Source organism: Pongo pygmaeus, chromosome 8, assembly GCF_028885625.2.
Source record: "Pongo pygmaeus isolate AG05252 chromosome 8, NHGRI_mPonPyg2-v2.0_pri, whole genome shotgun sequence".
Lineage (NCBI taxonomy): Eukaryota > Metazoa > Chordata > Mammalia > Primates > Hominidae > Pongo > Pongo pygmaeus.
Window position 1 is genome coordinate 29,513,308 of NC_072381.2, and position 144,179 is coordinate 29,657,486.

General features: G+C 39.7%; 2 protein-coding genes across 5 annotated transcripts; one reads left to right on the forward strand and one right to left on the reverse strand.

Moving 5' to 3' along the window:
* Positions 1-9,499: 9,499 nt before the first annotated feature.
* Positions 9,500-24,676, reverse strand: LOC129044982 (serine/arginine repetitive matrix protein 1-like). Its single transcript, XM_063669467.1, has 2 exons — positions 23,289-24,676; positions 9,500-15,425 (listed from the first exon to the last, which is right to left on the reverse strand). Exon 1 carries the CDS (start codon positions 24,674-24,676, stop codon positions 23,291-23,293), a length of 1,386 nt encoding a protein of 461 aa, XP_063525537.1. The 3' UTR covers positions 9,500-15,425; positions 23,289-23,290.
* WAC (WW domain containing adaptor with coiled-coil) lies at positions 23,743-111,529 on the forward strand. 4 transcript variants are annotated; one of them, XM_063669700.1, is made up of 14 exons: positions 24,610-24,750; positions 24,855-24,891; positions 26,417-26,612; positions 74,009-74,115; positions 80,355-80,470; positions 81,338-81,450; positions 86,386-86,694; positions 98,887-99,132; positions 101,514-101,636; positions 102,604-102,752; positions 105,114-105,232; positions 106,725-106,914; positions 108,219-108,346; positions 110,074-111,529. In XM_063669700.1, exons 3-14 carry the CDS (start codon positions 26,474-26,476, stop codon positions 110,141-110,143), a joined length of 1,809 nt encoding a protein of 602 aa, XP_063525770.1. In that variant the 5' UTR covers positions 24,610-24,750; positions 24,855-24,891; positions 26,417-26,473; the 3' UTR covers positions 110,144-111,529. The 4 variants fall into 4 exon arrangements, with proteins under 4 accessions (XP_063525773.1, XP_063525770.1, XP_063525772.1 ...); XM_063669702.1 differs by having other exon boundaries at positions 24,638-24,750; positions 101,523-101,636; XM_063669703.1 differs by lacking the exons at positions 24,610-24,750; positions 86,386-86,694 and adding an exon at positions 23,743-23,854 and having other exon boundaries at positions 101,523-101,636; positions 106,728-106,914.
* The last annotated feature ends 32,650 nt before the right edge of the window (positions 111,530-144,179 follow it).

Genomic DNA, 144,179 nt, shown 5'->3' on the forward strand with positions numbered 1-144,179 from the left:
TAGGCTGGAGTGCAGTGACACGATCTCAGCTCATTGCAACCTCCGCCTCCTGGGTTCAAGTGATTCTCGTGCCTCAGCCTCCTGAGTAGCTGAGATTACAGGTGCAAGCCACCATGCCTGGCTAATTTTTGTATTTTTAGTAGAGACAGGGTTTCACCATGTTGGCTAGACTGGTCTCGAACTCCTGACTTCAGGTGATCCTCCCGCCTCGGCCTCCCAAAGTGCTGGGATTACAGACATGAGCCACTGCGCCTGGCCACTACATTTATTTTAAAAGGAAACTTTTTATTTATTTATTTATTTATTTATTTTGAGATGGAGTTTCGCTCTTGTCACCCAGTCTGGAGTGTAGTGGTTCGATCTTGGCTCACTGCAACCTCCGCCTCCCGGGTTCAAGCAATTGTCCTGTCCCAGCCTCCCAAGTAGCTGGGATTACAGGCGCCCGCCACCACGCCCGGCTAATTTTTTGTATTTTTAGTAGAGACGGGGTTTCGCCATGTTGGGAAGGCTGGTCTTGAACTCCTGACCTCAGGCAATCTGCATGTCTTGGCCTCCCAAAGTGCTGGGATTACAGAAGTGAGCCACTGCAGTATTGTAAATGGAAAACCAGAATCAGGTGCCTTTTCAGGCACAACAGATTGTAAACATCAGTCACTCCTTTGTCATCTAGGACATTTCTTACTGTTGATACTAGATAAGCACGTCCCTTTCCCTAACAGAGAACATCTGCTAGCATGCCACAGTGGGGCCATTTAGTAAACAGAGGTGCTATTCAATAGACAGTTTGCACTTGTGCAAAAGTTTGTGCCCAGGAAGTAGAGAACAGCTGATAGTGACATGGTACCATTTCAAATGTTTTTCCTTACCATACTTTGCTCTAGCCTACGGAAGATCCCTTGAGACTTTATTCCTGGGGGAAAAGCCACAGATTCCCAGAGGGTTCCCTCTGTATATGTGAGTGAAGGGGAATAGAAGCCTAACTGGCTCAGCTGTCAGTTGACTGGAGGTAATTGTTTAATTCAGTAGTTCTCAAACTTTGTGGCCTCAAGATCCCTTTGCATCCTTAAAAATTATTGAGGAATACAAAGAGCTTTTGTTTATGTGGATTTTATCTATTTATATTTACCAATTAGAAATTAAAAGTGAGAAATTTAAAACTATAAATTCATTTAAAATAAACTAATTACGTTATAAATATTTTCATGAAAAGTTACATATTTCCAAACAAGAGTGGCTTTGTTTACTTTCTTGTAAATCTCTTTAAGATGAGACTTAACGGAAATCAGCTGAATTCTCGTATCTGCTTCTGCATTTAATCTTTTGCAACATTACACGTCATGAAGCCTCTGGAAAATGACACTGCCACACTCATGAAGGAGTGGAAAAGCCAAATTATGTTTTGCTATCATTATGAAAAGTTTTAACTTCGTAGATCTTCTCTGAAAGTGTCTTGGCCACTCCCAGACCTGCTTTAATTCATTTACAGGTAGCATAGTATGGTGGGTTAGAGGGTAGATCCTAGAGTCCAAATGCTGAGTGCACACCTCAGCTTTGCCACTTTTATTATCTGTTTGACTTTGGCCAAATGATTTAACTACTTTATGTCCTAGTTTCCTCATTTATAGAGTGATGGTAATAATGAGGTGATACACATAAGGGTATGTAACAGTGAAATTAGAAAAATAAAGTAAGACCTTGAAAGAGAGATACATATGGGTGCTCAGTCTAGCCTTACATTGAAAGTTCAATGTTATTTGTATTTCTTACTTTATATACAAGATTAAACATTTATTACTGGCCATCTGTATTTCCTTTCCTGACTCATCTATATGTTAATATATTCTATCTACTTTTTGTTGAGTTGGTATTTTTACTAATTTTGGGAGTTCTTTGTACAGTATATGTATTAACTTCTTGATTCTTTTATGTATTGTAATTATTTTCTCCAAATCCATAACTTATCTTTTAACTTTTTAAAATTTTTCATCATAAAGAAGTTATAAATTTGTATGTGTCAAATCTATCAGTGTTTTTTCTCTGTGGCTTCTGGGTTTCATGTTCTGTTGATACCTAGATTAAAACAATTCTATATATTATTTTAGTGCTTTCATACTTTATTTTTTAACATTTAGGTATTTAATACATTAGGAATTTATTTGGGAGTACAATGTAAAGAAGAGATTTAACCTTTTCTTCAGAATGAGTAGATACATGTTCCAACATTATTTCTTAAATATTCCATCAATTTGCTACTGATTGAAAATGCCTCCTTTATAATTCACTGAATTCTCATGGCCATATGGAGGTATTTTTGAAGTATTTTGATTCATGTAGTATTTGTCTCTTCCAGTAGCTATAACATACATTTAAAATGACTTTAGATTTACAGTACGTTTAAATGTATGGTATTCCCTCATTCTTCTTCTTCCTCATGATTTTAAATTTTTCCATGAGTTAATTTCTCAGGATAAGTTTTAGAATCAACTTATCAAATACTACCCTCATTTCTCCAAAGTTATAATTATGATTGAAATTATTGCATTACATGTATATATTAATAGTGTAAAGAAGTATCTTTACACTATTAAGTTATTCTAACCAGGAAATTAAATGGTTTTTTGACTTAGTCAAATTATTTTATGCCCTTCTGTAAATTCTTTTTTTTTTTTTTTTTTTGAGTTTAGGAGTGGAAAGTTTAATAGACAAAAAAAAAGAGAGAGAGAGAGAAAGCTTCCTCATGCTGAGAAAGTAGGTTGCCCAAGAGCACCCTTCTGTAAATTCTTAAGATGTTCTCAATATAAGTCTTGATATTTCTTTTAAAACATATTTGTGGATATTAAACAGGATATTCTATAAAAATTTGTTTGTGATTATGAACCTCAGGATAAAAACTGTAAGGCTGATACAAGCCTATCATTATGACTTCAACACAATATTTTTGTTTTGGTTCATCTTAAAAATAGAAGTTAAGGTAATGATACTCCAGGTAAACATGGTGAACAAAATGCATCCAGAATGCATTTTTTTTTTTTTTTTTTTTTGAGAAGTAGTGTCACTCTATCACCCAGGCTAGAGTGCAGTTGCACAATCTCGGCTCACTGCAACCTCCGCCTCCTGGGTTCAAGCGATTCTCCTGCCTCAGCCTCCCAAGTAGGTGGGACTGCAGGCACAAACCACCACGCCTAGCTAATTTTTGTATTTTTAGTAGAGATGGGGTCTCACCATATTGGCCAGGCTGTTTTTGAACTCCTGATCGGCTTGCCTCGGCCCCCCAAAGTACTGGGATTACAGGCGTGAGCCACCGTGCCTGGCCCTAAAGATAATTGTATATTGGCTAACATGGGAGAAACGATTATCTGTTAACCCTGTCTGATCCATTAAATTTGTCTCCCTAAGCAAGACAGTGTTTGAATCAACAGCAGACTCTATTCTTTTATGTGAGAAAAGAAAAAGGCAGTAAGAAATAAGCTTCCTGAGTCTAATGCAATATTCTCAAACAATCGCGTGTATTGAAATCAGTTGGCGGGCTTATTAAAACAATTTGCATTTCTAACAAGTTCTCAGGTGAAGCTGCTGCTGTTAGTCCAGCAACTACATATTGAGAACCGTGTTCTAATGTAATAACTTTGGGAGAGAAAGCCCGGTAGCTTTGCTAGGAGATTGATGCAGGAAGTGATGATAGAGAAACGTTATTAGTAAGAGCTCTGATCACAGTAAGAATTATTTTGTTTGGCATTATATTCCTTTAAAGCTATGAATTCTTCTCTGGGCTTAGGTTTGATTCACTTCCCATACATATTAATATGAAGTGTTCCAGTTTTCCAATTTGTATACAACTTGTAATCTCAAATTTGACTTCTGCTATAATCCAGTAATTATTTTGTAGTGTTTTTAAAGAATTGGTAAGTTTTTAAATTCATTTTTATTTATTCTACAAATATCTATGAAGTATCAACTATGAGCCACGTGCTTGGAATATATCACAGAGCAAAAGAAATTCTGATTTTTATCCTTATGAAGCCTCCATTAGGGGGCAGGAGCTAGACAATAAACATAATACATAAATTATACAGCATGCTAGAAGGTGATAAGTATTCTATGTAACACAAAAATAAAAAAGAGAAAGGAAAATCATATGTGCAGATAGAAGGGCTGTAATTTAAAATAATGTGATCAAAGTAGGCCCCACTGAGCAGGTGGGATTTAAGGAAAGACTTAAAGGAGGGGAGGGAGTTAGCTAAGTGAATACATAGCAGAAGAATAGAAAGTAAACAGCTTGTGCAAAAGCCCTAAATTAGTAAACGCCCAGAATAGCACGTGTGGAGAGTTAGAGATGAGGTCCAAGACGCAAGAGGGATCAGTTCATGTAGGCTTTTAGGCCATTGTTATGACTTTGGGTTTCAGTGAGTGTAAAGGGGGGCCGCTGAAGAATCCTGAGCAGATGAGTGACACGATATAATTTGCATTTCAAAAGCATGACTGGCTGCTATTTGAGCACAGGTTACAGGGAACAAGGATGGAAGTAGGAGGCAAGTGAGCAGTAACCCAGGTGAGAGATAATAGCAGCTTGGATCAAGGTGCTGGCAGTAGAGGACTGAGAAGGGGTCAGACTCTGGTTCCATTTCAAAGGTACAGCCAGAAGGATTTCTTGATACTATGAATGTATGGTATTAAACAGGAAAGTCAAGGATGACTCCAAAGTTGTTGGTTTTTGTTTTTTTTTTTTCTGAGACAGAGTCTCACTCTGTCGCCCAGGCTGGAGTGCAGTAGCGTGATCTTGGCGCACCACAAGCTCCGCCTCCTGGGTTCATGCCATTCTCCTGCCTCAGCCTCCCAAGTAGCTGGGACTACAGGCACTCGCCACCACACCTGGCTAATTTTTTTTGTATTTTTAGTAGAGACGGGGTTTCACCGTGTTAGCCAGGTTGGTCTTGATCTTCTGACCTTGTGATCCACCCACCTCGGCCTCCCAAAGTGCTGAGATTACAGGCATGAGCCACCGTGCCCAGCCGACTCCGAAGTTTTTACCATCATTATCGAGAAGGATGAGTTAACATTCACAAAATGAGGCTGACTACTGAACAGGTTTAGGATTAAATATCAGAAATTTGGTTTTAGATTTGGTTTTGAGATGTTTATGTGACATTTACCTGGAGATGTTGGGTAGGTTGTTAGATAAAGGAATCTGGGTTTTAGGCGAGAAGTCAAGGCTACATATAAATTTGGGAGTTGTCAGCAAATAGGTGGTTTTGAAAGTCATGAAACTGGATAAGATCCCTCAAGATGTGTAGATGGAGAAAGACAGGCTGAGCCCTGGGGCACTCCAGTGTGAAGAGATCTGGGAAACGTATCAGAGCAATAAAGGAGACATCAGTGATGTAGGGAGAAAACACAGTGTGGTGTTCGGCAATCAAGTGAAGAAAAGTTTACTAAGGAGGAGGTAGCGAATATACTTGGTCAAATGTTGCTGCTAGGTCAAATAAACTAGGATTGAAAACTGACCACTGGAATTAGCATATGGAAGCTATTAGTGACTGTGATAAGGACAGTGGTCTTTGTGACAGGGTAGAAAGCCTGATTAGAGTAGGTTCAAGTGAGAATTAGAAAGGAGGAATTCAAAACAGCAACTACAGACTATTATTTCAAGGTGCTGTTTGGGCACAGTGGTTCGTGCCTGTAATCCCAGCATTTTGGGTGGCCAAGGCGGGCAGATCACCTGAGGTCAGGAGTTGAAGACCAGCCTGGCCAACATGGTGAAACCCTGTCTCTACCAAAAACAAAAATTAGGTGGGCGTGGTGGTGCATGCCTGTAATCCCAGCTACTCAGCAGGCTGAGACAGGAGAATCACTTGAACCCGGGAGGTGGAGGTTGCAGGGAGCGGAGATTGCACCACTGCACTCCAGCCTGGGCAAGAGAGCAAGACCCTGTCTCAAAATAAAATAAAATAAAATAAGAATAAAAATCAAGGTGCTGTGTTGTGAAGGGGAGCAAAGAAACAGGACAGTATCTAGCAAGAAAAGTAGTATTGAGATTTTTTCGGTTTGTTTAAAGATGGGAGAAATAACAGAATGCTTGAATGCTAGTGGATGTAATCTTGAATGAGGGAAAACATGGTTAATGTAGAAGAGAGAAGGAAGAATTGCTGTGTTACTATCAAGTAGGTGTGAGAGAATGTGATCTAGTACAGGAATCAGTAAAATTTTTTTGGAAAGAGCCAGACAGTAAATATTTTAGGCTTTGTGGATCACACATGGTCTCTGCTGTATATACTTTTTTCTCCCCAACACTTAAAAATGTAAAAAACTAGCCAGGCGCAGTGGCTCACGCCTGCAATCCCAGCACTTTGGGAGGCTGAGGTGGGTGGATCACAAGGTCAGGAGTTCAAGACCAGCCTGGCCAACATAGTGAAACACCATCTCTACTAAAAAATACAAAGATTAGCCAGGAGTGGTGGCGGGCGCCTCTAGTCCCAGCTACTTGGGAGGCTGAGGCAGAAGAATCGCTTGAACCCGGGAGGTGCAGGTTGCAGTGAGCCAAGATTGTGCCACTGCACTCCAGCCTGGGTAACAGAGTAAGACTCCGTCTCAAAAAAAAAAAAAAAAAAAAAAAAAAAAAAGTAAAAACTGTTCTTGGCTTATGGGCTGTACAAAAACAAAATGCAGGATTTGGGCCACAGGCTGCATTTTGTCAACCCTGATCTAGTACACAAGCAGAGGCAGATTTTAGATGAGAGCGTGGACATCATGCATATATATATGTATAGTAACAGGCTGGAAAGAAAACTATGAGTTCAGAAGCGCTAGAAAGATAGATTTAGTGGCAGGGGATCTTTTCTGATTGCTCCAATTTTCTCCAGGAAATAGGAACAAGAGTTATCATCGAGGGTAAGACTGGGAATAGAGTGTTGGATATTTGAAAAGAGAGGAGAATTACACACAATCATTTCAGGAAAAGGGAGTGCTATGCTCTGAATGTTTGTGTCCCTTCAAAATTTGTATGTTGAAATCCTAACCCACAAGGTGATGGTATTGGAAGGCCTAATCACCTTTGGAGGGTGATTAGGTTATGGGGGGTGGTCCTCATGATTGAGATTAGTGTCCTTATAAAAGAGGCTCAAGAAAGGACCCCTCTTTCCTTCCATCATATCTTCTCACAGTGAGAAGTCGCCATCCATGAACCAGAAAGCTGGACTTCAAAAGACACTAAATCTGCTGGTGCCTTGATCATGAATTTCCCAGCCTCCAGAACCACAAGGAAGACAAGTCTGTTGTTTACAAGCTACCTAGTTTATGATATTTTATTGTAGCAGCCCAAGCTGACTACAAGTGAATAAACTTGGAGAAAATATAATTTGATTGACTGGCAGCACTTTGAGGTCACATGAGGTTTGTCTTCAAGAATTTAAAGTGAAACTCTTGCATTTTTCTTCCAGTCATGTTCAGCTACATGGGAGCAAGAATGGCGTAGATAAGTAATGATTAGGGTTACGGTTTTGCCAGTGGGTAAAAGGAATATCCAATCAATGACTGGCTATGGAATTTAAGCCAAGTGAGGAGGAAAATAAGGGTGAGGGGCAGTGAAACAGTGATAGAATCAACAGATCAGAATTACCAACAAAGATAAATAATTATGAGGAGCTAGGGATCTGGAGGGGAAAGCTGGAAAGACAGGATGTGGCAGCCAGAAAGGTGGATGCATGAAGTTGAGATAATTGAGTTTGCAGTTAATGGTAATAAGCAGATCTAACTAGGGAATGACCAAAGGAGTGGCTGAAGTGGAATGAAAGAGGTGTCCAAGAAGCTGGAGGTCAAGATATTGGAAAGCTCATTGATGTGCATATTAAAATCACCAAGAATTAAGGCAGGAGTGTTGGAGAGACTGATAGTAAACCAACAGTTAAAATCATCAAGAAACAAAAACAACCTTTGTTGACTTTAGGTTTTATTGCACTATCTGAAAAGCAGCTCTTAAGGTTTCTACTTTTCAAGATTCACTAAGGTTTTCTAGGTGATCAATCTTATGATTAATATTTGGAAATGTTCCTTGGGCATAATAAGAGAAGAATATAAATTCCCTACCTGTAAGATACAAATTTATATTTATAAATATTTTTATTAGGTTGTTGTCAGTGAATATGGGTGGTTAGTTAAGAGGCCATCGTATAGACAAAACATGGTTGCTTGAATAAGGCTGGTGGTAGCAGATAAAATGAATTGGATGGAGTGAGAGTTATTTAGGAAGTTAAATCAATAGGACCTCATGATCAATTGGATAAAGCATGTAAAGGAGAGAAGTGACAAAGATGACTTCTAGGTCTCTAGAAAAGGGTAGAGGATGGTATAGCAATGGCATTAAGAACACAGGCTCTGAAAAGTCAGGCTGCCTTTGTTGAGGGCTAGCCTTTCCTTAAAAGGTGTGTGATTTCAATGTTATTTTACCTTTCAACTTTCTCACTGCAAATGGAAAATAGTATTATCTGAGGTTCTTGTGAGGATTAAGTGAATTAATGGATTAACACTTTAGTCCTAACATACAGTAAACTCTCAATGACTGGAAGCTATCTTTAGTGAGACAGAAAGCATTCACAGATAATCAAATTTAGGAGAAAAGGTAATGAACTCAGTTTTATATTTCAAAGTTGCATTTGAAGCATATGTGTGGAGGTGGTAGGTAAGTAAACAGTAGGATATTCACATCTGGAACTCAGAAAAAAGATGTGGGTTGGAGATACAAACTGCCTCTAGTGAGGCATCTGTGTATAGATGGTAACTACACACAAAAGCCACGGGAGCGGAAGAGTTCATGGAAAAAAATTAGTGAAGAGAGGGACTGCTATGGATTGTGTCCCCCAAAGTTCTTGTGTTGGAAAATTAATCTTCAATGCAACAGTGTTGGGAGGTAGGGCCTAATTAGAGAATAGGTCATGATGGCTCTGTCCTCATGAATAGCTTGTTATCATGGGAGTGGGTTCATTATAATGGAATGGGCTTGTAACAAAAGCACCTTTTCCTGCTCTCTCTCTCATCATGTGATGCCTTTCACCACGTTACGATGCAGTAAGAAGGCCCTCACTAGATGTGGCCCCTTCATCTAGCACTTCTCAACTGCCGGAACTGTGGGCAATTTAGTTCCTTTTTTTTTTTTTTCAGACAAGAGTCTCTTGCTCTGTCGCCCAGGCTGGAGTGCAATGGCGTGATCGCAGCTCACTGCAACCTCCACCTCCCGGGTTTTAAGCAATTCTCCTGCCTCAGCCTCCCAACTAGCTGGGATTACAGGCATGTGCCACCATGCCCAGCTAGTTTTTGCTATTTTTAGTAGAGACGGGGTTTCACCATGTTGGCTAGGCTGGTTTTGAACTCCTGACCTCGTGATCTGCCCACCTCGGCCTCCCAAAGTGCTGGGATTACAGACGTGAGCCACAGTGCCCGGCCAACGTTTGTTCTTTATGAAGTTTTGGGTATTCTGTTAGAGCAGCACAAAATGGACTAAGAGAGGAGCTACTTTTAAAAAATTATTATTGAGGTATTATTGGGGTAAAATTCACATGACATAAAACTCACCATTTTAACCATTTTACTGTACAATTCAGTGCCTTCCAGTACATTCACAATGTTTGCAAGTATCACCACTACCTAAATCTGAATATTTTCATCACTCAAAAAAGAAATCCATTAAGCAGCAACTCCCCATTTCTACATTTCCCTAACCCCTAGCATCCACCAATGTTTTCTGTCTCTATGGAAGTGCCTCTTCTAGATGTTTCACATAAATACAATCATGTAAGATGTGGCCTTTTCTTTCAGTTAGCAAGGTCTTTCAAGGTTGATCCACATTGCAACATATACTAGTACATAACTTCTTTTTACGGCTGAGTAGTTTTTCATTATATGACTATACCACAATTTGTCCATTCAACTATTGATGAATATTTGGGTTGTTTCTACTTATTGGCTATTATAGTGCTGCTATATACATTCATGCAGAAGTTTTTGTTTGATTATTTGTTTTCTATCCTCTTGAGTATATATTTAGGAGAACTGCTGGGTTATATGTTAATTCCGTTTAAAATTTTGATGAACCATCAAACTATTTTATAGTGAATGCACCATTTTATATTTCTGCCAGCAATTTATGAGCTTTCCAATTTCTCCACATCCTTGCCAATACTTGTCTTTTAATAATAGCACCCTAGTGAGTATAGAAAGTGGTATCTCATCGTGGTTTTGATTTGCATTTCCCTTAAGGTGGAAGGTTATGATGCAAAGCATCTCTTCATGTACTTGGCCATTAGAATATCTCCCTTGGAGAAATGTCTATTCAAGTCCTTTGCCCATTTTTAACTTGGGTTGTCTTTTAATTGACGACTTGTAAGAGTTATTTGAGCTTTACCAGGTATATGACTTGCAAATATTTTCTCTCACTCAGTGGGTTCTCTTTTCTCTTTCTTGATAGTGTCATTTGATATGTAAAGTTTTAAATTTTGATCAAGCCCAATTGTATCTATTTTTCATGTTGCTACTTGAGTTCTTGGTATCATATCTAAGAATCCACTGGCAAATCCCAGGTCATGTAGACTTACCCCAATATTTTTTTTCTAATAGTTGTATAGTTTCATTCTTATATTTAGATATTTGATTTATTTTGACTTAATGTTTGCATGTGGTGTAAGGTAAGGGTCCAAATCCATTCTATTACATGTGGATACCCAGTATCCTCAGCATTTCTTAAAAATACTATTCTATTCCCCAGTGATCTATCTTGACACCTTTGTCAAAAATCAATTGACCACAGATGTATAGGCTTACTTCTGGGCTCTCAATTCTATTTTATTGGCCTATATATCTATCCTTATGTCAGTACCACACTCTTTTGATTACTGTAACTTTGTGGTAAATTTTGAAATCACAAAATGTGGGTCTTCTAACTTTGTTCTTTTCCAAGACTGTTTTGGCATCCTTGCAATTTCTTTTTTTCATTTTCTTTCGAGATGGGAGTCTCGCTCTGTTGCCCAGTCTGGAGTGCAGTGGCGTGATCTCGACTCATTGCAAGCTCTGCCTCCTGGGTTCATGCCATTCTTCTGCCTCAGCCTCCCCAGTAGCTGGGACTACAGGCACCCACCACCTGCCTGGCTAATTTTTTTTATTTTTAGCAGAGATGGGGTTTCACCGTGTTAGCCAGGCTGCTATCTATCTCCTGATCTTGTGATCCGCCTGCCTCAGCCTCCCAAAGTGCTGGAATTACAGACGTTGAGCCATCGCGCCTGGCCACATCCTTGCAATTTCTTATGAATTTTAGGATCAACCTGCCCATTTCTACATTAATGGCAGTTGGAATTTTCATAGGAATTTCACTGATTCTGTTGGTTAATTGGGGGAGTATTGCCATTTTCAAAGTCTTCTAATACATGAACATAAAATGCCTATTTATTTAGGTCTTTTTAAATTTCTTTCAACTATGTTTTGTAGTTCTTACCGTGTAAGTCTTACATCTTGTTTATTAGTATTTTATTCTTTTTGATGCTATTGTAAATGAGTTTTCTTAATTTCACTTTGAAATGTTCATTGCAAGGATACAGAAATATAACTGAACTTTTGTATGCTGACCCTGGGCATCCTGTGATATTGAGGTATTAGCTCTAACAGTTTTTTTTGTGTGTGTGGATACCCTCGTAATGTGCTTCAGGATTCACTTTGGTTGAGGATCTTTGCATCTATATTCATTAGAACTACTGGACTGTAGTTTTATTTTCTTGTGATGTCTTTGTCTGGATTTGGTACTAGGGTAACGCTGGCATCATATGAGTTAAGATATTCCCTCTTCCCCTACTTTAAGTGTTTGAGAAGGACTGGCACTCTTAAAATATTTTATGTCACCAGTAAAGCCACATGGTTTGATCTTTCCTATCTTGGAAGTTTTTTTTTTTTTTTAAACTGGTTTACTTTTTTTTTTTAAACTAGTACTATTATAGGTTTAGTTTTTTCTTGAGTTAGTTTTGGTAGCTTGTGTGCTGCTAGGAATTTGTCCATTTTATCTAGGTTATCTAATTTGTTAGCATATAATTGTTAATAGTATTTCCTTACAATCCTTTTTATTTCTGTAAGATTGGCAGTAATGTCCCCACTTTATTCCTGATTTTAGTAACCTGAATCTTTTTGTCTTGCTCAGTCTTTTCAAGGGTTTGTGAACATTATTATTTCAAACAACCAACTCTTGGTTTTGTGGATTCTATTTTCTACTGTATATTTCATTTATCTCTACTCCAGTCTTTATTATTTCCTTCCTTCTGCTAGCTTTGGGTTTGATTTCCTCTTCTTTTTCTAGTTCCTGAAGGCGGAAGGTTAGGTTGCTGATTCTAGGTATTTTTTAATGTAGGCATGTGCAGCTATAAAATTTGAGCACTGCTTTTGCTGCATTCCATACATTTTAGGGTACTGCATTTTTGTTTTTATTCATCTCAAAGTATTTTCTGATTTCTCTTGTGATTTAATCTTTCTTTGACCCATTGGTTGTTTAAGGGTGTGTTATTTTCAGTTTTATTCCATTGTAGTCAGAGACGGCACTTTGTAATTCAATCTTTTAAAACTGAGACTTGTGGACCAACATGTTTTATTCTGAAGAATGTTCCATGTGAACCTGAGATATCTTGGAATGTCTTTTTCCACTTGCTTTGGTTTGAATGTTTGCCCTCCAAAATTCAGATACTTAAACTTAATGGCCAACATGATGGTATTAAGAGGTGAGACTTTTAAGAGATGGTTGTCTTTTTTTTTTTTGAGACAGAGTCTCGCTCTGTCGCCCAGGCTGGAGTGCAGTGGCGCAATCTCGGTTTACTGCAAGCTCCGCCTCCCAGGTTCACGCCATTCTCCCACCTCAGCCTCCCAAGTAGCTGGAACTACAGGCGCCCGCCAGCACGGCCGGCTAATTTTGTTTTTGTATTTTTAGTAGAGATGGCGTTTCACCGTGTTCACCAGGCTGGTCTCGATCTCCTGACCTTGTGATCCACCCACCTCGGCCTCGCAAAGTGCTGGGATTACAGGCGTGAGCCACTGCGCCCAGCCAGGAAGAGGTGGTTAAGTCTTGAGGGCTCCTTCCCTCATGAATGAGATTAGGTGCCCTTAAGTTAGGGCCTGATGAGGAATTTCATTCCTTTTTGCCCTTTTACCTTCTGCCATGTTGAGGATGTAACATTCCTCCCCTACAGAGGATGCAGCAATAAGGTGTCATCTTGGAAGCAGAAAGCAGCTCTTACCAGACAACCAAACCCGCCAATGTCATAATTTTGAATTTCTCAGATTCCAAAACTGTGAGAAAATAAATTTCTGCTCTATATAAATTACCCAGTCTCAAGTATCCTGTTACGGCAGCACAAGAAAACTAAGGTGCCGGCCGGGCGCGGTGGCTCAGCCTGTAATCCCAGCACTTTGGGAGGCCGAGGCGGGCAGATCACCTGAGGTTGGGAGTTCAAGACCAGCCTGGCCAACATGGAGAAACCCCCATCTCTGCTAAAAAATACAAAATTAGCTGGGCGTGGTGGCACATGCCTGTAATCCCAGCTACTCAGGAGTCTGAGGCAGGAGAATTGCTTGGACCCAGGAGGCAGAGGTTGTGGTGAGCCACGCACGCCATTGCATTCCAGCCTGGGCAAAAAGAGTGAAACTCCATCTCAAAAAAAAAAAAAAAAAAAAAAAAAAGAAAACTAAGGTGACACCCTTTCACTTTCAACATATTTGTGTCTAGTTCTAAAGTGAGTCTTTTGTAAACAGGATATAGTTAGAACATTTTATATGTTCTAACTATAAATGTCCATTCTGCCAATCTCTCCATCTGTTACATGGAGTTTAAGGCATTCACACTTAATGTAATTAGTAATAAGGAAGGACATTACCACTTGCTATTTGTTTTCCCTATGTCTTCCTCAGTTCCTCCCTTATGCCTTTTTTGTATTAGATATTTTCTAGCATACCATTTTTATTCCCTTTTCAAAATTTTTAGTTATTTTCTTAGTAGTTGCTCTAGGGATTACAATTAACACTTTCATTTATAACAATCTATTTCAAATAAATAGCAATTTAGTTTCAATAGTACACAAAATTTTTGCTCCTATACTTCATCCTTTCCTCCTTATCATGAATCACCTTTATACAGTGTGCTTTGACACAGATATAATTATTGCTTTCATTTATATCTACCTACATATTTAAATCTTTTTCAGTGTTTTTTATTTCTTCACGTGGATCTGAATTACTGTCTAGGGTCTTTTCACTTCAGGCTGAAGGATCCCTTTAGTATATCTTGTAGAGCAGGACTAGTGAGATACTCTCTCTGTTTTTGCTTATCTGTGAATGTCTTAATTTCTCCTTCACTTCTGAAGGATAGTTTTGCTGGATACAGAATTCTTGACAGTTTTTTCCTTCAGCACTTCAAATATATCATCCCACTGCCTCCCGGCCTCTGTGGTTTCTAATGAGAAGTCAGCTATTAATCTTATTGACAATCCTTTGTACGTGAGGAATTGCTTCTCTCTTGCTGCTTGCAGGATTGTCATTGACTTTTGACGGTTTAATTATGATGCATCTTGGTGTGGGTCTTTTTGAGTTTACCCTATTTAGGGTTCTTTGAACCTCTTGAATATCTAGATTCATGTATTTCACCAAAGCTGGGACATTTTCTACCATTATTTCTTCAAATATTATGTCCCTTTCTCTCTTTCTTCTTCTGAGACTCCCCTTATGCATATACTGGTATGCTTGATAGAGTCCCAGAGGTCTTTTATGTTCTGTTCATTTTTCTTCATTCTTTTTGCTTTCTGCTCCTCAGACTGCATAATCTTAATTGACCTATCTTGAAGCCTGTTGATTCTTTCTTCTGACTTCTCCAGTCTGCTGCTGAATACCTCTAGTGAATTTTCAGTTTTAGTTATAATACTTTTCAACTCCAGAATTTCTATTTGGTTCTTTTCTACAATTTCAATCTCTTTATTGATATTCTGTATTTGATGAGACATTGCTTTCCTAATTTTTTTGTTCTCTGTCCATGGTTTCCTTCAGCTCTTCTAGCATATCTAAAAGAGTTGATGAAGAGTCTTTGTTTTGTACATCCAAAGTCTGTGCTTCTTCAGGGATAGTTTCTATTAATTTCTTTTTTTACCTGTGTATGGGCCACACTTTTCTGGTTTTTCCTTGTTTGTAATCTTTCATAAAAATGTGACATTTTGAATAGTATTATAATGTGGTAACTCTGGAAATCAGATTCTCCTCTCTCCCCATAGTTCATTGTTGGTACTTGTTATGGTTACCACTGTTTGGTAACTTTTCTGAACTTTATAAAGTCTGTATTCGTTGCTGTGTGTGACCAGTTGAGCTTCTGTTCTGTTAGCTTAATTCGCAGCTAGTGATTCAACAGAGAAACAGATTTCCTTAAATGCCTGAAACCAAAACAAAAAGAAAACACTCTCAGTCTTTACCAGTAGGCTCCGTGTAAGTGTTGGGGCACACCTTCAACATTCAGCTAAGCAACAAATTCACCTTAGTTTTCACTTCCTATTTGAGCAAGCCTAATGGTTAGTCAGAGGTGAGAGTTTAAGGATTTCTCAAGTCTTTTCTGAGTATTTGCTCACCCTGCGTGTACATGTGGCCTTTTGGATTCCCAGGAATATGTGCAAGTTTGAAAAGCCTTTATTCTCCAAAATATCTTACTTTCCAGCTTTTCCTCCCCAGGCTTTTTGGTGTGTCTATTGTTTGCCTTAGCTATTATTCTTTGTCCCCGATGGCAGAGGCTAATAAACTTGCCTTTACAAATTTTTGACAAATGCCTGTAGTCACCTTTCTTCCTCAGGAGATTTCCAAGTTAGGGGAACTAAAATAAGCCTCCATAATTCTTTGAAAACAAGGTCCATGGCCAGGCACAGTGGCTCATGCCTGTAACCCCAGCACTTTGGGAGGCTGAAGTGGGCGGATCACCTGAGGTCAGGAGTTTGAGACCAGCCTAGTCAACATGGCAAAACCCCGTCTCAACTAAAAATACAAAAATCGGTCGGGCATGGTGGCAAGTACCTGTAATCCCAGCTACTCGGGAGGTTGAGGCAGGAGAATCGCTTGAACCCGGGAGGCGGAGGTTGCTATGAGCTGAGATTGCACCACTGCACTCCAACCTGGGCAACACGGGCAAAACTCCATCTCAAGAAAAAAAAAAAGAAAAAAAGAAAACAAGGCCATCCTGCTCCCTTTAGCACCAGGAACAGATATCAGAAATGCAGGTCGTTGTTTTCAAAGCTGGACAGGGAGGTGGCACCAGGATAAGTTTAAATGATAGAAAGCGTTCCTGAGATTCAGGATTCAGACTTTTTTTTTTTTTTGAGACAGAGTCTCACTCTGTCACCCAGGCGGGAGTGAGGTGGCATGATCTTGGCTCACTGCAACCTCCGCCTCCCAGGTTCAAATGATTCTCCTGCCTCAGCCTCCCTGAGGGATTACAGGTGCCCGCATCCACACCCAGCTAATTTTTTTGCTGGTCTCTAACTCCTGACCTCAAATGCTCTGCTCACCTTGGCCTCTCAAAGTGCTGAGATTACAGGCATAAGCCACCACATCCGGCCTCAGCCATGTTTTGAAAAAGATGTTTCCTTGGTTACTATAAACCTTTGACTAATTTCCAGAATTTATATAAAATTGATTCTGACAATTTGTGCCAATGTATTCACTGGTTTTGTGGAGAAATGCGCTCTTGGAGTTTCCTACTCATCATTTTCAATGACATCACCTCCAAAGGACTGATTCTTGAAGAACTTCAACATTTGGTAGTGGAGTAGACAAGGACAACTCTGTGAAAAGCAATGAGAGGAGGAGTCAGAGAAGGAAGAAGAAAATACAAAATGTGTTGCGCCTTAGAAGGCGAGAGAGAAGGGCAATGCAAAGAGAGGCACTATCAATGTCAAATATTCTGAGATCAAGTAAGAAAAACGGTGAAAAAATGTTCATTAAACATAGGTGCGAAGAAGTTGTTTGTGACCTGTGACCTTAACACTATTTCTAAATGAGACAACATTGGTATTTTGAGCAGGACAAGTCTTAAATATAAAGGATTGTCCTATGCATTGCTACATGTTTAGCATCTTTGACTTCTGGTAACTGAATATCTGTAGCACCCTTCACTGCACTGAAAATATAGCAGTGATTAAAAAAAAAAAATACTGCCACACATTTCCAAATGCCCCCTGGAGACTCAGCACTGCCTCTTGAAGAACCACTGCCTTGGGGAAATCTATTTTGCTAGTATTAAGGGGGCAGATGTCAAACAATAGTGACCTAAAATGTAAATACGAGAGTAAAGAACGAAACAAGTGAGGTACCACAAATAAGACTTAGCGCATGTTTGGCTGAAGTGAGCAGTTAAGAGTATAAGGTCAAGAAAGGGTTTTTTAGTGGTAGGATTTAGATATGTTTAAAGATCAGTGGAAATAATCCAGATGAAAGAGAGTCTGAATATACAAAGAAAGGGATAATTGATAATATAAGGTGAACTGAAGGCGGGCGGGTGGCAAGAAAGGACAGATAAAGAAAGTGGTGTTAGATAAGAAGCTTACTTTCTGCTTTGAAACAGTAACCTGAAGCACTTAGGCAATGCTGTAGGATCCTAACTAGTTTCCCTGCTTCTTTCCTTGCAATATAGATATTTTCAACACAGTAGCCATGTCATTTTCTGCTCATAACTCTTCAATGGCTTCCCAATTAACTCAGAATAAAAGCCAATCTTCTTATAATGGCCTATAAGATCCTTCATAGTCTGTTCCTCCACCTCATTTCTTAATATTTTCCCTCTCAGTCACGGCCCTTCAACCTCAGAGCTTTCCTTATTATTTCTGAACACATTAGGCAGTCTTTCCTCAGGACCATTCCTCTTGCCAGAAACATTCCTTTCCAGACACCTGTATAGCTTGCTACCTCATCACCTTCAAATCTTTGCTCAAATGCCACGTGCTCAATAACTACTCTACTTGAAAACATTACTCCTCCATCCAACACTTTATCTTACCCCACTGTTCTCTGTAGCACTTATCACTTTCTAAATTACTATGTCACTTGATTTTGGTGATGATGAGGCTTAAGTGGAATCAGTATATTCTATTATTTTATAATCTTCAGCAGCATGCAACTGCTCAGAGGTGCTCAGAAAATGAATGGTTGGATTAATTCAGGTTGAAGTTTCACTAGACACAGATAAAGGGTTTAGGGTATGCTTCTCAATATTAGCTGAACTTTAGTATCTACTACTTGGAAGAACTTTAAAAAATGGCCAATCTTGAGTCAGTAAGTAATTCTCCCAAGATCTGTTGATTGCATTATTTACATCATCCCTGCCTAGTACCGTATGTTGATATGGTGACATCCTGGAGGTGTTTACTCCCCTTTCCTAGATAGTAATTTTTGTTGCAGTTTCTTATTTTTCCTCACAATTGAATGAAAGCTTCATATTACAAATCTGAGATCCCAAAGTATCTCCTTTTAGTTATGTATTATATTTAAAATACAAACTCCACAAGAGCAAAATCCAAGTGACTTTGCTTAACACTATGTTCCTAAGACTTGATACGCAGAACTTCAATACTATTTTTTAAAAATGAATAACATGTGAAACATGTTATTCATACAGTAGTGAAACATGTATGTGCTAGGTACTGCTAAATTACTTACACAATTTCAATTACTTTTCACAAACAGTACTATACCCTATTAAGCCAAGTTTAGAGACAAAGCAGGATAATCCTCAAGACTAGTAATTTGCCCAAGGTGATGTTGCTAGTCAATAATGTAGCCTGAGCTCTAGGCAATGTCATACTGATTCTAAAACTCATGCTTTTAATCACTATACTAGGCTGAGTTTGTGAGGAAGGCAAGGACAGAGAAAAAAGAGATAGAAATGAAGTATGTGAAAATTTTAGGGAATACATCCTTATTTTATGATGTTTTAGAAATTGCAGCAAAGCTTTTTAAAGTCCCTTTTGGCCAGGCGCGGTGGTTCACGCCTGTAATCCCAGCACTTTGGGAGACTGAGGTGGGCAGGTCACAAGGTCGAGAGATTGAGACCATCCTGGCCAACATGGTGAAACCCCGTGTACTAAAAACACAAAAATTAGCTGGGTGTGGTGGCACGTGCCCGTAGTCCCAGCTACTTGGGAGGCTGAGGCGGGAGAATTGCTTGAACCCGGGAGGAGGAGGTTGTAGGGAGCCGAGATCGCGCCACTGCACCCCAGCCTGGCGACAGAGTCAGACTCTGTCTCAAAAAAAAAAAAAAAAAAAAAAAAATCCCTTTCACAACTAGAGGCTTGAGGATTTCACTTTTTGGTTCTTCCTTCAGTTCTTCCTTCAATAGAATCACATTGAAATCTTGGTCAACCTATACATAACCTATGAGTTGACAGTTTTTCCCCTCTATTGGTTGGTATGCGTTCAATCTACAGGTTGACATATGGGTCTTTTACTCATTTGCAAACTTGGTATTTCTCATTAGATAGCAGTGTAAATAATCTGGTTTAAGATTTGCTATACATGCAAATTCATGTACATTTTTTAATATCTATTTAAATATTTTGCTTGTATTAGGAATAATCTAGTTTTATCCTCCATCTTATTTGTGAGAACAGGACTGGATTTAATTCTTTTATTCTTTCACAAAGCAAACAGAAATAGAACCTATGCTTTTTCCTCTTGAGAATTCAATTTTGCTATTTTCATTGTATATGTTTCTACAGGCAAATATCCTTTAATTCAACAAATATTTAGGTATGTCACATGAAGCATTCATTCTAGTGGGAAACAACCAATAAACAAAATATATGGCAAATGGTTTAAGAAAAATAGATCAGGGTTAAGGGAGCAACATGGTGGTAGGGTGCCATCATGAAGAGTTCTCAATTAAACAAGACAAGACTTAAGCAGAGACCTGAAGAAGTGAGGGTGTGAGCCAAGCAAGTACTAAGGGGGAAGAGGATTCCAGGCATAAGGACAGCAGTGCAAAGGTCCTGAGGCAGAGGCATGCTTGGTATACTGGAGAAAACAGGGAGGGTAGAATGGTGGGAAAAGAATGAGAAAGCAGGGCTGAGTGCAGTGGCTCACGCCTGTAATCCCAGCACTTTGGGAGGCTGAGGTGGGTGGATCACGAGGTCAAGAGATGGAGACCATCCTGGCCAACATGGTGAAACCCTGTCTCTACTAAAAATACAAAAATTAGCTGGGTGTGGTGGCATGTGCCTGTAGTCCCAGCTACTCAGGAGGCTGAGGCAGGAGCATTGCTTGAACCTGGGAGGCAGAGGTTGAGCCAAGATCACGCCACTGCACTCCAGCCTGCCGACAGAGTGAGAATCAGTTTCAGACAAAAACAAAAACAAAAACAAAAACAAAAAAAGAGCAAGTAAAGAAGTCAGTGGATAAGAAGCCAGAGGTAACAGGCAGTTTACATATGGCCTAGTGGATCATGGCTATAACTTTGGCTTTTATTCAAGATTAGAATATCATCTGACTTTTCAAGGGATTACTGCACTGTATGAGACAGCAAACAATGTGGAAGCAGGCACAGAAGGGCAAGATCAGTTAGAATGCCTTTGCCACGGTCCAGGTGTAATGATGGTGGCTTGGACCAGAGTGAACCTGCTGGAGGTGGGTTACAGAGATCAGATTGTGGATACATTTTGAAGGTAATGCTGGCAAAATTTGTTAATGGAGTCAATGTGAGATATAAAAGAATCAAAGATGACTCCAAAGTTTTTAGCCTCCACTGGAAGAATGGAGTTGTCATTTCAAGAGATTGGGAAGATCTCAGCAGGACTTGTTTGGGGTGGGGGGAGATTAAGAGTTTGGTTTTGAATACATTGTTTGTGATGCCTGTTAGAAACTCAACCAGTGCTATACAGTAGGCAGTTAAGTGTGAGTCTTGTGTTCAGAGGAAAGGTGTGGACTGGAAATTCAAATGTGGGTTTCATTCAGCCAGAGATCTGAATGAGATTGCCTAGGGAGAGAGAACAGAGGAGTGCGGGTTGTTAAGATTTGAATCTTGGGCCACTCCAGCATTTAGAGGCTGGAAAAGAAGGAGAAACCAGTAAGGAGTCTAAGGAACAGCCATTTGGGAAGGAAGAGAAGCAAGAAAGAAAATGAAATCCTGGTAGGCAAGATAAGGAACTTTAGGGAGAAGAAAGTTATCAGCTGTGTCAAATGCTGCTGACAAGCAGAGATGAAGACTGAGAAATAAAAATCCGGCTTGAAAACATGGACACTACAGATGATCTTGAACAGGTTCAGGAGTGTGGGAATGAAGTCTGTGGGTTCAAGAGAGAGTAGAAGTAAAGATAAAGTATTTCTGTAAAGGAGAGCAGATCAGACTTTTGATAATGTGGTTTTATTTAGAGACAGAGTCTCACTCTGTCACCCAGACTGGAGCGCAGTGGCAAGATCTTGGCTCACCACCACCTCTGCCTCCCAGGCTCAAGCGATTCTCCTGCCTCAGCCTCCCGAATAACTGGGATTACAGGCGCACACCACCACACCTGGCTAACTTTTATATTTTCAGTAGAGATGGGGTTTCACTATGTTGGCCAGGCTAGTCTCAAACTCCAGACCTCAAAATGATCCACCTGTCTCGGCCTCCCAAGGTGCTGGGATTACAGGCATGACCCACTGCATCCGGCCTATTTATTTTTTGAGACAGGGTCTCCCTCTGTCGTCCAGGCTGGAGTGCACTGGTGTGATCATGACTCACTGCAGTCTCGAACTCCTGGACTAAAGTGATTGTTCAGCCTCAGCCTCTGGAGTAGCTAGGAATACAGGCATGCATCACCATGCCTAGCTACTTTTGAGCAAATGGTTTATACCAATTTCAGCAGACATCTAGTTATCAAACAAATTAGTAGTAATTTTGCTACCAGTTTTCAAAAAGTTTCTATGAAATATTTGTTATTTGTTGTACTCCTCTGATGTTTGTCTTCAATGGATTCACTACAAATATGTCAGAAATTACATGTTAAGACGCTACCGAATTTTTTTGTTTTCATCATTTTAGTCACTGGCAATTTTTTTTTTTAGTTACTGATAGTTTAAGTGAGCATTAAATAGGCTTTTTATTGGTCTGCACATCTCCACAAACAACAATAAGCTTTACATCTGGCAGACGGATGTGACAAATAAGATTATGTAATTAAAATTTTTTTTCCAACCAGTTGTGATTTCAGAGCCTTTCTCCCTACATCATTCCATCTCTTCATTCTATTAGGTCTAGCAATAATGTAACTTCTTGAATACCAAATAAATCAGTTACTTTTTATTTTTTGGAGAGGGTTGTTTCTTCTGACTTGTTTACTATTTGCCTCTTCTGTGTTAATCACATATTTATGTTTACCACAATTCTTTTCATTAAACTAATGTTGCCTTACAAAGAGTTTAGTGTCAAAAAAAAAAAAAAAAAAAGTCAGTCAACCAATCAATCACCCGAATACCACCATTCTCAACTAACGGTTGTTTGGTATACTTCACGTTTCTCCTCTCAATGTACCTGCAGCAGTACATAAAATCAAATTTGTAGCAATTTCACTTAACACACCTGAGGCCTTTATTCACATCCAGAACTTTCACATGAATTTTCCTTCACCAATGGACTTCAGCGAGGAAGAAACAGAGGAGGGAAAAGTCAGAGATTAAGAGAGGGTGGGCAGGGCACCGCTGGATATGGAAAACTTTAGAAAGGGGTGAAAAACCGAGCGCAGTGGCTCACGCCTGTAATCCCAGCACTTCGGAAGGCCGAGGCGGGAGGATCGCTTCAGGCCAGGGATTCGAGACCAGCCTGGGTAACACAGCGAGACCCTATCTACGGAAAAATTTTTTAAAAAATTAGCCAGGTGTGGTGGTGCATGCCCGTGGTCCCAGCTACTCAGAGGGCAGAGGTGGGAGAACCAGTGAGCCCCGGAGGTCGAGGCTGCAGTGAGCCGTGATCGCGTCACTGCACTCGCACTGGACGACAGCGCGAGACGTGTCTCAAAAAAAAATAACAAGGGGTAGGGTGGGGCAGTGAGACGGTTCGGCGTTGTTCCCAAGGAACTCATCTCCCTAAATTTCCAGTCTCAAGCGCCGCTTTCATTCCCTTCCCCGAGCGGCGCTCCCCGCTCCGTGCAGGCATCTCCGCTGAGGGCCGCCCTGACGCACGGCCTTCTGCTTTGGACACCGAACCCCTCAGCCCTTCCTATTAGCCGTTTCCGGCCGGGACAGCACGCGCTCCTTCCCGCCTCGGGGCGCAAGGTGAGACTTACGTCTAAAGGGCGCCCGGCGAGCTCGCAGCAGCCCCTGCCCCGCCGAGAGCCGGTGGCGCGCGCGGCGTCCGGTAAGGGGCAGCGGCCCGGGCTCGGTTCCGGCTTCCAGCAGCGGCCCGAGGGCGCCGGAGCACGCTCCCCGCTCCCCAGAACGCAGCTTCCGCGGCTGCAGCCCAGGCAGCTCTTCGGGAAGCGTCCGCCCGTGGTCTCGCCAGGGGGTTTCCGACCTCCCCGCCCGACAGCGCAGGGGCGGAGGCCGCGGCTGGAGAGCTCGCCCGAGAGCACCCCCTCCCGCGGCGCCTCTGGGCGCACGCGCAGCCGCTGCAGCCTCCCTTATTTAGTCCGCGATGGCTTCCTTCGCGCCCCACCGTCCTCTTCCGGAAGGCGGCTCCCTCCCTGCGCAGCCCGGAGCCCCTGGGATCAGCCTCGAGCAGGCGCCCGAGCGAGACTATCCCTAAACGAGAACGGCGGTGGCCGGACTTGTGAGTGAGGAAAAGAAGGAAAAGGCAGACTGATCGCGAGGAGGAGATCCAGGCCTCAGAGGAGAAAGGCCGGAGCCAGCCGAGGTTTGCCGAGGGCGGTGTTCCGGACCCGCGCGGGGCGGGGAGGAAGGCCGAGGGTGGGAGAGGAGGGGCCCGGCGGAAACTGCCGAGGTTTCCCGAAGGCGGCAGCGTCCGAGTTGCCCGGATGTAGTTGGTGGAGCGGCAGCGGCGGCACCAGCGGCGGCGGCGGCGGCGGCGGGAGGAGGAGGAGGAGGAGGAGGAGAAGGACCAGGCGGCGGCAGCAGCGCCGGCGGCGGGGGGAGGAGGGGAGGAGGCGGCAGAGCAGGAGGAGGAGAAGGCGTAGGAGGCAGTGGCTCTCCGCGGGGCTGAGCCGGACGCGTCGTCTTGCCCCCCCTCCCCCCGGTTCGCGGTGCCGCCGTGTAGTTGGCGCCGCTGCCCCGGCTGAGAGTGAGCGTGGTGTCGACGGAGGGAGATGGCCCGGGAGCGCCGGCGCCAGTAACTGGGAGGTGCTGAGAGTCGCCGAGGGCGCGCCGGGCCCAGGTGCCGGGGCTGCCCGCCGCCCGCCGCCGCCGCCGCCTGCGCGCCCGCCCGCCTCTCGCGGCCGCTCTCCCCCCTCCCCGACACACACTCACAGGCCGGGCATTGATGGTAATGTATGCGAGGAAACAGCAGAGACTCAGTGATGGGTAAATTGTCTTTTCGTTTCGGGCCGGGCGGCGGCGGGGGGCGGCGGCGGGGGGGCTGTTCCTCCTTATCTGAAGCTGGCCGGGCCGCCATTTTTGTTGTTAACCCTGATCCGGATCGGGTTGGGGAGGAGGAGCGGCCGCGCGGGCGGGCGGGCGGGAACGGAGTGTGGCGGGGAGCGGGGGCCCGGCTTCGCGGCATTTCGCCCTCCCCGGCCTTTCCGGAGGCTCCGGGTTTGCGCCGTGTGCGCGCGGGGCTCGGCGCTGGGGCGCTCGGTAGGTCTCCCGCGGGGAGGGGCGGCGGGGGACCCGTTTTCTTCCTCACCGGCCCCCCACCCCCGCCGTGTCTTATGTCGCTGCCTTCTCTTCCTGTTTTTCAGCTGTCACGACCGGAGGGGGGACTCGCAGCCTTACCAGGTACCAGCCGAGGCCGGGGTGGAGGGATTGGAAGGGGCCGGAGGGGGAAGGGAGGGACTGCTACTCGAGCGCAGGCCTCAGAAGTCGATACAGGCCCTTCGGTGCAACACATCCGAAACTAGCACCGCGGATCCCCTTAAAATTCCAGGTTTGGTTCCTTTAGCGCTCTCCAGCAAGGTTTAGTGACTTATTTTGACAGGTGACTGGAGGGAGTTCGCTGATTTAGGAAAAAAGAATCATTTGCAGCCAGAAAGACCTGACTCAATTATTTGCGAGTGAAGGAATCGATGGGATGAGATGATAGGTGACTTCCGAGGCTTATTTATTTATTTATTGTGTTGGGGGAACTGAAAGTTAATGTAAAGGTATTAAAATTAAGTGAAGAACTTGGGTAAATAGCTAAATGACTTACAACTTTCAAGTCGGTTATAAAGTGCTGCCCTTTCCCCTTGTAATATTTTTGGTATACTTAATTGCCTTACAAGTAAAAGATACGTGTGCTTTTGTTTCTGTAAGAATTGAGGTCTTTGGATACTTGGATAATCATTCTGATGTAGGTGGTTCTAGGTAGGTGGGTTCCTTTTTGTTACTGCAGTCGTTGCGTGTAAAGTTCTAAGGATTATGATGAAAGTGGCCCCAGTTTTCAGGAGGGAAACCTCATAATGATTGTTAACCATCAGATGACTGCAGAAACACTTTCTACATCTTAAAGGACCAGAGAGCAGGTTTCTAACCTGATGGTTGTGTTATACAGCTGACTTTGAAAACACTGTCCTCTGATGTGTAAAACATTGGATATGTCAAAAATTAAACCTTACTGAATTTGTCCTCCAAAGCATAGCTGATTACACATTGCAACAGATTAATACATCATGGTTGTCTTAAGATATGTGTTAGAATAAAGCTAAACCATTATTTTTAGCGCATTATGCTTAGTTAGAAATAGACTCACATTAGTTTATTTTGGTTAGTATTTTTATACCTTAAAATTGTTTCCCACACCGGGGAGAGTAAGGAAGTTAGGTCTGAAATGCTTTATTTGAATCAAAGAATTGGAGAAGCTGTTGTGTGGATTTTTTTTTTTTTTTTGTAGGTTTGCAAAAATATGCATGTGCTTATTTATACATGTGTTTGTGTATATCAGCTGTAGAGCAGAAATTGATTATAGTAGTACTGAATTTCTAGTTTTCTTTTGACTATCAAAAAATTATTCTAAATATTCTCAGCCAAATTTTTTTATTTTTTGCAGAATCAGTGTGCAAGGTGGTTTATAAGATAATGGAGTGTTTTTTTTTTCTTTTTTGTGTTTAGTATGATTTGTTATTAGGAGTCTTATTGTAACACTTAAGCATTAGGTTTTTTGTCTGAGAAACTTTGAAGAGTAAAGCAGAATTGAAAGTGGAAATTTTAATTTTATAAGTTCATAAAATTTAATGATAATACACCAAAGTTTATGTTTAAATTAGTTTAGGGAGTTTAAGGTTTCAATTCTTTCTCTTTTTTTGGGGGGGGTGATGTTTTACAGGCACTTAAGTATTCATCGAAGAGTCACCCCAGTAGCGGTGATCACAGACATGAAAAGATGCGAGACGCCGCAGATCCTTCACCACCAAATAAAATGTTGCGGAGATCTGATAGTCCTGAAAACAAATACAGTGACAGCACAGGTCACAGTAAGGCCAAAAATGTGCATACTCACAGAGTTAGAGAGAGGGATGGTGGTGAGTATCTTTCTTGTTGAAACTTTGACATATTATAAAAGGCGGCAGTAGTATTTCTAGCTTGAAGAAGTTACTGTTCAGTTATGTCATTAAAATATTTTAATCCTATCAATTTTTTTTTTTTTTTTTTTTTTTACTCTGAACGAGTTACTGTAGAAATAAGATGCTGATGTGAGCATCTAAAAAGTGGATTCTAAGGCCAGGCGCGGTGGCTCACGCCTGTAATCTCAGCACTTGGGAGGCCGAAGCGGGCAGATCACTTGAGGTCAGGTGTTCAAGACCAGCCTGGCCAACAGGTGAAAACCTGTCTCTACTAAAAATACAAAAGTTAGTTGGGCATGGTGGTGGTGGCAGGCGCCTGTAGTCCCAGCTATTCAGGAGGCTGAGGCAGGAGAATCTCTTGAACCTGGTTGGTGGAGGTTACAGTGAGCCTGAGATGGTGCCACTGCACTCCAGCCTGGGGGATAGAGTGAGACTCCATTAAAAAAAAAAAAAAAGGTGGACTTTAGTATCTAATAATAAGGGAATGCATTTATGAATATAGTTTAAAACATGCTTTCTTAAGGATGGGAAAAATGCAGGATGTTTTTCTAAGAAAGGAACTTTGACCTTTTAAAGATTTCAGTTTGAGATCCTTATTGTTGCTTCAGTTTGTTACTTTTTAAGGTGTTCAAATCTGTTTTCTAATTACAATGATAAACTATGAATTTAAAAACCCAGTATGTTTTTTCAGGATAGTTCCCAGATTTAAAAAATTATTTGTGACTTAGAAAATACATTCTTGCTTTTTGTTGTGAACATTTTCAGTATTCTCCAGTTTTGGTGATGTGATTTTTATACCTGGTTCATTGAAATATTCTTTTTAAAAGTTAGTCTGATTTCTTTTGCACAGTCCTGTACCTTCAATTATAAGTTTGCCTCAAGCTCTTTGTGGTAGGAGTCTGAGAATAAGTAAACAAAACCAATTCTCAGTAACTATTTTCAGACTTAATTTGCCCAAATTACATTTCATGTCAAAAGCATGCATTAAGGAACAAAGCAATTTCAGTAAAGACATCTATATTCTCTCCTATATGTTGCTTTAGTAGATAACGTATCTTAAGCAGATTTACAATATTAAAAGCTTCCGAGGAAACTCAGTAAAGTACCATGTGACTTTTTGCCCCTATTGGCAACTAGTTCTTCAATACTTTGCTTACCTTAAAAAAATACCTTGCATCTTCTGGCCCCTTTTGTCCTCCTAGGATAGAAATCAGCTTTATTCAGTGTGATCATATACTGAGAAACATTGGCTTCCTCTTCTTAATTACTGGTTTGAGAAAATTAATACAGTCAGAAGATTGCACTGGGATTGAATAATTTGGATGAAAAAAAAGTAGTTCTCTATTGAATGTAGTTATAGCTTAGTGCTATTTATGCAGATAAACCACATTTTTGTAACAGTGGTAAGTGTATTTGATTATTAAAGTGTTACAAGTTATTGGGTTGCAAAATTAAGCTTTTAGAGTTACCAGTTTTGTGGGTAAGTTTTCCATAGTGTTATATAAAGCCTGAGATGGTACTCTCTATCAACCACTCTTCTATAGTGGATTTCATTTCTAATGTTAGCTCTTGGAGAGCAGGTACTGGTTGTACTATACTGTACTGTATTTATTTTGAAAAATTTGGTGATTGTAACAAAATAGGATATGGCACCTCATCTTCTTACAAGTAGGCTCTTATTTTAGTGACTATGATCCAGTTTATCCCCAAATGCAAGAAGTCAGTTTTTCAGTTATAAATGCTTTCAATCATTTCCAGCAAACCTTGCTCAGCCAATTCTTTTACAGGTGAAGTAATCCCAAGAACATTCTGTTGCTTATTCATTCAACAAACCTGGGGCATCTACTGTGTGCCAACATTTGTGTGATACTCCTGGGAGTCAAGATGTGATCCTGGCCTTGAAGCTATTCTTAAATGCTTTGACTCTTGAGAGCTAGTGGTGTTTTAGCCACTTAGTTTTTCTGTACCCATTTTTTCTTCACTTTGATTTTTCATTTTTCTACCTGTATGAACTCCAGGTACTTGTTAGCCTTTCATTTTTAAAAATTTGCATCTTTCCTGATGTTTCTTTAGCTTCATTTGCAAGAAACTTGATGTTTTTCTGATCTAATCACTTGCTAAGTTAGGCCCCACTTTCTAATTTTCTTTCTAGCTGCTTGTCGTCTTCTGGAGTCTTCCAGCTAATACTGTAATTCCATTCCTGTCTCTACCATCTCTAACATACCTGGCTGCTATATTCCTTTATATTATATGGAAATAATAATATGAGATATATCTCCATTCTGGAATTGAGAGTACATCTTTGATATTAATACTGTCCTTAAAAAACATAAAATGGTGATTTTTCCTCATTTAATAGTGAGATATTTAGTCATTATAATTTGTTTTCTGGTGTTTTTTATTGCTAATGATGTGTTTGGCACTAAGATGTTAAAAGTGTATATGTGTGATTTTTATTGCAGGCATTATAAACTCCTTTGGATTTTTATCCAAAAATGAATTCAGGCCGGTTCAGTGGCTTACGCCTGTAATCTCAGCACTTTGGGAGGCCGAGGCAGGCAGATCACCTGAGGTCAGGAGTTTGAGACCAGCCTGGCCAACGTGGTGAAACCCTGTCTCTACTACAAATACAAAAATTAGCTGGTCACAGTGGCGAGGGCCTGTAATCCCAACTACTAGGGAGGCTGAGGCAGGAGAATCACTTGAACCCGGGAGGTGGAGGTTGCAGTGAGCTGAGATTGCGCCATTGCACTCCAGCCTGGGAGACGGATTGAGACCCTGTCTCAAAAAAAAAAGAGAATTCAGCCAGGCACAGCTGCTCATCTCTGTAATCCTGGTTGCTTGGAAGGTTGAGATGGGAGGGTCCTTTGAAGCCAGGAGTTTGAGACTAGCCTTGGCAACATAGCAAGACCCTGTGTCTACTAAAAAAAAAAATTTTTTTTAAGTAGCTGGGTGTGGTGGGATGATTGCTTGAGCCCAGGAGTTTGAGGTTAACAGTGAGCTGTGGTTGTGCCACCACACTCCAGCCTGGGTTGATAGAGTGAGACCCGTCTGTTTAAAAAAAAAAAAAAGAAAAAGAAAATTAATGTATATAAATTCAAGACCATTATCAAAAATCAAATGCAAGTGAGTTGGATTATCTAAGCTCTAAACATGTAAGAAAACAAGATTACAGCAGGTTACTTACTATATGCATTGAACTACTGACTTCAGATTTCTCAGTTTTTCATTTTAAGATTTAATGATTTTCTTTACTAATAATAACCTATATGCTATGACTTGTAACTTGCATTTTACAAAGCAAGTTAAACAAATGTGGAACTTGTGTGTTTGTTTACCTTAGGATTAGGCTTTACTGGCATCACAGCATTTTTCAGTAATTACTAGATTTCTTAGCATCTTGGATTTCATTGAAAAATGCTAGTTCAGAAGTAATGTATGAAAGGACTTTCAGATATACTATAAAAAGTGAGAAATCAGGGATTGTGAGGGTTTTTACTCCCAAAAACCTTACTAGTTAAAATAAGACGTGCTGTAACATAGCGTGTATAGTTTAGAGTTAGAGATTTTATCCATTAGGATTTATTAAAGGAAATAATGTCTATTGTAAATTTAAGAGAGGTTATATGAGAGTATAAAAACGAGTTATTTTTATATAGTCTGTGATCTGTCTGTAAACATGCAATCTTTTGTTTAACCAAAAGCAAAAACATTAAGGTACAATCGTTAGGGTTTTTTTGTTTTTTTTTTTTTTTTTGGAGACAGAGTCAACCAGGCTGGAGTGCAGTGGTGTGATCCTGGTTCACTGCAACCTCTGCCTCCTGAGTTCAAGCGATCCTTTTGCCTTAATGTCCCAAGTAGCTGGGATTACAAACATGCGCCATCATGCCCGGCTAATTTTTGTATTTTTAGTAGAAATAGGGTTTCACCATGTTGGCCAGGCTGGTCTCAATCTCCTGACCTCAAGTGATCCACCCGCCTCGGCCTCCCAAAGTGCTGGGATTACAGGCGTGAGTCACTGCGCCTGGCCTGTAGTAGAAGTTTTTATCTTGTCATTTAGCTATATCTTTGGAAAAATTTGGAAATGTATTTTCATCTCCCTAACTTTCAAATAAAAGTTACTATTAACATTTTGAAGGAATCAGTAGGGATTATTTGGTGATAATTTGCCTTTTTTTAATATAATTTAGTAACATTTGAGTCTTTCACATTGAATAATAGACGGGCAGTTGAACAACATGGTCTTATCGTTATTTAGATGACTTTGAAATATGCTTTAAGTAGTAATGTTACAAATTAACATCAGAAATGTTGTACAGAAAGTAAGTATACAAATTAGCAGTCACTTTTGATACTCATGTTGACATTGGAAGACAACAGATAGTATCCTTATTTCCAGTTTTACAAATGAGGGAAAATTTAATAAAATTGAACAGATAGCAACAGAGCTGAGTCTAGAAACTAGTTCTCTAACTTCGGTAACTTGTATGCTGTCAGAGATGAAACACTTGGGTATTGAAAGCTTATTTGGTGGTGGTTACTATGGCATGAATTAGTTTGAAGGCATTTTTGCTTTTATCCTCCTAATATTAATATCTTCACCCTTCTTCCCTCAGTGGTTACAACTTGCCAAATTATAGTACGTTGATAAAATGTATTTGTATAGTTCTAGGCCCAGTTATCACATCAGTGTTTTATTTTCAAAAATAAGTTTTGACATGGTAGCATGACACAGATTTCACTAGGAAAAGTCATTTTCTCTTAATCCCTCATATTTAAAGACTTGTATACGAAGTGGAAATATTGCATAGAATATAATATACTAACGTTTGGATTTTAACGTTTGACTGATGTTAAGTATTGTCTAGTAAAAATAGTGACACATGAGCGTTTTTCATTGATCTATGCTTTGTGATAATACTATGCAGAAATGTTTGCGTTGGATTTCCATTGGTCAATTTAGAAAACACAGGAAACATACTGTGTTTCAAGAGAAGTGGAATAAGATTGAAGGAGTAGCAGTCTTAATGTTTCAACTCCTTAGTGTTGTTTTTTTTTTTAATTTTAGAAAACAGTGTCTGTGATATAAGCATCTGTGCATGTAAATTGTTAAATTTGAACACTAGTACCAAGTTATTTGTCTTATGGCTTCTCATCATCACATTTTAACTTTTTATATTTTTAGAGAGATGGTTATTATGTATTGTTTATGATTTAGTGGTATTTCTATTTTACAATCAATATTTTGGAATGAGTTCACTTAGATCCTTTAAGACAGTCTTAATTGAACTGTTTTCTAGTTGTGCAAGAAGTATTTAAAATTTTTGGTGTAATGTACTTGGGGTTTTGGTCTGTAATTCACAGAAAATTTGTATGTTCTAATTTGTGTCTATTAAGCATCTGTTACCTTATTCTGTTGTGCAGAATTGTTTGAGGGGTAGTGCATCATTTTGTTATGATGCTGGAAAGAGTGAAGATGGAAATAAGCTGGGCATTTGGGATGCTATACCAGGCACTAGATATAACTCACTGTCAACTTGATAATTACAAAACCAGTTTTTGTGGGGTTGTGTGTTTTTTTTTTTTTTTTTTTTTTTTTTTAAGACAGAGTCTCACTCTGTACCTAGGCTGGAGTGCAGTGGCATGATCTCGATCTCACCACTGCAACCTCCACCTCCTGGCAAAACCAGTTATTTGGGGCTTGCAAATATATGAACAGTCCTTTTCAGGATTTGTATGATGCTTTATAATATTCAAAGGGTTTCTATAGTGTTTCTCATCTGACTCCACAGTAGCTCTTTGAAATAGGCTCATCAGTATTATTCCTGTTGTACTGATGAAATTATAAAGTATTTAGCCTACTGTTGTTGAAACTGGAAAGGAAGTCTCTTCACATAAAATTTTATCTCTGCCTTCAAATTATACTCCAAGTATAACTAATTCTCACTACTTTATCATTTTAGTTCTGGCTACCACCTTTTCTTAGCTTGAATTCTGCAAGAGCCTCCTGGTGTTCCCGAGTCCATTTTGCTTTGTATGATTGTTTCCCCACACAGTAGCCAGAGTGATCCAGTTAAAATGCCTCACATCTCTCTCACCTCACATCTCTCTCAAGCTTACGGCCCTCCAGTGACTCCTTGTTTCTTAGCAAGGCTTATAATAGATCCTGTGTAATCTGGTGTCTGGGTATTTTTTCAGCCTCTTCTACTATCTTCCCCTTGTTTGTGCTACTCTCTCCATACTGGCCCTGCAGGCAGAAGTTTGTTCCTGTCTCAGGAGCTCTGCACATTATGTGCCTTTATGTTTCTCCTACTGTGCTCACTCACTTCACTAATGTGTCTGCTTAAATGTCACCCTCTCACAGGGCCTACTCTGCCCTTGCTGAACACTCTGAAACAGTCATTCTCATCGTCTTTCCTTGCCCCTGCTTGTTCCTTCCTTGTATGAAGGTGACCTGTTATGATTTACTTATAGTCATTCTGCCATAACATGACATGGGTATTTCTGAAAGTCACTGTGCTGTGCAAAATTGCACCAGACCAATTTATGGGGAAAATGGGGTTAGGAGTACAGTAACCAAAAACATTGTCAGTGACACATTTTAAAAAGATAGGAACCTAATAAAAATTGTAACTTAGTTTTACACATATAAAATGGTTAAAGAATACTTTAACACCGCAATAAATGGCACTTTACCTTGACCAAAACCTGACTTCTTGTGAAAGTGGCCACTCATTGGAAGGGTTGCAGCTCATGAATTACTGTAAAGTGATGGATGGAAGATACCTGATATGAGACAAAAACTTGTAGCATCAAATGTGGATGGACTTGACACATAATTGACGATGAACAAGATAGCTATTAGATGTTTGAGCTGTGTCTATCTGTGCCTTGTAAATTCCTGTGCAGCTTGATGTAGCTAGTGTTTCTCACAGGTGAAAATACACATAAGTGGGAAATCTGCTGGTTTCTGATACATCAGTTGCCTTCAAACAAATTGGTGTATTTGGAAACAAATGTTATAGCAGAACTGACTGTGTTTTAGTTTTTGTTTGCTTGTTTTTGTGGAATATAAGCTCCACCAGAAGAGGAAGTGAGAGTTTTAATGTTTTTATCCACCTTGTATTCCTGTTACCTTGAATAGTGCCTGAAACTATAGCATTTAACTAAATGGATAGATTAAAAAAATTTGGATTGTTATAATTTAAGGGGAATGAATTTACAGTATTTTGGATTAGCGTTCCTCAAACTTGAATGTGTATACTAAGCACCTGGAGATACTGTAGTCAGTAATTCTGGGGTGGGTCCCAAAGATCTGCCTTTTAACAAGATCTTAGGTGATACCTACGCTTCACTAAAGTAACAAGGTTCTATAGCAGCACCGTCCAGTGGAAATATGTTGGCCACAAATGCAAACCATATATGTACTTTTCTAGTAGCTTTGCTTAGAAAGTAAAAATGAATCAATTTTAGTATATTTTATTTGACCTAATATATCAAAAATATTTCAACTTGTAATTGATACCTTAAAAACTATTAATGACATACTTTACATTCCTTTTTGGTACAAGATCTTTGAAACCTAGTGTCTATTTAACATTTACAGCACATTTCAGTTTGGACAAGCCACATTTCATGTGTTTAATTGCCACATGTGAGTGATAGTTATTGAATCGGACAATGCAGTTCTGAAGAATGTGATCACCCTGTTGGCCTGTCTGGCTTTTACATATATTTTTATTTCTCTAAGGAAAGTATTTTGTGTGCTTGACTTCTGAAATGCCATATTTATGCAAAGCAAGATTGGAGTTAATGGGTCCTTGAACTATATAGTCCTTGTACTAAAATTTTGTTAGTACATGCTCATTGTAGAAAAATTAGGAAATGCAGAGAAAAGGGGAAAAACAGTCGCCTTGTATCTTCTCATTTAAGAGTTAATCACTAGTTTTCATAGAAGACATTCTCATGCCATAAAATAATTAGTATTCTGTAATCTTTCCAGAATTGGTTTCCTTTGTTTTGTTTTTTGTTGTTGTTGTAGTTGTTGTTTGAGGCTGGGCCTTACTCTGTCAACCCAGGCTGGAGTGCAGTGGCGCAATCTTAGCTTACAGCAAGCTCGCCTCCGCAGGTCAAGTGATTTTCCCGCCACCCAAATAGCTGGGATTACAGGTGCGCACTGCCATGCCCAGCTAATTTTTGTATTTTTAGTAGAGACAGGGTTTTGTCATGTTGGCCAGGCTGGTCTTGAACACTTGGCCTCATGTGATCCATTCGCCTCAGCCTCCCAAAGTGCTGGGATTACAGGCATGAGTCACTGAGCCCACTTCTTTCCAGATTTTTTGTAAAATTGTTTGGCATTGTGTTCCCTTTATTCGCTTGTATTAATATTTGCATAGTGGCTTAAACAAGTACTTGGTGTTGACTATCAGTCTTAGAGGACTGACTAGAAGTAGTTTTCATCTGGGGCTCAGGGAATATTGATACCTACTTTATATTTCTAGCTAATTGGGAAAGTAATTTTTTAGTTACGTTGGTGTTTTGGTTCAGGCACTCGCTAGCTAGATGACCTAACATGCTACTTAATTTCTGAGTGTTTGTGTCCATCCCTGTAGGATTGTTGCGGGGTTAAATGAAATTGTGTATATTTGTAAAGCATTTACCTCAGTGCCCAGACTGTGACAGAGTAGATTATTAGGCTTGCTCTTATTCCTATGATTAAATTTAGTGTCAGATTAGCAACCTATAGCTACTTCTAAAGCTGCTGCTGCTTTCTTTGTTTAGAGTTAGGAAGAAACATGCTGGACAGTTTGCCAAATGAGAGCTACATGATGTGGCTTGTGGGAACATTCTAACTTGGAACCTGCCCATCTCCAGGACTTTGTGGTTCAGAGATTTCTGGGGATAGATGTAAGGGTTAAAAAACAGAAAACAGCCAGGCGCGGTGGCTCACGCCTGTAATGCCAGCACTTTGGGAGGCCAAGGTGGGCAGATCACCTGAGCTCAGGAGTTTGAGACCAGCCTGAGCAACATAGTAAAACCCTGTCTCTACTAAAAATACAAAAATTAGCTGGGGCGTGGTGGTGCATACCTGTATTCCCAGCTACTCGAGAGGCTGAGGCAGGAGAATCGCTTGAACCCAGGATTGCACCACTGCACTCCAGCCTGGGTGACAGAGTGAGACTGTCTCAAAAAAAAAGAGGTAGTGCAAGTTTAGAGTAATGGTTCCCAAATTAGGCTGCTTATTAGGCTCCCCTGAGAAGCTTTTAAAGTTACAGCTTCCTTGACTCCCTCCCCATTACCCAGAATCAAAGCAATAGTTGATGGAGCCTAGAAAACTGAATTTTTAGGCCGGGCGCAGTGGATGACGCCTGTAATCCCGGCATTTTGGGAGGCCGAGGAGGGCGGATCACCTAAGTTCGGGAGAGACCAGCCTGACCAACGTGGAGAAACCCCATCTCCACTAAAAATACAAAATTAGGCATGGTGCATGCCTGTAATCCCAGCTACTCGGGAGGCTGAGGCAGGAGAATTGCTTGAACCCATGAGGCGGAGGTTGTGGTGAGCTGAGATCACGCCATTACATTCCACCCTGGGCAACAAGAGCGAAACTCCGTCTAAAAGAAGAAACAGAAAAGAAAACTGAATTTTAAAATAAACACTGGGTTAATTTAAGTATTTATAAACTGCAGATTTAGGGAGAGTACACAGAAGGGAAGAGGAACGCTGAAGTGGACATTAAGGAATGTGAGTTTTATCATTAACAGTCTGATTATTAGAGTGATTATTTGGTGAATTGTGTAATGTGTTCTTGTTTCAAAGAATTCTCTATCACCTTCTACATTCACAGATAGTATTAGGATTTGTAAGTAATTGCTATTAAATAGCTAACTTAATATCCTGTGCAAGGGCATCTAATGCCCAGCAGTAGAGAAGTTTCTAATTGGACAGGCCAGTGAGATACATTGGGTAGTATCTGGAGCCACTGGTGTTACTTTAGATAATATGTACTTAGGTACTACATTTCCACCATAACCCCTCGTCTCTAGCATTAAGCTGTCCTGAGACACTTCAGTGGTAAATTTCATTTAGCTTTTATCTCGGTTTGAAAAATAGCCTTTCTCCAAGTTAGTAGAGTATACTTAGGCTGACCTTAGGTGTTAACAAAAGATTTCTTAAAGTTTACTCTTAGGAGTATTTGCATTTTAAAGGAAATTTAGAATGGGTGTGGTTGATATATTTAGATAGTGCTAGTCTTTCTGTGTAGGCTTTAATTACTTCTGACTTTGTATGACAGTGCCAAAAGAGCGTGGCCTCCTATTGGCATCTTCCGAAAGGTTCTGACCTGTTCTATATTCATAGAACTAATCTTTTCTGGTAGCTAAAAAAGCAATGCTAGTGAATTATGTTACATTGGAATACTTCGGTTAGGATGAAGAGAGGATCATGATAAAATATTTCTGCATTTAATAATTTGTTCTAACTTCATAGAATTGTGTGCCTGTTGATTGTGAAAAGATTCATTGTAATGGAAGAAAGCTGGAGAAGTTGGGGTACAGAGTGACAAGCTGCTAGAAGTACTGTTCTCTGCTGCCTTCAGCCTTTTCTGTGGTTATTGGGTCTGGTTTCTGTTCTGCTGCCTGCTGGCTGCTTGTCAGTCTTCTAAGCATTCATATTTAATATATGCACAGATATCTGAATCCCAGTTATGATACTTTGATTTTTTAAAGAATAATGAGAGTTAAGTCCCAAAGTAGTACTTTCTAAAACTAAAATAATTTTATATTTTTGTGTAATTATGAGAGTTGCTTTTTTATATAGCTGTTAAATAAATGCCAGTGTTAATTATTTTGGAAAAACAGAATAAGTATTTAGACCCTTAAACTCTCCCCTTTGAGTTTGACCAGTTTTATTTATTTAAACGTGTAAATTTTGTAAACTTTGCTGCTTTGTTCATATTGCATAGGTTTTGATGGAAAGTTGAAGAGTTATCTCATTATTTATTCAAGCCTAAATGTAATTTCAGTTTTTATTTGTCTTTTTTTTTTTTTTTTTAAACTCAGATCTATTAAGAAGGGTATTTTAAAAATCTAAATGAATCAGTTTTGTAAATCACTGTTAGGCTGTTAGGCTTTCTTTCTGTTTCTAATTTTCTTGACTTTTTGGAATTAGGATTTTTATTATCTCTGGATACTTTGTCGATATTTTTTGGATATTTGAAAATAATGTATTTTCTGTTGAGTACAAAGATCTCTGTCAATAGATAAGCTTTTTAATTATTTAATGAATAATTATGTAGTATGTCTTTTGTATCTTTGATTTAGCATTTTCTGACAGATGGGATTATTTTATAGCATAGTTCATTTCATTTCTCATTTTTAAAAGCACTTTTTGCTTTGTGTGTTACATATGTTTGCTTAAAGACTTCGGACTTTTGGCCAGGTGCAGTGGCTCACCCCTGTAATCCCAGCGCTTTGGGAGGGCAAGGTGGGTGGATCACCTGAGGTCAGGCGTTAGAGACCAGCCTGGCCAACATGGTGAAACCCTGTCTCTACTAAAAATACAAAAATTAGCTGGGCGTGGTGGCGTGCGCCTGTAATCCCAGCTACTTGGGAGGCTGAGGCAGGAGAATCACTTGAGCCCGGGAGGCAGAAGATGCAGTGAGCCTGGATCATGCCACTGCACTCCAGCCTGGGCAACAAGAGTGAGACTCCATCTCAAAAGGAAAAAAAAAAAAAAAAAAAAGACTTACAACTTTTTTTGTGAATTGTAATCTAAGACTTTGCATATTGGGAAATGTCTTCATTTTGTTTTCATGTCTGGATAAATTATCTTTTGGCTATATTAAAAAATCATTTATCCTTGAATTTTTTTTTTTCCCTGAAGATATTTCTAAAAATCAAACCTGGTTCTTTTTCATAGATAGATACCCATTGGGATGTATGACTCCTAATGTACTCTCCCACCCAGCTTGAAAGTTTGGAGTTTTTCCTTCTTTATCCTTGGATCTAAAACTTCACAAATCTCACTTTGTAAGTGTAGGCCTTTTTTCATTACTTCTAATTAGTGCGTTTTATTTTTTTAATTACATTTCAATTTTCTTTCGCTTTTTCTTTTCTTTTTTTTTTTTTTTTGAGAGAGAGTTTTGCTCTTGTTGCCGAAGCTGGAGTGCAGTGGCGCAATCTTGGCTTATCGCAATCTCCGCCTCCTGGGTTCAGGGGATTCTCCTGCCTCAGCCTCCTGAGTAGCTGGGATTACAGGCGCGTGCCACCATGCCTGGCTAATTTTTTGTATTTTTAGTAGAAACAGGGTTTTACCATGTTAGCCAGGCTGTTCTTGAACTCCTTACCTCAGGTGATCCACCTGCCTCTGCCTCCCAAAGTGCTGGGATTACAGGAGTGAGCCACCACGCCCGGCCAACATTTTAATTTTCTAAAGACCCTGGACAATATCCTGAATGCTTAGTGCCTTTTTGTCTAACCCTATCCGTTAAGAAAGTCATCTTCCACGCTCTTTTTTTTCTTCTCTTTTACTTGTTTCTAACTTTTCTCCTTTTAGAACTCCCGTTAGATGTTTTTTGGTTCTATTCTATTTCCCTTTTGCCTGGTAAATAGTAAGTACAGTAGTTAGATAATTTTTAAGTGTACACTTCACTCTAGGGAGAATCCCTTGGCATCTTCTTTCAACCCCCTGATATTTAAAGCTGTGTTCATTTCATCCACCTATCCCAAGTTTTATTTTGGGTGCTGTGCTTTTTTCATAGCTTTTTGTGATTTTATGACTGATTTACTAGAAATACTCTTTAGAATTTGGGGTTTTTTAAGTTTTTTTCATGTTAAATATATTTTTTTCTGGTTGAGTTTGGTGCATCATACCCATGTTACTGGGTTCCTCAGATGCTTGCTGTTCATAGTTGTCTATTCATATTTGGGAATACAAGACTAGATCAACTCTATCAAATAGAATATGTGGTTGAAAATGTTTGCTGTCTGAGCTGTCCAGTGTGGTAGCCACCAGCTACATGTATATTGAGCATTTGAAATGTGGCTAGTGCAGCTAAGAAACTCAATTTTTGTGGGTTTTTTTGGTTTTGTTTTGTTTTTGAGGCAGAGTCTTGTCCTGTCACCCAGGCTGGAGTGCACTGGTATGGTCATGGCTCACTGCAGCCTCAAAAATCTCCTGGGCTCAAGTGATCCTCTTGCCACAGCCTCCCAAGCAGTTGAGCCTATAGGCACATGCTGCCACTTTTGGCTAATTTTTGCATTTTTTTTATAGAGACAGAGTTTTACCATGTTACCCAGGCTGGTCTTGAACTCCTGGCTTTAAGTAATCCTCCTGCTTCAGCCTCCCAAAGTGCTGGGATTATGGGTGTGAGCCATAATCCAGCCAACTTTTTGATTTTTTATGGTGTTGGCTTTCCTTTCTGTGCTGCTGTTTTAATATCATGCTTGAGCCCTGTGACTCAAAAGTTACTATTTCTGAGGTGTTCTGTCTTTGCTGCTTTCTCAGTTTTCATACCCTACCTGGGTATAGCTGTGGGCATCTCATGCTTCTTTTACTCCTTTGATTTTCAGGCCTACATATCTCTTTGCTTATTGGACAGCCACCACCTAATGTTCTATAGATAATCTTCCTAAGTCTTTTTCTAATTTGACTATTCCCTTTCCTGATTAATGCCTGGAAAGTTGTCCTTGATTTTTTTCTCCTGTGTTTATGGGCAACTTCCAGAACTCATTGCCTTGTTTTAAAATATTGCAATATCTTGTTTACAGACCTGTTGTCTCATTCTTTACCCACAGCTGAGTAAAAATTAACTACAAATTTAAACATATTCCTTTCGTTAACCCTGAAAGCCTGAATTTTATAGGTCTTAATTATGTTGTATTGATGACAGTTGTCCAAATATGAGTTTTTCTCTCCGCTTCCACATATACTTTTTCTTATCTAATGTACATAAGAGGCCACTGAAATGAAAAGAACTGTTATGTCCATGCCCGAAAGTTAGCATGCCAGACTAGGTTTCTGGCTTGTATAAATATAACTTGAAGTTTAAAGAGTTTTAAGTTTTGGCCAGGCGCAGTGGCTCACACCTGTAGTCCCAGCAGTTTGGGGGCCCGAGGCGGGTGAATTCACGAGGTCAGAAGTTCAAGACCAGCCAGGCCAAACATGGTTGAAACCCTATCTCTACTAAAAATACAAAAAGTTAGCTGGGTGTGGTGGCCAGCACCTGTAATCCCAGCTACTTGGGAGGCTGATGAGGCAGGAGAATCGCTTGAACCTGGGAGGTGGAGGTTGCAGTGAGCGGAGATCACGCCACTGCACTCCAGCCTGGGTGATAGTAGTGCAAGACTCAGTCTCAAAAAAAAAAAAAAAAAAAGTTTCAGTTTTATGAGCCACCACTACCCAAAGTTCACATTACTCTTTTCTCAGCCACTCTGTGCCTTCTCTATAATCTAGTCATGTAAAAGCGCTTACCCACTCCTAGGCATCTTTTTTTTTTGTGCTGTTGTCCCATTGTATGTGTTTTCATAGCCAAAACTGTCCTCTCCACTCCTACCTCATCTTTTTTTTTCCTTTGCCAAACCGCTTACTCCTTCAAGGTCCCATTTTATTTTATGAAGCCTTCCTTGAGCCTATCTTTATTATAGCTCTTTTGTAGAGATTTGTAATTATTTACATATGTTGTTTGCCTGCTACACTGTGAGCTCCTAACAGGCAGCGATTTGTATGTGTGTGTGGAGGGGGGTCTGGTGTATATATACGTGCTCAGTAAATGTTAAATGTCTTATATGTCATTTGACATATTCAGGAACAGGTGAGTGGCAGTAACCTTCAGAGAATTGATGTCCCTCAAACTTTTAAGTGCATTTAAGAGTAAAATCGTAAGAATTTACCACTACAGAGTTCCTATAGTGTTTGAATTGAAGTTGCTCTTGTATTATTTGTGGAGGAAGCAAATAGTCTATTCAGGCTTTCAGGAAAATGTGTAAACTATAAGCATGTCAACTTTAAAAAAAATTGTGTACATAACTGATGTGCTAATTCTAAACCATTATCAATCTCTTAAGTAGCCCCGCTGGTTAGACTAGTGTCCGTTGCATTAGTATAATCCTATAGAAAGCTGTATGTGATTTGAATACTGAAGTGACATTTGAAATTTTGCAGTTCAGGCTTTTTACTAATTTTATTGTTCCTTTCCCACATCATTGTTTCTCAAACCCTCTTAAATTCATATCTCACTAGCTAAGGAGATTTTTATGGTTTTCCTTTCTGTAGTAAATTAGGTAGAATAATAGGGGGGATACTTTGGGGTGGTGTTAGTGGTGGTCTGTTTTCCAGATATCCTGTATCTGAATATTCAGTAAGCTTTTTGAAGCTACTTACACATCCCTAAAACTTCTCAGGTGTAGTGTTCTATTTCCTGCATCCTTGAGAATGGCTAATTGTTTTGAACTGGTGATACATTATGTTGTGATTTTATTCCTAAACTGACTATAATGATGTAAAGTGACTTTCATCACTTTGTATCAGGGAAAAAAAAGAATGCAGCTATTACATGGGCATACTTTAGCTCTTGAGCTTGTGCATTTTGACAGTAAAACTATGACTTTTACAAGTAAACCCATTGAAAGCATATAAGCTATTATAATCGAGCAGTGGCTCAGTTGTAAAAAGTCTTTTTGGGGTTGAATTCACATCTTGTGGAAAAGCCAGGGGCCACATAGCAGATCAGTCTTGGTTTCTCTTCAATCCCATCTTATTTTTGATCTGAAACAATATAAACCAGCTTGCCTTTTATTTTATTTACTGTTATTTTCACTGAATTGTTTTTAATAGTTAAACCCATCCCCAATAATTAAAGAATTAGCTTAAGATACTGGAGTGAATGCTATAGGATCTGAAATTGTTTTTCAGAAACAATGTTTTGAGAATTGATGTCATTTTAGACTTAAATGGTTTTATGTTTTGTGTGTGTGTGTGTGTGTGTGTATGTGTGTGTATGTGCCCCAATAATTAAAAAATTAGCTGAAGATACTGGAGTGAATGCTGTAGGATCTGAAATTGTTTTTCAGAAACAATGTTTTGAGAATTGATGTCATTTTAGACTTATATGGTTTTATGTTTCGTGTGTGTTTGTGTGTGTTTTTGTTTTTGTTTTTTCCCTGAGATGGAGTCTCGCTCTGTTGCCCAGGCTGGAGTGCAGTGGCACGATCTCGGCTCACTGCAACCTTTGCCTTCCGAGTTCAAGCGATGCTCCTGCCTCTCAGCCTCCGGAGGAGCTGGGATTACAGGCATGCGCCACGACGCCCGACTAATATTTGTATTTTTAGTAGAGACAAGGTTTCGCTGGTCTCAAACTCCTGACTTCAGGTGATCCACCCGCCTTGGCCTCCCACAGTGCTGGGATTTTAGGCGTGAGCCACCCACCACGCCCAGCCCTTGTATGTGTATTGTAACAATGTTTACTTTTTAAAAATCAATACATTATTTGTTACTTTTCAATTTTTTTTCCTCTTAGTATTTATTCTTAGGTATATGTGTGGTTTTCGAAAAGCCATCTTCTGACTTTAAAAAAGCATTAATTTTGTGGATGCTGCAGTGATGTATCATTATGGTTTTTCTTCTGCCTAGGCTCAGAATTGATCAGAATCAGGTGGTTAAAATCAGGGTTGTTGGTCAGAGTGGTAGTTTATATTTTGGTTTGTTAGCCCTGTTTCTTCCTTATGACATTAGATACTACCCCTCTTTCTATTGTAATTCTTTCAATATCATTAATGTTGCTATCAGTGGAGGAATGCAAGGAAGCGTATAGAGAGCTTGTGTTTTGTGTAGTTTTACTTAAAAGACCCTTAATTGGTTGGCCTTTGGGGTTTTGAGAAAGCATCATGTTAAGGAATTACACTAAATAAAATTTAAAACTGAAAATTTTGAATCATATAGTCAGAACTCTTTGAATATTGACTGGATTCTAATATGTATGAGGAAGTTCCTTTTTGGGTTTGGATATTATGTATCATTTAGGATTGTATGCTGCTAGAGAGTATTGTTAACTCGACAACAAGAATTAAAGTGAGAAAAAAAGTATTAGAACAGTCTTGGGATCTGGATGTTGTCGTTTTTATTTTGGTTTTTAGTGTTTTGACAGTGAGCAAATCTTAAAACCACTTGGCTTTTTTTTTTTTTTTTTTGTCTTCTTGGGTAAAGAACAAGGTTGAATTTGATAATCTCCAAGGTCCTTTTCACAATAAATGATTTGAGACCTGTACAGGAGAGCCTTTTGATTTTTGTACTTTAATTTCTGCTTTCAAATATTTGTTCTGTGTCCTGCCAGCCCATGGTAACTTTCCCTGCCAGAGGTAGTATTTATGACTTCGTTTGTTTGTGTGGAGACGAATGGAATATTTTCTCCCAATGTTCATTTAATATTTTCATCAGTATATAGAGAAGGATAGAACAGGAAAATAGTTATCTCTGGATTTATTAGGTTTAAATTGAGAAACAAGGTTGAAAATTTTCACAACTATTATAAACATCTTTTATAGTTTTTGCTGTATGTGCTGTATGTACTATTTGTTTACAAATAATTTTTGTTTATGTAAAAAGTGATTTACTTTGTAACCTTGTTAATACAGCTTTCAATTTAGTAAATCTTAAGTTGCCTGCCAGATACAGTATTCATTTTCTGCTTAAGTCAGGAAATACTCATTTTGACTCTTGAAATAGTAGATACTAAGCATTTTAAACTTAATCCACTGGGCAAATATAGTTTTTATTTCTGGTGGGTTTAATTTTTTTAATGGAAAATGAATTTCATATTTCAGAAATTCTTGTGTATTTGTATTTTAAATGTATGGCTTTTTCTTTTTTCCTTAAGGCACTCATGGTGTTGAAGAACAAAGGCATTATATGGTTTTATAGTGCCGTTTAAGATTGAGGGAAGGGTTGTTACTGTTTTAAGTTAAAGTTTTAAGGTTGTTAAGGTATATAAGTAGAGTGTAAATATTAATAGAGTCAGCCTTCTATATCCATGGATTCCACATCTGTGATTTCCCCAACCACAGATAGATAATATTTGGGGGATAAAAGGATGGTTGTGTCTTTACTGAACATGTACAGACTTCTTTCTTATTCCCTAAGGAATAGGGTATAAGAAATGTTTACATTGTAATAGGTATCGTAAGTAATCTCTTTTGAGGCAGAGTCTTGCTCTGTTAACCATGCTGGAGTGCAGTGGTGCTATTTTGGCTCACTGCAGCCTCCACCTCCCAGGTTCAGGCGATTCTCCTGCCTCCGTCTCCCAAGTGGCCGGGACTACAGGCACATACCACCACGCCGGGCTAATTTTTGTATTTTTAGTAAGAGATGGGGTTTCACCATGTTGGCCAGGCTGGTCTCGAACTCCTGACCTCAAGTGATCTGCCTGCCTCTGCCTCCCACAGTGCTGGGATTTATAGGCATGAACTGCTGCACCCAGCCTTAGAGGTGATTTTAAGTACAGAGGATGTGCATAGGTTATATGCAAATACTACACTATTTCATATAAGGGAATTGAGCATCTGTGGAATTTGCTATCAGCTGGAGCATCTTAGAACCAGTCTCCCATGGATACTGAGACATGACTGTACCTAAATGTGATGATTTATTTTTTGTGAAAATGGATTTTTTCAAAATGCAGATATCTAGAATCAGTTAATATTTGTAAAGTTGTTTGCTTCTGTTGCTGTGAAATGGAAGGAACTACTGAGGTTTAATAAAACTTAGGAGTTGTATTAACTTAAGTTCATTTTTGTATCTTGGTTTCCCTTACTTTGCTTAGCTCATTGTTCTCCCTTATGCCCAATATCCACAAATAGCTCGTGAATTTGTTCACTTTTTCTAGGTTGGGCCATGATTGTCTCTTGCTCTAAGAGTTATACTACCCCACCATTCCCTCCCAGTTCATTCTCCACATTGCAGTCAGAATCACCTTTTAAGAAAAGCACACTTGCTTGTTCTTTTTGTAAATGTCTTTTATTGCCCTTAAAATAAAGCACAGACATTATAGTGGCCAACTCCTATGTCTTTCTGCTTTTCCACCCCTCCCCTTTGCTCTTTCATTGAAGATGTTCTTTGAGGTAAGAGTTCTGACTTATCTTGGGTACCTCACACATGCTTTTTCTTTCTAGAATACTCTCTTTCCATCAGCTCCTTTTGCCTAGTTAATTCCTTATTTTTCAGGCTTCAACTTAAAAGTTACTTCCTCTATCCTCTCAACCCCTGTCTAGGTTACTAAGCACATCCGTTATCACATGTAGTAGTTTATGATGATAGTATTTTAGTGTCTGAAACGGGATTGTGTGTTTTCCCCTCCCAAACCTGCTTTTCTCAGGTCTTTGGCATTTTGTTAAGTAGAAACTACAGTTTCCCAGTTGCCAGGCCAATAATCTTGAGCCTCCTCCTTAACTGGTCTTTCTGCTTTCCAACCTTCTGCTCTTCAGTATCTTTATGTAGCAATGAGCTCCAGTTACTCTTCTGCTCAAAACCCTCTCAGATGTCCTTGCAAGTGGCTCATGAGGCCCTACACCTTGTTATTCCTGCCTAGCCCCCTTACCTCTCCAACCTTATATCTCTGAGTTACGCTCTTCACATAGGTTTACTCAGTCACATGAACATTGTAGTTCCTTGAGCATTCCAGGCACATTCCTGCCTTCTGTTAGAGAAAATGTTATTCAGTGATACTTGTTTAAAGCACAGTAAGGAAGTTTTTTTTTCTGGGACTATTGCAGTAGATACAAGAACCACTGCAACCAGGTCTTGGAGTTGGTGGGAGTGTTGGGCTCAACTCTGAATGCAGCATGAGCAAGTGGGAATTCATAGCCAAGGAGTAGTGTAGGAGTCAGTGGGTGGAAAATTACTAAGAGGAAACATACAGTGGTGAGGGGGATTTGGCTAAACCAACTGCTATGGTTTGAGTGTTGCCTAAATTTTTATTTGTTGGAAACTTAATTCCCAGATTCATATATTGATCGTATTTGGAGGTTGGGCCTTTGGGAAGTAATTAAGATTAGATAAGTCACCAGTGTAGGGCCCCCATGATGGCATTGGTGGCTTTGTAAGAAGAGGAAAAGAGACCTGAGCTTGTGTGCGCTTGACCTCTCGCCGTGTGGTGACTGGCACCATGCTGTACAACTTTCCAGCTTCCAGAACCACGAACTAAATGAACTTCTATTCTTTATAAATTACACAATCTGGTATTCAGTTATAGCAACAGAAAACTAAGACACCAGCCAAGCAGGATTCCTGCTGAATATTGGCCAGGGTGATTAGACATCACCTGGGAGATGGTGGAGGATGAGAACCCTGATCAGATATCGAGCATATTTCTTTGAGATACTGATTTCCCTTCCTTCGGATATGTATCCAGTTGTAGGTTTACTGGATCATATGGTAGTTCTATTGTTAATTTTTAAAGAAGCCTCTATTCTGGTTTCCATTATTTCCACCAATAGTGTACAAAGGTTCCCTCTTCTGCACCCTCACCAACACTTATCTCTTGTTTTTTCCACAATAGCCATCCTAAGAGGTGTGAGCTAATAGATCATTGCAGTTTGATTTGCATTTCTCTGATGATTAGTGATGCTAAGCACTTTTTAATATACCTGTCAACCATTTGTATGTTTTAAAAATGGTAGATTCAATTTCGTTGCCCATTAAATTTTTTTTTTTTTTTTTTTTTTTTTGGCCATTAAGCTGGTGAGTTCCTTATAGATTTTGGATACTTAACCCCTTATCACATATATGGTTTGCAAATATTTTCTGCTATTTCGTAGGTTGTCTTTTCGTTTTGTTGATTTTTTTCTTTTTTGACGCAAGAAGCTTTTTAGTGTGATATAGTTACACGTATTTTTGCTTTTGTTGCCTGTGCCTTTGGTGTAGTATTCAAAAAATTATTGCCAAGACCAAAGTCAAAGAGCTGTTTTGTCCCGTATGTTTTCTTGTGGGAGTTCTACAGTCTCGGACCTTATATTTTCAGTTGTTACTCATTTTGAGTTACTGATTGTATATGGTGTACAACAAGGATCCAGTTTCATTCTTCTGCATGCAGATATCCAGTTTTCCCAGCAACATTTTTTGAAGAGAATTTCCATTTCTCATTGTGTATTGTTGTCAAAGATTATTTGACAATGGAAGCATGGGTTTATTTTTGGGCATTCTGTTGCATTGGTTTGTGTTTCTGTTTTTATGCCAGAACCATACTTTTTTTTATTGTTACCATAGCTTTGTAAGATAGTTTTAAATCAAGAATTGTGATACCTCCATCTTTGTTCTTTCTCAAAATGCTTAGCTATTTGTGGTCTTCGTACGTTCCCTACAAATTTTGGGAGTTGTTTTTTGTGTTGAAAATTTCATTGGAATTTTGATATGTATAAGTCACAGTTATTTAAGTTGAACAGCCTTTTTCTAATAACAACTGGTAATATGGGTGTTTATATCCTGACTCAGGTTCCTGTGCCAGATTTTTAAAGATAAATTTGAGTGCTTTGTAATATTGACTAATAAACTGTTAGGCATAATTTAATGCATTTTCAGTGCCAATAAAAATCACCTATTGAAGCAATGTAATAATATTATAAAACTGTCAATATTATACAGTGTCATTAGCTGTATAAAGGATATGAGATTTTCTTTTGTATAAACAGTCAAAATTGGAAAATAAAGGAATAGTTGTGGGCTGCGTGTGGTGGATCACAAATCCTAGCTCATGGGGAGGCCAAGGTGGGAGGATCACCTGAAGTCAGGTGTTCAAGACCCACCTGAACATAGTGAGACCTTGTCTCTACAAAAATTTTTAAAAATTAGCTGGGCGTGGTGGTATGCCCCTGTGGTCTCAGCTATTTGAGAGGCTGAGGCAGGAGGATTGCTTGAGCCTAGGAGGTTGAGGCTGCAGTGAGCCATCATTGTTCCACTGCACTCCAGCCTAAGAGACAGAATGAGACATTGTGTCTTTAAAGAGAAAAAGGAATAGCTTTATTAAAATGGTCCTGGAATGTGGAAAAATGTCTTTGGATAGATTTTGATAGATGTTAAGAAAATACTCTTAGGGGTCAGGCTCAGTGGCTCACGCCTGTAATCCCAGTGCTTTCGGAGGCCGAGGTGGGTTGATCATCAGGTCAGGAGATTGAGACTGTCCTGGCTAACATGGTGAAACCCCATCTCTACTAAAAATACAAAAAATTAGCCGGGTGTGGTGGCAGGCGCCTGTAGTCCCAGCTACTCGGGAGGCTGAGGCAAGAGAATCGCTTGAACCCAGTAGGCGGAAGTTGCAGTGAGCCTAGATCGTTCCACTGCATTCCAGCCTGGGTAACAGAGCGAGACTCCGTCTCGGAAAAAAAAGAAAATACTCTTAGAGTCACTTGAAACACTTTGAGAAACTCTTTCTGGGTCATCTTTTGGCCTAGCTCTTTCCTTATAAAATATCTACAAGAAAACTCAATCTTTAGAGAGAAAACTTTGTGAAATTATTTTTCTCCTTTTTTTTCTGTTGCCAGTTTGTTCTCTAATGTTTAAAATTTAAAGATTTTATTGAGGAGAGTGATTTACAGTCAGACCTTAAGCAGTTAGGGAGCTCAGCCTGCGGTGTTTGAGGGGAAAGCTAATATAGGGTAAATGCAGAAGCAGAGCAAAGAAATTATTTGATTTCTTAATGTTTGAGCAGTTGCCTTATTTGGACTGTCTAAGTGGGAAGTTCAAGACATTGTAACTAATACCTATTTGGCCACCTGTGATTGGCTGAGTGTGTTTCATTTTCATTAGGAAGCCGAGTTTGTTTCATTTTAATTTTAATTCTTTTGAGTTATGTGTAGCAATCTATTTGTATAAATATAAATTGTAAAAAAAAAAAATTATGTAAGTGAACCACCTGTGTATGTTCCAGAATTTTCTATTTTTTACGTTGTTCCTCATTGCCTTCATTGTATCAGAGACTAAAATCATGGGTATTAATGAAAGCAAGTAAAATATTAGTGAGTTTGCTTTACAATGAATCAATAAAGTCTGGTGCACTCAAGAAATTCAAGGAATCCAAAGGTGGTGCTGTCCTGTGATAAAGATACATTGCAAAGAGTAGAATATAATTTTTGTGCACTGTGGGCTTTTTACTTAATACAATTGGCTAGCCTTTAGAAGTCAAGTATTGCTTTAGATGTTATTGGAATGTTGGAAAATATCAGAAAATCCTACAGTGATGAATATGTGTAGTTCATTTGGTGCAAATCAACCCAGCTCAATTTGTTAATATAACAAATAGAATGTGTAAAATAAAGCTTTGGAGGTGGGTGTAATATTTTCCATGAGACACTAACATAGTACATAAATATATCAAGCAGCCTAGTGTGTCAAGTACTGTGGGTATGGTAGACAACAGATTAGTTAAATCTCTGCTCTCAAGAAACCTGATTTGTGTGTGTGTGTGTGTGTGTGTAAGTCTGATGTTCTCTTGGGTGTGATAGTATATGAGTTGGTGATAGTGCTGTCTTGTAGAAAAATAAAGCTAGGTAAAGGAGGAAGTAGTAAGATAAAGCTTGGGAAGTAGGAGTTGCTTTTCTATGTAACAATGAGGAAGCTAAGCCTGTGGATATGGGAGTGAGGGAAGTGTATTCTAGGCAGAGAACAGTAAGTGTCCAGGCCTTATGGTGAGAGTGTTTGTTTAAACAAGATCACTACCAGTGTCTTTCTGGTGGGAAAGTAATACAAGATGAGTTCAGGGAATGGGTAACAAGAGTTGACCTAAGAAGGAAACGGAGGCAAAATTAATATAGAGATTTCCTTTGGACCAAGGTTGAGCACTGCAGCCACGAAAACACTGGGAGGTGTTCTGTTTAGCATTTGTGACAAGCAGGTTTGTAAAGACAAGGAAACAAGGAGTGGGCTGATATAAGGATGTTTGATGGCAGTTCCCGTTGATTTACAGAAATAACATTGATTATTATTATCGTTAATGATAAGGGATAAGTTAAGGTGTCCAGCATATCATTGTTAGGTTAATTTACGGCTACTTGGTGTCAGTCTAGAACCCACATAGCAAGAAACTTCAAGAGGTGATTACTTAGCTTGAGCGGGGAGTGAGACATGACTTTGTGTCACATTTCATTGCCTCTCTGGGCCTGATGAAAGGGTTCACATTCCTCAGATAGATGTTTCTTTTCTTTCTCACAAGGGCTAGATCATGTAAGGTCTTGCAGGCTTTTGGAAAGGATTTTGGTTTTTCCTCTGAATAGAATGACTTGGATTAGGGTAATGACAATAGATGTAATGTGATTCTGGATATATTTTGAAAGAATCAACTGATTGATGAACTGGAAGTTAAGAACGAAGAATAAGGCCAGGCGTGGTGGCTCATGCTTGTAATCCCAGCACTTTGGGAGGCTGACATGGGAGGATTGCTTGAGCCCAGGAGATCGACACCAGGCTAGGCAACATAGTGAGACTCTGTCTCTGCAAAAAATAAAATAAAAAATTTAAAAATTAGCCAGGTGTGGTGGTAGGCACCTGTAGTACCAGCTGCTAGGGGGTGGGAGGCACCTGAGGGGGCAATCACAGATAGCTTGAGACTAGGAGGTCTAGCGAGCCGTCCTGATGCCACTGTACTCCAGCCTGGGCAACAAAGCGAGATCCTGTCGGGAGTGGGAGTGTGTGGGGGGCATGATTTTAAGCCGAAGCAGGCATTAGCTGGAATTGCTTATTGAGATGAGGAAGACCATAGAGCAGAATGTTTGTGGTGTGAAGAGAATTGGGAATTTTGTTTTTTTTGTGTGTTTTCTTATGCCTGAGATTCTGGTTTAGACACCAAACAGATGTTGAGTAGGCAAGTAAGTAGATAGAGTCCAGAGTCGAAGGCACAGATTTGGGCTGAGGTTATCTGCATGTAAATGGAATTTAAAACCGTGAAACTAGTATATTCGACCCAGACTCTTAAAGAAATTGAGTAAAGACCAGGAACCTGCAGACTCTGCAAAGGACACATGTAAATATTTTTGGCTTTGCTGCTATAGTCTCTTGCAAACGTAGTATCATTCAAGTCTGCCTATATAGTGTAAAAGCAGCCAAAGGCAAGATGGAAGTGAAGGGATGTTGCCAGCTTTGACCAGTAGGCAGATTTTCCTAATTTGTACACTCCTGCTGTAGACAGAGGAAGTTAAGGCTTTGGGGTGATCCCTGTGTTACTATGTTGTTGAGGAGGCAAGGATATGAGGAGAGACTAGCAAATGAGACCGAGGAGTGGCATGTGAGGTAGGAAGAGAACCTAGAGAATGTCTACTGAATGCCAGATGAAGAGGATGTCTCAAGAATATGTGAGTGTATACTGTGTCTAGGTCTGCCAGTAGATCAGATACTGTAGTAATAACTGAGAATCTGCAACCTAGAGGGCATTGACATTGATGGAGAGCAGTCAGTGGACTTGGGAATATTTCAAAATATTTTAGCTTATGTTCTGTCTTTTAACATGAAATATTGATGGCCAAGTTACACAAACAGTAATACAAGGTGATGATCTGCTACAGCTCTCCAGAACTGGGTACTCGCCACTCAATTACACATAAAGGACGCCCCTGTGTACTACCCGTTCTCAGTCATTTTATTCTCTAACCCTTCTCTTCCCAGAATTGTCCTGATTTTGTTGTTCCCATTAATTTGACTATCTTGTTTCTAGTTTGGATTTATCCAAAATGCAGTTTTACAGATTTTCCTTTGACAAGAATTTAATCCAAAATGAAAAGTTCACTTTTAAATGTTTTGTTTTTTAAAGATGGCATAAACAATTTACATTAGAGCACGTGTGTATTTAATGGAATTTGACCCTGTGGGGAAAAAAGGATTATGGAACTTTTAAGTTTTTTCGCTAGGTGGGATAATGGGTAAAATAATACAGAGTTTTTGAAACCCTGGGGTCTTTAACCCCTGGGCCACAGACCAGTACCTTTCTGTGGCCTGTTAGCAATCAGGCTTCACAGCAGGAGGTGAGCAGCAGTTGAGCAAGCATTGCAGCTGGAGCTCCACCTCCTGTCAGATGAGCCACGGCATTAGATTCTCATAGGAGCATGAGAACCCTATTGTGAACTGTGCATGCGAGGAATCTAGATTATGTACTCCTTATGAGAATCTAACTAATGCCTTGTCTGAGGTGGAATTGTTTCACCCCAAAACCATCAACACCTTCCCAACCATCCTCTACCGCCATTGAATTGGAATTGTTGGGAAGAAGGGTAAGGATGAGAAGCAGATAGGGTGCAGAGACTAGGAGCTGAGTATGATCTGTGATATGCTACAGACAGCTGAGATTAGTTCTGTTTTCTAATAGATTTTCTTTTTGAGATGGAGTCGCGCTCTGTCACCCAGGTTGGAGTGCAGTGGCGCCATCTTGGTTCACTGCAACTTTGCCTCCTGAGTTCAAGTGATTCTCCTGCCTCAACTTCCTGAGTAGCTGGGATTGTAGGTGTGTGCAACCACATCTGGCTAATTTTTGTATTTTTAGTAGAGACGGGGTTTCGCCATGTTAGCCAGGCTGGTCTCGAACTCTGACCTCAAGTAATCCTCCTACCTCAGCCTCCCCAAGTGTTGGGATTACAGGCATCAGCCACCAGGCCCAGCCAGTTTTCTAATAGATTTTCTATGTGTGTTTTTCCAGTTTCTTAAGAGCAGTGACAATATTTGAAAATTTCTTACAAATATAATGATCATTTTACAAGCATGATTTTTGGTCTGATACAGTGATCTGATATTTTACAACATGGTTTTTGGTCTGGTATGTGTTGTCTTTGCACATAGGAGATGCTGAATGATATGGTGATGTAGTAAGTGTTATTAATGTTTCTGAATTTGAATATATTTTCAGAACATATTTTTATGAGATAAGAAAGGTAGTAAACATAAAGCTGACAACATTTAGGCATTTCATTCTGTGCTTATTTGAAGAGGTTAAACTAATTACATTATGGCTATCCTGTAACCAAATATCAGATGTTGTATAAATTGTAGTGCATTAATGACAGTGATAGAATGAAAATAAAAAGTTAGCATTAGGGCAAAAACTCTAGCATGTGGTTGTCTTCCCAGTTTGTGGCTTTGGGCTTTTTTTTTTTTTTTAATGCTGTTTTTCAAACTGTGAAAAATGTATTTTTTGCTACCTTCTGCAAAGATTTTATTGAAAAATAAATGAAACGGTGAAATCTGTAACAATTACTAGTGTGCAGCGGGTGATCAAAAATTTAATTTTCTTTTGTGTTTTATGTTTGAGTAAAACTCTTTGGAGTTAGGTACAAAGAACTATATTACTCTTTCAGCATGACTCTTTTATTCAATTTTATTTTTTGTAGAGATGGAGTTTCACCATGTTGGCCAGGGTGGTGTCGAACTCCTGACCTCAAGTGATCTGCCCGCTTTGGCCTCCCAAAGTGCTGGGATTACAGGTGTGAGTCACCGCATCTGGCCGAGCATTTTAGCATTACTCTTTTCAAGTAATTTGATTCTTTTCCTTCTAGTTGGGAAGTTTAGTAATACTCAGTGTTCCTGTCTTAATTTTCACTTAATGGCCAACCTTAGTGATTATGTTCTAGGAGGTAGAACAAGTGAGGTTTTGGAGGAAAAACAAAAGCGCTAATAGTTCTCTGTTTTAGAAAATATTTGTTAGAATTTTTAAAATGCTATATTTTGTAACAGTAATCAGTTAAGTTTGGGAATTTTTATAATATATTTTGACATAAGGTATCTTTAGTCTTTTTGGTTCTTCAACATGTTTTAGATTTATGGCAGTTTAATGATAGCAACACAAGAGATTTAGTATACAGTGTTTTTTTTTGTTTGTTTGTTTTTTGTTTTTGTTTTTTTGAGACGGAGTTTTGCTCTGTCACCCAGGCTGGAGTGCAGTGGCGTGATCTCCGCTCACTGCAGCCTCCGCCTCCTGGGTTCAAGCAATTCTCCTGCCTCAGCCTCCTGAGTAGCTGGGACTACAAGTGCATGCTGCCTACACCCAGCTTTTTTTATTTTTGTATTTTTAGTAGAGACGGGGTTTCACCATGTTGACCAGGATGGTCTTGATCTCCTGACCTCATGATCTGCTGCCTTAGTCTCCCAAAGTGCTGGGATTACAAGTGTGAGCCACTGTGCCCAGCTTAGTATACAGTATTTTTAACGAGAATTATAGTAAAATATTATTTGAATAGGGGCTTGTTTTCTGAAACACTATCCATTCTGAAAGTAGAAGAAAAAGGCTAGGTGTGGTGGCTCATGCCTGTAATCCCAGCACTTTGGGAAACTGAGGCGGGCGGATCCCTTCAGCTCAGTTTGAGACCAGCCTGGGCAACTCCATCTCTACCAAAAAATACAAAAATGAGCCAGGCATGGTGGTGTACACCTGTAGTCCCAGCAGCTCTGGAGGCTGAGGTGGGAGGAAGGCTTAAGCCTAGGAGGTGGAGGTTGCAGTGAGCCAAGATTGTGCCACAGCACGATAGAGCCAGGCCTTGTCTCAAAAAAAAACAAAACAAAAACCCCTAGGAACAAGAACAATGGGAAGGGAAAATGTCCTGTGGTCAGATACTATTGTTGTAGCTAGAAGGCAAAAATGAGTTTTTGGATTAAGTTTTGATGCTGACTGAAGTCATAGAGATGGAAGAAGAGAAGACAGAGAAAAGGCCATGGTGGTTAGAGGCGTAGTGGGAGTGATGGAAACACATTAGTGGAGATTAAGGAATGTTAGTGGGGGTACTGAGGAGCAGTGACAAAAGAACATCCACCAACAATGTCTTTATCATTAGGGACAAGGAGAACAAAACCACACTACTCATGCTTGTTAATAGGCAGGAGAATAGACATAAAGGTTATACTTGGGTTTAAACCTCACCTGTTTATATTTAGCTAGTTTTTTAGGGGGAAAAAACCTATTTTGAGATAATTATAGATATACCTGCAATTATGAAATAATACTGCAGAGAAATTCAGTATACCCTTCATCCAGTTTGCCACAATGGCAACACCTTGCATAGCTGTAGTATACTATAACAGCCTCAAAATTGATAATGATAATCCCCATTGATTCTATTGAGATTTTACTAGATTTGCATGCAGTGTGTGTGTCTGTATTTTGTTCCATGCAGGTTTGGTGATGGTTTTTTGCATGAATATGTTAAGGCGACTACTGCCACAGTCAAGATACAGAGCAGTTCCATCACAAGAATTCTTTGTGCTACTCTTTTAAAGGCACAGCCTAACCTTCCATAACCCCTAGTAACTACTAATCTGTTCTCAGCCTCTCTAGTTTTGTCATTTCAGGAATGTGTTATGTATAAATGGTATAGCATTACCCTTTTGAAATGTGCTTTTTTCACTCAGCAAAATTCCCTTGAAAATCATCCAAGTTGTTAAATGTTCCTATTTTACTGCTGGTTTGAATGTACCACAGTTTGTTTAACCATACGCCATTGAAGGAAATGTGGATCGTTTCCAGGTTAAGGCTGTTAGCAGTACAGCTCTTACAACGTTCATGTACAGATTCTTGTGTGAACATAACTTTTTGTATGTCTGTGATAAATTCCCAAGAGTGCAATTGCAAAATTCATATGGTAGGTTAGCTGCTTAACATTTTTTACTTTTGTTTTAAAGAGATAGGGTCTTTCTTGTTCTGTCACCCAGGCTGGAGTGCAGTGGCTCAATCATAGCTCACTGCAGCCTGGAACTCCTGGGCTCAAGCAGTCCTCTTGCCTCAGCCTCTGGAGTAGCTGGGACTACAGGTGTGCAGGACCCTGCCCAGCTCTGCTTAATGTTCTAGTGACAGTTACAAGCAGAATAATCTTCACTTATTGTCATCAATTATCAAATAATAATATTATAAATTGTTAGTTTTTATCTATTGTCTTCTCATTACATTTTTCTGTAGGTTATTATGCAAATACCTGAATTTTTAAAAGGAATTTGCTAGATGCTAATTTTTAAATGTACCAAATTAGCTTTTCATTTTGCTCATAAAATAATACAAGCAACTCTTTCTGTACAGCCTGCACTTTAATTTTGGTAAGCACATACTGTATAACAAATACACTTCTTGTTTAATGTATTTAAGGTAATTTATTTTGAGCCTGTCAAACTCTTGAGCTAGTATGTTTTCACAGGTAATTTTGCTGCCACTCTGTATTTTCGAGATGTTTAAAAATATTAAAGAATGTGCAGAAAGCAGGAGCACAATCTAGAATCTGACATTTATACCAAAGTTTCATACTTATAGTACTGCCATTGTGTTTAAAAAGAAAATTAGAGTAAAATATAGTACCGAAGTCTACTTACTCTGCCTTAGACGACATGGGAGACTTGAATCTTAAAAAGCACTTCAGTTTTGTTTGATGACTAATAAAGCTTGGAAAGTCAGACAAAGCTCCAGGGAAGAATAATTTCTATCTTACTTTTTTGGTGTCTTATACCAGCTTTGGCATATAGTAAATGTTCAGTAAATTAAATGTTTGTTAAGTGAGTATTGTGTGTGCATGTGTGTGTGTGCATATGCTGGGAGTAGGGTGGGGCAAGTGTTGACTGTTTTTATTAAAAAAAAAATAGAAAAAGTGTGAAGAATATATTTTGAGTAAATACTGTATAATGTCAGTCCTTGGACACAAAACAAATGAAGTTGTCAAAATAAGCACATGGTAATCAGAGTGGCTATTGATCTCAGACAGTAAGCAGGTGAGTTTAGCTGGATTTGGTGTACACTGCCAGTCCTCAAAGTACAGCTACTCCATTCGTGAATGTATGTTGATTTTTCTTATGATTGTCTGTATTCTGTAGTTTCCTCTCCCCCAGTGTATTTGATAATGTCTTCCTATTGCTTTTACTCATGAATGACATCTTAGATTGGAAAATAATTTTCTGGGTCACATCCAGTTTTCTTCTGTTAGCATAAGACATTACTCCATTGTCTTCTGGCATTTATTGTTACTGTGGAAAAGTTCAAGGTCAGCCCATTTTTGTTTTGTAAGTGACGTGCTTCTGCTGGGATGCTTTTAGAATTTTTTTTAATGGGTAAAATTCAGCAGCTCCACCAGGATATGAGGACATGTGTCAGTTTTTTTTGGTTCTTTATTTTTGCTGGTATGTGGTGAGTCCTTTTCAATCTGCAGATTCAGATCTTCTTTTATTTCAGGGAAGTTTTGTTTTATTATCCCCTTGAATGTCCTCCCTGTTTTTTTTTCAGGACCTTCAGTTTTGCATATATTGGCTTCATCTTTCATATTGGGCATCTTATTTCTAAGTACTTTACATTTTTGTCCTATGTGCTTTATGGTATTTCTCTGTTCTGTTTCCTTATGATTGACATTGCTTTCAGCCATGTTATTCTTTTGATACTTTTAATGGGGTTTTATTTTTAAATAATTTCATCTTTTTCCTTAAGTTCCTCTAAATTCCAGCTCCTGCTTTTTTTTTTTTTTTTTTCTTTTTTGTTGGGGGGACTTTATCTAAAGTTTTTGGTTTCCTGAAATTTCTTTCGAAGTATTTTCTTTATGTTGTATACCCCCACTTCCATGTCTGTAACAGGCTTTGTGTGTGTTTGTTTTGAGTGGATCGTGTGTGGATAGTATGATTAGATACTCTCTGATTCTGCGTCTTACTCTTTTGGACACTATTTTAATTGTGCCCTTAAAATTTGGTGTTTGTAATCTGAGGCCAGGTTAAGGAAAGAAGTATGAAAGGCATATATTTGGAAGAGAGTGATAAAGTGAGGAGGTTATATATTTACTGTGAAGGTTTACAGTATTTGATGAAGTCTTTTCTCAGAGATTACACCTGGGGATCCAGGCAAAGATGTAGGGTGGCGCAGGGCTCCCTTCTGAGAATTCTCTACATCATTGGGCCAAAAAAAGGCAGTTTATTGGTACAGATGACCCTTCTCTCCCACCTCTTCTGCCTGCCATAAGTTTTCAAAATACGTAGCCTTGACAAGAATTGGAGTTTGTACCTTCCTGCATTTCAGTATGGGCTTTTCTTTTTTTTTCTTTCTTTCTTTAAATGGAGATGAGGTCCTACTTTATCGCCCAAGCTGGAGTGCAGTGGCACTATCATGGCTCACTACAGCCTTGACCTCCTCAGCTTAAGTGATCCTCCCACTCCAGCCTCCCAAGTAGCTGGGCCTAAAGGCAGGTACCACCACACCATTGTAGAGATGGGGGTCTCACTATGTTGCCCAAGCTGGTCTCGAACTCCTGGGCTCAAGTGATCCGCCCACCCTGGTCTCCCAAAGCACTGGGATTACAGGCCTGAGCCACCTCGCCCGGCTTCAGTATGGATTTAATTTGTCTCTTGAAACCATCTGTCAGAAACGGTTTGTTGAGTTATGACTTGCCTTGTTAGATTTGATTACATTTTCTTTTTGGTCCCTTTAGTTATTTTTGATAGATGTTATAGAGGGCAAATACAGAAACATATTCTCAAACTGTCATCTTTTTGAAAGTTTACTTTTAATGTAATTTTCAGTGTCAATTTGCTGTCTGATTCATTTGAGTTGTTTGCAAAAATACATTATTCCAGTAGCTGAATTAATGGCTTTTTAAGTCAATTGGAAATAGGTCTTTTAAGATAACTTTCATATGATTATTTCAATATTAGATACTGCTAAGTTCTTTTTTTGTTGTTTTTTTTGAGATGGAGTCTCACACTGTCACCTGGGCTGGTGTGCAGTGGCGCGATCTTGGCTCGCTGCAAGATCGCGCCTCCGCCTCCTGGGTTCAAGCAATTCTCCTGTCTCAGCCTCCTGAGTAGCTAGGATTACAGGCACCCGCCACCACACCGGGCTAATTTTTTTTTTTTAATACTTCAAGTTCTAAGGTAAATGTGCACAGCGTGAGGTTTGTTACATATGTATACATGTTCCATGTTGGTGTGCTGCACCCATTAACTCGTCATTTCCATTAGGTATATCTCCTAATGCTATCCCTCCCCTCTCCGCACACCCCACGACAGGCCCCAGTGTGTGATGTTCCCCTTATGTCAGGCTAATTTATTATAGAGACGGGGTTTCACTATGCTGACCAGGCTGGTCTTGAACTCCTGACCTCATGATCCGCCCACCTCGGCCTCCCAAAGTGCTGGGATACAGGCATGAGCTACTGTGCCCGGCCTAAGTTCTTTTTATATGAGTTGGGAATGCCAACACCCAGATAAATAGTAATTAGAGAACATACATGTTTCTGTGATTACATACAATATATGCATTGTACATGTGGAGTTGCTGTTAAAAATGATGGTGTAAGAGGCACATTTATTGATGAATGAAGAAGTTCCTGGATACTAAATAGAAAAATTCCCACACAAAGTAGCATGATTCTATTTTTGGTTACAATATGTACATACAGAAAAACTAAGGAGACTCACCTTTTCTAAGTGTTTTTCTATATCCTCTTAATACTAATAACTGTTCTTTATAGAAAATCAGATAAAATAGTACTGCAGTTTTTAAAAATAATGGTAAAAATAGATTTATGAGAATTTCATTCTTGTGCCTGGTGGTAAATGATCATTATGCAAAAACTTTTTCATATTAAGGAAACATTCATCTATTCCTACAATTAGTTGTTAATGCTTTGTTGGAAATCTGTTTGAATGTTATCAACTGCTCTCTTTTGATAGCATATTTTAAAGACATTAACATTTAAGAATTATATTTTTGCCGGTCTGATTATTCAACCATTTTGTATTCCTGTGCTAAGGGGTGTATATAGTTGTGAATTCTCTATTATTTGTCAGCATTTTGCAGTTGATTACTTTTATGATTGAATCTGTTTCTGGAGCATATATACACTGAGAATTAATCTCTGAATGTTTGAAACAGTTCCTCAATGAACTTATATAATCTCAGTTTGGCTAGAGCTGTGGTTGGGCAAGGAGGTTGGTGGGGAATGGAAGGATTGGGACTGAAGGGAGAGTGAAGAGATATGTCTAGAGCATGTTGTCATATGTATGGTTTGTTGGGGCTTCCCCTCCAGTTATCATTGAGATTCTGTTTTTATCTTTAGTACAGTACCTTATAGTAAGTAACATTTCCATGTGTCTCTTTTTGTGTATAAAATTGGTTTAGGCAGTGTGGCAATATGTACTTTCCCTTGAATAAACAACCATTTCATAGTTCAACAGCACCAAAAGTGTCCAATATTGGGTTATCAATGGCTCTATCCAAAAATGCACCTCTGGTTGCCTCAGCATAAAAGCAGGATGACTAAGCACCCAAAACAGATGGAGTTTTAGAATAAATACTGCTTTGTGTGCATATGTCTCAACTGAGACACATGGGCAGTATTGAAATTGTCTTATCTGTAAGGGAGAATTTAAAGCTTTCCTTGAGGTAACTCTGCTGTAATATGCTACCTTTTTTCTGTCTTTAATATCACATATTTTTGGGAAAAGTACTATTCCAATTTATTTTATTTTGTACAGATAATAGAGTGGAGGCTAGAGTAATTTTAAAGTTACTAGTTACCAACTTTTATTCTAAGTATTTTTAGTGGGTATTACGGGTATAGTATGTTGTCTTAAAACTTTTTTGCTATGCTTATAATAGTTGTATTTAATAGATGATGTTTATATTCTTGGATATGACACTAAGATTTGTTACCTCCAGGCTTTGGCAGCTCATCTGCAGAGATTCTCTGTATCCCTTATTATTAAATGATGCTGTATGGAGCCCAGAGTTTCTAAGAACAGACTGAACTAAGAGTTGATCCTTAATCACCCACTGTCCTTGTTGCAATAGGAGCAGCTCTGCTTTTAAGTATTGGACTTTCATTCATGCATTTATTTTATTTTGGAGTCTACTGTCAGATCTGGGCACTGTTGTAATTATGAAATTATTCCAGTGGCATGTCAGGAAGATCCCTGTCCTCAGAGTTTCTCTTCTAGTGGAAGAGACAGACAATATAAAATATATAAAAGGATAATTGTGTGATAAGGAAATAGTGATTCAAACAGTAGTGGCAGTGACATAGGCAGAGTAGTTACCTTGGTCAGGGAAAGGCTGACGTATGAATTAACACCTGAAGGATGAACAGCCAGCCATATAAGGAAAGAACTCTGTGGCTTTAAATAGTTGGGGAAAAAATTAGATAACTGTTTTTCTAGAAAGACTCTTCTTCTTTAGTTGTGTTATCCTTGAAGATATACTTTTTTTTTTTTTTTTCTGAGATGGAGTCTCACTTTGTCACCCAGGCTGGAATTCAGTGGTGCGATCTCGGCTCACTGCAACCTCGGCCTCCCGGGTTCAGATGATTCTCCTGCCTTGGCCTCCTTGAGTAGCTGGGACTACGGGCACTCGCCACCACACCTGGGGTTTCACCATGTTGGCCAGGCTGGTCTTGAACTCCTGACCTCAGATGATCCACCCACCTTGGCCTCCCAGAGTGCTGGAATTACAGGCGTGAGCCACCATGCCTGGCCCTTAAATATATACTTTTAATGTGCTTTTTTGTGATGCCATGAGTACTATTCAGAAGCATCGAAAAATGCTTAAAAGTGAAAAGTAAATAATTTTGAGAATTTGTTATTCAGAAGATCAGATCTGTTCTTTCTTTAGTTTAGTATCCAAGGCCCCTTAGTAGTCTAGCATAACGGCTTTACACATCCGTCCAGTAACCATGTTCCTGTCAGACTGTTGTACTTTGCCCTCTGAATCTTTATCACCATGTACTTTCCTACTTTTATGCTGTTGTTCATAATGTGTCCCTTGACTGAAGGTTGTTGTCTACTGTACCAAGTTGAAATCTTCTGTGTGAGATGAATTTTGTAGCTTGCCTTACTATGTTAATGTAACTCAGACAGATGAAAGCGCAGCATGTACTTGAAGATTGCTTTGTGCTCATTTTCACTCCTTCTCAGATTGAGAGGTGAGTTCCATGTGGCTTCCAAAGTTGAAATCCACTTGTTGGTTAATTAGGGTCAGGAGGTAAAATTACTTGGAGACACCTATGTGTATGCAGGTACCTGCCTCTGTTTCTTTTTGCCTTCTGTTCTTGTAACTCCAATCAGTCAGCTTGGAAAAGGGATAACACTCAGTTTTTTAGCTATATTACTTGCTCACCTTTTAGAATCTTATTATAATTTGATAAATTTTTATAAAACTTACTGTTTTACACTAACCTATATTTTTTCTCTCAGAGGAATGCTTTCCTCCCTTAGAATAACTACTTAATTTAAAAATAAGAAAACAGGGAGCAATATAGGATGTAATTACACTGCATAAAAGTAGCTGTTGTCCAGGCGCGGTGGCTCAGGCCTGTAATCCCAGCACTTTGGGAGGCCGAGGCGGGTGGATCACGAGGTCAGGAGTTCAAGACCAGCCTGGCCAAGATGGCGAAACCCCATCTCTACTAAAAGTATAAAAATTAGCCGGGCGTGGTGGCAGGTGCATGTAATCCCAGCTACTCAAGAGGCTGAGGCAGGAGAATCGCTGGAACCTGGGCGGCAGATTTTGCAGTGAGCCGAGATCGTATCACTGCACTCCAGCCTGGGCAACAGAGTGAGACTCTGTCTCCAAAAAAAAAAAAAAAAAAAAAAAAAGCCATTAAGGAGAGATGATGTGTGCTATGATGGGGGCTTGCTTTAAATTTGGTGGTCAAGAAAGGCTTTTCTGAGGATGTGACATTTAAGCTGAGAAATCAAACATGACCAAGAAATAGAGTGGGAGATAGAGGAGCGTAGATACAGAATGTATAAAGGATCTAAAAATCTTACTCTTGACTGGGTGTGGTGGATCACACCTGTAATCCAACACTTTGGGAGGCGGAGGCAGGCCGATCACTTGAGGTCAGAAGTTCCAGACCAGTCTGGGCAATATGGTGAAACCCCGTCTCTACTAAAAATACGAAAATTAGCCGGGCGTCGTGGTGGGCGCCTGTAATCCCAGCTACTTGGGAGGCTGAGGCAGGAGAATTGCTTGAACCCGGGAGGCAGAGGTTGAGGTGAGCCAAGGTTGCACCATTGCACTCCAGCCTTGGCGAAGAGAGCGAAACTCAGTCTCAACAACAACAACAAAAACCTTACTCTTGAAATCTAAGCTAATTCCTTAGTGAAAAGTCAGATGGCAGGGGTCAAAATAAGTTAGAAACATTCCTAAGTATCTCATTTCAGACTTTGTTGTGATTATTTCAGCCGTGTACAGTGTCAGGCAATATCTTATTTGACAAGTGACCACAGGTGGGCCCCCACCTAGGTAGAGGCAGAATCTGAACTGAAGCCCAGATTGCATGATTGCTAGTCTAACTAAAGGAGTGGCTCTTAACTTGGTTAGACGAGCCATCTCTTTTAAAAAATATTTTACATGGCTATTTTTTTTCTATTTTTAAGATATTTGTTAGTGTTATTGTAGAGACAGAATCTCTCTCTATATTTCCCTAGGCTGGTCTGGAATTCCTGGTTATTTTTAAAAATTGAGATGAAATTCACATACCAATTATCATCTCCCCCCGCAAAATTACTGTATACCCATTAGCAGTCACTTTGATTTTTTCTTCTCAATGCCCAACTCCCCAATTACTGATCTACTTTCTGTCTCTCTAGATTTTTGTTTTCTGGATATGTCATATAAATTGATTACACAATATATGGTCTTTTGTGACTGGCTTCTTTCACTTAGTGTTTGCAAGGCTCACCCATGTTGTTTTATATATCAGTACTTAGGCTTTCGCTTCCTAGGTTAAAATTTTACTCCAGTAATTCTCAGAGCCTATAAGGTACATTTAAGCCATAAGAGAATGTCAGTACAGCTTATTCCAGATTCACAGTCATGCACCACTTTCTATTCGAAGCATCCCATGGGATTAGGTGTTGAGAACTGAAGAATTAAGGACTGTGTCTAAGCTAGACAAATTAAAGTCACATGTATAGTAGATTGCTTTTTTTGGTGGGGGCAAAAGTTTTATTTATGTGTAATTCACATGCCATACCATTTAGCCATTTGAAATATATAGTTCACTGATTTTTAATGTATTCACAGTTAGTAGTCACCAGTGTTCTAAATCAACTTTAGAATATTTACATCACTTACAAACCCTTTAACTGTCATCCCTCAACACCCCCCCACCCTCAGCTCTAAGAAACTATTACTGAATTTTCTGTCTCGACAGGTTTGTCTATTCTTAATGTTTTGAATAAATGGGCTCATACCATATATGATCTTTTGACTGTTAAGAATAATGCATTATGTGTTTTTTTGTTTTTGTTTTTGTTTTGTTTTGTTTTGTTTTTGTTTTTTGTTTTTTGTTTTTTGTTTTAGACAGTCTCGCTCTGTCCCCCAGACTGGAGTACAGTGATGCGATCTCGGCTCACTACAACCTCCGCCTCCCAGGTTCCAGTGATTCTCCTGCCTCTGCCTCCCAAGTAGCTGGGATTACCTGGGATTACAGGCATGCGTCACCACACCTGGCTTATTTTTGTATATTTAGTAGAGGCGGGGTTTCCCCATGTTGGCCAGGCTGGACTCAAACTCCTGACCTCAGGCGGTCTGCCTGCCTTGGCTGCCCAAAGTGCTAAGCTTACAGGAGTGAGCCACTGCACACGGCCTGTTGATGTTTTTGAGACAGTGTCTCACTCTGTTGCCCAGGCTGGACTGCAGTGGTGCAATCTCAGCTCACTGCAGCCTCCGCTTCCCGGGTTCAAGCGATTCTCCTGCATCAGCCTCCTCAGTAGCTGGGACTACAGGCACACAGCACCATACCTGGCTAATTTTTTGTATTTTTAGTAGAAACGGGGTTTCACCATGTTGCCCAAGCTTGTCACAAACTCCTGAGCTCAGGCAATCCGCTTGCCTCAGCCTCCCAAAGTGCTAGGATTACAGGTGTGAGCCACTGTGCCTGGCCAAGAATAATGCATTATGAACATTCGTGTACAAGTGTTTGGGCATATGTTTTCATTTCTTCTGAATATGTACCTTGGCGTGGAATTGCTGGCTCATATAACTGATTGGTTGGTTGGTGGTTTTTTTGGTCTCTTTTTCATTGCTTTATTCTTGTTTGCCAGTATAGTGCCAGTACATTTTAGGTATACAAGTAGATGTTTGAATGAATGAATGAATGAATCAAAGAAAAATTTACATTAATGGTACCTATAGCTTATTATTTGGTAAATATTGATGTTCTGTTTAACCCAGGATTATAGCACTTGTTTATTATTAGTATTTTGTATATGTCTTCAACTAATAGAGGGTATCCTGTTTTTAAGTTTTTGTTTGTGTAAGATTTAGTTGGGTACATTTGCAGATTTGTTACTTGGGTATATTGAGTGATGCTGAGGTTTGGGGTACGAATGATCCCATCACCCACGTACTGAGCATAGTACCCAACAGTTAGTTTTTCAACCCTTATCTCCTCCTTTCCTCCCCTTCTAGTAGTCCCCAGTTTCTGTTGTTGCCATCTTTGTGTCCCCGAGTACCCAATGTTTTGTTTGTATATATGATGTGATTTTGTTCTTTTTTATGGCTACAGATAACTATGCTTAACATTTTCAAGAACTGCCAGACTGTTTGCCAAAGCAGATGCAGTATTTTACTTTCACATTAGCAGTGTCTATAAGAGGGTTCCAGTTTCTCTGCATCCTCACCAACACTTGTTTTGCCTGTCTTATTGACTGTAGCTATTCTAGTGGGTGTGAAGTCTTATTTCCCTGCAGGTTTGGTTTGCATTTCCCCAATGGCTAATGCCATTGTTCATCTTTGATACGCGCTTTGGCAATTTGTATGTCATCTTTGAGGAAATGTTTGTTCAGATTTTTTACTCATTTTTAATCAGATTATTTTTATTGAGCCGTGGAGTTCTTACTGGTAGAATTAGATAAAAGTCTTACCAGATGTATGATTAGCAACATTCTATGTGTTGTCTTTTCGCTTTTTGATAGTGTCTTTTCAAACACAACTCAGTTTCATTCTTTTGCACGTGCTGCCTCCCATTTCCTGTTGCATAATGTTTCTATAAATGAAGGACTGTGTATGTGAAGGTGATCTCATAATGTATTTTTACTGTAGCTTTTCTATGTTTAGATATGCTTAGATACACAAATACTAACATTGTATTATAGTTGCCTGCAGTCTTCAGTACAGTTACAGGCTGTATAGGTTTATAGCCTAGGAGCAATAGGTTATACCACATAGCCAAGGTGTGTAGTAGACTATACCATCTAGGTTTGCGTTAGTACACTTTTAGGATGTTTGCACGACAAAATTGCTCGACAACATTGCTCAGAGTGTATCCTTGTCTTTAAACAGCACATGACTGTATGGTATAAAATCGCCATAGTAATATATACATAATAACATATACTACCTGCACATAGAAATAATATGTGTAATTTTCACAAACTCTGTAGCACTGTGCTAAAAATATGTAGCCATATATATATATTTAAGATAAGATACGGCAGTACTGTTTTTTAAACAATGAAATTTGTTGAGTGTTTCATCTTGCGTTTATCTCTGCCACTTCAATGTTTGGACCTAACTATTAACAAAGGAATCTACTTAATGTCATTTGTTTGTGACAGATATAAGGCAGATGTATTATATATATAGCATTATTGTCAGTGGTGAGATTTTTCCAAGTAGTGAACATTTTGATAAAAGTTCCAAAAAATGACCTTATTATAAACTAAAGTTGTATTGGTTCATATGTAAAAAAGAATTAAGTTTTATACAGTACAATTTGCATAGCAGCTATATTCCTGGAAAATTTAGCATGCTGTGCTAAGCAGATTTTGGTTCTAGACTCAAGTTAATTATAAGCAGCTTGTTTTCAGACGTTAGACAGTTCTTTGGGAGACATGTATAATGCATGGTAGGCATCCCTGGCCCCCTTTCACTAAATATCAGCGTGCCTTCCTCTAGAGCAGTGCTGTCCAGTGAGTCTCATATGCAGTTTTAAGTTTTTTAGTAGCCAACATCTGGAATTTCAATTATATTTATTATTTAACCAGATACAGCTAAAATACTTCATGTAATCAATATAAAAATATTAATGTGATATTTTGCATTTGTTTTTCCCTAAGTCTTGGAACCTAGTATCTATTTTACACATACAGAAAATCCCAATTCCTACTAGCCATGTTTCAAGTGCTCAGTGGCCAGTGACTGTCATTGAATAGCACAAATGTAGAGGGAGTAACTGTACAGCCAGCTGTCAAATTGTTGATACTTCTTGTGATCCATTTTTCCCTCCCCCAAGAGACAAAGCCTGGTTAGCTATAAGTTTTGCTTTTCACCACCAAGTTTCTTGATACACAGTTGGTAAATTGCAGAGTGACATTATTATAAACTAAAGTTGTATTGGTTCATGTGTACAAATTTTTTTTAGTCAAGGATAATGCTCAGAACTTACTTCCATTTCCATGTTCTTACCCCCAAATAGCTGCATTTTTATCCTAATGGGTTTTTTTTGCATTATTATCTCTTGAAAGTAATTGATTTCCATGCTGAGCTGCTTTTATCTGTGCTATTCAAGTTTTTATTAGTACTCTGATAATAAAGTTGCATAATTTTGAATGGCTTTGTTCCTATTTTTCCCATAAGACTTTTTAATATGCAGTTTTGCAGAATTCAGTATTTTCAAGGAGAACATTTATCATGTTATAGCAGAAATACCATATAGTACAGATACATGGCTTTCTTGGTGAAACTCTTTTAAGTGCTGTGGCCGCTGGTTAGGAGTGATGAAAGGCCAAGGACACTGGAAGGTAGTACAGCATTCAGAGTAACAGAGGAAGAAGATCCTTGGGAAGGTACTGGAAAAGACGGGAAGAGACCTGTAGAGTATAATCATCTCTGTAAGTGAAGAGGGTATGATCATCAGTTTATTTTTAGCATATTGCCATCTTTTCAGGGGAGATTCGTTGAGTGTCCTCTGCCATTTGACTTCGTGAACCTATGTTTCCCAATGTGTGGCCTGGGTGCTAACTACACTAGAACCATCCTGGGAATGTCTATTAAAAATTCAGGTATTAAGCCAGGCATGGTGGCTCACGCCTTCAGTCCCAGCACTTTGGGAGACCAAGGCAGGTGGATGGATCACTTGAGGACAGGAGTTGGAAAACAGCCTGGCCAACAAAGTGAACGTCTCTACTAAAAATAGAAAAATGAGTGGGACATGGTAGCGTACATCTGTGGTGCCAGCTACTTGGGAGGCTGAGGCACAAGGATCTCTTGAGCCCGGGAGGCAGAGGTTGCAGTGAGCCAAGATCGTGCCACTGCACTCCAGCTTGGGTAACTGAGAGATCCTGTCTCAAAACAAAACAAAACAAAAAAAATTAAAAATTACTGTGAATTAGAATCTCTGAGAAAGACAACCTTGAGATCTACAATTTTTAATATATTAAAGATTCAGATCCACTACTGAGCTTTATTCAGTCCTATTTTTGCTTTTGTCTGAAAGCAATATGGGGTGGTAGATGTCTTTGAATTATTTCATTTAGTATACAGATATACCTATTCCTTCCTTAGTGTCTTAAAGAGAATAAAGACACTAAGACTTCTAAGTCTGTGGATCTGGTAGTAAATTCTGGCGGTTGTCAAGGTCTGAATAAGGACATAAATGCCATAATATTTTGCTCCTGAGTAGACTGAAAACTGTTGTTCCACCTTTTTGAAAGCTGGTTGCCTTTCCCACTGTCATTTAATTGTATGTGTATGTCCTCCCTCTGCTTTCCCTACTCCTAATATCCTGGTTCCCTTTTGTAAATGGAAGGGCATTGTAATTGCTTAATGTCCATTTCTTGCTGAGTCAGGTATGTTTTGATGAATTTTTTTGGACCATTTTCTGATTATTCTCCTGAGCCCTCACTCTTTGAAACTATAAGTTATGTCCTTCTCACTCTTAAATTTAGCTTCTGAAGTTTCAGAAGATGCCAAATAGGGATTATTCTGTCAAAAATACTGAAGATTTTGTGAGGGAAAATGTCATTCTCTTGTACCGACCCTTGGACTGTGGTCTGAAACTAGCGTCCAGTCATGTTGTTACATCTCCATTTTATAATTTGCCCTGGCTAAGCACTGGAAGGGAGAACTTTGCTCACCATTTAAATTCTTCAAGTTGCAAGCTTAAGTATAGAACCCCTATATCTGTCCTGCTCTTCCCCCTAAACTAAGTCATTCCCAATAGCATCCTTTTCTTAGACTCCTTTAAGAGTTAACTTTATCAGTCCTAACTTTAATTTCTTGAGGTTGGTTTAAATGTACAACATTTAAAAACATGTTTATCCCTCTTACTTACTGATACAATAAACGGCGTTGCCTCCGTTGCTTTTTTGGATCAGTGTGTGACCCAGTGTGTGACCCAGTAAAGCAATGGAGACAATGCTGTTTATACAGTAAAAAGTACCCTTTATGCACTCTGTCTCTCACCAGCATGTATATTATCTTCCTTTGTGTGCTTGAATACTCACTAGATTTGGGATTGAAATTCTGAGTTCAAGTTTTATGCGTGGATTCTGCTCTTACTGGATATGTTCAGAAGTCTTACTATATTCTTTCTCTTAGCCTTAGATTCTGTATTATAATAAGAGAAATCTAAAACTTGTGGGGTCGCATATAAAAATTCATGTGATATTTTAAGATAGGAGATTTAAAAGGAATTTTGTGTTGTAGCGCTTCTTTTCGGTGTGGCTCTAGAAAATCATAACCACCATTGCCCCAGCCTTGGGGAGGATGTGCACCATCAGTTTGTTCTTCTACTTGTGTATTACTTCAGTTTGGAAAGAGTTACACGGAGAAAGTAAAAGGCTCAAATGAAATACCAAAGGAAGTATGTAAGGTAATATAAGCTGAAGCTTTTATTCTGAGACATTTAACTTTGTTTACCTTATTATTGTCATTTTATTCAGGGGCAAATCTGCACTACCTTCAGGTCCAAAGGGCATCCTTCTAGTTGGAATCTAAAGATGTATTGCCTGCCATGCTTTGTATAAAACCTCTTATGTGAATTTGAAATCTGTTTAAGAATGTTAGTTTATTCTTAGTCTTTCACAAAAATATCTTTATCTTACTCCTCACCCATTTCAAGTTTTGTTTTTGGTAAGCAGTCTAAATAAATCTCCATAGAATGTGGAATCTGGTCCCTATCCAAAAAGCTCCTGTCTTTGAAAATAATTTCCCCATCAACAACTGATTCCGTTTTCTCTTTCAGAGAAGTCTTAGGCTGGTGTGCCTTGATGCTTATGACTTGATTATTATGCTGTGCCTTCTGAAAACACATACAGTAGACCTAAAAGTTAGTTGGTAACTTCCGTCAGGCTGGTGGAAGGCATACCATTTCTTTAGAGGTATAATTAATTGGAATGCTTGTCAGTATTTGAGTTTTCATTGACTTCAGGAATAGTCACTAAAGCGGAGTGAATTCCTGGATCTTAACCTCATGAGAGGTCAATAGACCTCATTTGTAATATATCTTATGTTTGTAGAATACCTGTCACGTCTTTCAGCAAACTTTTAATGTGGTACTTTCATTTCATAGATTTAAGCATAGAACATACTGTTCAAGAATGTGTGCAAATAAATGTCAGAGTGGGGTATCTAACCCAGGCTTTTTAATGGATTACTCTGGGATTTATTTCAGTCAGTAAGATTAGCTTTCTTTCCATTACTGTCGACAAACTTAAGGAGATTTTCATGGAAATCCCAACTCTGCGAGTAGTGCATATATATTCTAGTAGTCCATATTACTAGTTCTACTTCTTATATTCAGTTGTAAATCTGATTTTTAAAAAATCTTTGGAGTTATATCTGAAAAGTAGAAATTTCAGCGTAGATCTCATGTTTTTCTTTAAAACTTGAAGTATTAATTTTCCTTTGTTACTAAGCATTTTGGGATCCTAAAACCATTTGTGAGGATCTCTCAGGACTCAACATAGTCATTATCGTGACTGTGACTTACTACAGTGGACGGGTGCAAAGAGAAAAGGCACATAGGGCAAAATCTGAAGGAATCCAGGTGTAAGCTTCCAAGAATTCTTGCCTAAGAGAGTCATACAGGATGCACTTAATTCCTCCAGCAACAAATTGTGACACACTTGTGGAATGTTGTCTACCAGGGAAGCTCACTAGAGATTTAGTGTGCACAGCTTTTACTGGATTTGGTGAGTTATATAGGTACTCTTTGCCTTGCATGTACCAAAATTTCAGAGTCCAGTAGGAAAGCAGGTGTTCAGTACAAACCATATTATATACCCAAACAGCTTAGGTACGATGAGTGATTCTTTTTTTTTTTTTCTTTAAAGACAGGTTCTCATTATATCACCCAGGCTGGTCTTGAACTCCTGGACTCAAGGGATTCCCCTGCCTCTGCCTCCTCAGTAGTTGGGACTAGTGCAAGCCACTGTGCCTGGCCTCAGTGAGCACCTCTTTCACCTCTTTATCAGTTAGGGTTGTGAGATCCCTCTGGAAATCTAGATTCCCACATGTCTGTCAAGGGCCAGCTGTGCCAGAAAGCCTTTCTAAAGATAGCAGTCTCTGGGCTTCTGTTAACTTTTCCTGCATACTCAACCCTTTTTTTTTTTTTTTTTTGAGACAGAGTCTTGCTCTGTCGCCCAGGCTGGAGTGCAGTGGCACAATTCTCAGCTCACTGCAACCTCGCCTCCCAGGTTTAAGTGATGCTCCTGCCTCAGCCTCCCGAGTAGCTGGGACTACAGACACACACCACCACGTCCAGCTAACTTTTGTATTTTTAGTAGAGATGGGGTTTTACCATGTTGGTCAGGCTGGTCTCGAACTCCTGGACCTCGGGTGATCCACCGGCCTCGGCCTCCCAAAGTGTTCAGCTTATTTTTGACTGATTTCTTCTTGATTGTGTTCATTCTTAGAGCATTTATTGAGGATTTATTTCTTGCTTCCTGTTATTTAAAAAAGGGGGTTTAGGGTATTCTATCTATATAAATAGAATACTATACAGCAAGATGAAATCAAAATAAGTAGAAGAACCCATCAGGCTTTTTAGGAAATGCCTCTATCATACCACCTACGTTGTTCTTAAGTAACCATTGTACTTAGGTAATTGATCTTTTGTGACATCACTAGCTTTCTTGGGTCTTTGAATCTTGCTTGTAGTTCCCATTATAAGCAGACCCTTATCTGAGGGTAAATCTTGGCCATTGCCTTTTTTCCTGCCATACTCTTACTTCATCCATGAACTTTTAGTGCCTGCTGCTTACATGCAAAGCAGTTAGTCCCCTCGCCTACCTTTGACCTCTAATAGAAAAACCTTCCAAATCCATATCTGCTTACACCTTTTCTTCTGAATTCCTAGTTCTGTATTAATCTGCTGACCATTGTCACTTGGATATCTAAAACCTTATAGTCATCATCTGTCTCAGTTCACCTTTTCTCTTACCATTTAGTTGTTTCTATTGATTGAACTAATATTCCTAAGTCATTTCTACTTTTATCCACCCTGGTTCTAACTGATAATTCCTGGACCACTGGAGCATTTAAATTGCTCTTTGCACTTCCAGTTTTTGTTCATAATAGTGTAGCCTCCATGCCACTCCCAGATCACTTATTAAAAAAAAAAAAAACCATTTGGATTATGTTACTTTGTTGCTGAAAAATCTAGAATTAAGGAATGAAATTGAAATACTAACATTAGACTTCTCTGGTGAACCTTTTTGTGTCATTCATCAAAGTGTTTTTGCAAGTCTGGATTTTTATACCTTGCTTTTTCTTGAAGCAAGAGAAACTTTTTTCTCTGGTCACTGACATTATACAGATTTTCATAAAACTTGAGTTACTCTTAAGCAATTTTTAGATAGAGTTGGACCTGTTAGGAAGATTCTTGATGTCATCTTTATCATCTTATAAGTGAGCACCTTCCCTAAGACTCTTTAACTTCTTGAAAAAAGTTGATGCTGTATTATTTGAAAAATTGTCAAGACTGTTAAAAGGCAAATAGGGGAAACTATTAAGAAATTGAAATACAGTTGCAAAAACATACTGATAACAGTGACTTTTAGTTCTGTATCATTTGAGTTCTTGTGCCTTTTTTCTGTGCACATTGTACTTCTATTTTTGTCCAGTAAAACTTTAGGAAAACCCAGAAGTTGCTACAAATGATAAAGATAAGGTTTTGTTTCTCTCAAGAAGGTTCTGTTATATGCTGCTGTGCCAGGGCATATCAGGATAACAACTATGTATAATATTTTAAAGCCACATCTTTAGTAGGTCCACAGATACTTTATATACTATAAAAAGTATGACTGTGTATATTCCTAATGCTTATGTAAGATGTTCGTTTAGAGATATACAGTAATGTCTAGTATGATAGAAAACAGTTTAGATTAAACATGAAATACAGTTTACTTGTAATTCACTTTGTTTTTATTTTTTTAAGGGACCAGTTACTCTCCACAAGAAAATTCACACAACCACAGTGCTCTTCATAGTTCAAATTCACATTCTTCTAATCCAAGCAATAACCCAAGCAAAACTTCAGATGCAGTAAGTATTATAAACATGTCCAGTATTGTTTCTTTGGAATTTATTGCAAAAAAAAAAAAAAAACCCATGGCAAGTCTTGTAAAATCTAATGTCTTTTTTTTTAAATGTTTCAATCACAGTCTTAATGTGTTTATTTGATATTATTATTATTATCCTATTTTAAACCAACGAGCCAGGCTTATTAATGGAACTGAGCGTTGTCAGAAGATAGTATCTTTGGTATTACTTAATTAGGATTCCTGTACAAAGCAATGTTTTTCCGTTGTGATATCTGAGATAAAAAGAACTTCAGGTTGAAACTTCTTTAAAGTGGTCTAAGTTAAGCTTACTTTCTTTCCATAGTGTATAAACTCCTTATAGGATATATTTATTATCTACTGGGTCTTACACACTCTCCCAGACACTAGGGATATACAGTTACCTGTCCACAAGGGTGTGAAACCCAATGAGGGATTTTAAATATTTTCAGAAGTTTAGTTTAATGAAATAACTTATTTATTTTGAATTTTAAGTCATAGGTTTAAATGAAATTTTTAATCCAGCAAAAAATAAGGTTTTAATTCACCAGGCATATGCTAAACTGCATATATATGGAATGTGGCCCATCTTAAAGGAATTCTGGGACCTGTGGTAGAGACAGAAAAGTAAACAGTGCCTATTAAAGTTGTTTTGGGGGGCACTCAACACAGGACTCCCAGCTTGGGTGAGGAAGATAGTAAAGTATAACTAATGCTTCCCAACAGGCTAAAACTTAGGCAGTAAAAGAGCTCTGGACTTCATAGCATACAAAGGAATAGAGCTTGCAACGATATAGAAGTGTAAAATAGTGTAGCACGGTTAGAGAACTGCCAGAATTTTGACAGTGTGGAAAAATGGCAGGAGCTAAAGTTACAGAGGTAAGTGGGAGGCATATCATAAGAAGTTCTATGTCATGCCAAGGAATATTAATTACACATATATAAGGCAGTGGAGAGGTATTGAAGGATATAATCAGTAAAATAACATCATATTTGCAATTTAAAAAATTATCTCGGGTAGCAGTGTAGAAAATACAGGAAAGAACAAACAATGAGAAGGCCGACAAAGGTATAGGTTGAGTCCAGCTGATTTTGCTTTGAGTATTTGAGTGATCATCATGTCTTAATTGACGTTAAAAGACCTTCAGATTTTATTTTTGTTTCTTGTTGAAGCAGTGTGGATAGTACATTTCCATAGAAAATTGAGACATTAGGATAATATTTGGATAAATAGATAGTATTAGTGTCCATTTAGAAAATTATACTATTGGCCAGGCACTTCACTAGTGGCCAGGACGGTGGCTCGCTCTTGTAATCCTAGCACTTGGGAGGCCAAGGCAGGTGGATCACTTGAGGCCAAGATGGTGAAACCCCATCTCTACTAAAGATACAAAAGTTATCCTGGCATGGTGGCAAGCACCTGTAATCCCAGCTACTTGGGAGGCTAAGGCAGGAGAATTACTTGAACCTGGGAGGTGGAAGTTGCAGTGAGCCAAGATCACCCCATTGCATTCCAGCCTGGGTGACAGAGCAAGACTGTCTCAAAAAAGAAAATCATGTTAGTTGTTTTAACACAGAATTTAATATATGGGTTTGGTTAAGCAGATACTGCCAAAAAAACAAAGGAACCCTGAGGTAACACATACAGTAATCACCACTCAAGGCTATTGAACAACAGGATGAATTTGGGGTTTTAGAACCTAATAGCATAGAGGAGGAGCCCCACAGAGCTGGTAGTAATACCTCTGAGGGTATGGTGAAGCTAGTTCTAGTGGTGGGATGGTAGCTGAGAGCTGGTAACAACTGTGGCTGCTCCTTTCTCCTCCCTTTCATTCGTCTAATGCTTCTAAGAGGAAGGAAGCCACCTGGCTAAATAGAGAGTAATTTGCACTGTCCCAGCTCTGGCATCACAGAGTGGACTATCAAAGGGTGGGACTGGGACTGAGAAAAACAGCTCGCTAAGCCTTCACGCGTGCTATCGTCAAACTATTTGTGATGGGTCATTTTCTTTTTCCTTTTTTTTTCTTCAAGTAGGGAAGGGAGGATGAGGCAAAGTGGGGAGAAGGGGGAGCAAATCATTTTCAGCGAGATGTATATTCAGGATTTTAGAATGAATCTGCCTGTTTTCCTGGAAAACAGTCTTACTTTACAAAGTAACACTAACCTAAAGTTCCACTTGTCATTGACAGTTTAGATTTTGGTATTTGTCTACTCTTAGGACAGCAGCAGCCCTTGTGGGCATTGTTTTTTTTTTTATTTTGTGAAACACAAATGCAAACAAAACAAACACCTCATTCAGGGAAGACAAACTTTGATTATTAGGATTTTACAGCAGTGGGTTTAACCCAGTGAAGTCCGAAAAAATAAATAATGGGCATAGATAAGCTTGAATGATTCAAATCATAAGGGTGTCAGGGAACTTAATTATGTGAGTGAAAGTTGAAGACCATTACTAGAATAGATAAAATGTTTTGTGTTTCTGGAATCCGCGTTCTGGTTTCTCTAGATTGCACCTGTAGGTGCGTAAGTAGTGGTCTTTTGCATTATAATGTACCTAGTGGGAATGACACAAACAGCCCTTAGAAACTGTAAATTTAATCTTACCTGAAAAGTTGGCTTTAGAGTTATCTACACAGATATTTGGGTATATGGGTGATTTTTTAAAATCAAGCTAACTATTAAAAGCCAAGTTGAAATTATCTTTTATTTTCATTATCAGATTAAGGCGTTAACATTTAATGTACTTCCCTGCTAAGTCCTGTGATAAACATTTATTGTGGGGTGTTTACTGCAGAGCCTGGCTTACGTAAAGATTAAGAAAAGCTTGGTGAATGCCTCCTTCACAAAAAAAATCATGGGAATGTTGGGCGCAGTGGCTCACAACTATAATCCCAGCACTTTGGAATGCCAAGGCAGGAGGATCATTTGAGGCTTGGAGTTTAAAACCAGCCTGGGCAACATAGTAAGCGCCTGTCTCTACAAAAAAATAAAAATAAAAAAATAAATAGCGAAGTGTGGTGGTGTGTTCCTGTGGTCCCAACCACTTGGAAGGCTGAAGCAAAGGATTGCTTGAGCCTAGAAGGTTGAGGCTGCTGCGTTGAACTATGGTTGCGCCACTGCACCTCCAGCCTGGTCGACAGCAAGACCTTGTCTCAAAAAAAAAATAATAATAAAAGGTAAAATAAAAAAATCATGGTATGACTTGTAGATAATTTTAGATTAGTTGTGCATATTTGATTTTTCAAAGGGGGCTCTGAATTAGTGAAAAAAAAATGTTGCTTATTTTTATTTAAAGACACTGTAATTGAGATTTTCCCTTCTAAATATTCTATGCCAATTTTGATTTGCTGGGATGTGCTTAAGTTCAATCCTGTATGAGTTTGCATTCATATTCCAGCTCCTCTTGTTATCAACTAAGTATCATCTGCATACTTTGGAGCTTTTGAGTCTTGAGCCAGGCGAGGTGCTTCCCACCTGTAGTCCTGGCTACTTAGGAAGACTGAGGAGGGAGGCTCGCTTGAGTCCAGGAGTTGGAAACCAGCCTGGGCAGTATAACAAGACCTCATCTCGGGGAAGAACGGAAAGGAAAGAAAAAGTTTGAGTCTCATCAATATCTACCATATTAAAAATTAAAACCGGGAAATTAACTATTCATTTCATTTAAAATATCAATTGTAAACCCATTATATGGTAACGTATGTAACATCTTTATGAAAAGTAATTTTTAAAAAAATAGACATTGAACATCTTGGTATGTTTGACTTAATAGAAAAAGACACTTAGAATTTCATAACTTCATATCTGCTTCTGCATTCAGTCTTTTATGATACATCCAGTGTTTTGTTGAGCCTCTGGGTAAACTTCACTATATGCTTGTGGTAAAATGAGGAAGAAAAAAATAATCATGTTAGTATTATTATGAAAATAGTTTTGGTCTTGTGAAAGGCTGTTGGGGTTCTCCAAGGTTTCCTGGATAACACTTGGAGAGCTGCTTTAGAGCATATGTTGGCAACCATCCCAGGCCAAATCTAGAAAACTTAAATGTTTGCAGGCCTTTTGTTTAAGTTCTCAATATTAGTTACTCTTTTTGTAAAGTTAAGAAATTTGACACCTGCTATTGCACATCGGCATTGTAAAAATTATCCCATAATTTGAAGGGTTTCTTTTTCCTTAACCCCTTGAGGATGGCAGTGGGGTGGAAAAAATTAAGTTATTGGTTTGTGATTGTATGCTCAGCCCTGGAATTTTGTTAAGTGTAAGGCATCAGCTTGAACTAATCTATAATTTGATAGGCAAAATCAATGTAGTGTGGTAGACCGGTGCTCGGGTTTGTGAACTTTCTGTCCTAGAGGTTGTGCCAGAATGTTAATCACTTAAATAGAATGTTTAGTTCAGCTGACTTTTTTTTTTTTCTTAAAGCACAACTTCTGTGAAAGAAACAGTATGTTTATATATTCAAATGCAAACTCCTTATTTCCTCCAGGATAAGTTGGCATACCATCACTCAGAAGAGCACTGGCCTAGACCATACTGACCTCTGGTGTCCTCTGTCCACTAGTCTCAAATCTCATTCTACCTCTTCTGTTCAGTAATTCCACATAACCACGTGGCAAGCAAACCAAGTCTTCCAGTTAACATCTGTAGAAGGGATCAGCTGCATAATAATGTATGTATAGGGAGGAGTAGGTGGTAGAGAAGAACTTTTTCTGAATTTGGCCCTTTGTGATTGGGTTCCTAAAGCTTGGTTATAGGCTTCTGGAAGCTAGTGGGATTGAGAATTAACTCTCCACTGCTTTTTGAGGTGTGAGGGCACAGGGCTCCTTTGCCACCCTTATTATTTTGGGATGTAAACCTGAGCATATAAATACATGGCAGAGTCTGTGATCTTTTTCCAACTGCCTTCAGAATTATTAGGGGAATTTCCAGAATTGTTGTTAATTTAGTGGAAATAATAGGCATTGGGAAACGAGAGTTTTTTGTCCTTTGATAAACCACTAATTAGTTTTGTGACCTATGGACAACTCATAAGTTCTCTCAGCTTGTTTCCTAGTTGTTAAAATTAAAGCTGGGCCAAGGGTAAGGCAGTGAATAAGACTTCATTTCCTTAAGCTTGAAAATTGTGTCACGATACAGTGAACCCGGAAGGATAGGCTATGATAGTATAGTACATTATTTCATTTTTTTAAGTGGTTTAATCTTTTTAAATATTTTTTGATTTTTCTAAATTGACAATTCTACATATTTATGGGGTACATAGTGATGTTTCGATACATACAGTATATTTTTATAATGTTAAAATGAGTAATTTGCGTGTCTATCATCTCAAACATTTATTTGTGTTGGGAACACTCAAAATCCTCTTTTCTAGCTATTTGACAAAATATTATCAATGTTATTTCAGTAAGCTCCTTTGAAAAAATAATTAAAGAATTCAACCAGGATACTTGAGATTCTGCCAGATTTCCTGGGTGCAATCAGACACTTAACTAATCTTTGTGATATTCGTTTTGTGGAAAATAGACCTTTCAGATCTTTCTAATTTCATTATGATGTTACATTGCCTGTAAAAATACCTGGAAGAGACTGTACCTGAGAATTTTTGAAAGACCATTTTTAGTTACGGGAAAATGAGTGATACTGCCAATCCTGTATATTACATGAGAACAAGATTCTAGTTATGTGTACTTGATCTGTCTTGTCAATTTTGAAGGTGAAACAAACTTAGAGCTTTTAATTAGCTTTCTGTTTATGTTTACATATTTTGGTTCCTTTTTTCACTGAGTAACAGTTAATACAGGCAAGATTGTTCTCTTTTATACCATATGTAATTACTATTGTGCCTTAGAATTTAGAACTGATGATTTCATGCCATCATCTAGTCGAGAGTGCATTCCTCACCCCCATGTTACTGGATTTCAGCAATTAAAATTGTGGTGGGAGATTGTGTCATGCTTTCTAAAATCAAGGTGATGTTAATTTCACAGTTTTCTTTCTGTGCCTAACAATCTAATTTTTATTCTGCTTAATTTTGATATTTTATAAAGTTCTGTTGTCTTTGAAGACTTTCATAAACTAAGGTCTTATACTTACACAGATAATTGCATTTTAGTTCAGAGTACCTGTATCATAAGTGTTTTCCTGTATGTGTGCTTTGATGTTCTTGATATTTCATGTGATTAAATAGTATTAACATTTTCTAATTGTAAAAAATATATTTTTAAGCCTTATGATTCTGCAGATGACTGGTCTGAGCATATTAGCTCTTCTGGGAAAAAGTACTACTACAATTGTCGAACGGAAGTTTCACAATGGGAAAAACCAAAAGAGTGGCTTGAAAGGTAATTAGCTTTTAATCTAATTAAACATTATTTCTCTAGCTTGGTTCTACTGGTTAACATCTTACAGCATTAAACATTCTAATTTAGCTTTTTTATAGTGCTGCCCATCTACACTTTTTAGTTGCAGTGGTTGGTTGCCCCTTCATGTTTTCCATAGTTTGTCTTTACTTTTAAAAACAAAAAACCTGGCCAGGTGCAGTGGCTCATGCCTGTAATCCCAGAACTTTGGGAGGCCAAGACGGGAGGATCACTTGAGCCCAGGAGTTTGAGGCCAGCCCTGGCAACATAGTGAGACCCTGCCTCTACAAAAAGTTAGCTGTGAGTGGTAGCATGCACTTATAGTCCTAGCTACTAAGGAGGCTGAGGTGGGAGGATGGCTTGAGCCTAAGAGGCCAAAGCTGCTGTGAGCCATCATGGTGCCACTGCACTCTAGCCTGAGCAACAGAGCAAGATGCTATCTCCAAAAAAAAAAAAAAATCTAGGATAGATAGGCAGCTGTTCACAAAGGCCTTTTGAATAGTCAGTATAGTTAATAAAATACTCACCTATATTTATGCATCTTTAATTTTGATGGAAATTTTAATAGTTTAATAAGGCCGTAATGTTTCTTTCACATGTAGAATTAAAATTGCTGAGCTTTGGTTAATGGCGTTAGTGGTATAATAATTGGTACGGTTTTGCCTTTAGTGAGACACGTTAGTGTTCTGTTTGCTACGTTCCATCTCCCACACCAGTTAAATTATGACCATGTTCACTCCTTTTGTTTTCTATATACCATTTGTTAGGCATTTGGCCAGAGCTGTTTATTATGGAAACTCATGCCCTTAATGTAATTTTTATGTGTTTATCTTTTTTTTTTTTTTTTAGAGAACAGAGACAAAAAGAAGCAAACAAGATGGCAGTCAACAGCTTCCCAAAAGATAGGGATTACAGAAGAGAGGTGATGCAAGCAACAGCCACTAGTGGGTTTGCCAGTGGAAGTAAGTATTAATTTTTTTTCTTTGAAATATATGTTTGACTTATTCATATTTATTTTTCAAATCTGTATCCATTGCTCTCTACATATGTAAATTAAAATAAATAGAAACATATGGAGATTCTTTTATGTTGGATTTATTATCCCCTACCCTCCACCATTTCGGTCCCTGAAAAGGGAAAAGATACGCGGTCGAGTAGTACAAGTACGTGTTTCCCACTACACAGTATGGCTATAATGGAGTTGAATTGCAAACAGTAAAATTTTGTTTTGGATTGGTTTCCCCTGATCCCCCCAGTCAGGAGCTTCCTCTCCCACCCTACCTGCCTGCCCTTAAGTTGTGTCCTATTAAACTGTACACAAATCTCACCGGGTTTTAGTCTAATAATTGAATCATAGCCACACACAGTGACACCAGAATAGCTACTTTTTTTTTTTATGTTACCAGTGAGTAACTTGTTTATCCTTGTATTTTGAAACTAATTTCACCATGATCATAGATCTATGTAACATCTCTAGTTTGAATTTCCACACAATTTTAAAATGTCTACTAGAAAACTTACACCTTTTTGTTCCAAGGTGCTCTTCATCTATAAATCAAACCGTGGGAATACTTCAGTGTTCTTCTGAGGCCAAATTTTGTGCTAGTGGGACAATTTTGTATAACATACATTTGTTTTGTAATTCCTTCTCCAAATTTGAAGCTTTATTAAAGGTACTCTATTTCCACTGGCTTCCCTTACCTTGAATAAAATTTATTCCCAGTGCTGTGGCTCATGCCTGCTGCAATCCTAGCCCTTTGGGAGGCTGAGGCAGGAGGATGGCTTGAGGCCAAGAGTTTGAGACTGGCCTGTGCAACATGGCAAGACCCAGTGTCCACAGAATTAAAAATTAACCACCCAGCTGTAGTCCCAGCCACTTGGGAGGCTGAGTCAAGAAGATGACGAGCCCTGGAGTTTGGCTATGATCTTGCCACTGCACTCTAGCCTGGCAACAGAGTCAGACTCCGTCTCAAAAAAAAAAAAAAAAAAAAAAATTTAACTGCCACATAGACTTCTTGGTTTCCTTTTGCAATTTTGAGAAGAATTTCAAGATGATGTTTTCTGGGAATTCTTAGACTGCAGTGTTTCAATCCTGCTCCTACAACTGAAACCAAAAAGTTGGGGGTGTGTTTGGTCTTAGAAGAGATTATTGAGTTTTTGATGGGAGAAAATATTTAAGATGAAACAGTAACATACATCTGCAGGATTAAGTGTTAAATATTAAATTTTTAAATCAGTGAAATTGTATATAATTTTTTTAATGGTATAAAGTACTGAAGTTGGCATATTAAAGAACATTGAATTTTGAGATGGAAGGATTAGATTCTAGTCCCATTTCTTTTTACACCTTAATTAACTGACTTTTGTCAAACAATTAAAAATGAGACAGAGGTTTTCCTCTAGACATAAACAAGTTGCACCCAGCTTGTGGGTTTTTTGAACAAATTGCAGGGGAGGGGATGCATAGAAAATGAGTGACAGATGGCTGGGCGCGATGGCTCACACCTGTAATCCCAGCACTTTGGGAGGCCGAGGCAGGCGGATCACAAAGTCAAGAGATCGAGCCCATCCTGGCCAACATGGTGAAACTCTGTCTCTAGTAAAATACAAAAATTAGCTAGGTGTGGTGGCGCATGCCTGTAATCCCAGCCACTCGGGAGGCTGAGGCAGGAGAATCGCTTGAACCCAGGAGGTGGAGGTTGCTGTAAGCTGAGATTGCGCCACTGTACTCCAGCCTGAGCGACAGAGCAAGACTCTGTCTCCAAAAAAAAAAAAAGAAAAAAATAGAAAATGAGTGATAAGTGATAGATAAGTATAAAAATAACTTTTTAACTTGTTTTTCTTCATGATTTCAAAAGTAGGCCATATTTGTAAATAGGTAAAATTTTTAAATTCCATGACCTTGGAACATTTTGGAATATATACTTTTTTCTGTATGCATATAAATGTGTATACAAATTATATATGTATGTATTTGAAAAATGGGATTCTGTGTTGCTGTTTTTTACCTGTTCTTTTATTCAGTAATGTATCAGGAATATGTTTTTATGTCTGTTTATAATTCTGCATTTGTTATATTGATTGCATAGATATACCTTCATTGATAAATAATCCCCTATCAATGAAAACTTGGGAGGTTTTCAGCCTTTTTCTACTATAAACAAGATTATGATTTCATATCTGCCCACTTCTCTGATTACTGCCTTCAGTTAAATTCCTAGATAGGCAAATGATGAGTCATTGTGTTTGTGCTTGTGTTGAAATGTAGTCATGTATCACACTTTTTTTTTAGTTTAGGTAATGTTTGAGAAAGAACCTTAGCTGTGTTGTTGCTTTTTTAAAAAATTGGTCAACTTAGTAATAAAGTGAATAAGCCATTCAAGTGTTTAACTTAGTCTATCCAAAACATATTGGCAGAGTGTTGCCTTGTGTTTCAGTGTATTGGTGTTTGTGTAGAGTATGGCTTAAAGCTTGTTCTTGACTACCAATAAAAGAACTTTAGGGGATGGCAGAGGGGGAAGGATTCAGAAGATTTTTACACGTAAAGAGATAAAGTAGGTTTTAATGAGGTTTTTGTTTTTGTTTTTTTGCAATATATTAAGTGTTTGTAAAGCACTAAAATATTTTAACAAAGGCCAGGCACGGTGGCTCACGCCTGTAATCCCAGCACTTTCGGAGGCTGAGGCGGGTGGATCATCTGAGGTCAAGAGTTTGAGACCAGCCCGGCCAATGTGGCGAAACCCCGTCTCTACTAAAAATACAATAAGCTGGGCGTGGTGGTGCGCACCTGTAATCCCAGCCACTTGGGAGGCTGAGGCAGGCAGAGGTTTCAGTGAGGCGAGATTCATGCCATTGCACTCCAGCCTGGGTGACAGAGTGAGACTCTTTCAAAAAAAATAAAATAAAATATTTTATCAAATGTTAATATTCTCCACAACTTGATACTGAAAATTATATGGATAAAATTTTTAATTTGCTTTTAACTGCTACTAATTTTTATTTTTGCAAACCTGTGCTTTATGTGTTGATGGCTCTATGTTTAGAGAAACCTTACTTAGGGTTTCTCAACAGAAGCACTAATGATACTTTGGGTGAAGTAATTGTTTGTTATGGAAGGCTTTCCTGTTTTGTAGGTTGTTGAGCACCATAACTGGCCTCTCCTCACTAGATGCCAGTAGCATACCTCCCCTCTCTCCAGTCAGGGCAAGCAAAGCACCACCCTCTGGGAGGGTGACAAATAGGCACTGCTTTAACTGTCTTTATCTAGAGTTGTAAGTATAGAAAGCTGTTACAGCTATAGCGTCCCCTGTTCCTGTAATGCTGCTGCCCTTTTTGTTTTTTTAATTCAAAAATGTTAGAAGTAGCATCTTTAATTTTCATTGGAGTACATACGCTTGATACATTTTGACTAGCGATATAGAACTGAAAGGAAGTTTTCTTGGTTGAGGAAATAAAAATTGTATACAGGGTTGGGCATGATATTATTCCTGTTATGTCTGTCTCTAAAGGTTTCTGTCTTAGTAGTATCCTCATTGCAGGTAGAAACTGTAGAATAAAATTTTTTAAATTTTATGTTCATGCAAGTTGATAGCTTACTTACATATTACTATCATACAACAGATGTTTGTATTCTGTTCATTTTTGTAGATTTTTATATTGTATCATTTATAACACTGAATTTTATATAGTAAGTCATTGTCAAAAGACCTTGTGCTTCGATGTGATTGACTTTTTGGGTGGTATTCCGGTACCTTTTGTTGTGGTGTACCATGTAGTGGTTGTGTACTGACAACTTTGAAACTGACTTCTAGTTTGAATGTTCCTCCTTCGTTGTTTTGTCTTGGTCTTTACAATTGGAGGAGCTGTGAATTGGAAAAAACAATACAATAATCAACAGAGAGGGCATCCTTTAGTAAAATAATTGTACATCACATGCTTGGATTTTAGGTCGTTTCTCTCCTTGGAGGTTATTTTAATTCTTTAGTTATTGTTGGGAATATTGTAATTTAGATTGGACACTTTGAACTTCAACATGATAGTTGAAATTTTCGTTCTTTTGTACTGTTTTGTGGAATCATCGTGTTAGAATTTAAATTGATAGATTTTAAACTGTTTTCAGTATTTCTGAGCTTAAAGTATTTTTGTGGCTTTAAATTGAAAGAGGATTTGTTTTTAATACACCTAGTAATAAGTAGATTGTTCTGACTATGCTGCGGGTGTTGGACTTCTATTTTCAGATAGCATTATGCATCATGATTTTATTAACTCTCTGGTATTTGTAACATTAAAAATACTACAGATTGCTTTACTGTGTTCACAGTTCATCATAACTTCAGTCATCTTAAAATGATTTCATTTAAGCCTTCGTATAAACTGCTTTAGAGGCAACTAATTATAGCTAACTTAGTATTCAGAAAGACCAGGCTAATAAAGCCTAATATTCCTTTGCAGTTGAACCACTGTGAATAATTCAGTTATTAAAATCTATAACCCATAGTGTACAAGAACGAAGCATTTACTTTTTCTGCTTTTAAAACATTTTTAAAAATTTTATGAGATGATATTATAACTCCATATGTTGATTTTTTTTTTTTTTAATGTTTTGTTTGAACTACAGTGTGATTCTAAGGAATCCTTAAAAAATGTGTAGCACCCTTGAAATATGAGTATAGGTGAATATTTATAGTTGAGCAAAAACTCCTCCTCTTCCAGTATTGCATATTTACATGCCAGTGGTAAAACTGCAGATACTAACTGGGTTTGCAGTTTTATAAAAGAATATGTAAGTACAAGTATGTTGCTAAATTAGCTGATGTTAAAGGTAGGATTCTAATGTAATCTTTTTTCTTCCCCCTTCTGTCATTCCAACATCTGTTTTTTCGAACTGTGAACTAAAGTGGAAGACAAGCATTCCAGTGATGCCAGTAGTTTGCTCCCACAGAATATTTTGTCTCAAACAAGCAGACACAATGACAGAGACTACAGACTGCCAAGAGCAGAGACTCACAGTAGTTCTACGCCAGTACAGCACCCCATCAAACCAGTGGTTCATCCAACTGCTACCCCAAGCACTGTTCCTTCTAGTCCATTTACGCTACAGTCTGATCACCAGCCAAAGAAATCATTTGATGCTAATGGAGCATCTACTTTATCAAAACTGCCTACACCCACATCTTCTGTCCCTGCACAGAAAACAGAAAGAAAAGGTATGCCATTATTACTAGATGCTGCACGTTGAACTATAGTTTCTAAGTTTCTTCTAAGTTTCTTATATATTACATTATTTCCTTTGGCTCTGAATTATAAATTTTTAAAAAAGTCTTTTAGAATGTTTCTGTATAGAGTTAGGTGTAGAGTTAGCAATATTTAGCTTTTTTCTTTAATTTATAATTATCTAGCCTCAGAACTGTTTCTTGCCTCTGAATTAAGTCAGGTGCTTAATTTATAACAATAATGGTTTAAGTAATTTGTTAAAGTCAAGTAACTGTCTCTTCAATTTTCTGTTTTTGTGATCATTGTCTTGACAGTTTAGTTTATAAATCGTCTCAGTTTTCTATTAATACCTAATATGAATAGAGATATTTTAAAACTAATGTCTGTATAACATTTCATTATTGGTTTCAGTTTGCGATTAGAAAGTTAAATTGTGGACCATAAGATAAGGAGTGTTAATGTCTGAATTGGACCTTAAGTCTGAAGAGTCGAAGTTAAACATTGCAACCTAAATTGCGTTTATCCAACTCAGTGTCAATAATCATAGCATGTTTAAAAAGTTACAGAAAAATTTAAGAACAGCCACTTGGAAGGTGTGACACAACATAAGCAATGTGATGAAATTTGCATAGACCATTCACAATCTGAAACTTGTACTTCATAGTATATTTTAAGAATCAAAGGAAATTAAAATGCAGTAAATAAATTGTCACAGGTAGATCCATTAGCAGACCATTAGTAAGTGTTGATGTGCTTTTAAATGTCCTGTGGGTTTAGGAGAGAGAGGCTTGATACGTTAATTCACATTGATTTAATTTGTTGACAAAAGGGCTCAAATAGTTGGATTTCTTTTGTTTCTGATTTCCTCTCTCCTTGAACTACAGTGTGATTTTAAAGAATCCTAAAAAAAAACTTGTAGCCTCCTTAAAATTTAGATTAATATAGATTAATATTTATAGTTGAGCAGAAACTCAACTATACTTTTTTTTTTAAATTTTCTTATTACATGTTAGATGCATGTAATACATGCATATGTATTATGCATGTTATTTGAATTTTCCTTGTTATTCAACCATATACTTTAGTATATATATCATACAGTACATAATGTGTCAGATTAATGCTTGTTCCAAATGTCAAATTCGGTAAAGATGGTTTGTACCAAAATTCATACATAACATGTCAGATTTACCCTGTGACAGAATTAAATTTGCAAAGAGAAATATTGAGAGATGAAATCTGAATTAATGCTATAGTTAATATATTTTCCATAGGACATTTTGGTTTCTTAAGTTCCTATAATTTTGACAATTTGCTCACAGAAAATTTTACTTTAAAAATCCTTGTCAGTTAAAATTCTGATGGCCCTTTGAAAGTATTTATCCTATGTCACCTTTGTACATTTAACACTTTTTAACTCCTTTTTGAAAATCTTTCTCTGGCTTCTGTGATACTACCCTCCTTCAGTTGCCTGTTTCTGTTCCTTCTTGCTTCTTACATATCAGCATCTCAGCCTTTTTTCCTCTGTTTGGTTCTTTTTCTTTTCTTGTTCACCATATTCCTTGATAGTCATTTTGTTACTGTTATGACTACCAAATCTTTAGTTCTAGTTCAGACTTACATATCTACTTACCTTCTGTAAACTCTTAGTGTTTGTTACATATCCTCATATACAATGTGTCCCTAATTTCTCCCTTTCCCACAATTTATTCTTAGATTCGCAGTAATTGACAGCACTGTTCTCCCTAACTTTGCCTTATTCTTAAACATTCTCACCCATCCACCCATTGACAAATCTTGGGCTCTTTCTCCTAGCCCTCATTGAAATTCAGATTGTCTCTCTCTCTTTTAATTGTAAAAATCTTTTGTGGAGATTTCACTTACTGAAATTCAGGTCATCTCTCTCTGTTTGTTAATTTGTAAAAATCACCATATTGCTCAGACTGGTCTCAAACTTTTGGCCTCAAGCAGTCTTCTGGCCTTGGCCTCCCAACGTGCTGGGATTACAGGTGCGAGCCACCGTACCTGGCCAGGTTCTCTTGAAATAATCTCCCGATTATCTTCTTACCCAGTCTATCCTCTTAACAATGGCATCATTATACCATTTAAATTGAATTGTGTCAGCTCGTTGCTTAGAAAATTCTAGTGGTTTTTTAAACATCCAGATGATAAAGTCCATGCTTAGATTATAGCAAGCACTTGACAGGATGGTTGCAGTCTGTTTTACTAGCTTGGTCTCCACCTGTTGCACTCTTAATTCTCTGTAATTCATCTGTTGCAAACTTGGACATTTCTTAGGACTTGCCGTTATCTTTCCTGTCCTGAGCTTTTGCTAAATAGAACATGTTCTTTCTTTCATTGCTGTCCTGTTGAATCCAATACTCTTTTGTTACAACACTTAAACATTGTAATTTCAGTTTTTTCACTTAGATTATATCCCCTTTAGGGCTCAACATTATGTTTTACTGTATTTTGTACTTTGTTCACTTTCTAACCCTTCCTTCCATGCAGTTTGATGCTAATTGTCTTATGTTCATTTTAGTTTATTCCTTAAAACAACACTGTGAGGGAAGGTAATATCTCTATTTTAGAAATGAAGAACCTAAACATTACCCCAGTTCAAACATATGGTGTTAGAGGCAGCTTCTCCACAACCCTGTTCTTTCCTCAAAACCAAATGTAATGAAAGACATAACATACAGCACATCTATGTCAGTTCGGACGCTCGTAATGTAAAATTTCTGACAGAGTAAATTCGAGTTTAAATTTCACAAAGTGTGTTTGCTAATCACAAGCATGTGCATAATTTATATATAGTATTCTTAAACTTGTAGGAAGAAACTCGATTACCTGCCATGGAATTATCTGTTTATACAGGGGAAATTGTGCAGCCTTTCCAAGTACTTCTCCTTGTATGTTAATTGAAGACTGTTACATCCTTAGATAAGTTTTATAGCAACTTTAATCTTTACAGATTGTTTTCCATTTAGTCTGTTTAGATTGTTCATTTAGATTGTTCTCCATATTTCTGAAATGTCCATTTGACATATTTTTTTCTCAATGGAGACATCCGTGTTATTTAAATTAAGCTTTTATTGACTCTTCTCATCAGTAGACGATTAAAATGATTAAAACAAGTAAAATTAGTGAGTTTACTTGTTCAGGTTTTTCTTAACAATTAAATAATTTATATTAAGCGCTGATGGTTCAAATCAGGTTGGCCTGTTGTTCTTAAGCACTGATAGTATAGCTGAGCTGTGTCTAAAGATGTCAGTGGTTGATGCTGTGTATAAGAGCAGAGTCTCTGTCTTTCTTAACCACTGCTCTATTCCTAGTGCTTGACAGATAATAGGCAGTGTGTAAATATTTGTTGTAGATGCCTATACAACAGTGTGTAAATGTTGGATGGATGCCTATTCTACATGTGTGTAATGGATGTTGTATAGGCATCCATGTTGTATGTGTAAATATTTGTTGTAGATGGATGCTATAAGAACAGGTGTTGAGAGTTGGGAGCACTTGCACTGGTCATGGCTTAAAAAAGTATTTGGAGAAAAAGAAGTTTGTGTATGTGTTGTGCATCTGATTAAAGCATACCAGCAATGGATTTAGATCTGTTTGATACCAGTGTGTCATTTGAGAGAAAGAACCTAAGGTGAATTCAAGTTTTGTGCCTGCCTGAGTAGTCAGAAGGGTAGAGAAAGCTGCAGAGCTCTTTTATTTTTGCAGAGAACAGTCTTGATGTTAGGTAGAGTGAAACAAGGGAGTGAGGTGACACCATTTAGGTCTATATTTGTTTGTTAGGGTAACATTTGAACATCTATGTATGATCACTTTATTGGACAACCATATAACAAATAGAGAAACTCTGATACACCAAAAAAATATAAAATTGAATTTTATCAGTTGGCACCCCAATGGCCATTTTAAACCTGCTCTAACTCTGCCATCCCTTCTAGATTGGTAAAATGACAAAATAGGAAACATGGGTCCTTATTCTTTGCTATGACCAAGTTGTCAGGAGAGTTTAATACCCTTATTCAGTAAGTTCCTTATTTAATGATTTAGAATTATGATTTATTAGCAGAGAGAAATTTAAAAACAAAACAAAGTAGCCATAGAATTAGACCTATTTAGTAATCTCAAGCTAGCTCTCAGTATGAACATGTGTAAATAGTCACATACTCACATGCTAGTGCCATATGTAAAGGGCAGGACAGACTAGTTATTTTAATATGAGGTGTGAGTCAGTCACTTGAAGTAAAATTACCTTTTGTTTTTATGCTATCTGTAGACTGACAATTGAATGAACTCAAAAACTTCAGTATGTGTTAAAGCTAGGCTCTTATAGTTGATGTAGATGGTCATTAACTGGCAGTGGTAGTGGGCCAACTTCACTCAGTTGCTTTGCTTTAAAATAATTTTTAAGCTTACTAAATATTCATGAAAAGTTAGAAAGATTGGCCATAGTTATTCAAATATTTATTGAATAATCGAATACCTTAGTGTAGGAATTTAGTCTTAGTCATTAAATTTAACTAGGTTTAGTCAATTTAATGAAGAAATAACTGATAAAAAGAATATTAGGAAATACTGTTTGTAATTTGAGAGTAAGGAAAGTCTTCATCAAGACCCAAAATGGATTTGGCTTTTTAAAAATTAATAAATTTGACCACATATAAGACATTTAAAACTTCTTTATGAAAAGTACAATAAACAAAGGTTGAAAGACAAGTATCAGACAGGAGAAAATACTTGCAACATATGTAACAAGATACTTTAAAGATACATAAAAAGATACATACAAAGCAGAATGAAAAAGACAATCCAATAGAACAGTGGACAATCCAATGAACAGAAAATTAGAGAAGAGCCGTTGCACCACATACAAAAATTCACTGAGAATGGATCAAAGACCTAAATTTAAGAACTAAAACACTAAGACTCTTGGAAGAAAACAAAATCTAAATGGTATTGGAGTTGGCCATGATTTCTTGAAATATGATACCAGAGCACAGGCAACAAAAGAAAAAAACAGGCACATTGGACTTCATCAGTATTAAAAACTTGTACATCAAAGGGAGTGAAAATGCAACTCACAGAATGAAAGAAAATATTTGTAAATCATGTATGTTGATAAAGGATGAATGAATATATGTAGAAGTCCAGTTCAACCATGTAAAACAACACAGTTCATAAATGGGCAAAGGACTCAAATAAACATTTCTGCAAAGAAGATAATTCTGGTGGCCAGTAAGCACATGAAAAGATGCTCAACCTCCTTAGTCATTAGGGAAATGCAATTCAAAAACCATAATGAAATACCACTTAATACCCATTAGGATGACTATTATAATTAAAAAATGGAAATAGCAGGTGTTTTGCAGGATGTGGAAAAATTGAAACCCTTGTACATTGTTGGTGGGAATGTAAAATGATGCAGCTACTCTGGAATACAGTTGGGCAGTTCTTCAGAAAGTTAAACAGAATAATGTGTAGGATCTGGCAATCCCATTTCTAGATACATACCCAAAAGAAAGGCAGAGACTCAAAACATGCTTACATGCGGGTGTTCCTAGTAATTCACAACAGACAAACATTAGATAGAAACAAGTGTTCATCAGCAGATGAAAAGATACGATGTGATACATAGACTAACAATACAATATTCAGCCTTCAAAGGGAGTGAAATTCTGATACATGCTACAACATGGATGAACCTTGAGAATATTACATGAAATAAGCCAGGAGCAGGACACATATTTTATGATTCCACATATACAAGGGTACCTAGAATGGGCAAATTCATACAGACAGAAACTGGAATAGTAGTTACCAGGGACTGTTTGGTGGTGTCCGGGATGGGATTGGGTGTTAAGTTTCTGTTAGGGAAGATGAAAATGTTCTGGAGACGTATAGTGGTGATAGTTGCACAGAAATGTGGATGTACTTAAAGACACTGCATTATACTTGTAAAATGGTTAAAATAGTAAGTTTGATGCTGTGTATACTTTACCAGGATAAAAACAATGCAAGAGAAAGACTGCCAGTGCATGCTGAAAATTAAGATTACTAGGAGGATGTTTTTCACTGTTGAGACTAATGACAACAATTGAATGTTGGGAAGCACAGTATGTGGGAGTGTGTAAGTGGGTCTTGCTAGTATGGGATGTCACTTTAGCAAAATCTGTTGGAAGTTGCTTATTTTTTGTGTGTATTAACATGAAGATTTTCTCAGTTGAATAAAACAAGTTAAAGGATACTTTCTTCGTTATAAAACAGCATATTTATGTACATTTATAAATGTATTAAGTTCTAGAAGGATACATGAGTAAAAATATGAATTTAAAAATTAAAGTCACAGATTTAGGTGTTGTCACCTACCTACCCTATGTTTTTTTCCTACTACACTTACATACCTCTTCACAATCTGCTCTATGTTTCCCATGTAACACCACTATTACAAAATAGATAAAGCAGGCTGCCTTTGTAGCAGTAATTTGAGTTTCATGTGTTCCCATGTCCTGCTCAGTATTACAGCAACTTTCAAAACACAACAGGAAAGTAATGATTAGAAGTGCACTTATTACCAGTATCATTTTAGATCTTCTGTATATTGAAAAGGATTTGAGATACCAGAAAAATATAGGTAAGAAATAAAGTTTGACTTTAGTTTATGCTCTTTACAGTAGTTTGCAGGGGTACCTATAAGAAGAGTTGAAGTGATAATATTTTAAACCCTAGAAAGAGTTTATAGAAACAGATTTTTATGCGTCTAGTCTTTGGTAGGCTGCCCCGCCCCAGCAGAATTTGGAAATACAAGTGAATAATTTATAATTATAAAGCATTAAGAAGTTTTGTCTGTTAAATACGTACAATTTAAAATCAAAGGGTGACATTTACAGCACATATCAAATAATTGGTCAGAGATATACAAGTCACAGAAATGTCAAATGGGAGAGTGAAGGAAAGTTTAAAATAGCTTAGGAAGAGATCACAAAATATCCTTTGAAAGATCATAGGCACACACAAGTCAACACTAGAGCTAAAACCAGATATTACTCCATTACTAAAGAGTGATTTTGAAAAACCATTTAAAGTAGGAGTATCCAATCTTTTGGCTTCCCTGGGCCACATTGGAAGAAGAATTGTCTTGGTCCACACATGAAATACACTAATGATAGCTGATGAGCTTTTTAAAAAATTGCATGTTTTAAGAAAGTTTACAAATTTGTGTCGAGCCACATTGAAAGCTGTCCTAGGCCTCATGTGGCCCGTGGCCTATGGGTTGGATGAGCTTGATCTATAGTATAGTAGTCTAGGTTTCCTTAATGCTTGGAAAAGTTTGCATTGAAGCAATGAGGGTAGGGCTGATATTCTTCAAGAGCAGAAGAATGCATTGAACTGACTTTTTAATGAGAAACACTACATTCTCTCTTATGTAAATTCATTCTTTGTGTTTAGCTGTTTTCAAAGATGTGGATTTTCTGTTTATGTTCAGTTTGTTGCAAACATGTAAAACATGTTATTAAGCATATCCTAACAAATTAGCCTAAAAGGTTTCAGACAAATGAAGTTGTTAATTAAAATTATGTATTTGTAGGCCAGGTGCGGTGGCTTACGCCTGTAATCCCAGCACTTTGGGAGACTGAGGCAGGTGGATCCACGAGGTCAGGAGATCGAGACCATCTTGGCTAACACGGTGAAACCCCGTCTCTACTAAAAATACCAAAAATTAGCCGGTCGAGGTGGCAGGTGCCTGTAGTCCCAGCTACTCGGGAGGCTGAGGCAGGAGAATGGTGTGAACCCGGGAGGCAGATTTTGCAGTGAGCTGAGATTGCACCACTGCACTCCAGCCTGGGTGACAGAGCAAGACTCCATCTCAAAAAAAAAAAAATTATATATTTCTATACTAAAAGTACACTGATTTTTTTTCGTTATTCCAAAGTTTTGTTGCCTTTGTGTTTACAAAAGGTGGTTTGAGTTATTTTTATAAGATTATTTAAAATAAGTTTAAGTTAAATTTGTCTCTACATAGTGTTATTTAGCTTTATGAATATAGCATAAAATGAGCTATTCATCGTTTTCTTTGACTGTTACATCAATGGAAGTGTAAGGCCTACCTTCCCAGCATTATCAAGTTTTTTTTTTTTTATTGTTTAGCATTATCAGTTTTGAGGCCAATAAAGATGATTGGCCTAGAAGTTAAATGCGAATGCATGTGTACATGCTCCTGTTACCTGTATTGAAGAATGCTGTCATTAACTGGCACCCAGGCAACAAGTGTATGTTGGTGCCATTTTGGTGCCGAGTCCTGTTTTCTACAAGGGCTACAGAGAAAAGTACAACAAAGCCCGGCATGGTGGCTCATGCCTGTAATCCCAGCACTTTGGGAAGCCGAGGTGAGCAGATCAGTTGAGGCCAGGAGTTCGAGACCAGCTTGGCCAATATGGCAAAATCCCATCTCTACTAAAAATACAAAAAATCCGCTGGGTGTAGTGGCACGCACCTGTAATCCCAGCTGAGGCAGGAGAATCACTTGAACCCGGGAGGCAGAGATTGCAGTGAGCCAAGATCATGCCACTGCATTCCAGCCTGGGTGATAGAGAACAGCTGTATCTCAGGAAAGAAAAGATACAACACAATTCCTCTCCCGAGGAAGCTCATGTTCCTAGTACAAAGGAGGGATAATAAATGTTATGTAATAGAAGATACTGAGTAAGGGCACTCCAAACCAAAGGGGAGGGGCACCCAACCAACACTTTAAATATAAAACTTCTACCTTTTATACTATTTCAGTGATAAAACTAAAACTACCTCTCAGAATAGCATTTTATGTTTGTAATATTAAACCTCAGCTATTAGTATTATACATGTAGGTTGAGGCATGTAACATAAGAAATATGTAAATAACTTGCAACATGCTTTGGAAGGACGTTTGTATGTGTGTCTTTGGTTGAGAGAGTGGAGCAATAAAAAAAATGTAAATATAGCATGCTGAAGACCTGCATGGATAATGGACGTTTGTATGTGTGTCTTTGGTTGAGAGAGTGGAGCAATAAAAAAAATGTAAATATAGCATGCTGAAGACCTGCATGGATAAAAGATTTCGCTTCTGTCCCTGATCGTATCCTTATTCAATTCAGTTCTCCACATTGTGCTATATTTTTTCAGTTTTGCTTTATGTTTTTCTTTTGTTTGTTTTTAAAGTTAAAAGGAACTTTGGAGGTTCTCCAGTCTATTTTTGCATAAACAGCAAGTAGTGCCAGAATCACACATAGAACTTTTACAAGTTGTTAGATATGTCCAGGCTTCCGTTCAGTAGATGTGGCTTGGAGCCCAGGTATCTGTTTTGTTTTGTTTTTTAACTTTAGAAGTGATTCTGATGAGCAGTCTTTTGAGGACTAATACCTTTATTAAAAGGTTTAATAAAATCAAACCTCCTCATAGAGAAATTCTGGCCTTCAGAGATGTCACTTGCCCAAGAGTCCCATAAATATTAAGTAGAATCAACTGGTTTCCACACTACTCACCTATAATTCCCCAAAACTGCAAAAGAAGTCTATCTTTGGGGTAAATAAAAAGAAATTAAGGATGTTTTTGTTATTTTTTGTTAATGATGATGTGTATTTGTTTTTTATTTTGGAGTATTTTCCCTTTTGCTTGGCTTGATGAGCAACACTGAAGGATTTTTAAGCCCTTCTGCTAATTTTCATGTCTTATAGATTTGGTAGCACCAAATAAAATTGTAAACACCTTGCACTTTCTTCTCCAACTTGCTTCTGTTAAAAGCAGAAGAAAATTTACAGAAATAACAAAGAATGAGGATAATTTCAGGGGGATATTAATTCTAGTTTAATTCATGCAGTAAGTAGAAATAAAGAGTTTATTTCATTATTAATATTATTAATCAGGATGCCCCCAAGTTGTGTGTGAAAGAACCTTTAAGAGGGATGTGATCTGGAGAATACTGCTAGTATACTCTATAATTGATTGCCCCATAAAATACAATAGCTGACAGCAGTTTTCTGGTTTATTTTTTTTAGACAGGGCCTCACTCCCATTGCCCAGGCTAGATTGCAGTGGCTGAATCACGGCTTACTGCAGCCACGACTTCGTGGCTCAGGTGATTCTCCCACCTCAGCTTCCTGAGTAGCTGGGACCACAGGCGCAGGCCACCACAGCTGGCTAATTTTTTGTATTTTTAGTAGAGACAGGGTTTTGCCATGTTACCCAGGCTGGTCTTAGAAATCCTGGGCTCAAGCAGTCACCCATCTCAGCCTGCAGAATGCTGGGATTATAGGCATGAGCCACCACATCCATCTGACAGCAGAATTTTCGCAAGGAAAACATTTATCATTTTATTCGAGTTTCTTTATGCTTGTCTATGAATCCAGAACAGTAAAGCTGAAAATAATAGGCAGTCTGCTGGATTCAAGCACCCTCCTTTAAAAGTATACCCTTACGCAAATAATAATATCTTAGTCCTTCTGAGTTCATCATGGTTAATCAACACATTTTTGAAATGTACTTAAATCAGCTATGAGATCCACACTTTAGAGAGCTATTATCCCTAGTTCTTTTGACCATTATAGTAGTGTAAAAAAAAGACTCATAGGGGAGTCTGTTTTCAATAAGCTTGCTAGTACTGTATATATGTTCTTGAAAATCTTAAATAGGTTGTTTCTAGTTTTGTACTAAAATAAAGCAAACAGAGTGCTGTTGTGATAGTCTTTGAATATTTCTCCTGATTTACATATATCTGAGTTTCACTGAGGGTGTGTACCTAAAGGGGAATTAATGGGTCATGTAGTGTTTGTATCTTCAACTTTTCTAAATAATGCCAAATTACTTTCCAGTGTGGTTATATCAATTTATTATCCATCAGAAATGTTAAGTAAATGTTCTCATTATTCTTTGCCAACATTTGGTATGTCTGACTTTAAAATTTTTGCATTATGGTGAGTGTAAAGGGATATGTTGCTTTATTTTACATTGTCCTGATTCTGAATGAAGTTGAGCATCTTTTCTTGAATTTCCTAGGCATTCAATTTCCTTCTTTGAAATAATGTCTTCTGTACATTTTTCTATTGGGCAGTTTGTCTTTTTTGACTTATAGAAATTCTTTAAATAGTCTGATTACCACTATTTTGAATATAATTGTTTTGCTTTTTGTAACTTTACAAATCTTCTGCTTGGTGTTACGGATACCTTTCTATGTTTTCCTCTAATAGTTTTAAAGACTTAAATACCTACACAAAAGTTCAGTCTGCCTTTAACTGGCTTTGTTTTAAATGTAAGTTTTTATATTTGGCAGGGCATGTCCTGCTGGCAGTGTTCTTTTTCTTCAGGTTATGGAATCTTCAGGATTTATGTTACTAGCTTGTCAAATAGTATTAACAGTGCTCTTGGGGCTTTGATTACAGTTACATTAAATCTATATAAATAATTGAAACAACAGCTTTCAAATAATTTTCCTTGCATATTTTATACATCCTTTATTTCTAAATACTATGAGGTGGGTTGTTTTTACTATTAAAGTGTCCTTTTTAATTTTAATAATCTTAAAATGAAACAAATAGCTCATTGCCTTATATATTGAATTACAAAAGGGAAGTATGTAGTCACAAAACTCAGTTATTAAGTATAAAAGTCTCTTCTCATCACATCTTTAGCCCATTCTGGGGGTAACCACCTTGGTACCTATCCTGATTTGTATTAAGACCAATGTCTTAATTGAGGTAGGTTGTTACTGTGGCCATAAACATTTTTCACCTTATTTCATGAGATATAAATTAAATCCTGTAGAATTATATTGTCCTTTTATCCTAATGGAAGCTTATTTGAATGTGTGGTTAATAAATAATTATCTTTGAGATAGCATTGCTGGTAGACAGATTGGTACTTTTCAAATCAGATATGGGTATGATTTACCAGGTTTTATGGCTTCAGGTTATCTAACCTTTCTTGTTCAGCTTTCTTACCTATGAAATAGGGTGAGAAATGTCTAAATCATTATTCTAGTCATGTGAATGTTTACTGAGCATCTTCTGTGTGCTCCAGTGCGTAAGGGTTAAATGAGATTACTTATGTTAGGTGCCTGGCACATGAGAGGTGTTCTCTTGATGTTTGTTCCAATTTTCTCTATTCAAGTAATTTTTCAGGCTTATTATCTTTTTATTTAGAATCTACATCAGGAGACAAATCCGTATCACATTCTTGCACAACTCCTTCCACATCTTCTGCCTCTGGACTGAACCCCACATCTGCACCTCCAACATCTGCTTCAGCGGTCCCTGTTTCTCCTGTTCCACAGTCACCAATACCTCCCTTACTTCAGGACCCAAATCTTCTTAGACAATTGCTTCCTGCTTTGCAAGCCACGCTGCAGCTTAATAATTCTAATGTGGACATATCTAAAATAAATGAAGGTAAATCTTCATAACAGTTTTTTAAAAATTTATTTGCATTGTGCAAAGTTATGTAAGTAGTAAAATCCCCAATTTAGGAATGGTCTTTGTTTTCTTTTGAAATTTATAGTTGAACCCCGGTTTTTTTTTGTTTGGTTTTCTTTTTGGAGTTTGGAAATTTATATCCACTGTAGTTTAAGACCATTGGTAGTATAATTGAGTTAGTGGTGCTTGGATCTTGTGTATGTTTTTCAATACTTGTTATGTGTCTGGTAGTTAGTGGAGATAAGCCATTCTATGTACTTAATGTGTATGGTGAAATTTTACATTAAAACAATAGAGCGTTTGTTGAAATTGGTATAAAAACTTCTGGTATGTTTCTAAAAAACCTGTATAAATAATTACTCAGAGTATTTAAAATATGCTAATTACTAAAGTAGGAATTCAGGTAGCTACTTAAAATACTTTCAAAAAATTCTGAGAAGGGAGGAGATAGGTAGTAGGTAAAATATTGCCATTTTTTCCTGGTGAATTGCATTATTTAATTCCAGCCTTGCTTTTCAGTAATGCTACTTATGTTTCAGAATATTTAGGCAGCCACTTTGAAAAAGTGTGAATAAAAGTAGATGTGGTTTTAATTTGGAAACTATTCAGATTCACACATTAATTCCTAAAAGCACTGCAAAATTTTCTGTTGAAAATGATAAATTTTTAGGCCGAGGCGGGTAGATCACCTGAGGTCAGGAGTTTGAAACCAGCCTGACCAAGATGGTGAAACGCTATCTCTAATAAAAATACAAAAGTTAACCAGGCGTGATGGCACATGCCTATAAATCCCAGCTACTCGGGAGGCTGACATACGAGAATCGCTTGAACCCAGAAGACGGAGGTTGCAGTGAGCTGAGATGGTGCCTCTGCACTCCAACCTGGCTGACAGAGCAAGACTCCATCTCAAAATAAATAAATAAAAATAAAATGATCAATTTTTGTGTACATTTTCACATAATATACTTAAAAGTAGTGTTAAGTAGTTAAGTTCTTATCCTAAAAATAAAGCTATTTCAGGCTAGTTGGTCATTAGTCTGTTCTTACTGTCCTTAATTTTTTTGTATTTTTATTTTATTGTCTAACCACGCAGTTCTCTTGTGTGGTAGGTAAATGTTTCATTTAGGCAAAGTGGGGCTTTTAGATAGTTTGAGGAGGCCAGATGCAGTGGCTGATGCCTGTAATTCCAGCACTTGCCGAGGCTGGTGGACCACTTAAGCCCAGGTGTTTGAGACCAGCCTGGGCAACATGGTAAAACCCCATCTCTACTAAAAATACAAAAACTTAGCCAGGTGTGGTGGTGAACGCCTGTATTTCCAGCTACTTGGGAGGCTGAGGTGGGAGAATAACTTAAGCCTGGAAGGTGAAGGCTATGGTGAGCTGTGATTGTACAACCCTGTCTCCAAAATAAATAGTTGAAGAAATAATAATGTCAATAATAAAATATCTTACACATCAAAAATACATGGTATTTCTAAATACTTTTTTTTTTTTTTTTTTTTTTTTTTTGAGATGGAGTTTTTGCTCTTGTTTGTTGCCCAGGCTGGAGTGCAATGGCGCAGTCCCGGCTCACTGCAACCTCTGCCTCCCAGGTTCAAGCGATTTTCCTGCCTCAGCCTCCCTAGTAGCTGGGATTACAGGCACCTGCCACTATGCCCAGCTAATTTTTTGTATTTTTAGTAGAGACAGGGTTTCAGGCCGGGTGCGATGGCTCTCGCCTGTAATCCCAGCCCTTTGGGAGGCTGAGGCGGTTGGATCACCTGAGGTCAGGAGTTGGAGACAGGGTTTCACTATGTTGGGCAGGCTGCTCTCGAACTCCTAACCTTAGGAGGTCCACCCGCCTCAGCCTCCCAAAGTGCTGGGTGTGAGCTACCATGTCCGGCCAATACTGCCTTTTTTGTATCCATTTTTAGATTATTAGGGTGGATCTTGATGTAGGATTTGAATGGCCAGCTTGTCTAAAAAGGCAGTCACATGAAATAGCAGTCGTTTATCCAGTTAATTCCATATAACATACCGAACACTCACATACGAATAGGTTTCTGATGTAATCGGAAGTTCCTGTGAACACTTGTTAAGTTTTGTAGAGAGACTTTGTTCAGGTGATCATCTTAATTAGTGTAAAAGAAACTCTGTTGGTTTACCTTTATTGTAAACCCATTAAGTTTCTTTTTCTCTGCCTCAGATCATTTCACATTTGGGACCCATTGTATTACTCCTATCTAGTAGGCTTTTATTCTGAGAGTTCTAGGTTGAAATATTCCAGTTTCTTGTGGGTTCTCTTCTTTGTCAGGTTGTTACTAATGCCACATAAGCCTTTTGTTTTTATATGAATGTATGAAATAATATGTTTTTAGTTCTTACAGCAGCTGTGACACAAGCCTCACTGCAGTCTATAATTCATAAGTTTCTTACTGCTGGACCATCTGCTTTCAACATAACGTCTCTGATTTCTCAAGCTGCTCAGCTCTCTACACAAGGTATTCTTACTCATCTTAGATATCTCTAGAATGGTATCTTGATTTTGTTTTGGAATTAATAGCCCTTTTTTGTATTTAGCTTTTTCTTTTCTTTCCTTTTTTTTTTTTTTTTTTTTTAGTTTTTTAAGAGATTAGCTACAATAATTTTGTTTTTTTTGTAACACTGGCATATACAGTAGTAGTTTTATTTCCTTTCTTTTTAGATGAAGCAAGCTTTGACATTTGTTTTAAGGTATTGCCATCAAATCTGTAATTATTTAATACAGTATTTAATTCAGACTTTGTTATTAATGAGTTTTTTTATGCCAAAGCTGAAAGTAAACTATGATGTGCCATATATCTTTATGAAACATTGCATGTATTTGAAGAGTTGAAGTTTGGTTCAGATTGACGTTAGATGTTTTTTGACTGGATAATATGGAAATGCTCATTTTCTGCCTTGAATTAGATATCCCTCTTCATGAAGGTATCCAAATGGAGAGAGATACACATAGGAGCAAATGGGAAGTGAAGGGGTCACTTTGTCAGAAAGCTGATAAACAGCAGGAATGCCTTGTCTGGAATGGAAGTATAATGGTGCAAAGACTCTTGCAACCCTCTGGCTAGCCTCATGAGCAGGAGACTGCGTGGGATACCTGGGCCTAAATGTAGAATAAGAAAGAAGAAATAAGGATGGTGAGGAGGCCTTCCATGTGAGAATAGGTTCAGGCCTAGCTTCCTGTCCCAGCCACATAAAGGAGAGTGGGCCCCACTGGGTGTGCTTACCTCTGAACACACAGCTCACTTAGTCAGTGTGGCCCAGTGAGAAGGTCAGATTCTGATTTATTCCAATAAGTGTTCTCTGGGTAATATGGGGGTGGGGGGTTTAGAGTGATACAAATATCTTTGCCACATAATATTACAAAGGACTTTAGTTTTTTGTTTTGTTTTGTTTTTCTTTAAAATTAATTGCTTCCCTCTTTTACAGCCCAGCCATCTAATCAGTCTCCGATGTCTTTAACGTCCGATGCGTCATCCCCAAGATCATATGTTTCTCCAAGAATAAGCACACCTCAAACTAACACAGTCCCTATCAAACCTTTGATCAGTACTCCTCCTGTTTCATCACAGCCAAAGGTATGTCACCTTTGAGGGACATTTGGGAAAGAAACTACTTACTTTTGGAAAGTCAATAACATTTTAGAATCTGTTATAGAAAAAGCCCTCTGAGAATGAGGTGTAGTGGTGGAATGAATGACAGGTATGATAGTAGATGCAGCCTAGAATTTCTCAGTTCACTGAGGGATAGAGGGGGGCTTTGAATCTGTGCTACTTTAATACACCATCTGAGTCTGTTCCCTAATGGTTTTGGGATTTGTCACATAGAGAGTGAGATAAAGAGGATATACTGAGTCTTAATATTTATAGAATTTTCAAACTCCAAAAGACATGAATGAATGTGTTTTCCAGTGACTTTTCCATATTTGTATTTCAAAAATGAGGCAGTTTCTGTACTAAGAACTTAATGTATGTTTAACTTTCACATCATGAGAATCACTTGCTTTATTTAATAGATGAGAAAATCAAACTCTCAGTTAAGTTTTTGTGGTAGAGTCAGAATTTAAAACCTAGGTGTTTGTGAATACAGGGACCCATTTTACTAAGCTTATATTGCCCGTATTTGTCCCAGCAGAATCTTTACATGGTTGGCTCCATAGGTGCAGTTAGAAAATTGCTGGTCTAAATGGTAAATGTAGGGGGAATTTCTTTGGAGTAGTTTTGAAACAGTGGGCTGTTTCAAACTTTTTAATGCCAAATAATTCTTTGTAAGATCTTAAGCGGAAGCCCCAAAATAAAAATGCATTGAAATATAACTTGAAAGAGGTGGTTGGTCAGCTTTTAAGTCTTCCCATTTGTTCATCCCTTCCCTCCCTTGGCCATTGATCATTGCATGTTTTAGGGTCAATTTAGATTGATTTTTAAAATTCCAAGTTACAGTAGTTAGTTAATTATACCGTTCCTTATCATTTGCCAGTATTTAAAATGTGAGTTTTGGAGCTTAGAACTTGTCTTCAGGGTGGTATTTTAAGAGTATAGTAAATAGTGGCTAAAAGTGAAATAAGTGGTAGTATTGGTTTTATAGTCACTTGTAAACTGAGCATTTCAACTCCTTTAAGTAGGCTGGGTGCGGTGGCTCACAGCTATAATTACAGCACTTAGGAGGCCAAGGCAGGAGGATTGAATTAGGCCCTGGGCAATATAGCAAGACCCCATCTCTACAAAAATAATTTGAAAATTTGCTGGGGGAGGCTGAGGCAGGCGGATCACTTGAGGCCTGCAGTTGGAAACAAGCCTAGCCAACAGGCAAAACCCAGTCTCTACTAAAAGTACAAAAATTATCTGGGCGTGCTGGCACAGACCTATAATCCCAGCTACTCAGGCGGCTGAGGCATGAGAATCACTTGACCTGGGAAGTGGAGGTGCAGTTGAGCCAAGATCACGCCACTGCACTCCAGCCTGGGCAAGAGAGTGAAACTCTGAAAAACTTTCTTGTGCATGGCGATATGCACTACACAGGAGGCTGAGGTAGGAGAATCACCTGTGCCTGGGAATTCAAGGTTGGAGTGAGCCAAGATCACGTCACTCTGCACTCCAGACTAGGCAACCAGACTAAGACCCTGTCTCAAAAAAAAAAAAAAAAAAAAAAAAATCCTTTAAGCAGGTAGCTGTTCGTTTTTTGTGTTCCAAAAACTTCTTCAAGTTGTTTTTAAAATAATTGAACATTTGAGCTTTTATGTAGTGCTTACTAAAATGTTCTTTATAAGACTTGACTAGAATTCATAGGTAATATTCAGAAGTTAAGCAGGACATTCCAGATTTGTTAGGGAGAATTATTAATCATATCCCCTCACCCCACCAAAAGAAAAACAACAGTGAGGTGTGACTTAATCACAAAGGACTCCATCTGCCTTTGTGCCTCAATTTAGAGCTTATATTTTAAACTGCTTTTCTCTATGTGGCTTCTGAATATAATACATAATCCTGATTGGCAGTCATGGACTTCAGTCTACCTCTGTAGAGTAACATCTCTTTGAAAAACTCTCATGTTGAACTTTATATGGGCCATAACTCATTTTCTGATAGCCCAATCACATATTTCTCCATATCATTAAAATCTAAGCATCCATATGTGTATGATATGGTAGCATACATAATTTACTTTCATTGATATAAAAGTAACAGTAAATCAGAAGAGATAATAATGTATTGGAAAGAAAACTGAGCTGTAAAGGAGAACTAGTTTCTTACACTGGTTTGATGGGGAAGTAATTTTATGACCTTGGGCCATTTTCACAAAGAAATGAGATCTAAGTTACAGAACTTGACTGTCTTCTTTAAAACACCACATTTTACATGTTTTAAGACGATTACCTAGATTTTGGGGGGAGAGATGTGGATTAGATTTGGAGACCATCTCACCAGATTTTGACATTTCAGGTTAGTACTCCAGTAGTTAAGCAAGTACCAGTGTCACAGTCAGCCACACAGCAGCCTGTAACTGCTGACAAGCAGCAAGGTCATGAACCTGTCTCTCCTCGAAGTCTTCAGCGCTCAAGGTAGGTTGATATTGTATATTGAGACCACATTGTTTTATTTAATGATGGTACACTGCATTGTTTGAATATTATATCTGTAAAATAGAACTTAACCTTAAACTCCATGAATACCCTAAAGTAGGCTTATATGTTGTAAAATTTACAAAGACAAACCTGTATACAAGAGGTAGGTTATGGTCTCTAGTAGTGAAGCCCGGATTATTTTGAAGAAAGTGGCTCTTTAAAATTTTACACAGTGGAATATGACGGGGCTAAAGATTTGTGATACTTGTACCAGAAAGGCACACGATTTTACAATATTTGTTGGAATTACCTTACTTTTTAACCTCCTTATAGCAGTTTTGGTTTGAATATATTGATGAAAGCCAAAGTCTCGTATCTAAAACTTGGGCCAATGTTTCCCAACTGGTCCATGTCAGGCTTTCCCAGTAGCTTAACTGTGACCCTATACGGATGGCTTTTTAGATAGTTCTATACTACTGTATTGTGTTAGCACTTTTCTTTGTTCATTAACAACACAACTTTAAATGACATTTGTTGAATGAATGGTTTTCATTTGATTGATTTTCCTATTTTTTATTTCATGCTATGAGGTAGCAAAATAATTCAACTGTTGTTTTTATTGTTGTTTTCTAAACAAGCATTTCAGAACTTATACCTCCAAATGAGAGTTGTTCCCTTCAAAATAATCACCTTGGGAAGCTGTCTACTTACTCCAGCAATGTTGCCATTGCTCTGAACATTTTTGGGAAATTCTTCTTTTAAATTGTTTTTAGAGGCTGCAGTATTATTTTAAATATCCTCAGTGATGAAAACTCTTCATCCTTTGGGAGATTTAGTTTTTGGAAATAACTGAAATTCATTCAGAGCCAAGTCTGGTGAAGCAGGTAGGAGATCAACTTGGGTGATTAAATTTTTTGGTTCTCACCACCATATCCCCAACCCTGGCCCAAACCATTCAGTTTTAAAAGAAGATAAGAATCTCAGAGTGTAATTTTTTTGGTTTTGTTTTGCCACTGTGCTTGTTCAGTGCTATCCAATAAAATGTCTGTATTTTGCTTCACATTATTTCACCCTCTGATTCAGCAGTTCTGACGTTGAACAAAGGCAATATATATTTTTCCCTTATCTAGATGTATATGAGCAGTCTTCCGATGTGCATTATATCTACAGCTGTTAAAATGTGACTTTTTTTAGTTATATTATTAGTGTTTGTGGTACACAAAGTTAACAGGTTCTGCCCTCAGATTTGGAGAGTACAGTTTACATTTGACTCTGACAGTAGTGTTAAAAGGGCTTTTTCCCCCTAAAGTGTTTTGAGGAATAATATACTTTGGATTGTTAATTCTCTTTATTTGACATTAAAATAACAAATTTTTCTTAGGCATTTGGATATCTTTAAGTTAATAAAAGGTATTAACATGCAGTTTCTAGGATAAGGATACCCAGAAACTACTTTTAAACATACTACACATTCAATTCTGTTTTCTAGTAGCCAGAGAAGTCCATCACCTGGTCCCAATCATACTTCTAATAGTAGTAATGCATCAAATGCAACAGTTGTACCACAGAATTCTTCTGCCCGATCCACGTGTTCATTAACGCCTGCACTAGCAGCACACTTCAGTGAAAATCTCATAAAACACGTTCAAGGATGGCCTGCAGATCATGCAGAGAAGCAGGTACGTTATGTACAGCCTAGATTTTACCTTTGGATGATTAGCAAAACAGAATTTAATCAACTTTTAGAAAATCTAATGTGACCACTGAATTCAAGCAACATTTAAAATAATGAATCTCTAGCTTTGTAGTCATTTAAAAAATATTTGATATATAAGATAACTTTTCTGGTTTTACAAAATATTTTAACATAATTATAGCCACTGTTGTCAAGTACTCAGCAGTTAGCTCAGTGCTTAATGCCTTATATTTATTTTCTCTACTTCTTAAAACAGCTAAGCAGTGTAGATAAGAGTTTTCTCATTTTGCCATTGAAGTCCTTAAGACCAAATAGTGCATAAGACCTTGATCCCAGGGTCACCCAGTTAACAGTGATGTGGCTCAAAGCCGGTGTACTTTTTCCACTCAGCTTCTCTGATAGTTTTAGAATCAATTAGCACTGTTAATCTACTGGCCAAGCGCAGTGGCTCATACCTGTAATCCCAACACTTTGGGAGGCTGAGGCAGGTGGATCACTTGAGGCCAGCCAGGAGTTCGAGACCAGCCTGGCCAACATGGTGAAACCCCATCTCTAACCATAAGTATAAAAATTAGCCAGGCATGGTGGCATGCACCTGTAATTCCAGCTACTCGGGAGCCTGAGGCACCAGAATTACTTGAACCCAGGAGGCAGAAGTTGGAATGAGCCGAGATCGCACCACTGCACTCCAGCCTGGGTGACAGAGTGAGACTGTCTCAAAAAAAAAAAAAAAAAAAAACTTAATTTTCTATGACTCTCTCACTAGACTAGCAACTGGAAGTTAGGAAACATTTTGCTTTGGGATGAGAGACCTTAGGACATTCCAATTACTGCCATTTGCCTCTTTCTTTTTATCAGATAACTGACCATCTGGGGTGTTCGAAAGTTTACAGAGAATATGTTGTGTGTCTTATGATAGAGGAGTATAGTGAGGCTCTTGAATCAGTATCTAATACCTGAACTTGCAGAAATGACAATCTCTTTGGCTGACCCAGCATCTTTTATTAACCACAAATTATGAGTCCTTTCTTAGTGCTGTATTAGCTTCAGGTTGGAAATCCTATTTTCTCCAACTTAGAAGAGAAATATTAAAATAAGTACCTTCCACCCTTAGAGACAGTTTCATAAAACAAATTAATTTTCCCCATTAGATTCACCAGCGCATTTTTGTGTATTGAAGAGAAAAGGATTATTCTCTAATCCTAGTATAAAATTATACTCAGAAATTTAATGTTTTGTGTATGTTAATGTTTATATTTTATGTTTTGTTCATTTCTTTAATTACAGGCATCAAGATTACGTGAAGAAGCGCATAACATGGGAACTATTCACATGTCCGAAATTTGTACTGAATTAAAAAATTTAAGATCTTTAGTCCGAGTATGTGAAATTCAAGCAACTTTGCGAGAGCAAAGGTAAGTCTTTATATCACTGAAATATATTTTTATGTTTCTCAGGATTATGATTCTTAAATCGAACTAAATAATGTAAATCACATTTATGAAATGTAAAGTTCTCTTTGATACATTGATCACATTCTATCACTGCATTTTCATAAGTTAATAATATTTCTTGTGAAGGATAAAGCCTGTCGATTTTCTCTTAACCCATGATGAATGCTTCATTAGACTTTTCTCATAACTCCATAAGCTGCAATAATATATTATTGAAAAAATGAAATATTGACCACAACTAATTATAAATGTCCTCTCTTGCTGAGGGTGTTTCCATTGAAATTTCAGATTATTTGTCCTTGCAGCATCAATAGATCCCTTGAAAAGTATAGAAAGAATTTGTCTAGCAAGTTTAGTGTATCTGCTGTCTTAGTATTTTTCACCTGAACTCTTGTCTTGCATTTCTTAATCTAGTGTTTCACTCAAGTAGAATATCTAGGTCACAATAATAATAGCATAGGTATTTTTTTAAATGCCTATTACAGAATTGAGGACAAACTTGGCAATGGCTTTCTGTCCTGTCTGTGCAAGTCACAGAGTTACAGGTGGATTGAATCTTGTCAAGAAACCATAAATAATTAGTAAATACCAAATGGAGTTTATACTACAACTTGAAAAAGTAAGTTTATTTACAGTTACTAAAATATCTAGAGGTACTCTCTGAGTAACAACTTGGGTTCTTATACTCTCAGATTGCTCTGAAAGTAGTTCTAACAAACTTCATTTTGGCTTGTTACGTCATTCGACTTTTAGGAAATTATTATTGCATCTTAGGAAAACAGTATATACAGTCAAATATCAAGCCAGCCTGATTATGCCTAATTCATGTGTACAGGCAATAAATATTATAGTTCCCAGAAAAGAAGAGTAAAAACAGGAAATATTTTTACGTTCATGGGAATCTGGGTAACTGTGGGGTTTGTGTGTTTCAATTTTTGGTTTTTGGCTTCATTTTTATGTACCTACATCTACACTGAGAATTGCTCTTCTAAATGATTAATCTCTTACACCTGGTTAATTCTACTCTTTACTATATAGTGGGCCAGAAAACATGCAGTATAGGTTTATTTCATGTATAATAGCTACTGCTTTATTGTGATGATATGGTTTATAAAGTAAGAGCCAAAGGAATTATTAAGAAATTGTTAGAAAAGGCCGGGCGCGGTGGCTAACGCCTGTAATCCCAGCACTTTGGGAGGCCAAGGTGGGCGGATCACCTGAGGTCAGGAGTTCAAGACCAGCCTGGCCAACATGGCAAAACCCTGTCTCTACTAAAAATATAAAAATTAGCAGGGCATAAGGACAGGTGCCTGTAATCCCAGCTACTCAGAAGGCTGAGGCAGGAAGAATTGCTTGAACCCGGGAGGCAGAGATTGCAGTGAGTCAAGATTGCACCCCTGCACTCTAGCCTGGGAACAGAGCAAGACTCTGTCTCAAAAAATAAAATAAAAAGTTGTTAGAAAACTAAAACATCGTTTCATCATCCTGATACTTTAATAGATATTATGTATTAAATGTTTACTTTGTCTTAACTATAAACCAATTTATAGTTAAATAATTTTTTAAATTTTTTTGCCTTAATTAGAAATCACTTGTTTTAATTAAAAAAATTATAATTATAAAAGCTTGGGTTTTATGTAATATTTGTATATGTACACAGGTTCTAATGTCTGCTTTTTTTTTTTCAGGATACTATTTTTGAGACAACAAATTAAGGAACTTGAAAAGCTAAAAAATCAGAATTCCTTCATGGTGTGAAGATGTGAATAATTGCACATGGTTTTGAGAACAGAAACTGTAAATCTGTTGCCCAATCTTAACATTTTTGAGCTGCATTTAAGTAGACTTTGGACCGTTAAGCTGGGCAAAGGAAATGACAAGGGGACGGGGTCTGTGAGAGTCAATTCAGGGGAAAGATACAAGATTGATTTGTAAAACCCTTGAAATGTAGATTTCTTGTAGATGTATCCTTCACGTTGTAAATATGTTTTGTAGAGTGAAGCCATGGGAAGCCATGTGTAACAGAGCTTAGACATCCAAAACTAATCAATGCTGAGGTGGCTAAATACCTAGCCTTTTACATGTAAACCTGTCTGCAAAATTAGCTTTTTTAAAAAAAAAAAAAAAAATTGGGGGGGTTAATTTATCATTCAGAAATCTTGCATTTTCAAAAATTCAGTGCAAGCGCCAGGCGATCTGTGTCTAAGGATACGATTTTGAACCATATGGGCAGTGTACAAAATATGAAACAACTGTTTCCACACTTGCACCTGATCAAGAGCAGTGCTTCTCCATTTGTTTTGCAGAGAAATGTTTTTCATTTCCCGTGTGTTTCCATTTCCCTCTGAAATTCTGATTTTATCCATTTTTTAAGGCTCCTCTTTATCTCCTTTCTTAAGGCACTGTTGCTATGGCACTTTTCTATAACCTTTTCATTCCTGTGTACAGTAGCTTAAAATTGCAGTGATTGAGCATAACCTACTTGTTTGTATAAATTATTGAAATCCATTTGCACCCTGTAAGAATGGACTTAAAAGTACTGCTGGACAGGCATGTGTGCTCAAAGTACATTGATTGCTCAAATATAAGGAAATGGCCCAATGAACGTGGTTGTGGGAGGGGAAAGAGGAAACAGAGCTAGTCAGATGTGAATTGTATCTGTTGTAATAAACATGTTAAAACAAACAAAAATTGTTATTTTTCTTTTCCTTCGGTCAGTGCACATTAGCATTTGAACTACCTGGGGATTCTTTATCAGAACTGTTCTTGTTGAATATTTATACTTAATTGAAATAATTCCTTAAGGGAGGTTTTGTTTAAAACGTATTAACAGGAAATTGTGTATAAGATATTTAATGAAATAAGAAATTCAACAAGAATGATTAAGTCACTTCCCAAGTGGTTGTCATTTGTTAAACTCTGGTTTACCTGTCTTGCTATTATGACATTTCATTTGGAAGGATGTTTGTGTTGTAGCTAACTGTTCAAGTCTGGTGCTGACTGCTGTTCTTAGCCATCACAAAACGCTAAATTTGTGTAATTGGAGCTTCCTGCTGTTATCTGGAAATAGCAGGAAAGCGCAGCTTTGTATATTGTTTCCTAAAGTATATTAAAATAAAAAAAGAAACTATTGCTACTATAAAATTACCTTGACTTTTTTTTTCCTTTGCTAAAATATTAGTCACATAGCCTTAGCTTCACACTGCCAGTAATGTATCAAATCACAAGGGTTTCCACATGAAAAAAATATTTTCTTCCCCCACAAAAAAACTTTTACCATCAAAATCTTGCCATCTGATTTAGAAAGGTGTTTTTTCTTCTTTTTTTTTTTTTTTAAATTGGTTTAGGGTTTTTTGGTGACTTTTTTTTTTTTTTCTGTTGGGGCAGATAAGTGCTTCCAAAACTGGCAGCACCAAGGGCTTATTTTTTATGTTAGACATCAATGTCAATGTTACTACATTCTCAGATGCTAACATAAATTTTGAAATTGCTCTTGTGCTTTAAGCATGTATTTAAAGTATGGAAGTTAAATGTTCAGGCTTTTCAGTAAGCTCATAAAGTTAACTGTAAGCGATAGTGTTGGTGTTTTCTAAAATACAAAAATGCTCCAGTGTAATTAAAAGAATTAAAATCTTATACTGGAAGATACTTTCCTGTAATTTAAGAATACTTTTTAAATGTAAGAAAAGACATGTCATTAATTTATTGTCATGTTTATACCTCTGTGAGATTGTTAACATCTGCTGAATTTAATTAGTGCATGTAAATGAAACCCCAAAGAGCTGTGTGTTAAGCTAGAAACCTTACTGTATCTTTTCTGGAAAGAAGTGAGCAATTTGTTGTAATAGGCAAATGTTTCCTGATCAGATGGCAATTTGTGATTTAGGTAAATTTGAATTTGATTTGCTTATAGTCTACTGGTCTGTGTACCTATGTTTTGTTTTTCAAAAAAGTTTACATCCCTAAATGAATTAGTCACATATATTTAAGAGAAGACGCCCAATTTGACATTTCTTAATAGTAAATTTTTTTTTTTTCTTGAGACAGAGTTTCACTCTTGTTGCCCAGGCTGGAGTGCAATGGCACGATCTCAGCTCGCCGCAACCTCCGGCTCCCGGGTTCAAGCGATTCTCCTGCCTCAGCGTTCCAAGTAGCTGGGATTACAGGCATGCACCACCACCCCTGGCTAATTTTGTATTTTTAGTAGAGATGGGGTTTCTCCATGTTGGTCAGGCTGGTCTCGAACTGCCAACCTCAGGTGATCTGCCTGCCTTGGCCTCCCAAAGTGCTGGGAATACAGGCGTGAGCCACCGCTCCTGGCTAGTAGTGAATTTTTAAACAGAAAATCTAAAATTTTGTGGAAATATTTTAAATATTGGACCTTACTACAGACATGGTATCCAGCTCCTAATCTTAACTAGGGAATATCTATTAAAATAAGCATAATGTTCTGGACTGGAATATTCCTTATCTAGTTGGCTATGGATTTGAACATGTACCTTGGTTTAGATAATTTGAAAATAGAAATACTGAATAGCCTCTAGGGGACTTGAGTGGCTTTTTTTCCCCCGCTGTTTTAAAAGATTAGTAGTCTCTATTCAAACTTTTAAAATGTCGTGGTATTGTAACAATATATTTGATGAAAGAAGGTTAGACTCCCCTGAAGAACCAGCTTTCGTACGCTTTTTATTTTTCTAACTTGTCTAACCTGATTTTAAAACGACTGTAATTCCAGACTAAAAACATGCTTCAGCCCTGTTTCAAGACATTATGCTTCTTTTAACAGTCCAGATTAGTAGTTTTATTTTTCTTCTAAATCTTTATGTTTCACACTTGTAAAATCTTGGGAAGGAGGTTCTTAAAACTTTGCCAGGAATTGTTACCCATTTCCAAAACAGTTTATTATGTTCAAAAACCACCATATCTTTGAGGGACTGTTTTAAAGGGGAGAGGGCAATGCGGGAAATAATTCACTCTGCGCACCGGAACTATTGTAGTTCAGGACTTCCAGCTACTGTATTTAGATGTTGGGTTTGAATATACAGATTTCTTTTCAATACCTGTAAATACGGCTATATTCTTGTATTTGTACGGGAGTGTACAAAATGACACTGAAAAGTAATAAATATGTTTTGACTATATTGTGCAGTTATTTCAGAACTGTTTTGAAAGTCTTAGAATGCATAATTTGCATTTGAATAAGGAAATTTAAAATACAGATTACTGCTGAAATTTTAATCAGTCGGTGTGTTTCAATAGTCTCTGAAACATTTTAGTGAAAATCATGACGTAAAGTTGGGATTCTTTGGGTCCTGCTCTAATTTGCGGTACCCTCCTTTTCCTGATCATGACCTTTGATAGTGCCCTGAAGTGCAGCCTGCCTAGAAGATCTCATCCAGGCTCTTGGCTCTAAAAACCCCTTCATGTGCTACTTTACATCCCGATTATCTCCAGCCCTGATCTCTTTGAGTTCCCAAAAACAGTCCACTTAGATGCTTTCCTTAACACAGCATGCGCTCCAAAAAGAACTCACAGTTTGTGCCTCAGATTATTCTCCTCTCCTAGTTTTTTAGTAATTGACACCATCATTGTTAAAGTTGCCCAAAACCCAAATCAAGTCATCCTTTATTTTTTTCTAACACTCCGTATTTAATCCATCAAGACCCACAAGCTCCGTATTTGAAAATGTTTCCTTAATGTTCACCTCTCTAGTCCAATCCACAGTCATCTTTGAACCAAGTCCCTGCCACAACCCCTAAGCTTTCTGCTTCGACTCGGATGTCCCGAGGTTCTCTCCGCCCCGCCTCTGCGCACACACAACCTGTTCTCCAGCAGGCCGTTCTGTTCATAATCTTGCAATGATTCACACTCAGAATAAAACCCAGAGCTCATACCATGGCTTGCGTGTTCAAGCCCCTGGTTATTGCCGCGTTTTCATCGCTGCGGTCTCTCCTTGCGGGTTTGCTTTCCTCTGCCTAGAAAGCTCGTGATAGAAATTGGTACAGCTTGCTGCCCCTTTATCAGTCTCCTCAAAGAGACCTTTCATGGGCCAGGTGCAGTGGCTTACCCTTGTAATCCTAGCACTTGGGAGGTTAAGGTGGAAGGATTGCTTGAGCTCGAGTTTGAGACCAGCCTTAGTGAGACTTTCCTGATGGCTCAGACTATCTAAAAGCACCCTCCATCACTCTTTCTTCACTGAAGTTTTCTTCAAAAGAAAACCAGATGTGTTGAGTGAATTGTGAATGTTTAAAGGGCTTTGGACGAATCTGAACCTGTGAAGATGTAAAAAGGTTAATGAATTTTTTTTTTCGTTTTGATTTTGGTCCCTTCACCTTGAGAGATGGAAAAGGAACAGCAAGTAGCATTTTTTAAAAAAAATGATTACACTTTATGATTGGTCACCGAAACCTAACTGCAAACCTGTCCTAAATTGTTAGCATATGTAGTCTCTAAGCAAGGGTAACCAACTAAACCAGTAATCATAGCCTAAGAGGGACCAGTAAGCATATTCCTAAGAGGAACACATTTTAGGAGTAAATAAGCCAATGAGAAATGAGATGCTGCTTCTGATGTGACAATCTTGGGGAGATGGACTGGTAGGAGGAAGTGACCCTGCTTCTAAAGCCAGTATTGGGTGAGGCATGGGGGTTGGAGATTGTCCTGGTTTCACTAGGTAGGACTGAACCTGTGGTTTAGAAGATGCTTTGACATCCATCCAGCACCCTTCTGACTTCTAGAACACGAATCAGGCACTCATCACATTCTAAGCTGTGTCACTAATAGAACATCTGTACTACCCATACCCATCTTAAAGGAAAAAGGCTAGGATGTAAGAATTGCCTGCCTTTGCAATGGATGGGAAGATTTAAGATTGAACAGAACTTGATGCCACTGTTTTTCCCCATAAATGAGCTTCCTTTTTTAAGATGCCTTCTGTTAATTGCCCAATTTGATCAGCGTATGTAAGTGTGCTAGTATGAACTGTTTCTTACACTTTTAGGCAGTTCAAGGGCTTTATATTGGGACAACAGAATGTAAGGACAGTGATTTTTGTCATTTTTGTGTCTTATGTATCCCCATCACCTAGAAGAATCAACACATGTTGGAGAAGCAACAGATATTTGTCAATAAGCCTTTTAAATTTCACGTTTTGCCCCACATTTTGATGCCTTGACATTTTATTACCTTTATGAACTAAAACTGTTAAAGTGATAAGCTGAAAATACTACCATGGTTGGTGAGGGCTCTCACTTTTAAAATGTCAAGAGTAGTTTCAGGCTACACTTGTCTGTATCTTCACAAGCACAAGAGTTCCAAAGATACTATCTAAAATACAGTGGTATGAAAAAAAATGCTCAATATCATTAATCAGGGAAATGGAAATCAAAACCATGAGATATCAACTCCACTTTTGACTATTATCAGATGAAAAATAACATGCTGGCAAGGATTGGAGAAAAGAGAACTCAATCACTATTGGTGGGAATGTGACACTAGTACAGCCATTATGGAGAGCGGTATGGAGTTTCCTTAAGAAACTACAAATAGGCCAGGCACAGTGGTGCATGCCTGTAATCCCAGCTACTCAGGAGGCTGAGGCAAGAGAATCGCTTGAACTCGGGAGGCAGAGATTGCAGTGGGCTAAGATCATGCCACTGCACTCCAGCCTGGGCGACACAGCAAGGCACTGTCTTAAAAAACAAACAACAATACAAATAGAACGACCATATGATCCAGCAATTCCATTAGTAGCATTTCCTGTATCTAAAGAAAAGCGTGTATCAGAGATATCTGCAACCCCATGTTTACTGCAGCAAGCACTATTCACAATAGCTAAGATAGAGAATCAACTTAAGTGTCTATCAGTGGATGGATATAAGTGTGGTACGTATACACAATGGAATACTATTTGGCCATTAAAAAAATGAAATCCTGTCATTCCCTGGAGGACATTATGTTTAGTGAAATAAGCCAGGAACAGAAAGATACATACTTCTCATATGCAGAACCTAAACAAGTTGATATCACAGAAGTAGAAAGTGGTTACTAGAGGCTGGGAAGGGGAGAGGGAATAGGGAGAAACTGGTTAATTGGTTAAAGGATATAAAATTACAGCTAGACGGGAGAAATAAAAGTGTTCTATAGCACAGTAGGCTGTCTAGTTAATTTTTTTTTTTCTTTTGAGATGGAGTCTCACTCTGTTGCCCAGGCTGGAGTACAGCCTGGGCTCACTGCAACCTCTGCTTCCCAGGTTCAAGCTCTCACTGCAACCATCTCGGCTCATTGCAACCTCCACCTCCCAAGTTCAAGCAATTCTCCTGCCTCAGCCTCCTGAGTAGCCAGGATTACAGGCACCTGCCATTATGCCCAGCTAATTTTTGTATTTTTGTAGAGATGGGGTTCCACCATGTTGGTCAGGCTGGTCTTGAACTCCTGACCTCAGGTGATCCACCCGCCTCAGCCTACCAAAGTTCTGGGATTACACGTGTGAGCCACCATGCCCAGCGCGCCCAGAGGTTCCTCTTTTAAATGTGCAAAAAACTTTCCAGTTTGAACACAGTGTGAATTGCCTTCAAGAAATCTCACAGGGATTAGGTCATAACAGTGGAGCCCTGCAGGCAGGCCTGGGACAAAAAGATGCAGATCTGGGGAAGGAGAGGCTTCATTACAAAATCCTTTTCACAGCTTTTCCCTCAGTGGGGTTTCCAATTAGGTGAATGAATTGCAAAATTTTTTCAACATTTACTTTGGTTAAATGCATATCTCCCAGAAGAATTTGTCAGATGACGGGAGCGATTAACTTCAGAAATGGACGCACTCTCTGGTTCCCACGATCCTGGTGAGATCTTTTCATTCTACTTCTTCCACACATGCCCGTTCCCACTCTGCCCCAACCCCTCAAGACAAGATATCAACTAGCACTTTGGGAACCTTAATCCAGTTTCTTCATCTATTGTTATTTTCCATGTGGACTTTGCTGGAGCTAGCATTTCCTGCTTTAGTGTAAAAACAGAAAAGTGTTAGAAAAGCTGCTGGTAGAGAATGAAGGTGAGAACCTAGGAAGAGAAATGTGTCTGTGTCCAGCCCTAGAGGAAGGAACTGAGCTGTTCCCATGTAGTTGAACCAGGAAAGAAGAAAACTGTGCCTGGGGACAAAGTCAACGCAAACTGCAGAGCAAATGTCAAGCCTTTCCATTGATGCCTTGGCAGTCACTCATCATGAGGATCCCCTTGTCTGCATCCTCTCTGCTTCCAAAGAATCACTGATGATGGTCAATAGGAGGTTCTTGCTGCAAATCACTCTGGTGAATTGCATTTAATGCCATGTAAGGTTTACCATGTTTTGTTTGGTTGGGGCCACTGAGCTGCTCAGGCAGGGGAAGACTGCATATCTCCAAGAAGGTTTAATGCTACCACTGAGGTTCTTGGCTGGAATCCATCCCACATCATTCAGCTTGCTCGTTAGTACCATGCAGCGCCTAGGAGTCCCACTCATATGGAAGGGCACTCATGTGAGCTTTCCTAAGTGTGGATGTTTGACATTCCAGCTGTCTCTCCTCTCTCCTCACTTAACAGTGATGCTGTGACTTTTTATTTTGAAAAATATCAAACGTATAAAAAGTTGAAAGAACTATACAGTAAGCACTACTCATACATTCCCCATTGAGATTCAATGATTAACATGGTCCTATTTCTCTACCTCTCTTTCTCTGTCTCTGTATGCTCTTTTGTTTGAACCATTTGAAAGCCAATTGTAGACGTGGTGGGACATATCCCTACACACTTTAGTGTGACTCTCCTAAGAATAAGGCCATTATCCTACATAACTGTAATAGGTTGGGCATGGTGGCTCACACCTGTAATCACAGCATTTTGGGAGGCCAAAGCAGGCAGATCACTTGAGGTCAGGGGTTTGAGACCAGACTGAGCAACATGGTGAAACCCCATCTCTACTAAAAATACAAAAATTAGCCAGGCGTGGTGGTGCATGCCTGTAGTCCCAGCCACTTGCGAGACTGAGGTACAAGAATCACTTGAACCTGGGAGGTGGAGGTTGCAGTGAGCCGAAATCGCACCATTGCACTCCAGCCTGGGTGACAGAGCGAGACTGTCTCAAAAAAAAAATATATATATATATACACACACACACATATATACACACATATACACATATACACACATATATACATATATACACATATATATACACACATATATACACATATATACACACATATACACACATATATACACATATATACACACATATATACACACATATATACATATATACACATATATACATATATACATACATATATACACATATATACATATATACATACATATATACATATATACACACATATATACACATATACACACATATATACACACATACACACATATACACACATATACACACATATACACACATATACACACATTACACACATATACACACATATATACACATATACATATATACACATACACACATATACATATATACACATACACACACATATACACACATATATACACACATATATACACATATATACACATATATACACACACATATATACACATATACACATATACATATATACACATATATACACACATATATACACATATACACATATATACACATATATACACACATATACACATATATACACACATATATACACATATACACATATATACACATATATACACATACATACATATATACACATATATACACATATATACACACATACACACATATACACACATATATACACATATATACACATATATACACACATATATATACACACATATATATACACACATATATATACACACATATATACACACACACACATATATATATATATATATACTGTCATCACAAAAGCAAACACAATTTGATGGAATTTGGGGACAGGAATAATTAGAGAAATATCCCTATGGAGGTCAAAGCAGAGGAGGTTTCACATTCTATTGTGCAAGCAGGCTTTTCCAATTACTCGCTACAAGCATACTTAAATGTTTTACAATGAGCATGTTCTTTTGGAGTCAGAACGAAAAAAATACAAAACCTTTTAAAGCAGCGGTCAGGAACATTGGGTCTCAGCCATGTCTGTGGTGGCCACTGGGCCTGTCATGGGCCTTCAACACCAGGTGGCAGTGTTGGGCTACATTCAGCAAGCCGGTACTAACCGGTGAGAAGCCTCCCTGGGAAACGGGATGGGGCAAGAGAAAGGTGGTTGCACTTTCAAAGTAAATGTCAGAACTTCAAGTAAACCCCTAAAGACATAGGAAGGGGGAAATGACGGAGAACTTAATGAACATACCTCTTTTGGGGGAAGATGTTCTATACATTGTCTCAGGAGGCTGATCTACTGAATTCAAACCCTCATTCTGTCCCCTCCTAGTTGACTTGCCATGTACAAGCAACTTGACCCAGAGAATGCTGGGTTTTGTTTTATCCTATGTAGGATAACTGGCAGGCATACGGGTGACAAAAGCCCTGTGCACAGGGCCTGACACCGTGCAAGTGCATACAACGTGCTGGCTACTTAACTATGATGACTCACTTCTCTCCACAACTGAGCCACTGCTGGCTTTGTCCTCTCGAAAACCTCTTCTGCCTCTGCTCTAGGCACCTTGTTTGCAGAGCTACCTGGGTATGGGTGGACAGTGGCTTCTTTTGCAGAGTCAGGGAGGTGGACAGCACCCACACGTTGAGAGCAGGACTGCGTCACAGGCTGCAAGCACAGGAGAGTTCTCCATTGGCCTCCAGAGTCCCTCCTGTAGCATAAGTGTACTTATACCTGATGGACAAAGAATCTTGATTTTGGGTTCAGAATACATTGGCACAAAGCCACCCTAGAATGGAAACATCCAGGCCCTCGGCCGGCTTTGCCAAGCTCCTTCCGGAGCATGCACAGTAGCTGCTTTGCTTCATAGGATGGCATCAGCCTTCTCCTAAGAAGCAGGTTGGAGAGGACTCGGGGTCACTGGGTGGCTCATCCCAGCCAGCAAGCTGACCCAGAGCCCTCCCTGACAGCTCTTGCCACTGCCCACCTCCACCCAAAGTTGCACCTATTTCTTCTACCTGCTGCTGGTGTGTGCCCTCCCTTATCAGAGCTCCTCTTGCCCCTTTCTCCTGGGAATGCCTACCTCTTCCTCTAGGTATCTGCACCCAGCATCGTTCAAGAGCTGGGCAAATGCCCCTTCTTAGTGCAGATCCACTCTGCTATCTCCAGCTGTTGCCTCTGCCTGGAATGATCCCCCAAGAGTCTCAGGTGATTGGTTCCTTCACACCTCCTAGATCTCAGCTGCAGTGCCCCTCCCCAGGGGACCTTCCCTTCCTAGTCTCGCTATCCTGTTACTCTGGTTATTTTCTTTTTCTTTGTTTTTTTTTTTTTTTTTTGAGATGGAGTTTTGCTCTATCACCCAGGCTGGAGTGCAGTGGTGCGATCTCGGCTCACTGCAACCTCCACCTCCCGGGTTCAAGCAATTCTCCTGCCTCAGCCTCCCAAGTAGCCGGGATTACAGGCGCCTGCCACCGTGCCCAGCTAATTTCTGTATTTTTAGTAGAGAAGGGATTTCACCATGCTGTCCAGGCTGGTCTTCAACTCCCGACCTCAGGTGATCCGCCTGCCTCAGCCTCCCAAAGTGCTGGGATTACAGACGTGCGCTACCATGCCCGGCCCACTCTGCGTATTTTTTTCATGGCATGTGGCCCTCTCTAAGTTTACACTAATTTATCTGTGTCAGGAAAGGTCATTTTATTTTTAACATATTTATGGTTTCTTTCCTGCTACTCAAGTAATAAATAAACTCCCCAAGGGCAGGGACTTGGTCTTGTTCATTGACTGCTCGGTCCCCACACCTACAGTAGGGCCTGGCACATGAGAGATGCTCCATATGCCAGATGTGGTGGCTCACACCTGTCATCCCAGCACTTTGGGAGGCCAAGGTGGGAGGATTACTTGAGGCCAGGAGTTCAAGGCCCTGTCTCTACCAAAATCAAAAATTATCTGGGCACAGCGATACCCACCTGTAATCCTAGTTCCTTGGGAGGCTGAGGCAGGGGTATCGCTTGAGCCCTGGAGTCCGAGGCTGCAATGAGTCATGATTGTGCCACTGCAGTCCAGCCTTGGTGACAGAGCAAGAGCCAATCTCTTTAAAAAAAAGTGCTTGGTAAAAATTACTGAATGAATAAAGACTCCGGCCCCCAAACTGGAAGCAGTCATACACTCTGGCAAACTCTCTCTTGCTCTTTGTCTGAACCTCTCTCATCCTGTGGAAGCTGATAGCTCTGGGGCTCTTCTGTCCAGACAAGCTGGAAGTGAGATGGGAAACAGCAGTCCCAGCACACTCAGCTTTGTGTCTTTGAGAATGCTTGCCTTGTGTATCATTACTTGGCTGGTTTTGGCTGTCTTTTGGCCTCAGGTTTATCACTTGGTGTTTATAAGAGTTTTCTGAGCTGGGGAGGATCCTCAAGTCTACCATTCTGGTGACCCTATGCACATGCCACTTAAATCTGCATTTATCCGTGAGCAGTGGAAGCAGTCTAGACCGTGCCTAGGACATAGGAAAGGAATAAAGGAGCAAACTGTTTAGCAACATGGAAGCCACAGGAAGCATCTGCCTGCCCTATTCTAACCACTCTGAAAAACCCAAAGCCTTGTGGCTGGAGGGATCTACTTCCCATTCACTCTCATCGTGTAAGCCGACTTGGCTTCTGTACCTCCATGCCATGGACTGGCTTAGAGAAGGACATAGGGCTGCTGCGGGTGGAACAGGGTTAGTGAAGGTGAGCAACAGCCCAAAGTGGACAGTGATTTTTTTGTTTGTTTTGAGACAGCGTCTTGCTCTGTTGCCCAGGCTGGAGTGCAGTGGGACAATCATAGCTCACTGTAGCCTTGAACTCCTGGGCTCAAGTGGTTTTCCCACCTCAGCCTCCTGAGTAGCTGGAACTACAGTTATGCACCACCATGCCCAGCTAATTTTTTAATTTTTTATAGAGACAGGGTCTCACTCTATTGCCCAGGCTGGTCTGGAACTCCTGGCTTCAAGCAATGCTCCCACCTTGGACTCCTAAGTACATGGGACTAGAGGTGTGAGCCACCATGCCCAGCTAACAGTGGTCAATCTATACAGGAAGATGGCAGCCAGAGGCTGACAGCAAGTGAGAGGGCAGGAGCCTGTACAGACTAGGAAAGGAGTCAGGTCATGGGTGAGGAGACCAAGGCTTAGTTCAACTACCATGGACACAATGAGCACCTACTGGAGAGGCCCAAAGGTTCCAGCTCACATGGAACTCACAGCATGGATTTGTGGAAAGGTTACTCTCAACAGAGTCTGGGTTGGAAGGCAGAGAAACTAAGAAAGGCGAGTGCCCTTGAGAGGTGACACCGTGCTGGCAGTCCTCACAGCCCTCGCTCGCTCTAGGCGCCTCCTCTGCCTGGGCTACCACTTTGGTGGCACTTGAGGAGGCCTTCAGCCCACCGCTGCACTGTGGGAGCCCCTTTCTGGGCTGACCAAGGCCGGAGCCCACTCCCTCAGCTTGCAGGGAGGTGTGGAGGGAGAGGCGCGAGTGGGAACCGGGGTTGTGTGCGGCGCTTGCGGGCCAGCTGGAGTTCCGGGTGGGCGCGAGCTTGGCGGCCCGCACTTGGAGCAGCCGGCCGGCCCTGCCGGCCCCGGGCAATGAGGGACTTAGCACCCGGGCCAGCGGCTGTGGATGGTATACTGGGTCCCCCAGCAGTGCCAGCCCACCGGCGCTGCGCTCGATTTCTCGCCGAGCCTTAGCTGCCTTCCCGCAGGGCAGGCCTCGGGACTGCAGCCCGCCATGCCTGAGCCTTCCCCCACCTCCGTGGGTTCCTGCGCAGCCCGAGCCTCGCCGACGAGCGCCGCCCCCTGCTCCGTGGCGCCCAGTCCCATCGACCACCCAAGGGCTGAGGAGTGCGAGCGCACGGCGGGGGACTGGCAGGCAGCTCCACCTGCAGCCCCGGTGCGGGATCCACTAGGTGAAGCCAGCTGGGCTCCTGAGTCTGGTGAGGACGTGGAGAGTCTTTATATCTAGCTCAGGGATTGTAAACACACCAATCGGCACTCTGTATTTTGCTCAAGGTCTGTGACTGCACCAATCGACACTCTGTATCTAGCTGCTCTGGTGGGGCCTTGGAGAACCTTTATGTCTAGCTCAGGGATTGTAAACACACCAATCGGCACTCTATCTAGTTCAAGGTTTGTAAACACACCAATCAGCACCCTGTGTTTAGCTCAAGGTTTGTGAGTGCACCAATGGACACTCTGTAGCTAGCTGCTCTGGTGGGGCCTTGGAGAACCTTTATGTCTAGCTCAAGAATTGTAAACACACCAATCGGCACTCTGTATTTAGCTCAAGGTCTGTGAGTGCACCAATCGACACTCTGTAGCTAGCTGCCCTGGTGGGGCCTTGGAGAACCTTTATGTCTAGCTCAAGGTTTGTAAACACACCAATCAGCACCCTGTGTTTAGCTCAAGGTTTGGGAGTGCACCAATCGATAACTGTATCTAGCTGCTCTGGTGGGGCCTTGGAGAACCTGTGTGTCGAAACTCTGTATCTAGCTAATCTGATGGGGACATGGAGAACCTTTGTATCTAGCTCAGGGATTGTAAACGCACCAATCAGCACCCTGTCAAATCAGGCCACCCAGCTCTACCAATCAGCAGGATGTGGGTGGGGCCAGATAAGAGAATAAAAGCAGGCTGCCCCAGCAAGCATCGGCAACCCGCTCGGGTCCCCTTCCACACTGTGGAAGCTTTGTTCTTTCACTCTTCGCAATAAATCTTGCTACTGCTCACTCTTTGGGCCCACGCTGCTTTTATGAGCTGTAACACTCATCGTGAAGATCTACAGCCTTCACTCCTGAACCCAGTGAGACCACGAGCCCACCGGGAGGAACGAACAACTCCAGACGCACTGCCTTAAGAGCTGTAACTAACACTCACCGCGAAGGTCTGCAGCTTCACTCCTGAGCCAGCGAGACCACGAACCCACCAGAAGGAAGAAACTCTGAACACATCCGAACATCAGAAGGAACAAACTGCAGACGCGCCACCTTATAAAGCTGTAACACTCACTGCGAGGGTCCGCAGCTTCATTCTTGAAGTCAGTGAGACCAAGAACCCACCAATTCCGGACACACCCTGAGAGGATTGGGGACAAGCTGAAACTTAGCTGGCACAGGAGGACCTGGGCTTTCTCTACATGTTGAGTTTACAGTACAGGGCAAGGTGGAATTAATCTCTAAAGTGAGCACCAAGTTGTCAGCCAAGACAATCAGTGAAAAGAAATGCAGTGGTCAGGAGTTCAAGACCAGCCCGGGCAGAATAGTGAGACCCCATCTCTACAAAAACATTTAAAAATTAGCTGGGCAAGGTGGTGCACCTATAGTCCCAGCTACTCTGGAGGCTGAGGTGGGAGGATTGCTTGAGCCCAGGAATGAGGTCGAGGTTACAGTGACAGTGAGCCGTAATTGTGCCACTGCATTCCAACCTGGGTGACCAAGTAAGACCCTATCTCTCTGAAAAAAAAAAAAAGAGAAAAGAAAAAAAAAAAAAAAATTCAGGTGGACCTGAGTTCAAATGTCAACCCTGCTCATTTCTAACTGTGAGACTGCACAAATCAGCTCTCAGAGTGCATGTGAGTTCCTCTTGCCTCACCAGGGGACTGGGTGACCTTCTCTGGCTTTTTTTTTTTTTTTTTTTTTTTTTGAGACAGGGTTTTGTTTCGTCACCCAGGCTGGAGTGCAGTGGCATGATCTCTGCTTATTGCAATCTTCCAGGCTAAAGTGGCCCTCCCATCTCAGCCTCCTGAGTAGCTGGGATGACAGGTGTGGGCACTACCCCACCCAGTTAATTTTTGTGTATTTTTGGTAAAGACAGGGTTTCATCGTGTTGCCCAGGCTGGTATTGAACTCCTGAGCTCAAGCGATCTATCCACCTCAATCCCTCAAAGTACTGCAATTACAGGCATGAGTCACAGTGCCCAGCTGCATAAGTTTCTCTGAATGGTGACTGTAAAAACTTAATGAGATCGTGTAGGTAATGCGCCAGCCCAGTGTTTAGCCCATAGAAAGTGCTCAAGAAATAGTATTTATTATAGCTATGATAATTGGATGAAAAGCAGGCATTAGTAAAATAGTGAAGTTTAATTTTCTAAGGAGTTAGCAAGAAATTAAAACAGAAAAACACGCGTAAAGAGACTGATGATGTTCATATGGGCCTGCTTAACTCTGAGCTTTGCTATTTTACTCAGATCATGTAGAGGAATAAAAGGAAGCAGAATTCAGCTGGGAGAAGCCAAATCTACTGAATGACACATCATTCTTCTCTTTGCCAAAGACAGATGCTAGTTAGTGGGTTGAGCACTCACCAATAAGTAGGTGCTCTCTTATCTCTGCAGAACTGCAAGCATATTAATGACTGCTTTGTAACCAATGCCTGGGAGCTTTTTTTTTTTTTTTTTTTTAACCTTAAGAGGAGGAAACTTGAAAACTCTTCCTGAGAGAAAAGGCAATATAAGTTGATTTCACAGTTAACACCTGAGAGTGTTTAATTTGAATCGGGAATGTGTGTGTGTGTGTGTTTGGCTCTTTACTGCATCTTCATTTGTTGCTTTCTACAATTAGAAATCATGAAGAGGGGCTGGGAGCGGTGGCTTACGCCTGTAATCCCAGCATTTTGGGAGGCCTAGGTGGGCAGATCACCTGAGGTCAGGAGTTTGAGATCAGCCTGACCAACACGGAGAAACCCCATCTCTACTAAAATTACAAAATTAACTGGGCGTGGTGGTGCATGCCTGTAATCCCGGGTACTCGGGAGTCTCAGGCAGGTGAATCGCGTGAACCCAGGAGGCAAAGGTTGCGGTGAGCCGAGATGGCACCACTACACTCCAGCCTGGGCAACAAGAGTGAAACTCCGTCTCAAAAAAGAAAAAAAGAAAAAGAAAAAAAGAAAAGAAAGAGAAGTCATGAAGAGAATTAACATCATTAACTAGTCACTTGTTTTTGCATCAATGACTGTGTGTTAGGCCGTTCTAACGTTGCTGTAAAGAAATACCTGATACTGGGTAACTTATCAAGAAAAGAGGTTTCACTGGCTCACAGTTCTGCAGGCTGTATAAGAAGCGTGATGCCGACATCTTCTCGACTTCTGGGGAGGCCTCAGGAATCTTACAATCATGGCGGAAGGTGAAGTGGGGGTAGTCACACGGCAAAAGCAGGAGCAAGTGAGATTGAGGGTGGGGACAGAGGGAGGGCCCACACACCTTTAAATGACCAGATCTCGCGTGAACTCAGAGCGAGAGCTCACTTATCACCAAGGGGATAGCCCGAGCCATTCATGAGGAATCCACCCCCATGATTCAAACACCTCCCCAGGCCCCACCTCCAACGTTGGGAATTACATTTCAACATGAGATTTGGGCCAGGACAAATATCAAAACTGTCAGACTGTTTCACGCACTACATTTCTCTTTCAGCTTTCCATTCCAGGTCAGTTCGTTTATTTAGCCAGGGCTACCAGACATGACTCAGATAGGAGCAGCTACCCAGCAAGCTGGTGGTGCCCAGTCAGTGGTACCGAGCCTCGGAAACGCACAACCACCTTGTAATGGCAATTACAAACATGCTTCTTGGGCTGAAAAGGCAGATAAAAAGGTTCAATCATTTATCAAATACCTAACGTATATTAGGTGGTTGCATATAATAATCTCTATAACCAAACAAAGCTACAACCCTGTGGGGTTGTCATTCACCTGCCCAAGCAGTCATTGGGTGGTTGGGAGGTTAAGCCTGGATTTTACCGCCTGTGTGTTCCCTGATACGGAGCCACATCAGAGAGGCTGCATTCAGGGAGTTTTCCTGCCTTTTCTCCTGTTTTCTTCCATCTTTGGGACCAGTTTAATTTCAGTCGTGTAATTATCTCTGAGATTCAGATGTACCTATGAATTAGGAGGAAGGAATATTTTCACAAGAGACTCTAGGACTCACAGGCAGGAGCACAAGCATGGTGGCTTCAATGCCCAAGTGACAAGGTGTCATGCCTATTGGTAAAGAGAGACGGTCTTTTTCCTCATTCATTCAACAATTTTTTTTTTTTGAGACAAAGTCTCGTTCTGTCGCCCAGGCTGGAGTTCAGTGGCACCATCTTGGTTCAAACTGCAGTTCGAGATCAAGCGATTCTCCTGCCTCAGCCTCTTGAGTAGCTGGGATTACAGGTGCATGCCACCATGCCTGGCTAATTTTTGTATTTTTAGTAGAGATAGGCTTTTACCATGTTGTCCAGGCTGGTCTCGAACTCCTGACCTCAAATGATCTGCCCAGTTTGACCTCCCAAAGTGCTGGGATTACAGGTATGAGCCACTGCACTCAGCCCATTCATTCAACAAATATTAATGGAGCAACTACTTATGTGCCAGATACTGTCCTAGGTACTTAGGATACATCAGTGAATAACAACAGTAACAAACCCCTGCCATCATGAAACCCACAAGCTTCCATGGTGGCGAATAGATAATAAATGGTAAATATAATAGATAAGCCAATTATGCGGTCATTTAGGAGGTGGGAAGTGATATAGAGTGGTACAGGATAAGAAAATCCAGATGTGCATGTAGCCAGAAGAACCAACTGCATTTTAAATGGAGTGGTCAGAATAGACTTGGTTGAGAGGTGACATTGATGCCAAGACTTGATTTGGCCATTGCTAAGGTAGCGTCATGAAGAGGAAACTGCTTGGCACAGTGGCTCATGCCTGTAATTCCAGCACTTTGGGAGGCTGAGGTGGGAGGATTACTTGAACCCAGGAGTACAAGAACAGCCTAGGCAACATAGCAAGACCCCATCTCTACAAAAAATTTCAAGCAAAAAAATTCAGCTAGGCATGCCTGTAGTCTTAGCTACTCAGGAGGCTGAAGTGGGAGGATCGCTTGAGCCCAGGAGTTCGAGGCTGCAGTGAGCTCAGATTGCACCACTGCTCTCGGGTGTGAGTGAGAGGGAGATGCTGTCTCCAAAAATACATACATACATACATACATACATACATACATACATACATACGAAGAGGAGACTGCTGGCACAAAGGTCCCCAGGTTAGAGCAGGACTACTAGTGTGTGGAGGAATGGAGTGACCAGTGTGGAGATGAGGAGAGAAGAGGAGAAAGGTAACAGGGCACATGTGGTGCAGACGGTACAGGGCCTGGAGGCCTGGTAAGAACGTTGGCTTTCACCCTAAGCAAGATGTGCCCACTGGAGGGTTTTGGTTATGGCAGTGACGTGATCTAACTTACATTTCCAAGGGGTGTGTCTTGAGAACGGATTGAATGGGGGGTGGTGGCAAGGAGAGAGGCAGGGATATCCTTCAGGAGGCTACTGCCGTAACCCAGGTACACCTGCTGGTAGCTTGGACCAGGGCAAGGCAGCAACATGGTGACAAGAGGCAGGGTCCTGGGAAATTTTGAAGGCAGCTCAATAGAACTGCCTGATGAATGGGATGTGTAGTTTCAGAGAAAGAGAGGAGTTGAGGATGACTCCAAGGTTTTTAGAAGAATAAAGTTGGCAGTGAGTGAGATGGGAGGTTGCCCGGTTCTGCACAGGGTACCCTACAGCTTTGGTGCATTGGAGGCTGTGGATGGCACAGATCACTCTTGGCATCTTGCAGCACCAGGGACTGTGGGGGGCAGCACAGCATCCATGAAGGGCCCAGTGATCCAATGGAGGGACCCTATTTCCACCTCTAGTCTTGGTATCCCTCAAGCCATTGGGAGGAAGAGTGATGTTAGTCTTTCAGAGAAGCTCCTTTAGAAAAATGACTGAGTGTGGCCAGGTGCGGTGGCTCACGCCTGTTATCCCAGCCCTTTAGGAGGCTAAGGAGGGTGGATCACTTGATGTCAGGAGTGTGAGACCAGCCTGGCCAACATGGTGAAACCCTGTCTCTACTAAAAATATAAAATTAGCCAGGCGTGGTGGCAGGCACCTGTAATCCCAGCTACACAGGAGGCTGAGGCAGGAGACTCGCCTGAACCTGGGAGATAGAGGTTGCAGTGAGCCGAGGTCGTGCCACTGCACTCCACCCTGGGAAACAGAGCAAGACTGTGTCTCCAAAAAAAAAAAAAAAGGAAAGAAAAAAAGAAAGTGACTGAGTGAGGTTTCAGAGAGCAGGGTCCAGCCTTAGACTGGAGATGACAGTGCCCATGAAGCTGCAGGAGTGACCTCCCAAGCAGCCCTGTCTGTACCTGCAGGCCTGCGAGGATTCAGGGCGGCTCGTGTTGCAAGTGTGCATTGAGCAGGGTTTCTCTATCCAGGCATGCTACTGGACTGTTCCGGTCAGGGGGTTCCTGCAACACCTGCCAAACACACAAAACCAGGCTTGTGAAATAAGATAAAGTAAGAACCCACCTTTGTTTTTTGAGCTCTTTTTCAGCCCTCCCTGTTAGACCCTAAAGTCACCCATAAATCCAGTGAGGTTGACTGCTCTTATTTCTCAAGAATTCCTGAGTAGAGCAGAGCAGGTGGGACTGTGCTTCTGTAGGCACTCACCACAGGCCTCCATCTCAGCTTAAAAGCCATGAGCACCTTGGGGAGGGCGACCCTACCTACTGGTTTGCTTGGCAATGTTCCACTTATGTTTGTTGAACTGGCACCTCAAGTAACCCTAAATTTCCCTCTCGAAAGTGTTTCTATGCTGGGTGCGGTGGCTCACGCCTATCATCCCAGCATTTTGGGAGGCTGAGGCGGGCAGATCAGCTGAGGTCAGGAGTTCGAGAGCAGCCTGGCCAACATGGTGAAACCCTGTCTCTACTAAAAATACAAAAATTAGCCAGCATAGTGGTGCATGCCTGTAATCCCAGCTACTCAGGAGGCTGAGGCAGGAGGATTGCTTGAATCCGGGAGGCAGAGGTTGCAGTGAGCCGAGATCATGCCACTATACTCCAGCCTGGGTGACAGAGCAAGACTCTGTCTCAAGAAAAAAAAAGAAAAAAAAAAAACAGTTTCTGTTTGGATGATAAATTACATGGCCACTGTGAGGGTACTAGTACTGTGTGTTACTGGCTGGGGTCCCAGGGTCCTGGCCAGACACATGCGTCCTTACCCATCTGGCTGCTAGCCTGAGCAGATCACCTGGTCCACAACAGCGAGGATTTCATTGATTGGAAGAAGATCTGAATTAAGCTGTGACTTGTCCTTGCTTCCAGAGGAATTAGTTTATTTATGAGATTAAACTAATCTGCATGTTCTGCTCCAAGGACTTAACTTAGAGTCGAACTAGCTGATTGTTATTTAGGTTGAACCAAGCCAACCTGTTCAGAAGGGCTGGGGAGAAGACACAGGGGAACGCAGGGAACATAGCCTCTGCCAGGAGCATTGTAGACAAAACAGAACTTTCTGTCTTAGGGGGAAAATGCAAAACCAAAATTGGACTTCTGGTAACTCCTCAGTCATTTCATGTAGAAGGACCACAACTATTTTTTTATGTTTTTGTGAAATGTTTTTTTCAAAGTGGAAAGTTACTACCACTGCAACCACCCCCAATTTAAAGTAAACACATGCTCATTATAAAGAAAAGCCAGATGCAATGGTTCACACCTATAATCCCAACACTTTGGGAGGCCAAGGCAGGAGGATCATTTGAGCTCAGAAATTTGAGACCAGCCTAGAAACATAATTAGACCCCATCTCTACAAAAATAAAAAATTGGACATAGTGGTGCACAACTTTAGTCCCAGCTACTCGGGAGGCTGAGGTGGGAGGATCACTTTAGCCTGGAGTTTGAGGCTGCAGTGAGCTATGATAGTGCCACTGAACTTCAGCCTGGGCAACAGAGCAAGATCCCTGTCTCAAAAAAGAAAAAAAAAATTGCTTGAAAAATATTGAAATGTGTAAGGAGAAAAATAAAACATCCTTTATTTATTCTATTCAAGGATAACCAGTTTATGTATGTATATATATACACACAGATATATCTCCAGATTTTTAAAAATTAGTTAACTTATACAAACAAAACATATCTTTACAAAACTAGAATCATCCCATCCATATTGTTTTGTTAACTTCTCTTTACACTTAACATATAGATGGATATCATTGCATGTCAAGGAGCATAGAACCACGTGATGATTTTTACTGCCCACATATTATTCTAAGTACAGCAATATCGTCATTTATTTCCTGACAACCATCTGTTGTTAGACATCAAGGCTGGTTTTTTTTTAAAGTTTTTTAATTAAAAAAAAATTTTTTGGCCTACTTCAATAAGCTAGTCTGGAGGCTTTTCTTAATTTTTTATAGTGCTTTAGATAACATTCTTGTACATGTAACATTACTTGATTGTTTAGTGTTTAGGAGAAATTCTGAGATGCAAAATTGCTAGGCCAAAAGGAATATCTATTTTTAAGATTTTTGACAATGCCAAACTGACCTCCAACAGTATGGACCAGTTAATCTGGCCAGTAACATTGAAGAGAATGCCCTTTGTCACACCCTTTCTGGCCCAGGAACTGTCATTCTTATTATATATTGGTAATCTGACGAGTGAAAAATGATCACATAAAATGTTGACTTTAGGAAACTTTCTATAGGGAAGATCCTCTTTTTTTATTGATGTGTGTATTACAAACATTACTTCACAGTTTATGACTTGTTTGTTTTGTTTTCCAAGATATTTAATGACAAGAAGAAAATTGCTTACAATTCAATAGGGGAAAATAGGTGAAAAATTAGTGTTCAAGCTAACCCTCATTATTGTATTGTGATAAAAAAATACCTAACGTGAAATCTGCCTTCTTAACACACTTTTTTTTTTTTTTTGAGATGGAGTTTTTGCTTTTGTTGCCCAGGCTGGAGTGCTGTGGTGGGATCTCGGCTCACTGCAACCTCTGCCTCCAGGGTTCAAGCAATTCTCCTGCCCCAGCCTCCCAAGTAGCTGGGATTACAAGCGCCCACCACCATGCCTGGCTAATTTTTGTATTTTTAATAGAGACAGGATTTCACCATGTTGGCCAGGCTGCTCTTGAACTCCTGACCTCAGGTGATCTACCTGCCTCAGCCTCCCAAAGTTCTGGGATTACAGGGGTGAGCCACCACACCCAGCCATTAACATACTTTTAAGTGTATAGTACAGTATTCTTTACTTGCATGTTTTTGTAAAACAAATATCCATAACTTTTTCATCTTGCATGACTAAGATGTTATGCCCATTAAACAGCAACTTCTCATTTCCCCCTGCCATCAGCTCCTGGTAACTATTTTACTTTCTGCTTCTATGAGTTTGACTACTTTAGCTGCCTCACATAAGCAGAATTGTGCATGCAGTGTGTGTTGATTTGGGACTGGCCTATTGCATTTAGCATAATCTCCTCAAAGTTCATCCATGCATATGGCAGAAATTTTCTTCCTCCTCCTCCTCCTCCTCCTCCTCCTCCTCCTCCTCCTCCTCCTCCCCCTCCTCCCCCTCCCCCTCCCCCTCCTCCCCCTCGTCCTCCTCCTCCCCCTCCCCCTCGTCCTCCTCCTCCTCCTCCTCCTCCTCCTCCTCCTCCTCCTCCTTCTTCCTTTTGAGATGGAGTCTCCCTCTGTTGCCCAGGCTGGAGTGCAGTGGTGCCGTTTTGGCTCACCGCAACCTCTGTCTCCCGGGTTCAAGCAGTTCTCCTGTCTCAGCCTCCTGAATAGCTGGGATCACAGGTGCCCACCACCACACCCAGCTAATTTTTGTATTTTCAGTAGAGACAGGGTTTCACCGTGTTGGCAAGCTGGACTTGAACTCCTGGACTCAAGTGATCCACCCACCTAGGCCTCCCAAAGTGCTGGGATTGCAGGTGTGAGCCACCGCACCTGGCCTTCCTTCTTTTTTAAGGCAAAATGACATCCCATTGTACATATATTACCACAATTTCTTTATCCATTCATCCCTTGAGGGACATTTAGGTTGTTTCCAATTCTTGGCTATAGGGAATAATGCTGCAATGACCAGGGGAGTGCAAATATCTCTTTGAGACTCTGCTTTCAATTCTTTTGGAATAGCCCGAAACAAGAACAAGATTGCTGGATCTTATGGTGATTCTAGTTTTAAGTTTTTGAGAAACCTCCATACTATTTTCCATAACAGCTGCACCATCTTACATTCCAACCAATAGTCCACAAGGGTTCCCACTTCTCTACATTCTTGTCAGCATTTGTTGTTTTCTGTTGTTGTTTTTTAATATATATAATGACCCTCTTAACAGCAGTGAGGTGGTATCTCTTCACGGTTTTGGTTTGCACTTCCCTGATCATTAGTGATGTGGAGCATTGCTATAGTTTGGATATGGTTGCTTGACACCTCCAAATCTCGTGTTGAAACTGGATTTCCAGTGTCAGAGTTGGGGCCTAATGGAAGGCGTTTGGGTCATGGGGGTCGATCCCTCCCTATGAGGGGTTCGGGGGGAGGCTGGTGAGTTCTCACTCTATTTGTTCCCGTGAGCTGGTTGTTAAAGAGAGCGTGGCACCTCCTTTGGCTCTCTCTGGCTTCCTTTCTCACCATGTGATCTGTGTGCATGCTGACGGGGCTTTGCCTTCCAGCATCAGAGCTCAGAGGAGAAGTGGACAAACTCCCAGCCCCACAGAATTGGGGTCCTGGGTCTCTCATTGACTAGAGTTGCAGTCATGTCATTTAACCTTCTGAGTTTCAGTTTTCTCATTTGTAAAATGCAGATGGCAATATTACCCTATAAAGCTTGCATGGTTGGTTGCGAGAATCAAATGAGAGAATGTATGCGAAAGTGTTCGAAGAGATATCTGATTGTGGTTGCTATTGTTATTGGTAACAAGTGCTTCACTGCATCCATTTAGTGCAGGGACGCTGGATGTTCACAGAGATGACCCCAGGGAGAGGCAAGGGCCACACAGATCAGCAATAAGCGAGGGGAGGGCTCTGGGAGATGCGCAGATGACCCCCATTCTCAAGCAACTTAATGGTCTAGCTCAGTCATCAGAAGATCACACCTATTTTCATTACAGTCTTAGTGTTATAAATATTTGCTAAAAATTATTGGTTAATATATTATGTATTTTTTTTATTTATTTTTTTGAGCTGGAGTCTCTCTCTGTTGCCCAAGCTGGAATGCAGTGGTGTGATCTCAGCTCACTGCAGCCTCTGCCTCCTGGGTTCAAGCAATTCTCCTGCCTCAGCCTCCTGAGTAGCTGGGATTACAGGACTACAGGCATGCACCACCATGCCTGGCTAATTTTTGTATTTTTAGTAGAGATGGGGTATTACCATGTTGGCCAGGCTGGTCTGGAACTCCGGACCTCAGGTGATCCACCTGCCTCGGCCTCCCAAAGTGCTGGGATTACAGGCATGAGCCACTGTGCCCGGCCAACATATTATGTATTAAATAGCTCTGTTAACCAGAATCGTTTGTTTCATCTCAATTATACCAATTCTGAAAGCGCTTACTGTCTTGCTGTTTTCACTATTTGCTTATTAAAATACAACTCTTCCCCACTTCCTACTAAAAATCTTGGCTTTCCTAAGGGAAAAGGTGTTTCTCCATCACTGGCTCGCACCAGGAAGTGTAAAGTGATCCAGGAATCACAGGGGTTGGTCAAGAGGCCAAGTCACCAACAAAGTCAGCCATGCAGGTGTTTACGCAGGAGGCAGCCCCACACAGCCCCATAACTCAGAAACACTGAGGTCGGTCTGTCCCATATTTAGGAAGCCCTTGCCATCAAGGAAGGCGTGAGCCACACTCTGCTTTTAAGTAAGGAAGCCCTTATATGCTTATAAAAAAGAAAAAGATGGGAGGGAAGTTGTAGGGCAGATTAAAAAACAAGAAGATAGGGGCCAGGCACAGTAGCTCACACCTGTAATCCCAGCACTTTGGGAGGCCGAGGCAGGTGGATCACTTGGGGTCAGGAGTTTGAGACCAGCCTGGCCAACATTGTGAAACCCCGTCTCTACTAAAAATACAAAAATTAGCTGGGCACGGTGGCCCATGCCTGTAATCCCAGCTACTCAGAAGGCTGAGGGAGAATTGCCTGAACGCAGGAGGTGGAGGTTGCAGTGAGCCAAGATCGCGCCATTGCACTCCAGCCTGGGCAACAAGAGCGAATCTCTCTCTCAAAAAAAAAAAAAGAGAGAGAAGATAGGAAGAAAATCAATGTCTGCGTTCAGCTCCTTCTCCCCTCTCCCCCCTCTGCTCCTTTTTGTCTCATTTAGCCTCCGCTCCTACCTCTTTCTTCTTCTACTAACACGCTCCTACTCACTGGAAGGTGGAAACTCAAGCAATTAACATTAACACATGAATAAATGACAGATGTTTTTATAACCCAAATTTATAGAACGTGCTGGGGAACTATCTTGAACTCAAGGCTTTGCGCTTTTTCCTTTTTCCAGGAAGTAGCCCTTCTTGGGCTTCTTACCTCCAGCTGTTCTGCCAAGAAGTAAAATCAGTATTTAGGCTGTGTGCAGTGGCTCACACCTGTAATCCTAGCACTTTGGGAGGCCGAGGTGGTTGCATCACTTGAGCCCAGGAGTTCGAGACCAGCCTGCGCTGCATGGCGAGACCCCGTCTCTTCAAAAAAATACCAATATTATCCAGGTGTGGTGATGCGTGCCTGTAGTCCCAGCTACTCATGAGGCTGAGGCGGGAAGACGAGGCTGTAGTGAGCTGTGATTGTGCCACTGCACTTCAGCCTGGGCAACAGAGCGAAATCTTGCCTCAATAATAGTAATAATTAATAAATAAAAAGGAAATAAGTATTTGGAAGTAAAATAAGCTGGAAGGAGAACCCTTTATTGAGCCCAGGGTGCTCCCAGAGGGAGTTTGGGTGCAGAATTGGGGGGCCCTCCCTTTACTTCCTGGCTGTGGGGGGTGGAGGGTGAGTCCTGCTGCATTCAGCCTTCTTGCTGTGAAGTTTGGTGGGTGAAGGATCCTTAGCCATGGGTTGGAGTGCCAAGCAGGTAAAGTCTCTCCCCGTCAACACCCAACTCCTCTCCTCCTGCAGAATGGCGGGGCCCAAGGGTACGTGGATGAAACTGACAGAGAGAGGCAGGCTGCCCATGTGCTCCATCCCTCCTGCCTTGTCTCCTGGAGCCCCTTCCAGGCCCTGCCTTGTGTGTCTGGAGTCTCCACATTGAACCCGAGGTGGTGGCCCTGAGGCTGCTGCTGCAGCTGGGGAAGAGCCCTGTCTTGTGAGTAGAAGAGGCACACTCTGAGATGAACATGGTGCAGGATGTTCTTCTCACAAAAGTTAAGGTCTGGGCATTTATTCTTGGCAGAGGAGGCAGAGGCAGCTACTGAAGCTGTCTTGTCCCATCCAGTGTGCCAAGGAGTGACACAGATGGGATCAGTGCTGTTTGCCACATGTAGAGTCCCCGCCTTTCAACCCCTGCCACAAGCTCCGCTTCTTAATGCTCTGCAAAAGCAGAGTCACCAAGGGAGGTGGCATGGAGGAAGGAACAGCAGCACACAGCCTAGGCTCAGAACAGCTAGGAAACTGACTAGCGAGCTGAGGGCTGCCAGTTTGCTGTCTTGGTCAGGCCCTCAGCAGACTGAGCATTCAGGGCTGACCTTGGCAAAAGGGAGCAGTACCCAGAGATGGAAGAGACGCCATGGGACAGCCACATTGGTGACTAATCTTGGGAAAGGAACTCGAGAGATTAATGTCATTAATACGTCTAGTCCATGTCATAAATGGTCCTCAAATACATGAAGGATTGGCTGGGTGCACTGGCTCATGCCTGAAATCCCAGCACTTTAGGAGGCCAAGGCAGGAGAATCACTTAAGACCAGGAGTTCAAGATCAGCCTGGGAAACATAGAAAGACCCCATCTCTACCAAAAAATAAAAATAAAAATTAGCTGGATGTGGTGGTGCACACTGTAGTCCCAGCTACTAGGGAGGCTGAGGTGAGAGGATCACTTGAGCCTGGGAGGTAGAGGCTGCAGTGAGCCATGGTTGTGACACTGCCCTCCAGCCTAGGGGACAGAAGAAGACTCCCATCTTGAAAAAAAAATACACAAAGGGGTATCATGGGAAGAATGGGAGTCAACTGTCTGTCTCAGCTAAGGTTGATCCAACAGGAATCTTTTTTTTTTTTTTTTGAGATGGAGTCTTGCTCCATCTCCCAGTCTCCCAGGCTGGAGTTCCGTGGTGTGATCTTGGCTCACGGCAACCTCCACCTCCCAGGTTCAAGCAATTCTCCTGCCTCAGCCTCCCAAGTAACTGGGATTACAGGAGTGCACCACCATGTCCGGCTAATTTTTGCCTATTTGTAGAGACAGTTTCTCCATGTTGCCCAGGCTGGTCTCGAACTCATGGCCTCAAGTGATCTGCCTGCCTTAGCCTCCCAAAGTGCTAGGATTACAGGTGGGAGCCACTGTGCCCATCTGGGAAATGAAATTTTAAAACTTTGTAAAATGTATGGGTTTGACAAAGGGAAGACTTCCCAGGTACTGGGAGTCACTAAGCCCGAGGGAACGCAGAGGGAATTGGGGCCTAACACGGCCTCAAGGCTGGTCCTGGTTTGAGTGTGGGCTGTTGAAGGGAGGAGCTTCTCTCTAGCCTGGGGGAGGGGAGTGTCTGTGGTCTGAGTTAACCAAGAAATGGATTCAGGGAACAGAAGAACGTGGAGACCAACAGGCAGCTGCGAAATGAGAGTTCTGGTGTGTGAGGTGGCAAAATGAGTTTCAACACTGACACCTGTCAATCAAGAGAGAAGTGAGAGATACTTCTCTTGCCATGCTACTGTGATTATAAACTATTCATGCCTTGGCAAATGACTTCTACTGGTGACACTTAAGCAGAACTCTTGTTGAGCATCCCCACCGCCTTTTTATAGCAAAAAAAAAAAAAAAAAAAAAAAAAAAAGAGGCTTGGAGGTACCATGAGAGAGGCTTGGAGGTACCTGAGCAAATACCAGCTCAGGCCTCAGTCAAGAAGTTCTCACACTGGCAGACCTTCCATTGACGTCAGATGATGTCCACTCGGGCGAAGCTACAGAATCAGGTATTGGGAGGGTTTATTTATCTAGAAAACTGAATCAGAGTTGGACTGAAAAGCAGAAGACTGTGATGTATCTACACGGGAGCGGAGAAAAAATATCTTTCCAGTTTTCAGAACCTTATTGGGGCATCTCCTCATGTAGTTTATAGTTTATTTAGAATGGTGATGTTTAAAGTGCTTGGACTTTGCAGAAACCTACTGTATTTTATGGCCTTTGATCACTGATCTTTCATAAATTTGTACCACAGCCAGCCTGCTCCTTTCTCCTTCCACTCTGAGGCCTCCTGTAACAGAGGGTGTGGACCTGAAGAAGCTTTGGCTTCGCAGGGCTCCAGGCATTCAGTGAGAACTTCTCCCTGGTTGAGGCAGGATTAAAAGGTCAGGAATATTCAAAATATAGACTAGGGTGAGCTATGCTGGGCATCTAGATTCTAAGCATGGCTTAGGCTGTATTTCACTTTTTTTTTTTTTTTTTTTTTAGAGTTAGTATCTTGCTCTATCACCCAGGCTGAAGCACAGCGGTGCAATAGTAGCTCACTGCAGCCTCAAACTCCTGGGCTCAAGTGAGCCTCCCCACTCAGCCTCCTGAGTAGCTAGGACTACAGGCACACCTGGCTAATTTTTTTTTTTTTTTTTTTTTTTTTTGATACGGAGTCTTGCTCTGTCACCCAGGTTGGAGTGCAGTGGCTCGATCTTGGCTCACTGCAAGCTCCACCTCCCGGGTTCATGCCATTCTCCTGCCTCAGCCTCCCGAGTAGCTGGGACTACAGGCACCCGCCACCATGCCCGGCTAATTTTTTGTATTTTTAGTAGAGACAGTGTTTCACCATGTTAGCCAGGATGGTCTCGATCTCCTGACCTCGTGATCTGCCCGCCTCAGCCTCCCAAAGTGCTGGGATTACAGGAGTGAGCCACCGTGCCCGGCCACACCTGGCTAATTTTTTTTTTTTTCTTATTTTTTGTAGAGACAGTATCTCACTGTGTTGCCCAGACTAGTCTTGGAACTCCTGGCTTCAAGCAATCCTCCGACCTCACCCTCCCAAATTGCTGGGATTACAGACATGAAACACTCTGCCCGGCTTGATTATCATTTAGTTGGAAATCTTTTCTAATTTCTCTGATAATTTTTTCTTTTGACCCATAGATTTTTCAGAAGTGTGTGTTGTTTTGTTTTTGTTTTTGTTTTTGCGATGGAGTCAAGCTCTTGTTGCCTAGGCTGGAGTGCAACGGTGTGATCTCAGCTCACCACAACCTCCGCCTCCCTGGTTCAAGTGATTCTCCCGCCTCAGCCTCCCGAGTAGCTGGGATTACAGGCATGCGCAACCATGTCCGGCTAATTTTGTATTTAGTAGAGATAGGGTTTCTCCATGTTGGTCAGGCTGGTCTTGAACTCCCGACCTCAGGTGATCTGCCCGCCTTGGCCTCCCAAAGTGCTGGGATTACAGGCGTGAGCCACCGCACCCAGCCTGTGTTTAATTTTCAAATATTTGAGGCTTTCCTAATTATTTTACTGTTATTAATTTCTGATTTAATTCCATTATAGTCAGAGAATATACTTTGCATAATTTCTATATTTTAAAATTTATTGAGGCTTTTTTTTATAACCCAGCATATATATATATAGTCTATCCTGGTAAGTATCATATATACTTGAAAATAATCTGTATTCTGTTCTTGTTAGATATAGTGTTCTAGGAAGGTACTCAATGGTGTTCAGAACTTCTAAGTATTATTTATTTCTTTATAAAGATGGGATCTTGCTAAGTTGCCCAGGCTGGTTTCAAACTGCTGGCCTCAAGCAATCCTCCTGTGTAGCTGGGATTACAGGCATGAGCCACCATGTGTGGTTTTCTGTGTATTTTCTATTCTTTACCTAGTTGTTCTGTTAATTGCTGAAAGAGAGATATTAAAACCTCTAACTATAATTGTGAAAACGCCTCTCTTCTCTTTAATTATATCTATATTTGCTTCATGTGTTTCAAACACCTATTATTAGATATATACAAACATATGGTTATGTCTTCCTGATGAATGGACAATTTTAAAATTTAGTTTATTTTTTAAATTGGCAAATAATAATTGCACATACCTATGGGGTACATAGTGATATTTTGATACATACAATTTATAGTGATCAGATCAGGGCAATTAGCATATCCAACTTCACAAACATTTATCATTTCTTTGTGGTGGGAATATTCAATATTTTCCATCTAGCTATTTGAAACTATGTAATATTAATATATTATTGTTAACTCTAGTCATCCAATAGTGCTATAGAACACTAGAATTTATTCCTCCTTCCTAGTGTAATTTTGTATCCTTTAACATATCTCCCTATCCCTCTCTTTCCCCTATCTTTCCCAGCTTCTAGTGGGCTCTGTTCTACTTTTTACTTCTAAGTGATCAACATTTATTAGCTTCTACCTATGAGTGAGAACATGCAGTGTTTAACTTTCTGTTCCTGGATTATTTCACTTAACATAGTGTCTTCTAGTTCTTTCGAGGTTGCCTCAAATGACAAAATTTCATTTTTTTATGGCTGAATTGTATTCCATGGTGTATAAATACCAGGTTTCTTTATCCATTTATCTGGTGTTGGACACTTAGGTTGATTCCATATCTTGATTATTGTGAATAGTACTGCAGTAAGCATGGGATACAGGTGTCTCTTTGATATAATGATTTCCTTGTCTTTGGATAAATTTCCAGTAGTAGGATTGCTGGATCATATGGTAGTTCCATCTGTAGCTTTTTGAAGGACCTTCATACCATTCGCCATAGTGGCTGTACTAGTTTGCTTTCCCACCAACAACGTGTAAGAATTCCCTTTTCTCTACACCCTCGCCAGCATTTGTTACTTTTTGTGATTTTGATAATAGTCCTCCTAACTGGGGTGAGATGATATCTCATGGTGGTTTTGATTTGCATTTCCCTGATAGTTAGTGATGCTGAGCATTTTTTTCATATCTTTGTTGACCATTTATATGTCTTCTTTTAAGAAATGTCTGTTCAGATAATTTGCCCATTTTTTAATCAGATTTTTTTTTTTGAGGTGGTATCTCACTCTGTCACCAAGGCTGGAAAGCAATGGCGCAATCTTGGCTCACTGCAACCTCCGTCTCCTGGGTTCAAGTGATTCTCCTGCCTCAGCCTCCCGAGTAGCTGGGATTACAGGCGTGCACCACCATACCCAGCTAATTTTGTATTTTTAGTAGAGATGGGGTTTCACCATGTTGCCCAGGCTGGTCTCAAACTCCTGATCTCAGGTGATGCACCTGCCTCAGCCTCCCAAAGTGCTGGGATTACAGGCGTGAGCCACTGCGCTCGACCTCAGATTATTTTTTGCTGTTGAGATGTTAGAATTCCTTGTATATTCTGGATATTAATCACCTGTTGGATAAATCATTTGCAAATATTTTTCCCATTCTGTAGGCTGTTTTTTCACTCTGTTAATTGCTTCCCTTGCTGTGCAGAAGCTTTCTAGTTTGATTATCCCATTTGTTTATTTTTGTTTTTGTTGCCTGTGTTTTTGGAGGTCTTATTCATAAAATCTTTTCCTGAGCAGTGTCCTGGAGGATTTTCCCTATGCTTTCTTCTAGTATTTTTATTCTTTCAGATCTTATACTTAGGTCTCTGATCCATTATTTTTATTTTTATTTTTTTATGCTCCCCTCCCACCAGCTTTGATCCATTTTGAGTTGAATTTTATATAGGGTGAGAGGTGGTGGTCTGATTTTATTCTTCTGCATATAAATATTCAGTTTTCTCAGCACCATTAATTGAACAGACTGTCCTTTCCCCAATGAGTGTTCTTGGCACTTTTGCCAAAAATTAGTTGCCTGTGGATATGCAGATTAATTTCTGAGTTCTCTATTTTGTTATATTGGTCTAAGTGTCTGTTTTTATGCTCATACCATGCTGTTTGGGTTACTACAGCTTTGTAGTATATTATGAGGTCTGGCAGTGTTCTGACTCCAGCTTCATTCTTTTTGCTAGGATTGCTTCAGGGTCTTTTGTGGTTCCACACAAATAATAGGATTTTTTTCTCCCTATTTCTGTGAAGAATGTCATTGGTATTTTGATAGAGATTGCATTAAATCTGTAAATTGCTTTAGGTAGTATTGTCATTTTAACAATATTAATTATTTCCATCCATGAGCATGGGGTGTTTTTCCATTTGTTTGTATCCTCGGCAATTTCTCTCACCAGTGTTTTGTAGTTTTCCTTGTAGGGGTCTTTCGCCTCCTTGGTTAAATTTATTCCTAGATACTTTCCTGTAGCTATTGGAAATAGAATTGCCTTCTTGATTTTCTCCTTCAGCTAGTTCATTGTTTGTGCATAGAAATGCCACTGATTTGCCGAGCGCAGTGGCTCACGCCTGTAATCCCAACACTTTGGGAGACCAAGGTGGGTGGATCACGAGGTCAGGAGATCGAGACCGTCCTGGCTAACACGGTGAAACCCCGTCTCTACTAAAAATACAAAAAAAAAAAATTAGCTGGGCGTGGCGTTGGGCACTTGTAGTCCCAGCTGCTGGGGAGGCTGAGGCAGGAGAATGGCGTGAACCCGGGAGGCGGAGCTTGCAGTGAGCCGAGATCACACCACTGCACTCCAGCCTGGGTGACAGAGCCATATTCCGTCTCAAAAAAAAAAAAAAAAAAAAAAAAAAAAGAGTAAGTTTTGGTAGAATGTGGTGTCTCATGCCTGTAATCCCAGTACTTTGGGAGGCTGAGGCAGGCGGATCACTTGAGGTCAGGAGTTGCAGACCAGCCTGGCCAACAAGGTGAAATCCCATCTCTACAAAAATACAAAAATTAGCCGAGTGCGGTGGCATGTGCTTGTGGTCCCAGCTACTCGGGTGGCTGAGGCACGAGAATCGCTTGAACCGGGAGGCAGAGGTTGCAGTGAGCCGAGATGACGCCACTGCACTCTAGCCTGGGCAACAGAGTGAGACATTGTCTAAAAAAAAAAAAAAAGTGCCTGGCGCGGTGGCTCATCCCTGTAATCCCAGCACTTTGGGAGGCCAAGGCACAAGGATCACGAGGTCAGGAGATAGAGACCATCCTGGCTAACACACTGAAACCCCGTCTCTACTAAAAATACAAAAAATTAGCCGGGCGTAATGGCATGTGACTGTAATCCCAGCTACTTGGGAGGCTGAGGCAGGAGAATCGCTTGAACTCGGGAGGCAGAGCTTGCAGTGAGCCGAGATCGCGCCACTGCACTCCAGCCTGGGCAACAGAGTGAGACTCCATCTCGAAAAAAAAAAAAAGTTTTTCTTCATCTTCCAAGAATGAATTTTCACTCCCTCAGGATGCTGTCTGCCCCACTGAGAATGCATGCTTTCTCTGTTTGAGCATAATTCTACCACAGGGCGTTTACACTTACTGTACCCTCTGTGCAGAACACTTCCTCCTTATAGCTGGACAACCCACTCTCTTACTTCCTTGTGGTCTTACTAAAATGGTCACTTTATCAGAGAGGCATCACCTGGTCAGTCTGTTTTAACTCACTCGGGACTCCCTATCCCCCTTCCTAGCACTATTCTCTATTGGACCTATTACCATCTGTAACCCCTATATGTTACTTGTCCATTGCGTGTCTCCCTCCGTGACAATGTAAGTTCCAGGAGATATTTGTATTCACGGATGTATCCTAGCATCTAGTCCAGGTCCTGGCACATGGTTCATGCATTATTTATTTATTTTATTTTTTTTTTTGAGACAGAGTTTCGCTCTTGTTACCCAGGCTGGAGTGCAAT

Bases quoted from the DNA above. Each gene is read 5' to 3' on its own strand.
- LOC129044982 (XM_063669467.1), bottom strand. From the start codon at position 24,676: ATGCCGCGAAGCCGGGCCCCCGCTCCCCGCCACACTCCGTTCCCGCCC.
- WAC (XM_063669700.1), top strand. From the start codon at position 26,474: ATGCGAGACGCCGCAGATCCTTCACCACCAAATAAAATGTTGCGGAGA. The intron at 26,613-74,008 runs GTGAGTATCTTT...TATTTTTTTAAG, and splicing joins AGTTAGAGAGAGGGATGGTG to GGACCAGTTACTCTCCACAA. The intron at 102,753-105,113 runs GTATGTCACCTT...TTGACATTTCAG, and splicing joins CTGTTTCATCACAGCCAAAG to GTTAGTACTCCAGTAGTTAA.